The following is a 105,005-nucleotide window of genomic DNA, read 5'->3' as shown; positions in this document are numbered from 1 at the left end:
GCTTTTCTCTGTCTCCTCTCAACAATTATTTTTCCAGGCTGCTTCCCCTGTGGAGGGAAGCTGCATTTTACTCCGTCTTTGTTTCTGTCTTGCTCCTTCCACTGCTCTGCCTGTGTCACGTCTCCCTCCCTGTCTCTTCCCTTCTCATCCAATGTCTCGAATCCTCCTCGACTCAACCGCCCTCGCAGCTCCGAGGCATTTTATGTAATGCAGTTTGCAGGAAGTCAGGAGTCTTGGCTGTTGTTATTCTGTGTCGGAGGCACTTTTTACCACAAAGTTAAACAAATAGATGCTCCTCAGAGACAGACGTGCAGACGAAAACCTCCCTGCAGGCTCATAAAATGCTGAGACAAATCTTAGTTTGATAGACTCTGTGTCAGCAGTTGGTTTGTGTTTGTTTTTGTCTCATGCTCAGATCTTACAGCTTCTCTGCATGCTGGCAGCAGGCAGGCTGGAATGAGCCAGGAGGCCGTTTAAAGAGTTCAGTTTGACAACTGAGCAACACCACAATTCAAACTCAGAGGTTTGGCTTGTTAAAAGGTAGAAGGTAGATTTATTTAATTTGCCCTTGATCCTGCTACATCTTTGGAGTTGAAGGATGAGTTGATTAAAATCAACAGCTACTATTAAGATTCCATCTGTTGTTCGGGCATGTTGCTGCTGATGGCATCATGCAATTCCTGCAGTGCATCTTTTGAATTTGCATCAGAGTCTTGAGTCCTTTTGGCTGCCAACATGGTCCACCCATCCAGTGCAACAGCTTGATCCCAGATGTTAGGTGTTAACCATGTCTCTGTGAAGATGTGCGTAGAGCAGCTCCTGATTTCCTGTTGCTGAGTGAGCTTCAATCACATCTCATCCACTTTATTCTCCTGTGACCAAACATTAGCCAGAAGAAGGCTTGGTAGAGGAGCAGCTCTCGTTCCAAGTCAGGTCAGCCTCACCCTGATACCGGCTCTCCTCACTCTTCGTCTTTCGGTTTCGTTTCTCCCCTCTGGTCTGACTTGCCGCTCAGCATATGCCGTTGGTGAAGATCCTCTTGCAGTCTCCTGCATTCAGTCCAAACCCCACACAACTTTAACAGATGATGATAAGTGCTTCTCTTTGGTAGCAAAGTCATGCTTCAGCATATTTATATTGTAGTCATTAAAAAATGTGTTCAACAAAACAAAAAAAATACCTTTTTTTGTGCCTTTAAAGGGTAATTGTAAATTAGAATAATGATGATGATGATGACATGATGATAATAGATTTGTATGTTGTGATACCATGACACCGCAATGTCTTTTGAGACCATTACCGTGCCATGGAAATCTCATACCGTCGCATTCCTAATTTCATTATTTATCAGCGAGTCTACTTACTTACAAATACAGCCATCACATCTGGCCCTGCCCACACTGAGCATGAATTTCACCATTGTAATCGCTGTCATGCATTCCCTTATGCTTGACCATTTACGATCTTCACCATCTGCGTTTAATCTGTTTGCATGAAAACATTTGGCAAGCAGTGTGTGATATCTTCAGATATCAATAAACAGATGCAGAGACTTCAACCTCAGTGTAAATGGCTTTTATTGCAGGCAACAACTCTGCACGTTCACAACACGAACAACATGGTGGCTTCCAGCCTTTCCTGCCTCGGCTCATTGCATTCTGGGTAACCCCTGTATGCGCAATACACTGGTGCTCTCTATAGGCACTGAACTGCAATAGCATCGAACAGTCACGTCACGACACAGTGATTAGTTTGTGCAAATTGGACAAATTAAAACTTTGAGCTAAAGAAAGTACAATATGAATAGTCAGAAGATAGCCAGTGTTTTTACAATTCATCGTATGAGGAGCATGAATGCGTGCACCAAATTTCATGACAATTCGTTCTGCAGTTAGCTTGAGACGTTTCACTGAAAGCCAAAAATTTGAACCTCACAGTGGCGGTAGAGGAAAAGTCAGAGGATCGCAGGAGTAAGTGAGATTTATCCTCAGGGAACCATGAATTTCTGGCTATGTTTAACTATTTCGGTTTAGATTAAAGTGGTAGAATTGCCTAAACCAACATCATATTAAGGAGATGTCTTAAAAATAAACAAGATGGGGCGCCTGGTTGCATGTCATTGCCTTTCTCTATTGCTTTCACACTATAACGGTCAATTATATATATGTCAATTAAAGGCAAAAAGCCCCAAAAATAATCTTTCAAGATAAATAAACAAGATTTTTGGCCGTGAAAAAAAGGTTGTTGCTATCCTGTTAATCATTTGCGACCCTCTGATTTATTTTGCGACACCTTGTTTAAGACAGGATGGGAACTAGTTTAGCTGTCATCAGCACTTCAGAATGTATCTTCCTCAACCTCGTGCTTGCTGTTTTTGCAAGTGATTTTATGAAGGAATGTGCTTATCTGAGTATTGTTTCATCGCTCCTGACTGACACAAAGCTCCTCTTGTTGAAAAGACACAAAGCAGACTTTAGCTCTCCTCTTTGCTAACACCCAAGGTGATTTACAGGAAGATAGTTGGTAGGAAAACATGTCTCTCAGCCAAAGCTGCTTCAAACTCTGCTTACATAACCTCCTTGGCAGGCTGGGGTATACTCTGGAAAAGAGACGTCCAAGATAAGGCAAGGAAAAAGATTACGGTTAGAATTTTTCAGGCTGTGGCTGTTATCAGTGACAGATAAAGAGCAGGACAGTGGATGTCTGTGGCCTGAAACAACTGTATGTAGTTACATATTTACAGCATGTCCTCAGACACCAGATATTTCTCATGGGCGGTATATGTAAACTGATTTCATGCTGCCTGCTTCATAGTTTTGCCTCAGATGAATGAGAATCATTGTTCCCCCCTACTTCCTCAACTGATCTTCCATCTCTCATCAACAAAGGAAGTCCCTGTGTGGGGGCCATGCTGAAAAGGCCTCCTTGGAGAAAGGTTATGCCAGGTAGAAATCAGATCAGGTGGAGGACTATTGTTCTGCCAGAAGAGACGCCTCAGGTGAATTGAAAGGGGCCAGATAGATTATAAAGAAAGTGTGCTCTGTGCTGACTTGCTCTTTGTGCTCACAGTATTTGTGTTTTGCAGTTAGCTGCAGCCTGGTGACTGTCTGGTCATTCCAGTTTTATTCCCACGTGCCTGTGTGCAGATTACACGGCATCAGGAGGTAATGAATGTCACCATTGTAACAGTTTGTCTTGTTCCAGAGAAAAGTAAACATATTACATTCTCATGTTAGTTCTTTAGAGCTTCATGCTGACAAATCGTTTGATCACAAAACAATGTTTAGTCTAGGATTTAAAGGAATAGTATGGCGAATTACGCTTATTTGCTGTCTTGGCGAGAGCTGAGGAGACATTAACACTCTGTCATCTGTCCTTTCAGTTTAAAGCTGCAGCTACAGTAATAAAGGTACTATACATAATTAGTCAAAATTAAGTTAAGAAAAGACTCAGACCTTTTGGTGTCTTGTTTACCACACAGAAAGATATAAAGATGGATCTATAATAACCTCATCTTAAGACACAGCACTTCGTCACAGAGAAGAAAAGCAGAAAACTCCAACAATTAAACATTAAATTAAAGGTTAAAGGTTGCATAGGATGTATATCGTGATATGATGCATTTTCATAGCCAATACTGGCATAACATAAAACAAATATTTAATAACACCAGTAATAAATTACTGTTTTTTGTCATGTACTGTGTGTCAGGGGGGTGGTGTTTGAACATCTGTAAAAACCTCAGGTTTACTTCCTTCATAAAAGAGTCAGTGGTTAGGTTTAAGAAGAAACATCATGGTTTGACTTAAAATAAGTATTTTTTGTTACAAAGATAGTGTAGCGCCACATAATATATGCAACATACATCACTAGTGTGGTATGCCACACATACTAGCACACTGTCTCATTATTAAATGACTCAATTGTCTTTTTTTATATGGGACACAAACAATGGTTTCATTGGTGAAAGTCCAGAGTTTGTTTAGCCCGTTAATGTCTCCTCCTTGCTATGACGACAGCAGCCATATTTTTCTATTTTTGTTTTACTCTATGGCCCCCTCTGCTGAAATCCAACTTTTCTATGATAGAGAGGCACTTACTAACACTGGGAGACGTTGCTGGTTACAGGAGAATAAAGTGGATGAGATGCGGCTGAGGCTCACTCAGCAATGGCAAATCAGAGACTGCTCTGCACACATCTTCACAGAGACATGGTTAACCCTTAACATCCCGGATCAAGCTATTGCACTGGATGGGCTGACCCTGTTCAGAGCCGAAAGCACACAAGACTCTAATGCACATTCAGAATATGCACAGCAGGAATTCAATAATGCTCAAGCAACCAGATGGAATTTTCATAGAAGCTGGTGATTTTAATTAACTCATCCTTCAACTCCAAAGATGTAGCAGGATCAAAGACATACTGTAATATAAATCTACCTTCTATTTTCTCCTACCTGCTCTATGTGGATCTTCTTGCTCTTTAAGCTAGGGCAATTGCTCTGTATGTCAAAAAACTCTGTCGCCCGCTGCATCTCATACTATCGCTAAAGGGTGCCTCTCTTCATTGGTATCTGATGTTGTGGGCCACTGACAAAGCATCATTATTTCACAAGTTGGGAGTGAGGCACTTGGCACATGGGAAAAATTTCAGTTCTGCAACCTCACCGCTAGATGCCACTACATCCTACAAACTAGACCTTTAAGTTCAGTGCTAATGCCTGCTGGAAATTTCCTCTAAAGTCTGTATGTGCAGTTGTTTGATCACCAACAAGGACCCCTTCATATTTTTTATACAGTAATTCTCCATCTGTACAATAATTAACATTGTTAAACTGGCATATCCACAGCTTTAACCATTTTCCATTTGTATTTCAGGATGCAGTTTTGTTCAAGGACTGATGCAGTGTGTGAGGTCTCTGTGGCATTCTCAAAGAAGTAGAAAGAACTTCCCTCACACACAAAACACACACTCACACACATTTTTTTATACCTGAAGTCAAATGCTGGTGGTGCCAAGACAAATAGCCTACTGGCAGCTCGCATGGAAAACTTTTTCCATGTCAGAATGTGAAGATGTGGGCAAATTAAGTAGCTTCGTTTCTCCCTGGAAAGACCCAACAGGAGCTTTGTGTTTAAGATTCTTACCGTCATCAAAGTTGTTTCTGAAAGTATGTTAGGGAATTTGTGCATTGCTTTTGAGAAGATGGGAATAAGAAGTGGAAAACATATGTATATATGTGGAGAGAAAGGGCACAAAAGGCCTGCAGGAAGCCCTTAAAACTGGCTGGTGATGTGAAGTGAATCTAAAGTGAGTAAAAGGGAGCTGTAGGGTCTCACTATATCAGGTAAAGCAGATGCACTTTTGTTAATGTTGCACTTAAGAGAATACAAGGAGGTTTGAGAAACTCTCTGTAAAGATTTGTTGTCCATTTCGAAGAATGTAGCCTGAGGTGGTGCACTTCACTCCAGTACGAGCCTTTCAACATCATCAAAAGCAGAAAAGAATAGTTGCTTTCTGTCTAAATAAGATGGCTTTGTATCTTTTATCTGTATGTGCTCTTTAATATTTTCCTTGAGTTCTTCTGCAAGAATCACCACAACACTCTTTGTCCCTGCTAGTCTTTTTCTTGAATGTAATATTAGCTGATGAAGGAGAATAGGGGAAGATGTTTTCCAGAAAAGTCTGACAGCCTCAGCACTAAATGGACAAACAGGGGCAAGAATAGCTGCACACAGCTTCCTCAGCGCTTCCCTCTTTCATCTTGGAAGAGTGGAGCCGAGTGGAGCTTATCGCAAGTGTAGCGCTGCTCGACGGGGGGGATCTAAACACAGTCTCTCTGATTTAGGGGCTGGAACAGAGCAGTCGCCAGCCTCCCACCAGAGCTGGCAGGGTTGGATGGCTGTCTGGCCGCTGTTGATGAGGGAGGGAGGGAGGGGGGATGAGGGGAGTGGAGATGGAAAGACACTGCCAAAAGAGCAAAAGGCCACTAACTGCTGCAACACCAAACACCAGAATGAGACAAAGTTGGCTGGATGTGTCTGCCAGTGTGCAGAAAGAAATAATTTGAATTAGAAAACTCCTTTACTTAACTGCTCAACAGTACTACCATTAAACACCTATGTGTCTATACATTTTAGTAGAGACAAAAACCCATCAAACAGGACAGAAACAGATCAGAGGCGCAAAATTTCAAATCCTAAATAAAGTTGAATGTCTCCATACTGTTTGATAATAGTACTGACACTTTGATAATTGATGCACTGGATCTTTGGACCCCTTCCTGAGCTACCACCTTATCGTGTTGGAGGGGTTTGCATGTCCCAATGATCCTAGGAGCTCAGTTGTTGGGGGCTTTATGCCCCTGGTAGGGTCACCCATGGCAAACAGGTCCTAGGGGAGGGACAAGACAAAGCCTAGCTCACCAGACCCCTTATGATGAAACACATAAACGGTCCATCACAAGTTTCATCACAAAACGATATTGTGTTGATTCTTTGGACAACAATATAATATTTGCTGATATCACAAAGATATGATTTCAATGTGATTTAATTCAGGGGCCTGCGACTGACATGAGATGGGATCAGTAAATATCCTCAATCCCTTAAAATTGTATGGCCACCCACCATTATCTGCCTGGCACTAGGCCGTCAGCACTAATTGAATGTTAATGAGGGAGGTCTGCTTGAATGGAGATGGTTACACAGACGGACGCCTGTGTAACCATCTCCAATAATCCCAATAAATGTAATGCTATGTATCGATGTTTTCACTTTACATCGATAATTTGATTGTTGAATTGATAAATCAATCCACATCGATGTATGGTCCTGCAGTTTAAAATCACGCTTAAATAAAAGCAAAGAAATATCGTCAGTAAAATGTACTTCAAGCAAAGACGCCATAATGCTTAAGCATTTCACTGTTAAAGCTGATTTAAAATACTTCATATTCTGTTGGGTTTAATTTTTGATAGTCTCATGTAGCCAGATTTGTCTTTTCAGCACAGGTAGCACTAGAGAAGTACAAAAAAAATTAAATAAATCTATGATAATAGATCATTTCTGTATGTAAAATTTTATTAGACAAAGTAACCAGTAACTAAAACAGTGAAATAAATGAACAATATAAATATATTCTGCAGCCAAACTCAACTGGGCGTGATCCAGATTAAATGTGGCATTTTTCTCTTTGGCCAGACGACACTGATTCATCTCTTGACTTTATTTACAGATGAAAGCCTTTAGTCAGTCGTCTGCTGAGGTTCTCATCACCTCTGAGGAGAAAACTTATGCAACAGAGGCCAACCCAGTGCAATCACTCTTGGGCGTGCACACACACGTACAGTACGACACACTGTAAACACACACTCACACATGTTTTTCTTTTTTTATCCGTGGGTCTTATTTCAGACCATTAACATGTCAAAGATTCTTGGCAGAGTGTAAGAGCGCATTAAGTGGGATAATATGATAATGTGACACAAGCTCCAATGAAAGCCCTGTCATCTACTGCAACTTGCACAAGAACCTGTTCCACCACAAACAAAGGAAGACTGCGCTGTTGTTTAAATCCGGCAAATCTCTTCCTCCTCCAGCTCCGTTCTTCATTTTTGCCCCCCCCCCCCTACGGTTACCCACTCCTCTCCCTCTATCTGTTTTTTAATTATCTGTCCCTCAGCCCTTTGGGAAATGGCATCTGCCAGCCAATTGGAGCACAGCGTTCGGGCCATTGCCTTTTTGAAAATGACAACAAACTCCATCTCAGCTCAGTTGCAACTCTGAACAATACCCCCAGCTTTTCACTACAGCCGTATCATAAATCATTCAGTGCTTTGCTTTGCTTGCAAGTATTTTCAGTGACCCACCTCTGCTGACCCTTTCCTCTTCATTCAGATCTAATTTTTGTGTATCAAAAGCAGGGCAATGCTCTTTGGGGAATTTAAAGAATCTGAGATGAGAGATGCTGGTCACGGTGTGTCCCCCCCCTCATTCAATCAAGGCTGCACTCGTTTGTGCGTCTCTATATGTGTGCGTGCATGCATGAGAGTGTGTGTTAATACAGCGTGTGTCTGCTTCATTAGTTTTGTATAAGCCCCCGCTCTCTGCTCTGAATGAGGAGGGAGGATGACACACGTCAGCTCCAGACAGAGACAGATACTGCTGACACGTCCGAGTATCTCTCCATTGTATTATTCATCCTCAGTGTCACATCTCATCCAAAGTGGTCAGCTAGACACGATGCAACAGAAGGGGTCGCCTCAAACACAGACACAAAGACACAAAGACACACACACACACACACACACACACACACACACACACACACACATGGCTTATTTTCATAATTCTGTTTGGTGTGTCTTTCTGTACGTGTGTGTACGTGCCAGAGGGCGGGTTTACATCTGCCACACTTCAGCTCAGAGTCCTTCTCATGAGGCTGTGGATGATGCTTTTGAAGTTTTTTTTTTTCTCTCTTTCCAAGCGGAAAGGGGCTTTTGATTAGGGAAGCATGGGGGGTTTTGTAGCTGTGTATGTGTGTGTCTGTGTCTGTGTGCACACAATGTGTCACCTCAGGCAACATATCAAACCCCTCCAAGCTACCCCAACCTCCAGCAACCCCCTCCTTGAGCCTTGCTCCAACCCAACTGGGAATTAATCTGTTTTATTAATGAGAGTTAGAGGAAGTGTCAATTATGTTAAAAGAAAAATCTCAGTTCCTGCACAAAAACACAAAAGGCTTTGCTGGGTCTTTGTGACAAAGAGGAAGAGACATTTTATACCACACGAATCCAAATATGCCAGGCTTGCCTGGAATGTCCGCTGGCTCGTCTCTGCTCTGCCCACAGTCGTTGCTCATCGGCCACGGTCAGTGGACGAAGCCTTTGTGTCCTTTTTTCTGTGAATGAAACTGTCCTCCTGTTGACTTTGTGACGTGATGGGAGATCACAATTCCTATTCTGCTAGGGTGCATATTTCAGATAGTTCTCCTAACTCTGTTTGTAAGGGGGTGAAAAGCATGGGAGGAGAGAGGCATCTTAAAAATGCCATTTGTTGGAGAGGCATGCAACAACACATTCATGAACCTTTGGGCAGTGGTGGAGGATGTAAACTGCTTCTGTCCTGAAGTAAAAGCAGAAACACAACAAAGTAAAAATACTCCATTACAAGTTCTATATTCAAAATCATACTGAAATAAATGTACAGAAGTATTATCAGCAAAATGTGTAGATACTATTGACACCCATAACAAGGGGCTCCAGCTTGACATAATTTTTTTTGGTAAGGTGTCACAAACCAAACTTGAGATTTTAATCTGAATTGTAACAACTAACCATAGCTGTCAAATGAATAATAAGTGGTAAAAAGTACAATATTTCGCTCTGAAATTGTAAGAACAGCACTTGAGTAAATGTACTTTCCCTTGCTTTCTCTCACTGATCCTGGACTGGTTCCATCAACTTGAGGAGAAAAAAAGCTCTCTCATTATCATCATTGGCATCTTGAAATTTGAATCTGCAGGCAAATAGCAGTAAAATGATTATATGTGTGTTTGCATGTTTGAGCTTGAGTGTAAGGGCGAAGAATCAAACCCACACAGCTGAACTCATCAAAGACCTGAATGCTGAACAGTTAATTGTCAAATCCACTGTGTGCCTGCCAGAGCCAGAAAGTTCCTCTTCTCCCTGCCTCGCCTCTCCTCCTCCTCGTCTCCTTCTTTTCTCCTCCTTTCTGCCCCCTGCAATTCAGGATAATTAATGATTATCAAAAATAATTAATAATTATGTTAAATGATGTGACTTAATTTACATTAAATAACCTCATGGGGCACCATTCCCTGAAATTTCTGTTGAAAGTCAGATAGTGCACGCTAAATATCATGTATATGGAATGATAATTGTCCCTCAAGGCTTACTTCCTGTTGCCAGTAGATGGCGCTATTACGGCTAGTGAATAATATCATACAGATGTGTTCAGGGCGGGACTTTAATCAAACCTATAAAGTTTCACGCAGGTCAGACTATGTACACCAAAGTTACAACAATTTCCTGTTTTATGGCAAAACATCCAAATTGTGCGCCGGGCCACCGCAAAACCATCAAAGTTTTGCACAGACCTTTGATAACCTTTGATACTTTTCACCAGCAAGGAATTAAGAGTGGACACACCAAATATGAAGTCGATCAGATAAATCCTGTAGGACGAGTTCGCAAAAGTACAAGGCCCAAAATCGCCAAAAATGAGCACAAAATCGGCCATCAAAACGGCCAACTTCCTGTTGAGTCTGGGGGGGTGGGGCTTTTTTGTGCGTCGAAGCATGATACATAAGTGCACCAAATCTCGTAATTGTAGGTTCGATTTTTGTGATGTTTCTATTTCATGTTGTTTTCAGCCCCTTTTTTGACATGTCATATTTTAACATGTTTCGACATACCAGACAATGCATATTTTTTTTGACATGCTATATTATGATGTTTTGGGCTGTTTTTTATTTACCCCACAGGATTAATAATGTATTTGTATTCTATTCTATTCTATTCTATTCTATTCTATTCTATTCTATCTACATGCTATTCTGTGTTGTTTTCAGCCCTTTTTCTGACCTGTCATATTGAGACATTTTTCAACAAACAATACTGTTTTTGGCCATTTTTTCAACATGCTAAATTATAAGGTTTTTGAACTTTTTTGGCCTTTGTTTCCACTTTTTATACTATGACAGGTTTCTAAAAGCTATGATATGTCGTTTTCAGCCATTTTTATAACGTCAAATTTTCACATTTTTCGACAGACTATATGATGGCGTTTTTGGATATTTTTGCAAAATCCTTTACTATGGCATGTCTCGGTTTTATGTGGTTTAATGTGGTTTTCAGAAGTTTTGGACATGTCATATTCGGATATTTCTGCCATACTATAGCCTTGCAGTTTTGGTGGATTTTTTAACATGCTACTTTTTGGTGTTTTGGGCCATTTTTGAGTAATCCTATGCTATGGCGTGTCTCAGGACACTCTTTTATGGGGTTTAATGTGGTTTTCAGCAGTTTTTTTGGACGTGTCATATTTTGACATTTTTGCCATACTATAGCCTTGCATTTTAGGTGGATTTTTCAACATGATATGTCATGTTGTTTTGGGCAGTTTTTGCAAAATCCTATGCTATGGCGGGACTCGGCATGATCATTTATTTGGTTTAATGTGGTTTTCAGCAGTTTTTTGGACGTGTCATATTTTCACATTTTTGCTATACTATAGCCTTGCATTTTTGGTGGATTTTTTAACATGATATTTCATGTTGTTTTGGGCAGTTTTTGCAAAATCCCATGCTATGGCGTGTCTCAGGACGCTCTTTTAAGCAGTTTAATGTAGTTTTCAGCAGTTTTTTGGACATGTCATATTTTGACATTTTTCCCATACTATAGCCTTGCGTTTTTGGTGGATTTGTCAAAATGCTACTTTTTGGTGTTTTTGGCCATTTTTGAGTAATCCTATGCTATGGCGTGTCCCAGGACACTGTTTTATAGGGTTTAATGTGGTTTTCAGCAGTTTTTTGGACGTGTCATATTTTAACATTTTTGCCATACTATAGCCTTGCAGTTTTGGTGGATTTTTCAACGTGCTATTTTACGATGTTTTGGGCCATTTTTGTGTAATCCTATGCTATGGCGTGTCTCGGGAAGCGCTTCTATTGGGTTTTAATGTGGTTTTCAGCTGTTTTCACCTGTTTTTGGGACGTGTCAGATTTTGACATTTTTGCCATACTATAGCATAATATAGCCTTGCATTTTTGGTCATTTTTTGGACATGTTAATTTATGTTGTTTTAGGACGTTTTTTTAGCGAATTTCTATGCTATGGCGCGTTTCGCCACGCCATTCTAGATGTTTTTCAAGTGTTTTCAGCTGTTTTTGGGACGTGTCAAATTTTAACTTTTTTGCCATACTATAGCCTTGCATTTTTGGTCATTTTTTGGACATGCTAATTTATGTTGTTTTAGGACGTTTTAGAAAATTTCTATGCTATGGCGCGTTTCAGTACGCTATTGTGAGTGGTTTTCAACTGTTTTCAGCTGTTTTTGGGACGTGTCAAATTTTAACATTTTTGCCATACTATAGCCTTGCATTTTTGGTCATTTTTTGGACATGCTAATTTATGTTGTTTTAGGACGTTTTTGCAAATTTTATGCTATGGGCGCGTTTCGCCACGCTATTCTAGATGTTTTTCAAGTGTTTCAGCTGTTTTTGGGACGTGTCAAATTTTGACATTTTTGCCATACTATAGCCTTGCATTTTTGGTCATTTTTTGGACATGCTAATTTTTATGTTGTTTTAGCATGTTTTTAGCAAATTTTTCTATGCTATGGCGCGTTTCAGTACGCTATTTGAGTGGTTTTTCAACTGTTTTCAGCTGTTTTTGGGACGTGTCAAATTTGACACTTTTTTGCCATACTATAGCCTTGCATTTTTGGTCATTTTTTGGACATGCTAATTTATGTTGTTTTAGGACGTTTTTAGCAATTTTCTATGCTATGGCGCGTTTCGCCACGCTATTCTAGATGTTTTTCAAGTGTTTTCAGCTGTTTTTGGGACGTGTCAAATTTTGACATTTTTGCCATACTATAGCCTTGCATTTTTGGTCATTTTTTTGGACATGCTAATTTATGTTGTTTTAGGACGTTTTTGCACATTTCTATGCTATGGCGCGTTTCGGCACGCTATTCTAGATGTTTTTCAAGTGTTTTCAGCTGTTTTTGGGATGTGTCAAATTTTGACATTTTTGCCATACTATAGCCTTGCATTTTTGGTCATTTTTTGGACATGCTAATTTATGTTGTTTTTAGGACGTTTTTGCGAATTTCTATGCTATGGCGCGTTTCAGCACGCTATTGTGAGTGGTTTTCAACTGTTTTCAGCTGTTTTTTGGGACGTGTCAAATTTTGACATTTTTGCCATACTATAGCCTTGCATTTTTGGTCATTTTTTGGACATGCTAATTTATGTTGTTTTTAGCACGTTTTTTGCAAATTTCTATGCTATGGCGCGTTTCACCACGCTATTTTAGATGTTTTTCAAGTGTTTTCAGCTGTTTTTGGGACGTGTCAAATTTTGACATTTTTGCCATACTATAGCCTTGCATTTTTGGTCATTTTTTGGACATGCTAATTTATGTTGTTTTAGGACGTTTTTGCAACTTTTCTATGCTATGGCGTGTTTCGGCACGCTATTCTAGTGTTTTTCAAGTGTTTTCAGCTGTTTTTGGGACGTGTCAAATTTTGACACTTTTTTGCCATACTATAGCCTTGCATTTTTTGGTCATTTTTTGGACATGCTAATTTATGTTGTTTTAGGACGTTTTTTGCAAATTTCTATGCTATGGGCGCGTTTCGCACGCTATTCTAGATGTTTTTCAAGTGTTTTCAGCTGTTTTTGGGACGTGTCAAATTTTGACATTTTTGCCATACTATAGCCTTGCATTTTTGGTCATTTTTTGGACATGCTAATTTATGTTGTTTTAGGACGTTTTTTTGCACATTTCTATGCTATGGCGCGTTTCGGCACGCTATTCTAGATGTTTTTCAAGTGTTTTCAGCTGTTTTTGGGATGTGTCAAATTTTGACATTTTTGCCATACTATAGCCTTGCATTTTTTGGTCATTTTTTGGACATGCTAATTTATGGTGTTTTAGGACGTTTTTTGCAACTTTTCTATGCTATGGCGCGTTTCAGCACGCTATTTGAGTGTGGTTTTCAAGTGTTTTCAGCTGTTTTTGGGATGTGTCAAATTTTGACATTTTTGCCATACTATAGCCTTGCATTTTTGGTCATTTTTTGGACATGCTAATTTATGTTGTTTTTTAGGCACGTTTTTGCAACTTTTCTATGCTATGGCGCGTTTCAGCACGCTATTCTAGATGTTTTTCAAGTGTTTTCAGCTGTTTTTTTGGGACGTGTCAAATTTTGACATTTTTGCCATACTATAGCCTTGCATTTTTGGTCATTTTTTGGACATGCTAATTTATGTTGTTGTTTTAGGACGTTTTTTGCAAATTTCTATGCTATGGCGTGTTTCGGCACGCTATTCTAGATGTTTTTCAAGTGTTTTTCAGCTGTTTTTGGGACGTGTCAAATTTTGACATTTTTGCCATACTATAGCCTTGCATTTTTTTGGTCATTTTTTGGACATGCTAATTTATGTTGTTTTAGGTTTTTTTTTGCAAATTTCTATGCTATGGCGCGTTTCAGCACGCTATTTTGATGTGGTTTTCAACTGTTTTCAGCTGTTTTTGGGACATGTCAAATTTTGACATTTTTGCCATACTATAGCCTTGCATTTTTGGTCATTTTTTTTGGACATGCTAATTTATGTTGTTTTTTAGGACGTTTTTGCAAATTTCTATGCTATGGCGTGTTTCGGCACGCTATTTTAGATGTTTTTCAAGTGTTTTCAGCTGTTTTTGGGACGTGTCAAATTTTGACATTTTTGCCATACTATAGCCTTGCTTTTTTGGTCATTTTTTTTGGACATGCTAATTTATGTTGTTTTAGGACGTTTTTGCAAATTTCTATGCTATGGCGCGTTTCGGCACGCTATTTTATGTGTTTTTTCAAGTGTTTTCAGCTGTTTTTTTTGGGACGTGTCAAATTTTGACATTTTTGCCATACTATAGCCTTGCATTTTTGGTCATTTTTTGGACATGCTAATTTATGTTGTTTTAGGATGTGTTTTTGCAAATTTCTATGCTATGGCGCGTTTCAGCACGCTATTTTGATGTGTTTTCAACTGTTTTCAGCTTTTTTTGGGACGTGTCAAATTTTGACATTTTTGCCATACTATAGCCTTGCATTTTTGGTCATTTTTTTGGACATGCTAATTTATGTTGTTTTTAGGACGTTTTTTTGCAAATTTCTATGCTATGGCGCGTTTCAGCACGCTATTGTGAGTGGTTTTCAAGTGTTTTCAGCTGTTTTTGGGACGTGTCAAATTTTGACATTTTTGCCATACTATAGCCTTGCATTTTGGTCATTTTTTGGACATGCTAATTTATGTTGTTTTTAGGACGTTTTTGCAACTTTTTCTATGCTATGGCGCGTTTCGGCACGCTATTTTAGATGTTTTTCAAGTGTTTTCAGCTGTTTTTGGGACGTGTCAAATTTTGACATTTTTGCCATACTATAGCCTTGCATTTTTGGTCATTTTTTGGACATGCTAATTTATTTTGTGTTTTAGGACGTTTTTGCAACATTTCTATGCTATGGCGCGTTTCGGCACGCTATTTAGATGTGTTTTAAGTGTGTTTTCAGCTGTTTTTGGGACGTGTCAAATTTTGACATTTTTGCCATACTATAGCCTTGCATTTTTGGTCATTTTTTGGACATGCTAATTTATGTTGTTTTTTAGGACGTTTTTTGCAAATTTCTATGCTATGGCGCGTTTCAGGCACGCTATTTTTAGAGTGGTTTTCAACTGTTTTCAGCTGTTTTTGGGACGTGTCAAATTTTGACATTTTTGCCATACTATAGCCTTGCATTTTTGGTCATTTTTTGGACATGCTAATTTTTTGTTTTTAGACGTTTTGCAAAATTTTCTATGCTATGGCGCGTTTCGGCACGCTATTTTCTAGATGTTTTTCAAGTGTTTTCAGCTGTTTTTGGGACGTGTCAAATTTTGACATTTTTGCCATACTATAGCCTTGCATTTTTGGTCATTTTTTTGGACATGCTAATTTATGGTTTTTTTAGGACGTTTTTTTGCAAATTTCTATGCTATGGTGTTTCAGCACGCTATTTTAGGTGTTTTCAAGTGTTTTCAGCTGTTTTTGGGACGTGTCAAATTTTGACATTTTTGCCATACTATAGCCTTGCATTTTTGGTCATTTTTTGGACATGCTAATTTTTTGTTTTAGGACGTTTTTTGCAACTTTTCTATGCTATGGCGCGTTTCGGCACGCTATTTAGATGTTTTTCAAGTGTTTTCAGCTGTTTTTGGGACGTGTCAAATTTTGACATTTTTGCCATACTATAGCCTTGCATTTTTGGTCATTTTTTTGGACATGCTAATTTATGTGTGTTTTAGGACGTTTTTGCAAATTTCTATGCTATGGCGCGTTTCGGCACGCTATTTTAGATGTTTTTCAAGTGTTTTCAGCTGTTTTTGGGACGTGTGTCAAATTTTGACATTTTTGCCATACTATAGCCTTGCATTTTTGGTCATTTTTTGGACATGCTAATTTATGTTGTTTTTGACGTTTTTGCAAATTTCTATGCTATGGCGCGTTTCAGCACGCTATTTTATGAGTGTTTTTCAAGTGTTTTCAGCTGTTTTTTGGGACGTGTCAAATTTTGACATTTTTGCCATACTATAGCCTTGCATTTTTGGTCATTTTTTTTTGGACATGCTAATTTATGTGTGTTTTAGCACGTTTTTTGCAAATTTCTATGCTATGGCGCGTTTCGGCACGCTATTTAGATGTTTTTCAAGTGTTTTCAGCTGTTTTTGGGACGTGTCAAATTTTGACATTTTTGCCATACTATAGCCTTGCATTTTTGGTCGGTTTTTTTTGGACATGCTAATTTATGTTGTTTTAGGACGTTTTTTTGCAAATTTCTATGCTATGGCGTGTTTCGGCACGCTATTTTAGATGTTTTTCAAGTGTTTTCAGCTGTTTTTGGGACGTGTCAAATTTTGACATTTTTGCCATACTATAGCCTTGCATTTTTGGTCATTTTTTGGACATGCTAATTTATGTGTGTTTTTGGACGTTTTTTTGCAAATTTTCTATGCTATGGCTATGGCGTTTCGGCAGCGCGCTATTTTGAGATGTTTTTCAAGTGTTTTCAGCTGTTTTTGGGACGTGTCAAATTTTGACATTTTTGCCATACTATAGCCTTGCATTTTTGGTCATTTTTTGGACACATGCTAATTTATGTGTTTTTAGGACGTTTTTTGCAAATTTCTATGCTATGGCGTGTTTCGGCACGCTATTTTAGTGTTTTTCAAGTGTTTTCAGCTGTTTTTGGGACGTGTCAAATTTTGACATTTTTGCCATACTATAGCCTTGCATTTTTGGTCATTTTTTTGGACATGCTAATTTATGTTGTTTTTAGGATTTTTTGCAAATTTTTCTATGCTATGGCGCGTTTCAGCACGCTATTTAGATGTTTTCAAGTGTTTTCAGCTGTTTTTGGGACGTGTCAAATTTTGACATTTTTGCCATACTATAGCCTTGCATTTTTGGTCATTTTTTTGGACATGCTAATTTTATGTGTGTTTTAGGACGTTTTTGCAAATTTCTATGCTATGGCGCGTTTCGGCACGCTATTTGATGTGGTTTTCAAGTGTTTTCAGCTGTTTTTTGGGACGTGTCAAATTTTGACATTTTTGCCATACTATAGCCTTGCATTTTTGGTCATTTTTTTGGACATGCTAATTTATGTTGTTTTAGGACGTTTTTTGCAAATTTCTATGCTATGGCGCGTTTCGGCACGCTATTTTATGTGATGTTTTTCAAGTGTTTTCAGCTGTTTTTGGGACGTGTCAAATTTTGACATTTTTGCCATACTATAGCCTTGCATTTTTGGTCATTTTTTTTGACATGCATAATTTTATGTGTTTTAGGACGTTTTTTGCAACTTTCTATGCTATGGCGTGTTTCGGCACGCTATTTAGATGTTTTTCAAGTGTTTTCAGCTGTTTTTGGGACGTGTCAAATTTTGACATTTTTGCCATACTATAGCCTTGCATTTTTGGTCATTTTTTGGACATGCTAATTTATGTTGTTTTAGGACGTTTTTTTTTTTTGCAAATTTCTATGCTATGGCGCGTTTCGGCACGCTATTTAGAGATGTTTTTCAAGTGTTTTCAGCTGGTTTTTTGGGACGTGTCAAATTTTGACATTTTTGCCATACTATAGCCTTGCATTTTTGGTCATTTTTTGGACATGCTAATTTATGTTGTTTTAGGACGTTTTTGCAAAATTTCTATGCTATGGCGTGTTTCGGCACGCTTTTAGATGTGGTTTTCAAGTGTTTTCAGCTGTTTTTGGGACGTGTCAAATTTTGACATTTTTGCCATACTATAGCCTTGCATTTTTGGTCATTTTTTGGACATGCTAATTTATGTTTTTTTAGGACGTTTTTGCAAATTTCTATGCTATGGCGCGTTTCGGCACGCTATTTAGATGTTTTTCAAGTGTTTTTCAGCTGTTTTTTGGGACGTGTCAAATTTTGACATTTTTGCCATACTATAGCCTTGCATTTTTGGTCATTTTTTGGACATGCTAATTTATGTTGTTTTAGGACGTTTTTTGCAAAATTTCTATGCTATGGCGCGTTTCGGCACGCTATTTTTAGTGATGGTTTTCAAGTGTTTTCAGCTGTGTTTTTGGGACGTGTCAAATTTTGACATTTTTGCCATACTATAGCCTTGCATTTTTGGTCATTTTTTGGACATGCTAATTTATGTTGTTTTAGGACGTTTTTTGCAACTTTTCTATGCTATGGCGCGTTTCGGCACGCTATTTTAGTGTTTTTTTCAAGTGTTTTCAGCTGTTTTTTTGGGACGTGTCAAATTTTGACATTTTTGCCATACTATAGCCTTGCATTTTTGGTCATTTTTTGGACATGCTAATTTATGTTTTTTTAGGACGTTTTTTGCAAATTTCTATGCTATGGCGCGTTTCGGCACGCTATTTAGTGTTTTTCAAGTGTTTTCAGCTGTTTTTGGGACGTGTCAAATTTTGACATTTTTGCCATACTATAGCCTTGCATTTTTGGTCATTTTTTGGACATGCTAATTTTATGTGTTTTTGGACGTTTTTGCAAAAACTTTTCTATGCTATGGCGTGCGTTTCGGCACGCTATTTTAGATGTTTTTCAAGTGTTTTCAGCTGTTTTTGGGACGTGTCAAATTTTGACATTTTTGCCATACTATAGCCTTGCATTTTTGGTCATTTTTTGGACATGCTAATTTATGTTGTTTTTAGGACGTTTTTTGCAACTTTCTATGCTATGGCGCGTTTCGGCACGCTATTTAGATGTTTTTCAAGTGTTTTCAGCTGTTTTTTTGGGACGTGTCAAATTTTGACATTTTTGCCATACTATAGCCTTGCATTTTTGGTCATTTTTTTTTGGACATGCTATATTATGTGTGTTTTAGGCCGTTTTTGCAAATTTCTATGCTATGGCGTGTTTCGGCACGCTATTTTTGATGTTTTTCAAGTGTGTTTTCAGCTGTTTTTGGGACGTGTCAAATTTTGACATTTTTGCCATACTATAGCCTTGCATTTTTGGTCATTTTTTGGACATGCTAATTTATGTTGTTTTAGGACGTTTTTTGCAACTTTCTATGCTATGGCGCGTTCAGCACGCTATTTTATGTTTTTCAAGTGTGTGTTTTCAGCTGTTTTTGGGACGTGTCAATTTTGACATTTTTGCCATACTATAGCCTTGCATTTTTGGTCATTTTTTGGACATGCTATAATTTATGGTGTTTTTTGGACGTTTTTGCAACTTTTTCTATGCTATGGCGTGTTTCGGCACGCTATTTTAGATGTTTTTCAAGTGTTTTCAGCTGTTTTTGGGACGTGTCAAATTTTGACATTTTTTTTGCCATACTATAGCCTTGCATTTTTGGTCATTTTTTTGGACATGCTAATTTATGTTGTTTTAGGACGTTTTTGCAAATTTTTCTATGCTATGGTGTTTCAGCACGCTATTTTAGATGTGGTTTTCAACTGTTTTCAGCTGTTTTTTGGGACGTGTCAAATTTTGACATTTTTGCCATACTATAGCCTTGCATTTTTGGTCATTTTTTTTTGGACATGCTAATTTATGGTGTTTTTTAGGACGTTTTTTTTTGCAACTTTTCTATGCTATGGCGCGTTTCAGCACGCTATTTAGATGTTTTTCAAGTGTTTTCAGCTGTTTTTGGGACGTGTCAAATTTTGACATTTTTGCCATACTATAGCCTTGCATTTTTGGTCATTTTTTGGACATGCTAATTTATGTTGTTTTTAGGACGTTTTTGCAACTTTTTCTATGCTATGGCGTGTTTTCAGCACGCTATTTAGATGTGGTTTTTTTCAAGTGTTTTCAGCTGTTTTTGGGACGTGTCAAATTTTGACATTTTTGCCATACTATAGCCTTGCATTTTTGGTCATTTTTTGGACATGCTATATTTATGTTGTTTTTTTGGACGTTTTTGCAAATTTCTATGCTATGGCGTGTTTCGGCACGCTATTTTTAGATGTTTTTCAAGTGTTTTCAGCTGTTTTTGGGACGTGTCAAATTTTGACATTTTTGCCATACTATAGCCTTGCATTTTTGGTCATTTTTTGGACATGCTAATTTTATGTTTTTTAGGACGTTTTTTTTGCAAATTTCTATGCTATGGCGCGTTTCAGCACGCTATTTTTAGATGTTTTCAAGTGTTTTCTGTTTTTGGGACGTGTCAAATTTTGACATTTTTGCCATACTATAGCCTTGCATTTTTGGTCATTTTTTGGACATGCTTTTTTATGTTTTTTTAGGACGTTTTTGCAAATTTCTATGCTATGGCGTGTTTCGGCACGCTATTTTAGATGTTTTTCAAGTGTTTTCAGCTGTTTTTGGGACGTGTCAAATTTTGACATTTTTGCCATACTATAGCCTTGCATTTTTGGTCATTTTTTGGACATGCTAATTTATGTTGTTTTAGGACGTTTTTGCAACTTTTTCTATGCTATGGCGCGTTTCGGCACGCTATTTTAGATGTGTTTTTCAAGTGTTTTCAGCTGTTTTTGGGACGTGTCAAATTTTGACATTTTTGCCATACTATAGCCTTGCATTTTTGGTCATTTTTTTGGACATGCTAATTTTTATGTGTTTTAGGACCGTTTTTGCAACTTTCTATGCTATGGCGTGTTTCGGCACGCTATTTAGATGTTTTTCAAAGTGTTTTCAGCTGTTTTTGGGACGTGTCAAATTTTGACATTTTTGCCATACTATAGCCTTGCATTTTTGGTCATTTTTTTGGACATGCTAATTTATGTGTGTTTTTTAGGACGTTTTTGCAAATTTCTATGCTATGGCGTGTTTCGGCACGCTATTTTATGTGGTTTTCAAGTGTTTTCAGCTGTTTTTGGGACGTGTCAAATTTTGACATTTTTGCCATACTATAGCCTTGCATTTTTGGTCATTTTTTTGGACATGCTAATTTATGTTTTGTTTTTGGACGTTTTTTGCAACTTTCTATGCTATGGCGTTTCGGCGCTATTTAGCTATTTAGTGTTTTTCAAGTGTTTTCAGCTGTTTTTTTTTGGGACGTCAAATTTTGACATTTTTGCCATACTATAGCCTTGCATTTTGGGTCATTTTTTGGACATGCTAATTATTATGTGTTTTGGACGTTTTTGCAAATTTCTATGCTATGGCGTGTTTCAGCACGCTATTTTAGGTGGTTTTAAGTGTTTTCAGCTGTTTTTGGGACGTGTCAAATTTTGACATTTTTGCCATACTATAGCCTTGCATTTTTGGTCATTTTTTTTGGACATGCAATTTTATGTGTTTTTGGACGTTTTTTGCAACTTTCTATGCTATGGCGTGTTTCAGCACGCTATTTGTGTGGTTTTCAGTGTTTTCAGCTGTTTTTGGGACGTGTCAAATTTTGACATTTTTGCCATACTATAGCCTTGCATTTTGGGTCATTTTTTTGGACATGCTAATTTATGTTGTTTTAGGACGTTTTTGCAAATTTCTATGCTATGGCGTGTGTTTCAGCACGCTTTTAGATGTTTTTCAAGTGTTTTCAGCTGTTTTTGGGACGTGTCAAATTTTGACATTTTTGCCATACTATAGCCTTGCATTTTTTTTGGTCATTTTTTGGACATAATTAATTTATGTTTTTTAGGACGTTTTGCAACTTTCTATGCTATGGCGCGTTTCAGCACGCTATTTTATGTGGTTTCAAGTGTTTTCAGCTGTTTTTGGGACGTGTCAAATTTTGACATTTTTGCCATACTATAGCCTTGCATTTTTGGTCATTTTTTGGACATGCTAATTTATGTGTTTTGGACGTTTTTGCAAATTTCTTTGCTATGGCGTGTTTCAGCACGCTATTTAGTGGTTTTCAAGTGTTTTCAGCTGTTTTTTTTTTGGGACGTGTCAAATTTTGACATTTTTTTTGCCATACTATAGCCTTGCATTTTTGGTCATTTTTTGGACATGCTAATTTTATGTGTTTTTGGACGTTTTTGCAAATTTCTATGCTATGGCGTGTTTCGGCACGCTATTTAGATGTTTTTCAAGTGTTTTCAGCTGTTTTTGGGACGTGTCAAATTTTGACATTTTTGCCATACTATAGCCTTGCATTTTTGGTCATTTTTTGGACATGCTAATTTATGTGTTTTAGGACGTTTTTGCAAACTTTCTATGCTATGGCGTGTTTCGGCACGCTATTTTAGATGTTTTTCAAGTGTTTTCAGCTGTTTTTGGGACGTGTCAAATTTTTGATTTTTGCCATACTATAGCCTTGCATTTTTTGGTCATTTTTTTGGACATGCTAATTTATGTTGTTTTTTAGGACGTTTTTGCAACTTTTCTTGCTATGGCGCGTTTCAGCACGCTATTTTAGAGTGTTTTTCAAAGTGTTTTCAGCTGTTTTTGGGACGTGTCAAATTTTGACATTTTTGCCATACTATAGCCTTGCATTTTTGGTCATTTTTTGGACATGCTAATTTATGGTGTTTTGGACTTTTTTGCAAATTTCTTATGCTATGGCGCGTTTCGGCAGTACGCTATTTTAGTGTGTTTTTTCAATGTGTTTTCAGCTGTTTTTGGGACGTGTCAAATTTTGACATTTTTGCCATACTATAGCCTTGCATTTTTGGTCATTTTTTGGACATGCTATTTATGGTGTGTTTTGGACGTTTTTTGCAACTTTTTCTATGCTATGGCGTGTTTCGGCACGCTATTTTAGATGTTTTTCAATGTTTTCAGCTGTTTTTGGGACGTGTCAAATTTTGACATTTTTGCCATACTATAGCCTTGCATTTTTTTGGTCATTTTTTTGGACATGCTATTTTATGTGTGTTTTAGGACGTTTTTGCAAATTTCTATGCTATGGCGTGTTTCGGCACGCTATTTTAGTGTTTTTTTTCAAGTGTTTTCAGCTGTTTTTGGGACGTGTCAAATTTTGACATTTTTGCCATACTATAGCCTTGCATTTTTTGGTCATTTTTTTTTGGACATGCAAATTTATGGTGTTTTTGGCCTTTTTTTGCAAACTTTTTCTATGCTATGGCGTTTCGGCACGCTATTTTATGATGTTTCAAAGTGTTTTCAGCTGTTTTTGGGACGTGTCAAATTTTGACATTTTTGCCATACTATAGCCTTGCATTTTTGGTCATTTTTTGGACATGCTAATTTATGTGTGTTTTTTAGGACGTTTTTGCAACTTTCTATGCTATGGCGTGTTTCGGCACGCTATTTAGATGTTTTTCAAGTGTGTTTTCAGCTGTTTTTGGACGTGTCAAATTTTGACATTTTTGCCATACTATAGCCTTGCATTTTTGGTCATTTTTTGGACATGCTAATTTATGTTGTTTTGGGACGTTTTTTGCAACTTTCTATGCTATGGCGTGTTTCGGCACGCTATTTGAGTGGTTTTCAACTGTTTTCAGCTGTTTTTGGGACGTGTCAAATTTTGACATTTTTGCCATACTATAGCCTTGCATTTTTGGTCATTTTTTTTTGGACATGCTAATTTATGTTGTTTTAGGACGTTTTGCAAATTTTTCTATGCTATGGCGCGTTTTCGGCACGCTATTTTATGATGTTTTTTTCAAGTGTTTTTCAGCTGTTTTTGGGACGTGTCAAATTTTGACATTTTTGCCATACTATAGCCTTGCATTTTTGGTCATTTTTTTTTGACATGCTAATTTATGTTGTTTTTGGACGTTTTTGCAAAATTTCTATGCTATGGCGTGTTTCGGCACGCTATTTAGTGTTTTTCAAGTGTTTTCAGCTGTTTTTGGGACGTGTCAAATTTTGACATTTTTGCCATACTATAGCCTTGCATTTTTGGTCATTTTTTGGACATGCTAATTTATGTGTTTTTTGGCCGTTTTTTTGCAACTTTCTATGCTATGGGCGTGTTTCGGCACGCTATTTAGATGTTTTTCAAGTGTTTTCAGCTTTTTTTGGGACGTGTCAAATTTTGACATTTTTGCCATACTATAGCCTTGCATTTTTTTGGTCATTTTTTTGGACATGCTAATTTTATGTGTTTTTGGACTTTTTTTGCAAATTTCTATGCTATGGCGCGTTCAGCACGCTATTTCTAGATGTTTTTCAAGTGTTTTTCAGCTGTTTTTGGGACGTGTCAAATTTTGACATTTTTGCCATACTATAGCCTTGCTTTTTTTTGGTCATTTTTTGGACATGCTAATTTTATGTTGTTTTAGGACGTTTTTTTGCAAATTTCTATGCTATGGCGCGTTTCGGCACGCTATTTTAGATGTGGTTTTCAAATGTTTTCAGCTGTTTTTGGGACGTGTCAAATTTTGACATTTTTGCCATACTATAGCCTTGCATTTTTGGTCATTTTTTGGACATGCTATTTTATGTTGTTTTTAGGACGTTTTTGCAAATTTTCTATGCTATGGCGTGTTTCGGCACGCTATTTTTAGATGTTTTTCAAGTGTTTTCAGCTGTTTTTGGGACGTGTCAAATTTTGACATTTTTGCCATACTATAGCCTTGCATTTTTTTTGGTCATTTTTTTTGGACATGCTAATTTATGGTGTTTTGGGACGTTTTTGCAAATTTTTCTATGCTATGGCGTTTTCGGCACGCTATTTTAGTGTTTTTCAATGTGTTTTCAGCTGTTTTTGGGACGTGTCAAATTTTGACATTTTTGCCATACTATAGCCTTGCATTTTTGGGTTTTTTGGACATGCTAATTTATGTTGTTTTTGGACGTTTTTGCAACTTTCTATGCTATGGCGTGTTTCAGCACGCTATTTTTGAGTGGTTTTCAATGTGTTTTCAGCTGTTTTTGGGACGTGTCAAATTTTGACATTTTTGCCATACTATAGCCTTGCATTTTTGGTCATTTTTTGGACATGCTAATTTATGTTGTTTTAGGACGTTTTTTTGCAAACTTTCTATGCTATGGCGTGTTTCGCACGCTATTTTAGAGTGTTTTTCAAGTGTTTTCAGCTGTTTTTGGGACGTGTCAAATTTTGACATTTTTGCCATACTATAGCCTTGCATTTTGGGTCATTTTTTGGACATGCTAATTTTATGTTGTTTTAGGACGTTTTTGCAAATTTTCTATGCTATGGCGTGTCTCGGCACGCTATTTTAGAGGTTTTTTTCAAGTGTTTTTCAGCTGTTTTTGGGACGTGTCAAATTTTGACATTTTTGCCATACTATAGCCTTGCATTTTTGGTCATTTTTTGGACATGCTATTTTATGTTGTTTTTTAGGACGTTTTTTTTGCAATTTTCTATGCTATGGCGCGTTTCGGCACGCTATTTAGATGTTTTCAAATGTGTTTTTTCAGCTGTTTTTGGGACGTGTCAAATTTTGACATTTTTGCCATACTATAGCTTGCATTTTTGGTCATTTTTTTGGACATGCTAATTTTATGGTGTTTTTGGACGTTTTTTTGCAAATTTCTATGCTATGGCGTGTTTCAGCACGCTATTTTAGATGTTTTTCAAGTGTTTTCAGCTGTTTTTGGGACGTGTCAATTTTGACATTTTTGCCATACTATAGCCTTGCATTTTTGGTCATTTTTTGGACATGCTTTTTTATGGTGTTTTGGACGTTTTTGCAAATTTCTATGCTATGGCGTGTTTCGGCACGCTATTTTAGATGTTTTTTCAAGTGTTTTCAGCTGTTTTTGGGACGTGTCAAATTTTGACATTTTTGCCATACTATAGCCTTGCATTTTTGGTCATTTTTTTGGACATGCTAATTTATGGTGTTTTAGGACGTTTTTGCAAACTTTCTATGCTATGGCGCGTTTCAGCACGCTATTTTAGTTTTCAGCTGTTTTTGGGTCAAATTTTTGTTTTTTCAATTTTGTTTTTTCAGCTGTTTTTGGGACGTGTCAAATTTTGACATTTTTGCCATACTATAGCCTTGCATTTTTGGTCATTTTTTGGACATGCTAATTTATGTTGTTTTGGCCGTTTTTTGCAACTTTCTATGCTATGGCGCGTTTCGGCACGCTATTTTAGATGTTTTCAAGTGTTTTCAGCTGTTTTTTGGGACGTGTCAAATTTTGACATTTTTGCCATACTATAGCCTTGCATTTTGGTCATTTTTTGGACATGCTAATTTATGTTGTTTTTTAGGACGTTTTTGCAAACTTTCTATGCTATGGCGTGTTTCGGCACGCTATTTTGAGTGTTTTTCAAGTGTTTTCAGCTGTTTTTGGGACGTGTCAAATTTTGACATTTTTGCCATACTATAGCCTTGCTTTTTTGGTCATTTTTTGGACATGCTAATTTGGTGTTTTTTGGACCGTTTTTGCAACTTTCTTGCTATGGCGTGTTTCGGCACGCTTTTAGATGTTTTTCAAGTGTTTTCAGCTGTTTTGGGACGTGTCAAATTTTGACATTTTTGCCATACTATAGCCTTGCATTTTTTGGTCATTTTTTGGACATGCTAATTTATGTTGTTTTGGACGTTTTTGCAAATTTCTATGCTATGGGCGTGTTTCGGCACGCTATTTAGATGTTTTTCAAGTGTTTTCAGCTGTTTTTGGGACGTGTCAAATTTTGACATTTTTGCCATACTATAGCCTTGCATTTTTGGTCATTTTTTTTGGACATGCTAATTTATGTTTTTTTGGCCGTTTTTTGCAAATTTCTATGCTATGGCGTGTTTCGGCACGCTATTTCTAGAGTGTTTTTCAAGTGTTTTTCAGCTGTTTTTGGGACGTGTCAAATTTTGACATTTTTGCCATACTATAGCCTTGCATTTTTGGTCATTTTTTGGACATGCTAATTTATGGTGTTTTTAGGGCCGTTTTTGCAAATCTATGCTATGGCGTGTTCGGCACGCTATTTTATGTGGTTTTTAAGTGTTTTCAGCTGTTTTTGGGACGTGTGTCAAATTTTGACATTTTTGCCATACTATAGCCTTGCATTTTTGGTCATTTTTTGGACATGCTATTTTATGTTTTTTAGGGCCGTTTTTGCAATTTTCTTATGCTATGGCGTGTTTCGGCACGCTATTTTAGATGTTTTTCAATGTGTTTTCAGCTGTTTTTTTTTGGGACGTGTCAAATTTTGACATTTTTGCCATACTATAGCCTTGCATTTTTGGTCATTTTTTTTCGACATGCTAATTTATGGTGTTTTTGGCCGTTTTTTTGCAAACTTTCTATGCTATGGCGTGTTTCGGCACGCTATTTAGTGTTTTTAATGTGTTTTCAGCTGTTTTTGGGACGTGTCAAATTTTGACATTTTTGCCATACTATAGCCTTGCATTTTTGGTCATTTTTTGGACATGCTATTTTTATGGTGTTTTGGACGTTTTTTGCAAATTTCTATGCTATATGGGCGTGTTTCGGCACGCTATTTTAGATGGTTTTTCAAGTGTTTTCAGCTGTTTTTGGGACGTGTCAAATTTTGACATTTTTGCCATACTATAGCCTTGCATTTTTGGTCATTTTTTGGACATGCTATTTTATGGTGTTTTTGGACATTTTTTTGCAACTTTCTATGCTATGGCGTGTTTCGGCACGCTATTTTAGTGTTTTTCAATGTGTTTTCAGCTGTTTTTGGGACGTGTCATATTTTGACATTTTTGCCATACTATAGCCTTGCATTTTTGGTCATTTTTTGGACATGCTATTTTATGGTGTTTTGGATTTTTTTTTTGCAAAATTTCTATGCTATGGCGTGTGTTCTCGGCACGCTATTTTGATGTGGTTTTCAAGTGTTTTTCAGCTGTTTTTGGGACGTGTCAAATTTTGATTTTTGCCATACTATAGCCTTGCATTTTTGGTCATTTTTTTGGACATGCTAATTTATATGGTGTTTTTGGACGTTTTTGCACTTTTCTATGCTATGGGCGTGTTTCGGCGCTATTTTATGTGAGTTTTCAAGTGTTTTCAGCTGTTTTTGGGATGTGTCAAATTTTGACATTTTTGCCATACTATAGCCTTGCATTTTTGGTCATTTTTTCAACATGCTAATTTATGGTGTTTTTTGGACTTTTTTTGCAAATTTCTATGCTATGGCGTGTTTCGGCACGCTATTTAGATGTTTTTCAATGTGTTTTCAGCTGTTTTTGGGACGTGTCAAATTTTGACATTTTTGCCATACTATAGCCTTGCATTTTTGGTCATTTTTTCAACATGCTATTTTATGTGTTTTTGGACGTTTTTGCAAAATTTCTATGCTATGGCGTGTTTCGGCACGCTATTTTATGTGTTTTTCAATGTGTTTTTCAGCTGTTTTTTTTGGGACGTGTCAAATTTTGACATTTTTGCCATACTATAGCCTTGCATTTTTGGTCATTTTTTGGACATGCTATTTATGTGTTTTTGGGACGTTTTTTTTGCAAATTTCTATGCTATGGCGTGTTTCGGCACGCTATTTTAGATGTTTTTCAAAGTTTTTCAGCTGTTTTTGGGACGTGTCAAATTTTTGACATTTTTGCCATACTATAGCCTTGCATTTTTGGTCATTTTTTGGACATGCTATATTTTATGTGTTTTTGGCCGTTTTTTGCAAATTTCTATGCTATGGCGTTTCGGCACGCTATTTTATGTGGTTTTCAATGTGTTTTCAGCTGTTTTTGGGACGTGTCAAATTTTGACATTTTTGCCATACTATAGCCTTGCATTTTTGGTCATTTTTTTGGACATGCTATTTTATGGTGTTTTTGGACTTTTTTTGCAAATTTCTATGCTATGGCGTGTTTCGGCACGCTTTTAGATGTTTTTCAATGTGTTTTCAGCTGTTTTTTTTGGGACGTGTCAAATTTTGACATTTTTGCCATACTATAGCCTTGCATTTTTGGTCATTTTTTGGACATGCTATTTTATGTTGTTTTTGGGACGTTTTTGCAAATTTCTATGCTATGGCGTGTTTCGGCACGCTATTTTAGATGGTTTTAAAGTGTTTTCAGCTGTTTTTTGGACGTGTCAAATTTTGACATTTTTGCCATACTATAGCCTTGCATTTTTGGTGGTCATTTTTTTGGACATGCTATTTTATGGTGTTTTTGGCCGTTTTTGCAAATTTTCTATGCTATGGCGTGTTTCGGCACGCTATTTTAGATGTTTTTAGTGTTTTCAGCTGTTTTTGGGACGTGTCATATTTTGACATTTTTGCCATACTATAGCCTTGCATTTTTGGTCATTTTTTGGACATGCTATTTTTATGTGTTTTGGCCGTTTTTGCAAAATTTCTATGCTATGGCGTGTTTCGGCACGCTATTTTAGATGTTTTTAATGTGTTTTCAGCTGTTTTTGGGACGTGTCAATATTTTGACATTTTTGCCATACTATAGCCTTGCATTTTTGGTCATTTTTTGGACATGCTAATTTTATGGTGTTTTGGCCGTTTTTTGCAAAATTTCTATGCTATGGCGTGTTTCGGCACGCTATTTTAGATGTTTTTCAATGTGTTTTCAGCTTTTTGGGACGTGTCATATTTTGACATTTTTGCCATACTATAGCCTTGCATTTTTGGTGGATTTTTTCAACATGCTTTTTTATGTGTTTTTGGCCGTTTTTGCAAAATCCTATGCTATGGCGTGTCTCGGCACGCTCTTTTATGCAGTTTTTAATGTGGTTTTCAGCAGTTTTTGGGACGTGTCATATTTTGACATTTTTGCCATACTATAGCCTTGCATTTTTGGTGGATTTTTCAACATGCTTTTTATGGTGTTTTTGGCCATTTTTGCAAAATCCTATGCTATGGCGTGTCTCGGCACGCTATTTTTATGCAGTTTAATGTGGTTTTCAGCTGTTTTTTGGACGTGTCATATTTTGACATTTTTGCCATACTATAGCCTTGCATTTTTGGTCATTTTTTCAACATGCTAAAACCCTTCATTTTGTTTTTTGCAGCGTTTTGGGCCAGTTTTTGCAAAATCCTATGCTATGGCGTGTCTCGGCACGCTATTTTATGCAGTTTTTAATGTGGTTTTCAGCAGTTTTTGGGACGTGTCATATTTTGACATTTTTGCCATACTATAGCCTTGCTTTTTTGGTCATGGATTTTTCAACATGCTATTTTTATGGTGTTTTTGGCCGTTTTTGCAAAATTTCTATGCTATGGCGTGTTTCGGCACGCTATTTTATGCAGTTTTTGTGGTTTTCAGCAGTTTTTTGGGACGTGTCATATTTTGACATTTTTGCCATACTATAGCCTTGCAGTTTTGGTGGATTTTTTCAGACATGCTATTTTTTTTTGACGTTTTTGCAAAATTCTTGCTATGGCGTGTTTCGGCACGCTATTTGGCCGTTTTTGCAAAAGCTGTTTTTGGGACGTGTCATATTTTGCATTTTTGGCATACTTAGCACGCTAGTTTTACAGCATGCTTTTTTAATGTGTTTTCAGCTGTTTTTTTTGGCACGTGTCATTTTTGCACGTTTTTTTCATGGGACATACAGTTTTTTGGAAGTGTTTTTTTGACATTTTTGCCATTTAGCCTTACGTTTTTTGATTTTTTGCAACATGCTAATTTTTTGCATTTTGGTGTTTTTCAAAATCCTATGCTATTTCGGCACGGTTTTATGCAGTTTAATGTGGTTTTCAGCAGTTTTTTGGGACGTGTCATATTTTGACATTTTTGCCATACTATAGCCTTGCAGTTTTGGTGGATTTTTTCAACATGCTATTTTATGGTGTTTTTTGGCCGTTTTTGCAAAATCCTATGCTATGGCGTTTCGGCACGCTCTTTTATGCAGTTTAATGTGGTTTTCAGCAGTTTTTTTTGGACGTGTCATATTTTGACATTTTTGCCATACTATAGCCTTGCATTTTTTTGGTGGATTTTTTCAACATGCTTTTTATGGTGTTTTTGGCCGTTTTTGCAAAATCCTATGCTATGGCGTGTCTCGGCACGCTCTTTTATGCAGTTTTAATGTGGTTTTCAGCAGTTTTTTTGGGACGTGTCATATTTTGACATTTTTGCCATACTATAGCCTTGCATTTTTGGTGGATTTTTCAACATGCTATTTTATGTGTTTTTGGCCGTTTTTGCAAAATCCTATGCTATGGCGTGTCTCGGCACGCTCTTTTATGCAGTTTTAATGTGGTTTTCAGCAGTTTTTTGGACGTGTCATATTTTGACATTTTTGCCATACTATAGCCTTGCATTTTTGGTGGATTTTTTCAACATGCTATTTTATGGTGTTTTTGGCCCGTTTTTGCAAAATCCTATGCTATGGCGTGTCTCGGCACGCTCTTTTATGCAGTTTTAATGTGGTTTTCAGCAGTTTTTTGGACGTGTCATATTTTGACATTTTTGCCATACTATAGCCTTGCAGTTTTGGTGGATTTTTTCAACATGCTATTTTATGGTGTTTTTGGGCCGTTTTTTGCAAAATCCTATGCTATGGCGTGACTCGGCACGCTATTTTATGCAGTTTAATGTGGTTTTCAGCAGTTTTTTGGACGTGTCATATTTTGACATTTTTGCCATACTATAGCCTTGCAGTTTTGGTGGATTTTTCAACATGCTATTTTATGCTGTTTTTGGCCGTTTTTGCAAAATCCTATGCTATGGCGTGACTCGGCACGCTCTTTTATGCAGTTTAATGTGGTTTTCAGCAGTTTTTTGGACGTGTCATATTTTGACATTTTTGCCATACTATAGCCTTGCAGTTTTGGTGGATTTTTTCAACATGCTATTTTATGGTGTTTTTGGCCGTTTTTGCAAAATCCTATGCTATGGGCGTCTCGGCACGCTCTTTTATGCAGTTTTTAATGTGGTTTTCAGCAGTTTTTTGGACGTGTCATATTTTGACATTTTTGCCATACTATAGCCTTGCAGTTTTGGTGGATTTTTTCAACATGCTATTTTATGGTGTTTTTGGCAGTTTTTGCAAAATCCTATGCTATGGCGTGACTCGGCACGCTCTTTTATGCAGTTTTAATGTGGTTTTCAGCAGTTTTTTGGACGTGTCATATTTTGACATTTTTGCCATACTATAGCCTTGCAGTTTTGGTGGATTTTTTCAACATGCTATTTTATGGTGTTTTTGGCGTTTTTGCAAAATCCTATGCTATGGCGTGACTCGGCACGCTCTTTTATGCAGTTTAATGTGGTTTTCAGCAGTTTTTTTGGACGTGTCATATTTTGACATTTTTGCCATACTATAGCCTTGCATTTTGGTGGATTTTTCAACATGCTATTTTATGTGTGTTTTTGGCCGTTTTTGCAAAATCCTATGCTATGGCGTGACTCGGCACGCTCTTTTATGCAGTTTAATGTGGTTTTCAGCAGTTTTTTGGACGTGTCATATTTTGACATTTTTTTGCCATACTATAGCCTTGCAGTTTTGGTGGATTTTTCAACATGCTTTTTTATGGTGTTTTTGGCCGTTTTTTGCAAAATCCTATGCTATGGCGTGTCTCGGCACGCTCTTTTATGCAGTTTTAATGTGGTTTTCAGCAGTTTTTTTTTGGACGTGTCATATTTTGACATTTTTGCCATATACTATAGCCTTGCAGTTTTTGGTGGATTTTTTCAACATGCTTTTTTATGGTGTTTTTGGCCGTTTTTTTTGCAAAATCCTATGCTATGGCGTGACTCGGCACGCTCTTTTATGCAGTTTAATGTGGTTTTCAGCAGTTTTTTGGACGTGTCATATTTTGACATTTTTGCCATACTATAGCCTTGCATTTTGGTGGATTTTTCAACATGCTATTTTATGGTGTTTTTGGCCGTTTTTGCAAAATCCTATGCTATGGCGTGTCTCGGCACGCTTTTATGCAGTTTAATGTGGTTTTCAGCAGTTTTTTGGACGTGTCATATTTTGACATTTTTGCCATACTATAGCCTTGCATTTTGGTGGATTTTTCAACATGCTTTTTATGTGTTTTTGGCCGTTTTTGCAAAATCCTATGCTATGGGCGTCTCGGCACGCTCTTTTATGCAGTTTAATGTGGTTTTCAGCAGTTTTTTGGACGTGTCATATTTTGACATTTTTGCCATACTATAGCCTTGCAGTTTTGGTGGATTTTTCAACATGCTATTTTTATGGTGTTTTTTGGGCAGTTTTTGCAAAATCCTATGCTATGGCGTGACTCGGCACGCTCTTTTATGCAGTTTTTTAATGTGGTTTTCAGCAGTTTTTGGACGTGTCATATTTTGACATTTGACATTTTTGCCATACTATAGCCTTGCAGTTTTGGTGGATTTTTCAACAGGCTATTTTATGGTGTTTTGGGCCATTTTTGAAAAATCCTATGCTATGGCGTACCTCGGCACGCTCTTTTATGCAGTTTAATATGGTTTTCAGCAGTTTTTTTGACGTGTCATATTTTGACATTTTTGCCATACTATAGCCTTGCAGTTTGGGTGGATTTTTCAACAGGCTATTTTATGGTGTTTTCGGCAGTTTTTGCAAAATCCTATGCTATGGCGTGACTCGGCACGCTCTTTTATGCAGTTTAATGTGGTTTTCAGCAGTTTTTTGGACGTGTCATATTTTGACATTTTTGCCATACTATAGCCTTGCAGTTTTGGTGGATTTGTCAACATGCTACTTTTTGGTGTTTTGGCCCATTTTTGCAAAATCCTATGCTATGGCGTGACTGTGGACGCTCATTCATTTGGTTTAATGTGGTTTTCAGCAGTTTTTTGGACATGTCATATTTTGACATTTTTGCCATACTATAGCCTTGCATTTTTGTTGGATTTGTCAACAAGCTATTTTATGGTATTTTTGGCCATTTTTGCAAAATCTTATGCTATGGCATGTCTCGGCACGCTCTTTTATGCGGTTTAATGTGTTGTTAAGTATTTTTTTGGACATGTCTTATTTTTACATTTTTGCCATACTTGCGTATTTGGTGGATTTTTCAACATTCTACTTTATGGTGTTTTGGGCAATTTCTGCAAAATTCTATGCTATGGTGAGTCTTGGCACACTCTTTTAAGTGGTTTAATGTTGTTTTATGCAGTTTTTTGGACATGTCATATTTTGACATTTTTGCCATACTATAGCCTTGCGTGTTTGGTAGATTTTTTAACATGTTACTTTATGGTGGTTTTGGCCATTTTTGCAAAATCCCATGCTATGGCGTGTTTTGGCACGCTCTTTTATGTGGTTTTCACAGTTACTGCTTCTGCGACGACCTTCACCACTGCTGCTTTTGCAATGACCATCAATGCTGCTGCTTCTGAGACAACCTCCACCGCTGCTGCTGCTGCTGCTGATGCTGCGACAACCACCACTGCTGCTGCGACGAACACCACCGCTGCTGCGACTGCAACGTTCACCACCACCACGAAGACCACAGCTGCTGCTGCTGTGACAGCTACCAGCATCCGAGTACACCATCACCCTCTGAATCCGGGAAAGCCTCCTTTTCAGGACACCTGTGAACTGGCTGATGCAGCTGCGACTACCACCAATGGAGCAGCCTCCCATCAGCCCCCCTCCCTACATCACTGCTGATCAGGCCAGAAGAGAGTTGAGGACACTGAAGCCCAGGAAGGACGCTGGCCCAGAGAGAGTGTGTCCAAGGCAGCTGAAGGCCTGTGCTGCTGTTTGCTGAGTGTGGTCAGCGGCAGGCCACTATCAAAGTTGCACAACAAACAGAGGAAAACTTTTACTCCCAGAGCGATCAGGCTCTACAACTCTTCTTGAGGAGGTGTTAGGGTGGCACAGAGCAGCTCTATGAGAGCACCTAGTAGGCATGTGCAATATGCTCTGGACAGTGCAATGTGGTGCGAGACTGTGCAATAGGGTTTAAAATATAGCTTTGGTCTGCGCAATATGACCAGACTTTTTTTAGCCCTCCACCAGCAGCTCTTCAGTTAAGCATTGTCTCAACTGTTTCTTATGTAGTTTTAAATGTTTATATGTTTTTCTCTTGGTCTGACAACGCCTTGCCTATATGTCTGTGTGTTTTTATGTCAGACGTCGAGATGTTAGTTGACGTTGAAATTTCACTTCGGGGATTAATAAAATATCTTCAAATACTATACTATGACATTTTTCATGATTTTAGACGACATACTATACTATGAAATTTTTTTCGTGATTTTGGACAACTTACTATGTTACGATGATTTTACATGATTTTTGATGACATACTATACCATGACATTTTTTGTGATTTTGGATGACTTACTTTATTAGGATGATTTTTCACAATTTTTGACAACATACTATACTATGACGTTTTTTTGTGATTGTGTATGACATACTATACTATGATGTTTTTTCATGAGTTTGGGCGACATACTATACTATGATAGATTTTCATGATTTCAAACGACATATTATACTTGACACTTTTTGATGATTTTGGACGACAAACTTTACTATGATGATTTTTGGTGATTTTGGACGACATACTACTATGACAGATTTTCATGATTTCGAACAACATACAATACTATAACATTTTTTGGTGATTTTCGACGACATATCCTATGATGTTTTTTTCAAAGTTTTAGATGACATACTATACTATAAAGTTTTTTTCATGGTTTTGGAAGACATACTATAATCTGACGTTTTTTTATGAATTTGGACGACATATTACTCTATGATGTTTTTTCACAGATTTTAGCTACATACTATACTATGACTTCTTTTTGTGATTGTGGGTGACATCCCATATTATATAAGACATACTTTAATCTGACATTTTTTCATGATTTTGGACGACATAGTTTATTATGATAACTTTTCAGGACACACTATACTATGACATTTTTCATGACTTCGCACAACAAACTATAAATTGATGATTTTAGGTAATTTTGGATGACATACTCTTCTATGACATTTTTTGGTAATTTTTGGATGACAAAATATACTTTGAGGTTTTGTGGTGATTTTGGATGACACACTATACTATGATGTTTTTGGTGATTTTGGACAACATATGACAGTTTGACAGTTTTTGGTGATTTTGGGGGACATACTACAGTATGATATTTGTTTTGCGATTTTTGAAGACATACTATACTATGATGTTTTTTCACGACTTTGGAAGCCACACTATCCTATGATAGATTTGCCCAATATTTGATGACATACTATACGGCTGTTTTTGGTGATTTTGTACGACATACTATGCTATGACATTTTTTGGTGATTTTGGAGGATATATTGTAATATGACGTTTTTGGATGATTTTGCATAACATACTGGACAACATAATTTACGATGATTTTTTTAATGTTTTTTGACTCCATACTATACTATGACGTTTTTTGGATATTATATGTATCTGGATCTTCAAGCTAACAATTACAGGACTAGTAGAATAGAATAAGTCAGGAGACTCTAGGAACTTAAGAGGAGGAACTTGTAAACTGATGGGCGAATTTAAATGAAACTCTGTACACAGAGTGTGCGAAGAAAAAGGTACTATAGGGTAAACAACCAAAACACAAAAGAAAAGCTGTTGAGCTCAAATTAGAAAATTATGGCCATGTCTTCGAACCAGTCTTAAGGAACAGAAACAACTAGTTTCACACATGAGATTTAATAATTCAGCTGCACTGAAATTACCATGCAATGAGAAACTTGTTATTTTTACAAATAAGTTGGACACTTTGCCTAAAAAGTTAACAGTGGAAATCAATAATTAACTAAATGTATTATGAAGACTAATTACTAACACTTAAAAGGTAATGAGTATTTATCAGATGCTTTTATCCTCTTCCACTGCACTCATCCACAACATCACACAGACCATCTGAGGTAGGGTGAGAGACTTCATTGAAATCACCTTTGCAACTTCATTAGCCATTTCTAATCATATCAACAAATATAATAACAATCTACCAGTATATATTACATATTCACTGAAGGTCTGCTTTAACATACATGGATCTGTTTTCATGAACAAATAAACTTCCCAATAATTCACAGCTGTGCTATTTTCAAATTCAGCAGTAATCAACTTTCAAAATATCATACTATCACTGAACAATTGTTAAGACCATAAACTGGAATGAAATATTAATGATTTACAGTAAAACACTGCGTTCCGGATCAGTATAGCGTCATTTCCGGTTAGCCGCTAGGCTAACGAAGCAAGCGGTAGCCACTAGGCTAAACAAGCTAGTGATAGCCGCTAGGCTAAAGAAGCTAGTGTTAGCCGCTAGGCTAAAAACGCTAGCAGTAGCCGTTAACACAGTTTTCAACAACATTACATTCATAGGGCACAGTATACATACAAAACACCACCTTTGCAACAAATAAATAACATGGGAAAACTTTACTCAGAGCACCGCCAAGGCTAAATCAACATAACAGCGTGCTAGCAACAACAGCATTAACGCAACTCACCAATTCCGAGATTCAGTTTGTCTCTTGCTCTCTGTAAAATGTCAGCACGTCCAGGGACACATCTACGGGTAGGTAATAACAGACCGACCTGTACATTGCATGTTTGAAAGCACTGAATGTGGATGACGATAGTAAACAGTCGTCTATTTACCAATCACAGAAGCACTGAGCCCTTGCGTCCGGCCTCTGCACGCCAGCTCGTCATTTGACTTGTCGTCGCTTCTTCTTCTTCTCCTGTTAGGTAAACGGCGGTTGGCGTCCATAAAGTCGCATTACCGCCACCTACTGGATGAACCTATCCACTAACTAAGGATAAACAACAATACCACTAATAATAATAACAATAAATCATAGTCGCGCCGCAGACTGGAGCTCCTCCTGCCAGTATTCTCAGGTGTATTTCTTTTCTTGATTCGGGCCCTGACAGTGTCTGCATGATGGCCTTTACAGACCACACACTGGTTGAGCCACACAGTCTCCATCATCATATTAGACTATTCTGCTCATTGATGTATTATAGTGAATCGATACTGTTGCTGCTGCTGCTGCTGCTACTGCCGGTTAAAACCCTGCGGCTGCTCTGATTGGTTGCCATAGTATCGCGATATTTCACGCACTAGCGCAGACAGGTAATCGTACATCTTGGGTTCGTTCGAGCCTACCCAGTTCTGTCAGTTTCTGGTTTCACTATAATACATGCATGATTTCTGCGCAGAACCGATCACCAGAGCAATGCATTAGATTTGTGTCCGACGCTAGCCCGACTTGCTCTGACGTCATGCAAAAGAAGACGGCGTAATCTCGCGATTTCGAAGCGGCCGCAGATGTTAGAGCGAGCCGACGCAGTTGCTCTGGTAACGCCTGGCTCTGAGCTGATCGAGCCGCTAATGGGGTCAGATGTTGACTCACCAATATTAAGTGTCAGATAAACTTATTATTTTTGTTGAATTTCGGAGCTTCGGAATTGATTTGTTTTATTTCAAGGTTTTTCTGTTACATTCATCATAAACTATACAGAATCGATTGTGTGGTGTTTTAATTATTTTGAAGAAGGAAGAAAAGAAGAATTAAGGATTGAACAGCACAACTTGTGGTCAGTAGTCTAAGTGGGATGTGAGAATTCTTAAAATAACGTGTACAGATGTGGACCCCTGACCACAGACTGTCTGACTGATCCGCACTGAGAACTGTCCTGATGGTTTTGATTTATGGATGTAGTTTGAGGGTGACAGAATCGCTCAGCAGATTTATATACAGCAGCAAAATGATAAAATGCTGATTTACATTAGAATTCATGTAAATGAAGGCTGAACCAAGAACAGAAATCACAGATCGCATGCATTATATTTTAAAAGTTTACATGATTTTGGATGACATACCTGGACTATACTATGATGTTTTCATGATTTTTCACAACATACTCTATTGTGACATTTTTCATAATTTTCTTAGTCAAGGTGCACCATGTGATTTTTGTCATGGTTTCTAATGTCAAACTACACTATAAGTAGTTTCATGATACTTGATGACATACTATACTGACGTAAACTGACGTTTGTTGATGACTTTGGACTTTTTTCATGATTTTTGATGTCAAGGTACACTATTTTTTCCAAAATACTATACTATAATGTTTTTCATGACTTTTGCTGATATAATATGGTGATTTTGGACAACATACTACTTACATCGTATAATATGTCATCAAAAATCATGAAAAAACCCAACACACACACACACACACACACATATATATATATATAAACATAAGCTACAAACACACACACACTTCCCTCTCAGACAGCAGAGTCAAGACAACCCCTACATTAGCTCCAGTGGTTAGGCTGTCCAACTAGCTTACTGTCTGTCTGTCTCACACATTGTTTACTCCTCATTTGCTTACCCAGTCAGCTCCCAAACCTCAGAGCTGCTGCCAGCAGAGATGCCCACAACCAGAGAGAGAGAGGGGACGCAGGAGAAAGAGGGGGAGAAAGAGGGGAAGACAGAAAGACAATGATACACTTTTAACACCACAACTGGCATAGACACAAACACAGGAGACAACATAGGCAACTATTTAGTCTTTGAGGTTTGACAGGCTCGCGGTGTCTTCCTCAGTAGTCACGCCAAGAAAGTACAATAAAACAAACCGAATTTCGGACAGAGAGAATTTAGGAGTGGACGATTGGAGTTTTTACAGAGATTTGCAAGGGGGACTTAAGTAAGAGTGACTGCGAAGGAGTACACAGCATTAACATGTGGCTCCTGGTGGTATTTCAGTTTCAAACACACATACAGACGCAGGCACATACTGTACACACTCCACATCTATGTGCAGTCACAGACACCTTCCGTAAACATACATTTTATTGCTCATATTCCTACCAAATGATCTCTTAATAGTCCGGCTGCAAATGATATCAAATCAATACAATGAATCTATGAAGCAGTAGCGGAGTTAAAAACCATATCGAAAGACTCAGTGGACTGCATTTTTCTCTATACAGTGTTTTGAATTCATATACAGTTTTTGCAGATCAGTTTTTGCCAGAAGGTACATATTGATCTGCCCCTCAGCTGTGGGGTTTCAAAAGCCGGCCTGCAGGGGCATCCTCCAGACCCCCTGGGGAAGGTGAGAGAAGGTCGATTCTGGCCTCATCAAGGCGTCTTTGTCCTCGTCCAGAGCAGCTGGAGGTCTCAGGCCAGCAGACACACACCAATATTTGGGTGGAGAGCCAGAGTGCAATGTCCCTGTCCGTTCCACCTCGCTGCCTCCTTTCTTATGGGTTAACAAGAAGCCGTATTGCTCTCCCCCCGCCTCTCTTACACACACACACACACACACACACACACACACATAAACACACATTAAGTAAAATCACATGCACACAAAAGCCACACGCCCACATGCACAGAGACCCCACGTATCTTTCAGTGCAGGATCCAGATTGTTATGGCAGTTTGTCCTCTGTCTTCTCCTCCCTCCCTCCCTTTTTTGTTTTGGCGTCCTCTGAAGTTCTTTTGTCTCCAGCCGAATTTCAAATGTCTATTTATTCGCCGTGGTTTAATTGTGTTGTCGGCGAGATCTGTCTGAAATCGCTCAGTTTGCACATTTTGCATCACAATAGGAGCCATTGACCGGTCTGCTCATCCTGCTGTCCAGTGCCAGGTCCTTTTTTCACAGAGGGGTGTTTCATCTTTTTATGCATGTCTGCATTGTGTTTAAAAAATCCATAAATTAACCTTTGATGAATCTTTGTACCCATGCTGGCACAAACATGTCCACATGCTTGACTGGACACAGCCTGTTACAGGCATGATGTCATGGCTGCAGAGGGGGATTTTTTGTTGCCGCCTCTTGTTTACATCCAATTAACAGCAGCCTTTGAAGTAGTTTCGGTTGGCTTTGAAAAGATTTAACAATGGTGTCTCCATTATGTCAGTCAAGTGTTTGTTTTGAGGCTTCCCCAAAGTATTTTATGTAATTTGTTACCCAAATTCTGCTGAATATTTTCTGTTTATCAAGTTTGTAGACATTTAGAAGATGACACTCCATCTTTAAATAGGATATAATGTTACAGTAATCAGCATATCCGAGGAAATGTTAATGTGATATTCAAATCAACCACAGCACAACTTGCAAACAAATTTTAAAACATTTGATAGGCTGTTTCCCTTGCGTGTTCTAAAGCATTTACTCCTGTCTCTGTCTCAAACACACACACACACACACTGACATACGTGTTCATCCATTCACCATCCCTGAACATCCTCAAGGTAACTCATCTCATCTCCAGCCAGGCAAACTGGCAAGTGGAAATGGAGATGAGGGATGATGAAAAATTAACATCCACACAAACAACCACATAACATGTCCTCAAATACAACAACTTTGTCTTGAAATCAACAATTAAGTCAAGAAGCTCTTGACTATATTAACATTATTAAACTACTATTGGTAGAATTACTCTGGCGTTGTTGTGGAATAATGGGCCAATAAAAAAAACTACAAATACCACTTCATGGTTGTATGCCTCTGTGAACCCATCAAGTTGTTACAGTTTACATCCATGTCTGTGACAACAAGGATGATTCACTCACATCTTCACATGTCCACGAGAATGAGACAGATGCAAGGTCACATTGACCTTCACCTTTGACCATCATACTCTTATCAGTTCAGAATTAAGTCCAAGTGGACGTTTGTGCCAAATTTGAAGAAATTCCCTCAAAGCGCTCTTAAGATATCGTGTTCACAAGAATTGCACAGATGCAAGATCGTGACCACCAAAATCTAATCAGTTCATCTTTGAGTCAGAGTGAACCTTTATGACAAATTTGAAGAAAAAAAATTCCTTTGGGTGTTCTTGAAATATTGTGTTCACAAGAATGAGAGAGATGAGGTCACAGTGACTGTGACCTTTGACCTATGCCCCCCCAAAATGTACTCGGTTCATAATTTGTCGAGTCTTATTGGACGTGTGTGCCAAATTTGAAGAAGTTCCCTCAATACGTTTTTGAGAGATTGTTCACAAGAATAGGATGGACGGACAGATGGACAACCCAAAAAACATCATGGCCAGGCTTTACTTAAGAGCTTTCAAATGATTAGTTCACCCACAAACTTTAGACTGACTGAAACAATCTGTTGTCAGGTCTTCCGAGGACAGACACTCTGACAATCATTTACTTTGCGATAGTTAGAGGAAGAATTTGAAATTTAAAGTACACCATAAGCTACCGAAGAAAAGCCATCAAGGAATGACTCATTTTAAAGTGGATTGTTTAAACAACACATCTCAGTAGTTAAGACGTCACAAACATCTCCAGACTTTGAGCCTGCAGGCAGCACATTCAGAGCTGCTTCTCTGAACCTGAGTGTGGGTACATTCCTCTTTGTTTCTCCTCCCTGTTGCCAGTCTGCACAAACATGCCAACCAGACTTCTTCCCACCCAACGCCCAGTCTGGACTGCACCGGTTTCTCAAGTAAACCTGCAGAATAAGAGGTATGGAGGTGCACCACGTGACTAACGCAGAGAGGCATTAGCACATTCTTCAAGGTCTGAGGTTTATAATGTGTCCACACATCTTCCATGTGAGCACCACTGGAAAGAAACTTTTTTAAGTACTGTAATACAAGTGCAATTTAATAAAATGTAAATGGTTGAATGTATAAATTCACTCCTTATACAATTGTTATGAATAATGAAATTAACTTCAGTGTCCAAAACCATTTTTCGTACCAAGCTGTAAATATGTTAATCTGCTGCACAATTGGGCATTTTAACATGGGGGTCTATGGGATTGAATGGATTCTGGAGCCAGCCTCAAGTGGCTGTTCAAGGAACTGCAGTTTTAGACACATCCACATCGGCTTCATTTTTCAGCCTCGGAGGTTGCCGCATGTTAGGCTCATACAAAAGTAATCCCTCTTCATTAGCACTTATGGCCTACTGGAAGTGTGTGGTGGTTTATTTATCAACAGCGACCCTGCTGTCTGCCTCAGTCAGTCAGTCAGTCTTTTATTTTCTGTGTTCAGTACAGAGCACAGGTGATGTCAGGGCATTACAAAACATTCACAGTCAGTTTCCATACCATGAGCAGCACATATCCAGAAATAAACTCTTAAAAGTTGAGGACATTATGCCAAAAACACAATTATATCTGTAGTGAATCTGAGGTTGGCTTTCCCTTTAAAATGCAATACTGCCTAGAAACAGTAACCAACAATATCTGCTTAGTATACCTTTAACTGATCCACAGGAGGAAATTTACAAACTTTCCAGCAGTACATAAAGTAGTTAAACTGAACTTCACCTTTAACAGCTTCAACATTTAAGTGACAAACACATTCATGCATCACTAATTATAAAATTTAACACATTATTCTGCTCAAAGAGTACTTATACTTCTTGTATTTTTGCATAATTTGATGGCAACACTTTTTGTACTTTTACTTAATTAGAGTCTATGCCCTTTACCTGTAACAGAATATTGCATTTCAGAACAAGATCTGAGCATTTCTTCCACCTCTGCATGTGAGTGCCAGAGCAGCAGAGGCCTGCACTTCACATTCCACGTAACCAGAATGTGTGATATCGCTACGACAAGGGGGGAATTATGAGAGAGACAGAGCATACACTGTTCATCTCACTGGATCTGAAGTGTGCACACACAGACAGGAGGAAGGAGACGGGTGTTCCTGGTAAATACCAAACCCACTCCTAACCTGCGTTTGGAAACTATGCCGGGAACGTTAAGAGTACCTGTGTGATTATATGGCTGCCCACGCTGTTTTATGACACATCTGCTGAATTCCACTCATTCCCTGGAAAACAAAGGGGACAAACAACGGACAATATATTTTAACAATATATTTATTGACGAGTTATTAGCTGTAGAACATGAAGTAACAGATGGTGTGTCAGTAATAGCTTAATATATCAGTGTATTTGTTAAATACTTTGATATATTGGAAAACTTGCACACAGAGCAAATGAAAATCATTCAAAGATAAACAAATTGCTACAAAAATGCTTTGATTATTCACACTGGGTTAAGACAAAGATACAAAATTAAGACCGGTAAGAGATTTCTTTGTACAAAATGTGCAAATCAAAGGCTTCTACAAGGTCATTACAAAGCAAATATACAAACTATACAGATGCAAGACTTCCATTAAAGATCCTGAAATATGAAATGAAAAAATAATATAGCTACAAAGTATTTCTCAACTACTTTGGACACACTTAGCTTTTGTTATTTAAATCCAGAATGACACGAAGGTTAGTTATTCAGGTTTTGGCAACATTTACGTTTTGAATATGACCACTGCCATTAAGCGTAATCATACATTTACACTTGGCAAAACAATGTAAGAATGTCTAAAATAAGAGTTCTGTTAAACTGCTTTTCACAAAATAGTACATTCACAAAAAAAAAATAAACAGAGGTTACCCTTCCTTGAACAAATTCAGGCAAAACTACACATAACCCTGAGACACACACAAAAAAAGACAAAGCTTGAAATAACTTCTTGAAACAGAAAAGTATCTTCTTCAGCCGTAACGGGCCACATTCTCTCTTGCGAGTGTGTATTTTAAGTCGAGGAGGAAGATACAGATTTAGCTTACCAAAATTGAGGGAAGCCCAAGTCCAAAGCCTAAAAATACAGACAGGAAGATTGTTTCTGTGCACAAAATCATACACTTCCCCAAATGTCTTCTCTCCTTCCCCGTGCGCCTGGCATAGCAAAGGTCTAATTCAGTCTATCAGCAGTCCAAATAAATTACACCTGAGTAAACGCCTAGTGTCAGGAGGGGAGAGAAACCACAACAAAAGGACCGGCTGACTTTCTTTTTTAGTTCACTGTAGAAAAACATGTCAGTGAAAGACACTAATGAGTCCTTACAAAGTGAGTTAAACTGGTAATCTACTGGCGAGATGATGGAGTGAGTCAGCGGAGCAGTGCAGGGCCGATACAGTCACATAAGTCGATTCGCCCCAGGAGAGAGATAAGTTTGGAGAGCACACATCCATTGGCGATCAGTCTGCTTCCTGTCTGTGCTTTGCATGTTATATATGCAGTATACATGGCAACGAGTCCAGCTCAGGCGAAGTGGCTACATGGGAAAGTTACACAAGAAGTTCGAGTAAACAGATCAGCTCGCAGACTTCCAGTCTCTGGGCTGTCTCCAGGACCTTCAGATGAAGATAATGTGCATCAGGCTGGATGGAGCCACAGCAGGAATACACAAACGTGCAGCCAGTGAAGGGAGACACATGCCCTCATACCAGACACCCCGGCTGATCTGAAGAAAGAGACAAGAGGGAGATTAATGTTTAGGTCCTGTGAACTATGCTGTATGGCCACATGACCACCAGGGCCGCCTGGACATTCTCAGGGAGCCGAGAGGAATGCAGAGACTTTGGTCCTCCGGGCTGCACATCAGCTTATCACCATGCCATTTTATCAGGCTTACCCACATAGCGTTAATAATGCCTCAGGATGGGGCGCTATTTAACTAAAGTCCTCCTGGCATGTGGGATTAAGCTGCTCAAGCCATTTATGTCGCTAGGTAATAAATATGTGGCAGTGGAGAGGACCCCACGCTGCAAAAATAAGCTTCTCTGGAGTGAACACATATACCAAAACCATCTGTTCATCTGCTTTATCCGGAGATAATTCGTACTGTAAGAGGCTTTCTTGAGGTTCAATTTTCAAATTCCTGAATGTGTGAAGCACAATATTTACTCCAAACATTGTGCATTCTCTGCAGTCTCTCATCTCTGCCTTTTTTCTGCAACCTGAGATACTTCAGTATTTAATTTCCCTCCCCTGCTGTTATGAAGGAATGTTCCACTGGATATTAAAGGGTGGGGGTGGGTTGGAGAGAAACTTTAACCTCCAATTTGCATATTTTTTTATGATAACGCACATCTGTTGAAACGGATGTGTGATGTATGTGCTCACTATTTCAAGAGAAAGACAGTTGACAGTTACAGGCAGGCTCTGCTGGGGGCTTGTTTGGATAACTTAATGACTTCTCATTTCCATGCCTGACAAAGCTGGCTGATACTAGTGAAGCCCCAACTGATCCATACGCATCTGTTACTGTTGTGAATACATCGCCTGAAGCAGAACAGTGGGACACAGCCACAGCCCTGCTCTGCTGGAGCCACAACAGAGAGACAGAAATAGGTTACAAACAAGTTTCAGAGCAAGAAGCAGCTGGAAAACTATCTGTTTACACATTTAAACTCTGGAAAAATTACCGTCAGGTTGATGCAATGCAATCTACAGTATTTGTTATAAACCTGAATGCTAAAACTGAAGTACAAGACGAGAAAAATGAAAATAGAAAAACCATTGCTCATTTCCTGATCAAGGCACAAACCAACCGTAGGGCTGGTTACTACTCCCCTCAATGCTTTATTTTCAGAAAAAATAGAATAAAGAAATAGTATGCCACTTTTGCTTTCTTTCCATGAAAAAAATAGTATTCTCATATTTTTTTATTAAATATAAAGCTATATCCAGCAGGTGGTTAGCTTAGCTTAGCCTGCCTCTGACGAAAACCTCTAAATATCGTCTCCTTTGCTTTTTCATTAAAACAACTTAGTTGTAAAAATGACAAGATGTTGTTTTTTGGGGGGTTATGTACAGTAAAAATCTACTTCTTGGCCCTTCTCAGTGGTTTCTGGGTTACAAGAAAACTATAAAAGAGGGCATTCAAATTTTACGTTGTATCAGACTTTGGTGCCACTTCTATTGAAGGTTTCCTTGTTGTCTTATCAGCACTGTGAGGTTGCTCGGCAACCAGTAAAATATTTCTTTAATCTACGATAAGTAAGTAGTGGACCTAATGCCGAATTTCCGCTGCATGTTATGGCTCAGCTCGACTTAGCTGACCTCTGGTACAAGGTACTCTGTATTTCATTTTCCTCTGCAGATAGTACCCCCTAAAAGAGGCCAAGATTCTTAGCTGGTCGCCATGGTGACACCCACACACTGACATAATCTCCAACAGAGCTCTCACTGTATCCTTTCATCTGCCACCAAACGGAAAACATCTTCACTTCGTCAATTGTACGGTGTAGTTTAGCAAGCTGTAATTTGTTAAAATCTGAGTTGAGTGAATTTTAAAAAGTTGCGATCACTAGTAAGAGTAGCTCGGCAATTCAAAAATAATGTGTTTCTGCATGATGTCCCATGTTGCACCACTGACAACTCTTTCTGACCAATAAGTGCTTTAACTCCACCATCTACTGTCGGCACAGCTCTCTTTGAACCTTAACCGTACCAAAAAAAGTATCAGGTACTTGTGCTATCTGCAACTATTGTAAATGGAAAACAAGATAAGAACGAGTTGAGCGGAGTCGTGCCGTACCATGTAGTGGAAATGTGGCATAAGTAATCACAGAATAAGTAAACAAGATTACAAGTGTAACCAGACATTTGGTGCCAGGTTTCAGCGCTTGACATCTTATTATACTCAGTGCTATGGAGACATTTCCGTTGATGCCAAAATAGTATACTAGCTCAATTCCCATCCCTGAAACCGACTAGTAACAGCACACAAGATAAACTCAGCTCACCCCTCCCGATCAAAGCAGCAGCAGCAGCAGCATTTATTGTATCACATGCATCTGCAGGCCTAATGGAAGTTTCCATTGCTGCTCTCTCTCTGTGTACATGTACGCGGGTCACTGCCTGCACTTCTGGAGTTCTGCTGCTGCTGCCGGTCTAATCTCTCTCAAGTGTGGATGATGAAGAGCATGTCTCCGAATCTTCAATACTCTGCCGCTCTGTTCCAACTACCACAATATCACTGTTTCATAAGAGTTGCAGCTTTAAATTTAGCCCTCTATTTCTATCTACTGTAAAGAGATCGGGCTTTTACATAATGCATGATGTTAAGACACAAGCATGATCTCTCAACCAAGGTCAAGTAAAAATCATGCAGTTAAAACCAGATTTTGCTCAGATTTCTTGCACACTAATGAACTTGAATAAAACAATCAATAACAGCCCAGAGGGGGAACAAAAACATTTGACTACATTCCAGGCGGATACACAACAAATGTTATGTGTCCGTCATCATCAGTACATCCGTCAAAAACCCCGTCGACCTCACATCATCAAACTTCAGCTCCCTGAGCCACAACAAGGGTCCCGCTGTCACTAGAAATGAGCTCCAGACGGCCTCACAGTCCCGTCATTATTACCTGTCATGTCAAGGTCAATTATACTCACCACTGAGCTGCAGGAGCCACACTGTTCACTTTCCATCCAAATAAACCCACATTTGTCTATAGGGACAAACTCATCCTGATGTGCATTCAAACTTTGTTTTTAAACTTTCACTGCACCAAAATAACAAAATCGATCTTCAGGAATCCAACTTCCTTCTGCCAACAGGGAGTAAGGTGTCTGGAGTGCCAACAGGTGGCAGGGTTAATTACTGTAACCCAGAAAGTACCCAGATGCCCCGAGTGTGTCTTTGGTCTGGTCCGCTCCAGCAACCGCAGTGTGATGCTTGGAGTGATGGAGGGAGTCCGCGTGTCCTTCAGCGGACCAAACAGATGGGCTGGGACTATATGAAGTGATTGGATCTGGCACTCTGAGGTTTAACCTGCCTCAGTCTGTCTGCTCTCATCACTTATCTTCCTCCTCCGCATGGGAGTAACGCCAGATTGAGTTTGACAAAAGAAAATGATGACCAATGACCAAGCCTTTCTGTGATTCAATAATGACCCACTGTCTGGTTCAAAGAGCAAACACCAGGACTAAAGCCCCGTTTAAACTGCCTGTTCAAGGCGGGAATGCTGTTTTTCCACCTTGCCGTTGTATACAAGGTACAATTGGGAGGACGGGATCATGAACAAGACAGGTGGGACATTTTGATGATGTGTGATGCAGGGTTTTCCACACATTCACTGCTTTGTGGCAGCCCGCCACAATTAAAACATCTGCCGCCATTTTAGATTTTTATAGCATGACCGATAATTAGGAGTGCTATTGGCATAGTGTTCAGTTATTCATTGCACCACACTCTAAAGTCAAAGAGTGTACTCTGGGCACAGACGGAGCAGCAGAATGCCAGGCACAGTGAAAGTCAACTTAAATCATTCATTGAGCTGGATCTTAAAGTTTGCTTTTGCTCCCTCCGTCAGAAGATTTAAAACGCCGCTAGAAGCAGTTAGCAGCTGAATTAAAGAAGAAAAACAGCAGCAGAGAATGTCTGTAAATTGGGTAGACAATGTTTTGTCACTCTTTTGCTGCCTGGGATGCTGGCATGCTATCAAAAATCACAAGTTGGTTCTGTGTAAAAATGCGTAGCGGCCCTATAGCGCGATCTCTCTGACTAAAGAGGCCTAGGTTACATTTTTCAAAGGAACGCACCTGCATCAACACTTCATTTCCTTCTTTATTTAATCTTTACACACCTTGGACCCCATCTGCATCTTCTTGTGGCCAAATTACCCATGATGCACCACACTAAAGCTGACTCCTCTTTCTTTATCTGTCCCTTGTGTCCAACAAGGCCTGTGCCATGTTTACTAATGACCACAAAGAATTGCACTGTATTGACTAACGTATGAATCAGTCACTTCATTTACATGAGTTTGCATTGTTTTCAGGGACAGATAAAGGACTCGAGTGAGCTCAGGGACACAAGTATCTCGGCGCAGCTGCAAAGAGAGTCTTGATGAATCCTTGCAGAAAGTCCTGTTTAAGACTTAGAACAAAGAGCGTCTCTGTGACTGAATACGCGCCACTTCGGCAATACTTCAGAGGCGCAAATATTACGTAATTCAGATTAATTACCAGGCAGACACACTCTGTCCCATCCCAGCTGGCTTACTGAGGAGGCCCCTGTAACTGTATGACAGCTCGCCTCTTTTTAAGGGCGTAATCAAATTAGTCTGGGTGATTATTCAGCCATTTTGAGCATCTTTTTCCCTTTTCCTTTTTGTTACTCGCGGCATGGAGAAAAGACCAATAAAAACACCATTAGGTTTATGCAAATTTAAGCAGCCGTGCTGAGGGCTGTAATGTGGCAGATTGATTACTCGAGGGACTGAAGACGAAGTGTGTGTGCACGTGCTAACTCTGACTGTGTATTTGTGTGTCTGAGGGAAGAGGGGGGAGTTTGGGGGGGATAGTTGTTGTACACAGATGCCACAATAAAAGCCTCATTCAGCTTGTGTTCCTGGTGGCCCTCACAGCGAGGCATTAATAAAACATTAGTATTGAGTGACTGGGGCCTCTGCACTCCTCCTCCCTGATCCCACTGTGACCTTTCCATTTTACAGCAGCTGTTTGGGGAAGCAGAGAGCCCACTGAGGACTCCCTCTGTGGCCCCTGACCTCTCCAGGTGTACCCTATCACACAGAGCCGTGCCCACCTCATAAGGGCTTCAGTTGAAGCCGTTAAAAAAAGACAATGCTGCTTATGTCTGTGATTTTTTAGAGCGGAGAGGGGTGATGAGGAGGGAGGGAGGGCTAAGGATAAAGGAGGAAGGTGAGGGATAAGAAAACAAAGGCTCCATCATGAATAAAAGTCATCTCTGGGGCTGTTATATTTCATCGATTTAAAAGGAGAGGGAGAGATTGTCCTGAACTTTGTGCAGCGATCTCCAGTTACATCCTGTCTGCCTGCAGTCTGGTACCAACAAATGACCAGATTACAGCATTATGGTACTCTGCCTACAATGTACAAAACACCCTGAATATGCGATTTAAAGCCCCAATTTCTCAAAGCGGGGTTGTTACTCCACAGCCAGTGTATTATGTGCAGTAGATGTCAGTCTGCATGCTCTCAGTTTGAAGACGCAGGCTCGAGTTTGACATGAATATCTACCGCTGTGGATGGAGGCTACAACAAAACATATTTTATCCACCTAATAAAGTACCACCTTAACAGAATCTATTTTACACTTGATTAAGGATATTTTAAATGCTTTTTCGTGCTGTCAGACAACCTTTTAAAATGAGGAAGACGTTTATAGCTTCAGTTCCCTATCTATGTTCTTGTCAAAGCCGCCAGACTCAATTGAGAAAAACCATAAGTCTAGAACACAACAGCTGCTGGTCTATCAGTTAGTTTGTGTTATTGTGCTACTGGTTAGTCTGAACTAACTCTTTAAAACACCAAAGTCACACGATAACATGAACAGACTAACTGATCAAGGCAGCGGCAGACCAGCAGCTCCTGTGTTTATCGATGTTAAATCACCGTTTCTCTTCATGCAGTTCATTTAAAGAGAGCGATATAACGGCTTCATTTTTCCATTGAAAATTGCTGTCTGACATGAAGATAACGTAGTGAAAAAATACCCAATAAAGCACATATCTAAACTGGTACTGGCTTTTTTAGGTGGGACTTTTTGTTGCTGGCCCCATATCCAAAGCAGTAGATTGCTTAGCTTCCATGTGGGACCCCAGTCTGACTCTAAAAAACTGGGGGTTTACTGACTGACAGCTACTGTTTGTAAAACACAGTCTATGGATAAGATCCTCATACAACCCTACTTCAAACTAAACTACCCCTTTAAGATTCTACAAGCAGTAGTCAAAATATTACAATAAAACTGTATTTAGTTCTTTGTGTTTTTTGCCTAAAAAGTTATTTACTTATCCCGTCTGGACCATAACAAACACAAACCATAATGCTTTGACGTTAACAAATACTTTTCCATCAACAGTGGGTTCTGGCTTGGCTCTGGAGTCTGTGGTCAGACACATCTGGTTGAAATGCACAAGGCCACAAACTACAGTAGATGGTGATGAAAATGCTGGTAATCCCATTCACGCCACGCAAACTTCCAGGACAACTGAACGGCCCGAAACACGAGGCAACATTTACAAATCTGTACTAATGGGAATTCAGGCCACACCTTCATTCCTCCCGAATTAGAGTAAGGATGGCTGGGTTTTTAAAGGACAGGCAATGCCAACAATGTGACTCAGTGTGTGTGTGTGTGTGTGTGTGTGTGTGTGTGTGTGTGTGTGTGAGAGAGAGACAGAGTAGTATGAGTGGAAAACGAGTGGTTTCACAACTGCGTAAAAGCTCACAATACTACTAGTGAATACTTGAACAGCTGACTGGTGGTTTTCGGCCCCAACGTAAACATGAAAGGAACACACACAGACACTCACTTGCGCACACACACTCGCACACACACAATTATTTTTCTCTCTGACCCCAGCTGAAAGTTGACAACCTCGGGAGTGAAGTATTTTTAGGCAGGCGTTAGTCTCGGCTGCCAAATGGTGCTGAATATAGCTGTCTCCTGGTCTTACTCGCTCTCCACTACATCCCCCTCTCTCTCTATATGTGCGTATTTGTGCTCCCGAAATTCTTGCCACTTCAGTTCTCCTCAAAAGCCCCCGTGTCTTGGGTGAGACAGAGTCGACCAGCGTCAGGGTAGGACGCCTGCTTAACAAGCTGGAAATCTGAGCTTTTTCCATGTCTGCTGTAATTAAACAGAGAGGCAGCCGACAGCAGCAGGATGGTAGCTACCGTCACTGCAAGAGTTCATAAGGATGCGGTGCCTTGATCTTTCATAGCCAGCCTGTCTGTCTCCATCCCAGCCAAAAAAACCCAAGCTAGCGGTCCATACCAGCAGCCCCATAATGCTAATCCCCCAGCTCCATCATATCCAGCTGTTTACTGTAGACACAAGTCACACATAAGCTCTCTGCCTCTCACTTGCTTCCACTCAGCTTTGCTTTCAAAGTTCTTGGCAGCAGAAAAGGAGCTTGTTCAGAGTCACTTTGCCATTTGCCCAACAGAGAAAGCAGTTGTTTTGCATTCACGTCAGTTCTTCAGGGCTCTTTATTTTTTTACATGACTGAGACTGATGGAATTTCTTCTTGGCAACAAGAAAGAAGTTGAGTTGATTTTTAACTGTAAAAGGGATAGTTTGGAGTTTTAGAAATGGGGTTGCTTGAGGTTCTTATCCTTAGTCAGTGTATTACATACAGTCGATTTCTGTCAGCCAGGGCTGGACCCGAATATTTGGCTATTCAAACATTTGTTAATTAGGTAGGTAATCTGTTTCAATTTGGCGATTCAGATATTCATTTTTTTGTTGTTTTATTTTTTTTTTTTTGAAGAGGAAAAATGTCATTTTAATGTTTGTGGGAGAAAAAAAACATGAATACATCTTCAGTATTAGATTTGTTTGAGTATGCATGCTCTGTATCACAGGGCTTAATTAGGTTATTATGGAGTAGTCTGTCGGTCTATAATCGTTACAAGCTTTGTAATGTCGCTGTAGGAACATGCCCAAAGATAGAAGTTGGACGTAATTGTGTATAATACTGTTTTACTGAGACACAAGCAAGACAGAATAGCGAATAAACTATATATTACAACAGCTTTCGCTTCCATTGACACACAGTGTGGTCATATTGGATTTTGAATTGGGGATTAGAGAGGTGGGAACTCAGAAATTACGAATACCCAGTACAAATGTATCGCACCATTTGTTACCTTCAGACAGAGCCAGGCTAGCAGTTTCCCTCCTTTTCCAGTGTGTGCGCTAAACTACACTAGCTGGCCTTATGTTAAAAAGACAAATATGAGGGTAATTTCAACCTTCTCAAAATGTAAATGCTGCTTGAGTGAACTATTGCTTTAACTGTGGGCATCCGTTTTCCTTAATGGCAGACTGGAGTTTTATGTCAAATGGCCTGCACTGAATCACTGAACCTATAGCACAATATATAACATAAGGACAGACATGTGCTTTGCGAAAGTTCTTTAGCGAATGCAGTCAGCATAATAAAACTTCCTATAAACATAAAACCACAAAACCAACAATAAAAAGATGCAGAGGAGTCTGGGCTTTTTTAAAAAGCAAACCCAATGACTACTGCAGCAACGAATGGTTTTCCATTGATTGCATCAGTGCTATAATAGGATCACAGGACAAGCCTCACGTCATGAAACCTAAAACTAGCCATGCACATGTGAAAACAACCAGCAAAACCTTCAAAACAACATGTGCACATCTTCTTGTTTTGTCTACCAGGCCCTCCACCCTTCCATCCTCAGCCTGTGTGGAAACCTGAACACCCCTCAGGAAAAATGTATCATCTCTTATCTCGCATGAAGTCGAAAAAACTGCCACCTGTCCTTCTTTCAGGCAGATAAGGCCGAGCAATTCTTCACTGATATGGTATGTTACATCTGAGTCGATCATATTTTCATACCCTTGAGATGTATCCCCCCCACCACCTCCTCTCTTGAATTCCTGATAAGATTACTGATGAGAGTTGCCGTCTGTCTGCACATATGGTACTTTCCTTTTTGTCCTTTAAAGAACTTTGAGAAAGGTGCTGTATGGATTAAGTATTACTTTTACTGGGGAAAAAACTGACTTATATCGGTAAGTGTACAGTGAACTTTTTAGGGAATTATTATTTTTTTCAATCATGTAAAAGTAAATGGTGTATCGCACCTAAACAAGCTACTAAAAGGTATGTTTTGGCTATTATCTCCCCCCGAAGGCTCCTTGTGCTCCTCTGGCCCCAAGATCTCCATATGTTTCACACTGTGCAACACATCACCTCTTATAACCCGCAACTGTTTTAAGGTTCTGACTCATGCTCGGCAGTCAGTTAGCACCCGGCCCACTACAAGCACAGACCTGATCTCTGCCTTCCCACCTCGCTCCTGTCAGTGACAGAGGTCTTGTGTTGTAGCCCTCGCTCTGTAATTACCAGCACCGCTGACATTCCTCCTGCGCTCTAAACCAGGACTGCACCATGTTTATCCAACACCGGCCGTCACAGGAGCTAGATAATGTGTAACTGTAACCACTGGCAACCCTGAACACAGTGAGGGGCTTTAAAACTGGCCTCGCCCGGTTCAAACTGACATTCACCTCTGTTAAGTAACTGTGTTTTGTGAGTTATCTGAGGATATTTTTGTTTCCATAAGGCGAGTTCTTATATATTATTTGGCAATACCAGGGACACTATGAATAGCACATATAATTGACATTTTGTTTGTTTGTGTCAGTTTAAGGAAACTACAATTACTCACCGTAGAAACCTCAGTCAGTGCGTCTCTCTCTACGCTGAGAGGTACTTCCATGTGCTGACGAAGGCAGTGGGAATGAGTGAGTAGGGCACACTGGTCACGCTGTCCCAAGAGTCCGATGATGGATCGTAACAGTCTAGTGTCTTACACCTTTGAGCCCCAAAGTAGCCTCCAACCACATATAGTCTATTTCCTGACGCCACTGCATGGCAGCTGATGCGTTTTGCAGTCACATCTCCAAACTTTGACCACTGGTACGTCTCGCTGTTGAACCGGTAAGCAGAGCTGGCTGAGAACTCGGTGTCACCTCCGATCACCACGACGTGGTTACCAACCACAGCCGCTGCGGTGTAACGCCACAGCTGTGGACAAGCAGCTGGCACAGACCATCGATTCTGGCAAGGGTCAAAGCACTGCACTTTGGGGTATTTGTCTCTGTTTACACTGGTGCCCCCGAAGGCGAAAAGTTTGTTTTTGGCACCGACAACAGCAGCATTGCTCACCCCCTCCCTGAGCGGAGCCACCAGGGTCCATTTATTAGTCTGAGGGTCGTACTGTTCCACCTGTTTGAGGGACACAGATGGAGATGCAGGGAAGGATCCTGCAAGCGAAGTGTGTCCTCCCACAACATAAAGCATGTGGTCGAGCTCTGCAGACCCGTGTCCGAATCTGGCAACCAGCATAGGTGACGCTTTGGACCATTCGTCGTGTAATGTGTCGTAGACCCAGACATCTTTGGAGGCTCCGTTTTCAGAGCCACGTCCTCCGGTAACATAAACCTGTGACACATAAAGAGAAGTCATATTGTGTATACCTCTACAGAACATTACATTAAGATGCACATACAGAGTGCCCCAGGGATGACATTTTCTGCAGGCCACCTCTGAAACATAAGTCGCCCTGGTTCTTTCATCAAAAAGCCTATGGGATTTTTCCATTGGATTCTGGTTCAATGCAGAAAATTAGCTCAGTGGTAAACAAACGTTTATGATACTTACATGTTTTGTTCAACAAGATAATCTTCACAAATGAACACTACTTTCAGCACATTTAAAGCCTAACTTCAGTCACCAGAAGTAAAAAGCTACTGCTAGGCTAATACAAACTACATCATGGTTGTGTCGCCACCGCTACGAGACCGTAATGTGTTCAGCATGATGACATTCTTTGGTTTCATTTAGTTACTTGTCAGCAAGCATCTTTTTTTAAAAAAATGTAAACTCTTCAAAGTTCAGAAGTTGACTTTGAGACAAGGGAACAGCAGGAGCTAAGATACTAATTTTTCCAGGTTTTAGGACTCATTACTGGGGTTCTCTTTTCATGTAAAAACCATATACACACCTTGCAACCAATAGCGCAGGCGCTGCACTCCTTCCTGGGGCTGGGGATGTCTGTTTTGGGGGTGATCTCCTTCGTCTTGTTGTCGATCATGTAGACTTTATCACACATGAACGTCTGTCCTCCGAGCAGCAGCAGGGCCTGGCTAACCTTCCTTGGTCGGGCGCAGAACCCTGTCACAATACCATCATTCTGCAGGATCCTCATTTTGCACCGTACGGCATCTTCAACAATCTCCCGGCCCACTTTATGACACATCACCAGCTCCTCTGATGCAACATTCTTCAGCAGGTACGTTTCAGGGAGCAGCGCCAAGCGGACGCATCGCAGCAGCTCAGGCAGCTCGCTGTGTCTGTGCTCCATGTCGGCTTTGACCCAGTCGATAACTGCCTCGTACACTAGGCTCTCGTCCTCCACCTCCAGCTCCTCACTGAGGATCAGCTCCTGGACTTTATCTCTGGGTAGGCTGAGGAAGTCCTCAGTCCTAAAGAGCGTTGCAAAGTTTGCCAGACACATCCTCCATGACAGCTCGAACAGTCTCTGGCACTGATGGGCGTCTGACAGCAGCATCATCCCCAAACAGTTTGACTGATGGAGGTTCTTTTCTAGAAATTCTGACGCTGCGTCCCTGATGTCGTGAAACTGAAGCATGTCTCCGGCTTCCAGAAGCGACTCAGCATTTTCTTCGTTAATGATGATTCTGGCCGAGTAGGCGTAGTCGAGCAAGAGCTCAAGCACCTCTGGATGTAGAGAGTCGTGGAAGTTGACTTCAGCGTCACGGCTCTCCCTAAGCCCGCCGCTAAACATGGCCTCAAAATATCGGCTACAGGAGGCCAGGACGGCCCGGTGGCAGGGGAAGGACCTGTTTCCGGCCTTCAGGATGACGTCTGTGAAGACTTTTCGTTTGCGTAACAGGTTGAGCTGAGTTAGTAAGCTGTCCGCGTGGGACGTCTTGTGGAAGAGTTGGATATTCATGGAGCCGGAACTAGAGCGAGACTTCCTGTTTTCGTGGTTACTGACAGACATCTTGACTTGAACCTGGAGGAGGATAAAAAAAAAGAGCATAAAAAATAAGCACAGTTAGAAGGGGCCACTCCTTTATATTTGTTTAATTCAACCATTTATAACAGCGGGACATGAGGAAGTAATTTCGTCAGGTCATGCGCCCTCCTTTTAATGTGACCATAAACACTCCTCCCACTATATGATTAAACAAAACTCACTATGCCAACAGCTGATGAATGGGCTGTTAAGAAATAAAATACTCCTATCAGTACGCTGAGTAACAACGGAAATAAACTTCAGCTTGCGGAGATGAAAAGAGATCAGATAAGGGGCACTCCCACACAAAACCAGTGTCTGTACACGGAGATTTACACCATAAAACACACACATCAGTGCCTCAAGTCTCAAAAGATGTGAAAACAAATGAGCAACATTAACTGCCATTTAATTCAACCTTCCTCCTGTAATTAATGCTAAGCAAACACATAACACCTAGGTGTGTTGCCCTATATCACATCTTCCACCCCTATAAACATTTCACGGCTGTGAGTCACCACAAACTGCAGCCAGAGCCAATCAGTTCCCTCCAGCTTGTTCCTCCGCTGGTTCACATGGTGCCAGCTTTCAAGCCCACATAAGATGTGACACCTCAGTCCAGCTCCTTGAGGATGAAATTATGTAACCACAGTGCAACAGATGAAATCTATCTTTTGATCATCTGCAGTGGATTTAGACAGGCCCGCAGCCACTGCAGTTACATGGGAGGGTGCTTATGCTGAATTTAAGATTGCATGTTACAGAGAAGTAATATTGAATAATTAATAAATATACATTACTATGCAAATGGAACCAGAAATAGCATAGTTGTAATGGGGATACACATACATGTATTTCTTAGTCTCTTTGTTAAGATGCAAAGAATACAGGGAACATATACAAAGCATTAAAACAACAAAAAAGTCAGATCATGTTACAAATTGTGTACGTAACGCTCAACAAAGAAAGGGATAAAGACCAAACATGGACCGCACAACCATAACAAAAGGTAGCTCAAACAATCAATATTGAACTTTAGACATGTCTTGAGTGCAACCTGGTGTAAATACACCAGATTAGTCTTGTACATTTTATATTGTCTGCCAAAGAGTGCTTAAGGTCACACTAAAAATTTGCACCTTTAGCCTGTTTAAGTTGCTTTATTCTGAAATATCTGCGTTTTCAATGCTGTACATATATCCCTGCATGTTCTGGTTGTATTTTAGTAAAAAGACTACTGAGAAATCAATATGCATGAACATTATAACTTTGCTAATATAGCAAAGATTAACTTGGCCCAAAACTATTGCACATAATGTAATTACGCAATAACCAGTTGGTAATAATATTAGCAAGGCACAGTAGGTTAATAAAGACTGTCCACAACTTGAAAACGACCAAATAAATATCTTCCGCTTTAAAGCCTCCATTGTTTCATAGCAGATAAATTTAAGTCGGCTATTCAATCCCACTGAAAGGGGGACTGTGGACTTCCGTGGGGGGACTCAGCGTGAAATCCAATTCGTTTTGTGCAGTAAATGTGAAACTACGGTCAGCACTTCAGCATGCGCTCAACTTTCCTCCAAAGTTAGCCTGCAAACATCCAGCCTGCTACAATCAGCCCACATCAAAGGCTCCCGTGTTTCACCCTGCGACCAAACCGCTCACATTTCGGAAGTTGGAGAAATGTCAAACCGGCACGTATCTCTGTGATCGACACTTTTAGCAGGATTAGCCGTCTCGTGCTTACCTTGATAGGCGGATCCGGATTCCTTTATCTCGGCTCCAACTTGTTCCCGTCGTTGTTTTGTTTGAGGTTGTGGCACGATTTAGACAAATCCGCTTTCCGAGGTTAAAACTGTATCACATCCTAAAGTGTGAGGAAACGGTTGAGCCATTTGCGCGCGGCGCTTTAAGTTTAAACGCGTGAAAGGAACAATGTATAAAGTTTGTAGCGTCGCTGTTTTGTTCTCAGCGAGCCACGCAGCCTGCAGGAGAGCAGTGAGCAGAGCGGAGAGAAGGAGCAGAGGCAGCCGTGCTGTTCACGCTGGCTCCTCCTACTCCTCCTCACATCAGCCAATGGGCTCAAACTCTGCAGCAAAAGCTTTCTTTATTCCTTATCCAAACTTCAGGGTCAATGCACAGCTTTATGGTAGAATAGCGCTGCCAGAAAGAATGCAAAACACCTGTCTCTGTGTGTTTTACCTGCCTGCTGCGTCTCTCGCTTTACGCTCACAAGAAAAATTTGTCTCTAGTATCACAGGAAAAGCAAAGTGCATTTTTTCCCCCTTTTTTTCTAAGCCCGCGTTAGCAGGGCATCAAAAAATTAAGTAAAACTCTTAGTGTTCCTCTCCACGGAAATCTGTAGTAAAAGGCGAAAGATTTATACGATCTGAAGAGAAACAAGAGTAGCAAAGTGCATTTACAGCACTCTTCAATATCCTGAACCCTTTAAAATCTGAGCAAATTGTTTTGATGGTTTTTGGGTTTCTTCTAAGGGAAGAAGGTAAACAACTAAACAAGACATAACCCAAAAATGAGTGAGAAGTTTGTAAAAGAAAAAACGTAAAAGTTACAAGAAAATTACCTGATAATAAGCACAAAAAAAGACAAAAAAGAAATGACCTCAAGAAAGCATTGAATATATATATATATTTAATGCATATATATATATATATATATATATATGCTTATATATATAGTTTGTCTGTAATATAACTTTGAATACAGTACTTAGATAATTATAAATATAGTTTTCTGGACATTTTTCTTTGTTTTTTGATCATATTTGCTAATTCCACCCAGCTATTCTTTTAGATAATTTCCAGTCACCTTTTGCTCTTTTTTGCTCTTTTTTTTTTTCTTGAAAGAAATTAAACTTTCCATTTTGGGGGAAAAATACTGAAGAAACACTGAGCCTTCATTTCATTTTTCGTAAGAAAAAAAAAAAAAAAAAAAAAAAAAAAAAAAAAAAATATTATTATTATTATTATTATTGATTTAAATTTTCTTAGTGTTTAATAATTATTTATTGAAGCAGAGTATTTTGTTTGGGGGACTGAGCATCAAGATAACATGTTTTGGACTGAGCACTGCAACAATATTGTAATGGTTGCTTGTAAACCCACGAGGGTTGGGCACATGTTTGCACGCATAACACAAAATAAAGAAATCAGTCGACTCAAAATCAGATCATATTCTATACGACAAGTTCGTGGGGCTTTCTGTAAAGTGTTATTGCCAGACAAAAAGGTCAAAATACCACCTCCACACTGCCAGGAACTACATTTTGGGGAGAAATGCTGAGACATTTTGTTGGCCTAAAACTAATTAGATAAACATGTTGCATCTATGAAGACTAGAAATTCCATAAAAACAAGTACAAGTTTTTGATCACTTAAAACTCCCTCTGATTGCCCAAAAGAAAGAAAATGAGACAACCCTCTAAACCATGAGCCAAGTGCGAAAATTGAGTATTTATAAAGGATTTTTTGCCCAAGTCTACCCAGATATTAACACTAATAATATAGTAATAAGGGATATTGACCAACATCTCTGCTCTAGCATCAGGCACAGCCCTTGTCCTGTTTGCCATCTCCACATAACCAGCAGTCTTAATGATCATATGATGGCAGGTTAAAGTCCATCTGTAGACCATGAGATCGTTTCTCCAGCTGAATTCCTGGCATTTTCTGAAGGATTTAAGCACTCGTGAGCTATGGGACAAGAATCAGGTCAGTCAAGAATCAGCCAAGTCAGTCTGCACATACAAGGAATTTCATGGGCCGCTTGAAACAGTGTGACAAGTGGGGTAAATATTTTGAAGTAGAAGTTTGGAAACGAGGTCTTTTTATCTCTGCATTTTCTATGCATTTATGCAAAGGATGAATAAAGATGGTTGCAGAATCTCAAGAAATACAAACAGGTCATGAATGAAGATTCATTTCTGTGGAAGGCTCTCTCTTTGTTGGGATTTGTCCCAACATGTCTCAGGGTGTAAATTAGTAACATTAATTCATAATGGCTTGGTTCCATTTAGGTGTGCCAGGTTCAGGGCTCTGCTATTGTGCATGCTGGCTCTTAGCTTAACTGGGACACTTAACCAAAACGTAGCCAGGGGTGGGGGGGCAGTAGTAAAAGAGAAGGTTCAGGGGCCCTTCACTAGAAAACTTTATGCATCAAACACTTTTTGCATTTTGTGTCTTTTCTGCATCAATTTATAGTGTAATTTTGTCAAAAATAAAACTCCTCTGTTACTTTCATGTTTTTATTGGTGGGTACAATTGCACATGTTTTAAACATTGATGGGGACTTGCCCCACCCAAAGTCTACCCCTATGGATCAAGGTTTATGTTATAAGCAACTTTAATAACCCAAAATTTCAGCTGTGAAAAGGGCTCCATGTAAGTCAGCAAAGAAGAAAGAATAATGGTCCTAAAAGGAAAATTAAATACCACAGACACACTTGAAACAGTTAATGGATCAGTGGCAGTTTTAATATTTGAGGTTTCATCTTTATTCCAACAATAAAGGCCCTGGGGCAGTTACTCCCTCGTAAAACTGACTGGTAGACTGTTTGTGCACCGAGATGACTGATTTCCAACACTCAGACCAGAGTTGATGTCACACTGCTCAGGTTTCCCCACCATTGCTCTCTGTCTCACTCCCACTTACTGTCAGTCAGCAGCTGCTTTTGAAGATTAAAAGCTGCTGTTTCTTGACTGTGTGTGTGTGTGTGTGTGAGAGAGAGAGAGAGAGAGAGAGTGTTTTTCAGTCTGGTATCCACTAATGTTTCTTTACAAGGGACTCAAACTTGACTGCTTCTTTTATCTTGAGTTATCAACAGCTTTTTTTAAACACATAAAAGCCCTGAAGTTATCACCTACAGTCTTGTGTAACCTCCGAGTCTGACACCATAAACACACTCGAGCGTAATTCACATTCTCTTCATAACCATTGTTGCCAGTGCTTGTTAAAGCCGCCCTTTTAGCTGACTGGGCCAAATACTTTCATACACACAAGTGTGCCTCGAGGAGATTAAGAATTTAAGAAGATTAGATTAATGAACTCATGATTGTAATCTAGGGTTAATTCATTTTGCTGCACTTTAACCCAACCCTCCCTTCCCCCCAGTCAACCCAGTGGCTCCAAGCCAAACTGGTCTGAGGACTTATGTGCATGTGTGTGTGTGTATGTGTTTGCATGTGCTTGGGTACTAGCATTGTGTGACTGGTCATTAATTACTCCAAGGCAGGCACGCCATTAATCAGACCCCCTGCGATTATGCCTCAATGCTCGCAGCATCGCAGCAAGCCACTCACACAGTTTCTGTTGACAGTGACAGTAACCGTCACTCCATTGTTGCCTGCAGACTCACTGTACCATTTATTTGTTCACTCAAGGCAGGTGGTCTTCTCAGTGAGGTCATCCCGTCTGAAACATAAGGAGAGAGGTCGTCAGAGGGGGTGATACTCATGCCCGGGCCCTGACACCTAACAAAGCAAAAGGTTCTTGTGACTTTCTATTTATGTTGTTGGCCTCTGCTTTCCACATAGTTGTAGCTTGAAGTAATTACTTTTTCTGTTTACCCAGGCAAGTGTGCCCAGCAGTCAAACAATCACAAACTTGCTTGGAATGACAGACTGAACATCAATGAAACATAATTATGCAATGGATAAAGGGAATATGCTATCCTGATTAAAATTACACACTGTGGATGCATATCATTTATTTTTAATTGAATTTATTTTCCAGTACAGTCTGATCAGGTTGAGGTGAATGATTGCTGTAATCTTTTGCAAATGAATCCAAAAAAAAAAAAAAAACAACCCCAGTAACTGATTTATAAATTTGATCATACAAGACAACCAGACGAAACAAAGAGGACATGCCCAGACATCAGGAAAACAAACAAAAACAAGTCTGTATAATTTTACTCACTGCTTTAACTACATATATGTGTAGCTATATTACAGTTTAGTAATTGTGCAATTACCAGTCTACACAAATATATATTATTTTGTTTTATATCAAGGCTAATACATGTTATATCCCTATATTTGAACTTTTAAACTCTTTTATGTCTTTGATTCTATTTTTATGTAGAGGATTTTCTTTTTATGGGCTAAATATTAGCAATGTTTCAGAGTGTCTGAAAAATATGTCTTTGCCAGTGACTGCATCTCTATAATTGTTGCACATATCTCAACTTGAAACTTAAAAACAAAAAAATAGCTTATCATATCATGGCATTGTTGCCTTTTTTTGTGGCATATAGAAATATTTTATTTGATTTTATTTTTTAGTGAAATAACAGCCCTAAACTGGGCACCAACTGGATATGCTGTATTGTTCCAAGCAATCATCTACCTATAAACAAGGATGACTCTTGTATTAAATCAAAACAATCAAAAGTCAATGTATCTTTTTAAACAATAAAAAACTTTTGTCATCAGTAGTTATATGTATCGGTTGGCAACATTCAAAATTATCTACATCACTTTAATAAAACTGTAGACGTTGTGATTCAATTGACTTTATCGCCACCGTGCGGCAAAGATGCGTGCGTGCACGTGTATTGTTAGTTGGTGTGCCAGTGTTTATGTACCTACCGTGCTGACAAGCCGTCTGTGTCTTTTAAGTATTAAAAACATGCATTTGAATATATCACGTATGCTTTAGGCAGCAACTTTTTTAGTAAGTCCAGAAAATGTGCCTTGTTTGTCTGAAAAGCTCTCAATAAATAATAGGGGGGAAAAAACTACATTTCCCATATCAGAATTCCCTAAACGGAAGTTACGTCTTTAGTCTTCCGCCGGTGTCAAGGGCATCGCAAACTTGCGTTAGCTAAACCTAGCAGTAGCTGTCTGCACGTGTGTTTAAAGGAGAGCCTTAAAGCCACCGTTTTGTTAACGACTCCGGTAGAAATGGACGGGTTCGGTTCAGACTTCTCGGCCGGTGGATCAGGCGGTAAAGTGGACACCGGGACGATCATGGAGCAGGTCAAGGTCCAGATCGCGGTGGCTAACGCGCAGGAGCTGCTGCAGGTAAACCAAATGGACACAGCTGCGAAGCTAGCAAGACTAACTAAAAACCTAACTCAGTGGAAGAGTAACGTGAAATTCGGTAAAGTTGTTTGGCGATGGTACGAGCACCCTCATTAATCTGGACACAAAGTTACATTAAGATATTGTTGTAATATTTGACTCAGAAACAGCAATAAGTAGACAGTGAAATGCTGTTAGCAAGATGTTAAGGTCCCCAAACCTCTGACCAGGTGTACCCTAAACCCCGGCTATATTTTTAACCAGCTTAAGTAGCGGTTTAGGTCAAGACCCAAAATTGCACTTAAGTGAGGTACTTGAGTTTATACTTGGTTACACTGAACCAGTGGTAAAAAAAAAAAAAAAATTATAATGTCTTTGTGTTTCAGAGAATGACTGACAAATGCTTCAAGAAGTGCATAGGTAAACCTGGAAGCACGCTGGACAACTCTGAGCAGGTATGCTGGGCTTTCAAGTTTGCTTTCAGATGAAAAAAAAATAAAAGACCAGAGCTGAAACAATCTGTTGTGATCTTATGACAACTTGCTGCTTTTCTTTGAATTCTATGATAATGGGGGGAATGTTTTTGCATTTTGGATTGTTGGTCAGACAAAAAAAAGCAACTTAAATTCTAAATTCTGTAAAATTATAATAGCCATTTTTTAAAAACATTTTTTTCATATATTATTTAACTAATGGTTAATTGGCAGAATGGTTTGTTGGTTGCAGCCTTATAGATAATAAGTTGTGTTTATGTCTTTCCTTTTCTCCTCACAGAAATGCATTGCCATGTGTATGGACCGATATATGGACGCCTGGAACACCGTGTCCCGAACGTACAACTCTAGATTACAGAGAGAAAGAGCTCGCATGTGAACATCCCTCTCCTCACCCGTTCCTTCACTTCCTCGGGCTGCTGCTCACAGTGAGGAGGAGCACAGCGTTTCCACTGGAGGCCAGCAGCTGTGCACAGGTGTGTCATGGCAGCTGCACACCATCGTCATCATAATACCTCACAAACAGACAGGCAAGCAGAGCCTGTGGACTCTAGCCATAACAATGTCTCTGTGGACATTTTCACTTTGCTCTGAGGAAGAGTTAAGCAACAAAGTTTGATTGTTTGTGTTTTTATGTTGTGGGTAATTAATCTTCTGGTTAACAAGTAAACATGCATTTGAAAAAGCTGCATTTACACCTGCATTTTTAATGCATGTAGGTCAGGAGAATTGAAAACTCTAATTTTCCTGTTGGAGCAAACATATGTGTGAATGTGTGTGTGTAAGTGTGTGCTAGCCCTGTGATTGACTTGCAACCTGGCCAAGGTGCAGGTGTATGCTGGGATATGTTTCAACCCTTTGTGCTCCTGAGAAGACAGTTTAAAAGATACATGCACTGTTGCAGCATGTCTTAAATTAGTCAGCTGACACCTTTGTGCCATCAAATTAAGGTAAACATGTCTTGTGTTTAAGAGCCTGTATAATTTGGACTCATGATACCTGTAATAACTGTAAACAGGACTTAAGTGTCACCACAATTGCTCCAAAAAAACTCTGTCAGCAGTGTCCCCAGGTTTGTTGCCTGTTCTTTTCATTGCGTTTATGCTCAGACCAAGACTAAACATTTGTGCAAAGAGAATAAACAGCATGACTGGAACCCCGAAGGGACAACACAGGGTTTCCTTAACAAGCTTTTACTCTGAAAGACCTACTTAGAATCAAAAGGAAGACTCTGAGGAGCAACTTGGTGTTTTCACAGCAGTGAACCTGACATTCACAAGCCTCAAAACAGTCCTATATCAAAGTACGCCCGGAGAACAAAACTGTTTTGTCTGACCTGTTTTCTAGTTGTCACTCTATCTGCCGCCCTCCACAGTAGTGGGCTTGTTTCAGCAGGGTCTGCCTTGCTGTACACGAGGCACTGAACCTTTCTCAGCTTCATGTGCACAGCTTGTCAGAAGTCTGGGAACCACAGTCCTTTTTCTCTATCCTGCTGAATTTATGTAGGGAAGTAAATGAAGCTTGTGAACATTATTTGCAGTGTGATTGTGAGCAAATGGAATGATTTTCATGAAAAAAAAAAATCAATAAATCTTATCAATCAGAGTCTTGTGTCTCTCATCAAAGAGTGTGTATATATTTTGGGCTTACCTTTATCTGGCAGCTGATAGCTCACTCCGTGGTAATCTCTATGCGCTTGCAGCCGAGCCCTGAAGCTGAAGACGAGTTTAAGCCCTAAGTAACAGAATCAAGTGCCCAAGGTTGTGTATGCTGTGGCACTGTCAACAAAACATTACCAGAAGTTCATCAAACTCAAGTCAAAATTACTTTAAAGCTTATCCAAGCACCACATTTTCATACAGAACTATATTTTCCCCCGGGAAACCCACCTTTCAGTAACAATTATTGTATTGCATCTTTGTGTTATTATCCAACAATAGATACAAAAAAAAAAACACATGGAAATTTACCCATATATGAACCAAATACACCAATCTGCCAAAACATTAAAGGGGACCTATTGTGCTCTTTAGGTTTTCCCTTTCCTTTGTTTTGTATAGCATTTTTCTGCTTTTAAAAGGTCTCTTAGGTAATAAAACCCAAAGTCCAAGCCAAAGGGAGCTCTCTTTACTTCAAACAACACTCCTAAGCTGCCTGAAACAACTCGTTTGAGTTTCAGTGTTCTATATTTGCATTTTATGTTTGCATTTTGGGGGTCTACTAGAATAGGTTTACATGCTTTAATGTTCAAAAACACATAATGTGTCTCATACTTCCCTTTGCTGCAACACCTCTGTCTGAGCTTATGTCCCGCCTCCTGAGAAGCCCAGTCTGCTCTGATTGGTCAGCTGGCTCTCTCTATGCACATTTTATTCTATTTGATTTGTTACATTGTGATATCACCAAATTACTGAAGAAAACACTGGAACTCAAACGAGCTGTTTCAGGCAGCTTAGGAGCAGTGCCCTCTGTGGGAGAGAGAGCTCTCTTTGGCTCGGACTTTGGGCTGTATTACTTAGGAGACCTTTTACAAGAACAAAAATGCTTCACAAATCACTAAAGAAAAGGGAAAACCCCAAAAAGCATAATAGGGCCCCTTTAAAACCACTGCCAGTTGAGGTGATTAACATATTGTTTCAATGCAATGTTCTGTTGGGAAATCATGGGTCCTGAAATTCATGTGAATGCCACTAAACATGTAGACAAAGCACCCCCCCCCCCCCAATAGCTATGACAATCCCCAATGGCAGTGACCCCCCCAATTGCCATTGCCATGAGTGGTGTGATCCCCAGCAACTGTTTGGGTGGGTGGAGTGTGTCAATTGGCATCCACTTAAATTCCAGGACCAAAGGTTTCCCAGCAGAACATTGCACTGCAACAAGCTGATCAGCGTTATTCACTTCACCCAGCAGTGGTTTTAATGTTTTGGCTGATCGGTCTATATTTCGAACCCCACACAAAATGAATTAAAAATGCACCATGTACCGCAAGTTTACCAGTCAGCAAAATAAATAACTGAAATAAATACTTTCAATCATGCACGTGCTAGCAGAACGTCCACAAGCCACAGTTCAGTGTTCTCCTTATTTCTTCAGTACATTATGAAAGAGGATGGTCCCAGTTCAGATGATTGCACAGTGTAGGAAACAGCACCTATGACCAGTAGGTCACACAGGTCAATACTGTGGAGACTACTGTGTATATGTGTGGCTTTTAGCGTGACTTTTGGTCCTTGTACAGTACAGTTTTCGATCAGAAAATCCACTGTGTTCACTCACAGCTCTGTTTTGCCTCTTCAGAAAGGCAGGTATGTGGATATCCATTTTCTGACAGATGTCACACGAGTGTAAACCCCCGGGAAACCAATTCGCCCACATCCATGTCCCCAGCTGGTCACTCCAGCAATAAACCACTGGCCAGAGGGCTCACGGCAGGTCAGCGGGCCTCCAGAGTCTCCCTGGATGACAAAGGAGAGGTGGGTTGAAAACAGCCTTTTAATAATTTGTTAGAAATCAAAATAACCTCAAGGCGCTGAGGTTTCCAGCACGTCAAGGAGAATAAAACTAAGAATGAGTGAGGCAGCAGAAGAGTAAGGTACAAAGAGAATGTCACTTGGATCGCTGCTGAGATGCCAGGTGCTTTGACCGAGACAGGAATGCATGAGGGTTTCCTTACATAAGAAGATTACAGAGAGGAAGCTGGTGAAAAGGGGGGCTCTGTATTTTTAACTCTGTCCCATCAGATAAGCATCTCTTTCAGAAGTGCTGCAATTTTCCTCAATGAGCAACACTTGCTTTTCTCCATCATTATAGTATCTCAAGTATTTTCAACCCATAAATTATTCCAATGCTTTTAATTTCTCTTATGGCAAGTCTTAGAAACCTGTAAAGGGCAAGATTTACTTTGGTCTGACCTGGTTAACCATCCACTGTAAAAGAGATTTATCAGAGCCACAGCCCTATTTCCTCTGACCCTTTGCTCACTTGTTTAATCTCAATCCACAATCTTATTGCTCAGATGCTGCCAAGACTGCAGCACCCAGATGTCCGGCTCATTTCCAGGCTGTGTTAACGGTATTTGTGTCACATAGTATAAAGTCCTGCATCTTACCAAACAGGTGTCCCTGCCTCCCTCCATGTAACCAGCACACATCATGTTAGGAGTCAGCACGTTTCCATATGACTGCTGACAGTCTGCCTGGTCGATGATGTTTACTGCAGCTTTCTGCAGCAGGTTGGTCAGCGAACCTGCACCAAAAAGTATTTATTATGTTAGTGATTAATGCATTTTTACAAAGGATAAATCAGATTATAAAACTGTTTCTGGAAAGACAAGTTGTTGCATTTTTAAGAGGTTTTTTTTTTTTTTTTTTTAACAGCTGTGAGCACCACAAACCAAATTCCATTCACCTCCATTGTTCTGGCAGATTAACTTGTGGATAAGTCAGAATCTCAGTGGATAAAAGTAAAACTGTCTGCAGTGCTACATAGAAAAAAGTGTGAATACACTATACAGTGTGTACAATACAGTGTGAATAGACCTGAGCCAGCCCTACACATTAGACTATATAAGCAGTTGCTAAGGGACACCTAGAAAAGTTTTTTTTTAATTGAACATGAGACAATGAGAAAATAAAAATGTAACACTTGTTGAAATTCCCTGTGGATAATGTTGTCCAATTGTCCAGTTTGCTGTAACGCAAACATATCATTATGCAATATGCTTGATGCTCTCCAGATAACCGAGTGTCATGTCAGAAGGCATTTAAATATCTCACCTCCTTCCCTCATAGATCCCCAGCCTGCAATGTAGCACTCTACATTCTGGATGAATCGGTGCACTGGTGAGGGGAGACACACAGACTGGATGGTGTAGGACATGTGGGCTGGGGTTGCCAGCTCCAACAGAGCCACGTCATGGTCCATGTTGGTGTCATTAAAGGCTGGGTTAATGATGACTCTCTGGATGGGGATGACCAGAGCTCCTACCCCAGAGCGCAGCACAGATCCCAGGCTCACAGCCCAGTTAGTGGGGCTCGGGTCACTATAAATAAAGATAGGCTCAGTTACATTCTGGATGTAATGGGAGAATCAGTTTTTTGAGGTGAACAAATAATTTTGGGGCACAGTTTAGGTTTAGCAGTACCTTTTGAAGCAATGCGCCGCTGTGAGTAACCATTTGCTGTGAATGAGCGTGGCGCCACAACGGTGCAGTCTCTGATATTGGAGACTGCCAATCCAAGGCCACTCCCCCCTTCGTGCTGTTACTCCACCTACGATCCTGTGGGAGCCCAATGCAGGACGTGCGCCGCAGTCTAAAACAAAAACATGCATCAGAAGAATTTCCTTAGGTAATTAGTTTTGAAAATGGTGCTACATCGCCAGAGAAAACAGAGAAAGAGGGCTGTGGTGTTTGCTTTTGCTCAAGAGATAGATAACCTTCAACTACCACAATGCACTGCACCGCACTGGACTAATAAATGTTCCCGATGGTGGGTGGCATGATGAAAGCTTGGTTGTGTTTCCACAGGAAATAATATGGTGGGGAGGTGGTAACAAATGACCCCAAATTACAGTTAAACTGTAAGCTAAAATATGTTTCTGAAAATATGTAGGCGAGAAACAGGCAGATTTTTGGTTTACATTTGATCCGCTCTGCTTTGTTTTACAGTTTGATCTGAGTTTGGTCTGTGTTTCAGGGAGAGACAGAAAGGTGCAGCTCTCTTTCTTGATTTGGCTTCATACTCTGTGTCTGTGGGCAGATCTGTAGTTCATGCAACAGACCATAAGCCAGCGAAGAGCTGCTGGATGACGGATTTGAGCTGGTGGATGAGCAGGGGGATCTGGATGCTGGTAAGATGGAGGGTAGTTTACGCAGTTCATTTACACATTACTAACAATGTTATGCCAAAAAGCTGGTTGGAAATTGACAAAGTGTCCCTTTAAATCCAGTATGTGGACTTTTTTTTTTTACTCATATAAACCTACCACAGTTTCTTTCATCGGCTTGATTGGGGCAGTCTGGGACTCCGTCACACTCTGGGTTGACTTTGCTGATGCAGGAGGAGGCGCTACACTGGAAGTTTCCAGTGCAGTTCAAGACTGGAAGACACGACGGACAAATCATGTAGCATGACTGTTAGACTACTCAGTGATACTATATTCATGACTGACTTTATTGTGTTCCTCTTGGGTAACTGATCAATGAGTGACCAGTGAAGAGCAGTATTTCAATTAAATTTATTTGAAATACTTTTGAGTATTTTGTAATTTCTATTTTGCTTGACAGAAAAAAAAGATTCTAAGAGCTTGTATTTTTGTATCTGAAATACATAACATTATTTACTATGTAATTTTATTATTAAAAAACACATTTTTATCGCCAAATTTAAAGTGTAGATGAAAAACCCCATTTAGCATAATCAGAGTCTTTGACTAAATGCAAGTGAATCACGTTACACACGTGTTGGGTCCAGCAATGTGCTCAGAGCTTCCATATATTTCATATATGTGATCCCCTCAGTTTGTATAGGATGTATTTTCAAATTACAAATCACTTTTATTATAATTAAATACATGTTATCTTACCAGTATTTTGTATTTTATTTTGATACATTTGATGAGCAAGTATTTCTAATTTGTAAAAAGATATTTTTGATGTAGTTTTGCCCCTCTCGGTGAGTGACAGATAAAATAAGCTGCGACATTACCAGGTAGCGTTGGTGCAGGTGACACGTTCATGGCTATGGTCCTGGGTACTGCTGGATCATTAAAGCTTCTTCCTGTCACAGTAACTGGCACGGTGGGAGCGTACTGGAAGTAATCATGGGCCAAGCTGGGATCTGCGTGGCTTAGAATCCAGTTGCGGAGCCTGGTGACGCGGGAATAAACCCCAGGCCTGTTGATCTGTGCACAGCCCACACCCCAACTCACCACCCCAGCCAGGAAAAACCTCCCCGGGGCCCCCTCACACACTAGAGGTCCTCCAGAGTCACCCTGCAGGGAAAACACAAGACAAATGATTCTCTTATCTCTAATCACTCGAGTTTGTTTTTTTGCATGTTTTGACATTTAACTGCTCATTAGCAGAATCTGAACTGTGTTTAGGAAAATTAGATTTATTTCTATACTCACATGGTAATAACCGCAACAGCCAACAGACCTCTATTTTTAGAATGGGACCAGTGCTAACATACATTTTTGACCCTACTTATAGTTTCAAGAGCACAGGTATACACACTTTCCCCCAAGAAAAGACAGTATTGTAAGAAAAATGTAACTCGATAGTTCGTGCTATTGTGGCCGCCTTACGTGAAGGAAGTGATACAGCACTGACCTGACATGAGTCCACCTTGCCCTGCAGGAATCCTGCACACATCATATTGTGAGAAACAGCTCCTCTGTACACGGAGGATTTATTGCACACCTTGGAGTCAATGATTTTCACCACTGCCTTCTGCAGTGTGGGAGGCACTGCAGCTGAATGGTAGAAGAGCACAGGACGACTGAATTACTCAGACTGATCGTATTTCAACACGCAGTCCTGCTGCAATGGAAATGTTGATAAAAACAGTTATTCTTAACAAACAAGGTACAACAGCTTTCAAGATTTTAGGATGTACTGCAAATCTAGATTAACTTCACATAGAGTTGGAGGACGTACTGTAGTTATACCATGAAATGAGACTTGATGTCATGTGGGACTTTGGTTTTTATAATATAGTTTAAATCTGATTTTTTTCCTTGTCCGAAAGCCGACATTACCATTGATGGATACAACTTTCTAAACTTACTGACACTGAATGTTTAGTTGTAGTATCTTCATTATAAATTGTTTGTTTTTCCATTATCATCTTGTAGGAAAATATAATCTGGAAGCAGAGGTGTGGACTTTGATTACTATAGCTTTGGCAAAATCAAAAAAGACTTGTTTAAACCAGTCCAAAAGTGTACAGTCAAGTTGCAGGAAAGATCCATTAAAAAAAAAAGGTTACATTACTGAGCACCAGTTGGAAAAAAAAATCATACCAAAGATAATTTCAATCAAATAGCCTAAAAAAACTACATGGTGCTCAACAATAACATAAATTGCAGTGGGCACAACATGCAGGTTGAAAGTTACGGACGAAGATGCAACAACTTTTGAGGCTGCATAAAGAACAGTTAAATCAAGGCTAACATTAACATAGTAAGTGTGCTATTTCTAAGTTTCTCTAATTGCCTAAATGTAATGTTGGCATTAAGTTTGCTGAAGAATACATTGTGACTTGTTTAGAACTTGAAGGTCAAAGTTTAGGACTTGGATTTTGTTAGTCTTGACTTGAGGCATGAATGGCATACAAAACAATGACTGGGTCCCACCTCTGCCTGAAAGCTAATAATAATCACTATTGACGTCATAATGTCGGGTACTGAAAAAAAGAGGTAATTTTCCCTCTAAGTTGCGCATCTATTGACGTGTTGATGTGTACTGCTGCAGGCAGACTCACGATTAAACTGGTGTAGTGCGCCCCACCCCGAAACCACACAGCTCTGTCCGGGGGCGAACACATGAGACGGGGAGGGCAGACAGATGGGCTGGATGTAAGAGCTGAAGGTGACAGGGGTCTCCAGCTCCAGCACACTGACATCGTTGTCAGTGGTCATGGGATTGTAGTCTGGAGACACAACCAGCGACTTGATGTTAATTGTTGTGGACTCAGACTCCTCGCCGCTCACTAGTCGGGCCCCAACCAGGGCCGTCCACTCACTGGGGTCATTGTCCCTAGAAACAGAAAGGAAAGGGATGATGGAGGTTTTAAATATACATGCAAGTCATGTATTAGCACAATCTACAGTAATTAAAATGGGTTAATGGTTTCTTAATTTATTTTTGCTGTTCTGTCACTGCTTGAGAGATAATTTAAAAGCTCCACAGTGACTTGGAAAGACGCCTACCTCTCAAAGCAGTGTGCTGCGCTGACCAGCCAGCGTTCATTTATGATGGAGGCTCCGCACATGTGGCGTCCATGGAACCTCAGACTGACCTGCCATGGGAGCTCTCCTTGCCGAGCATCCTCTCCGCCCACCACCCGACTCCCCATGGCGGGACGTGTACCACAGGCTGAGGGGAAAAGTTGGATGATGCAGTCAAGATGGAGATGAAGCAGTAATGTTTTCTTCTAACAGGTGTGTCAGTAACCTCAGATTCACAATAAGAGCCATCAGTGCTTGTGTATTCTGTATCCTTTATTATGTTTTTATATTTTATTGCTCTGTAAAGCACTTTGTTTTGCCCTGTTGGATGAAATGTGCTATAAATAAAGCTGCCTTGCCTATTAAGCTGCAGTCCGTGGTAACTGTGCAAGTTTTTTTTAAATTTTTTTATAAATAACAACTAAAAGAAAATCAACAATGAGCCTGAAAAGGACAGTAGTAAAAAATTGTAGTTTCAAGAGTCATTCACCACAATGAGCTTCATCAGATCCATCTGCACAGTCAGGGATGAAGTCGCACTCTGGATTCAGTTTGGTGACACACTCTCCATTGTCACAAGTGAAGGTGTTGTCAGGACACCTGGCTGGAGAGCAAAGATGATATAAAACTGTTAGGATGAGAATTATAGATAAAAATGCAATATGAACATGCGCATCACAAGGATGAATAGAGAATTAAAACAATATTTTGAGAGGAAAATCAACATTGGTATAAAATAATATGAATTTTATGTTTCTTCACAGTATTCTTTGTTTTCACCTGAGGTATTTAGGTGCAAGAAGGATGGAAAGGTTCACATTCTCTGTCCGTCCTAAAACAGAACTTACATACCGATATGTGCATTGCAAGAGTTGTTGTTCACTAAAATTATTCCTTCTGTTCATACTGTATGAAAAAAAATCATTCCTAACATGACTTTTGGAGGGATGTCTTCAAAACCAGTATGGTCAGCATGTGAGTGTCCTTTTATGATCTTAAAAATGTTGACCTGTCCTTTAAAAGTCACAGAAAAGAGTCAGTTCTTTTAAGGTACAGGTGCAGGAATTGTCGGTCACTTTTTATTAACAGTATCACCCATGAAAGTGATAACCAACATAATATTCTTTCTCATTTGCTATATTATTTTTTTTTTGTTTTTTTGAAACTGTGTCTGCAACTTTTGCAGCGTACAGTGATGTCTACTGCTTACAGTCTGTCACCAGGTTGCCATCTTTTAATTAAGTCCCTACTGCACATGCTCACTGAACCCAGGGATGCCCTTGAATATAGCAAGAAATACGAGTCTGCAGATAAATACACCCCCACACACTTTTAGAGGGTCATGATTATTGCAAGGAATTAGTCTGTACATTAAAAAAAAAAAAATTAAAAAATCTTGTACATGATACATAAATCTTTAAATGATATAGATTTATTTAAAAAGACACAGAAAAGGACATTTGTCTGTAATTAACAAGTCAACATGTCACACTATTTGCCCTGATATTACAAAAAAACTGTTTTGGTATTCCAGTACACTGTAAATATATGCTGGAAGATCATGTGCTGGCACACTTCACCATGGATCACCAACATAATCACTCACCTATCATCTCATCCCCAATTGCATAAAAAGACTTCCCACTGGCTCCTATGAATGAGGAGACAGACAAACATTAGATCCTGTGAGGACGGATGACGCCCTGAGACAATATATTCTACAGCTGTGCCCTATTTTTGTCATCCCAACTACACACATCCACTCATAGGCTGCAGACAGTCTACTGATGACAGTATTTTTTCAATACCCAGTAAGATGATAGCGTTGATCTCTCCAAATCCTGGCACCTCCAGTGGTTTCCCATGCATGACTGAGCTTAGTCCTGCTCTCAGCAGGTCCTGAATAAAGTTTTCTGAATACTGCTGGATCTTAGACACCCTGAAGACCAGTCTGAAGGTTGCCATCACTTCACCATTAATGTTACTGGGAAGAAACAGACATTGTTGGTGGTTAAGTCTTCTGGATGTTTTCTGGCTTGGAGTAAATGATCCACCTCACTTCAGCTTTCACTCACCCATAGGCAACAATACTCCAATCAACATAGTGATGCGATATCGACGAGGCAGTGAAGACATATTTAATCTGTAATTAAGTTCAAATGTACAGTTTAAGACTTTAAAAAGAAACTGCTGTGCTCTCAATAGTGACAGTCTGTACAAACCTTGGACTTTAAAACTGAGGTCAGTACTATGGAGAAACCAGAGTTCTCCTCCCGCAGAGCTGGATCATACTTCAGACCTCTCAGCTCCACTGTCTCCATAAAATAATGCTGCTCCTGCACCAGATAGGCTGGAAACAACAGTGGAAATAATGGATTATTACAGATAGCTTCACAGAATAATAACATTTTGAAATTGTCTATAACAGAGTAATAGTTCATCACATATTATACTTGTATAATACATGTTGAAGTATGCAGTTGTGTGATGATGTGCCACTCACCAATAAGCAGGCCTACAAAAACCCCAATAACGAGGAAGAAGAGGAGGAAAGCTATGAGGGTGCTCCTGCAGCAGGCAGGGTTTGAGGGAGCAGAGGAGGTGCCCGGAGAGGACCACTGCCCTCCTCCTCCTCCATCATCCTTCTTCACCTCCATGTTGGATTCACAGCACCAACCTCACAATTTACATCCCACTGTATCCAGTATCATAATGCCCCACAGACAAAATGATCCAGTCCTGGTTACAAAAATAAATTAATAAAATATACATATATATATAAATAGTGACAAATATTTGAGGACACTTTTAAATACATCATTAGACTGAGATTTTATGGTGATTGGGGCATTATAAATTACTGCACTGGTTACAATAAGACATACCCTGATACCAGTAAGAACATATATATTATTCTATATTACAATATGATATATGTATTACGCTCCACTGCTATGCATTTTGACAGATTAAACTCTGCACACATATAAACAAAAACGACTTAAATCAAAGTTTAATATCATCGGACACTCAGTAAATACGGAATGATATTTATCGTCATTCATACAAGACAAATTCAACAGCGATTAAAAAGGTGATCCCAAAAATTAAGGCGTGAGATACCACTAATAACATTACCAAAAAAGAAAAAAAAAAGAAGTGTAGCTTGCTGGGCGATAATAAAAACATAAAAAATACAAGAAGCCCATTAAAGAAAATGTCGATTGTAAACTATTTCAGACACAGACACATTCAGCAGTGATTCTGTTCAGGAGAGCTGACTAAGATTGTCAGGACGCGCGTAAAAGAGACCTGGGAGGCCATGTTTCCTGACGATTATAGATCGGATGTTGAAATAGATCACACTAACATCAAGTCAACTTCTCCCAAGTTTTGAAGATGATAGGATTTCAATAATTAAATGGCCGCGGTAACAAACAAAAAAAATCCACTGCACTAGTAAATTACGCACCGTGACTCCAGGTGCCCCGCAGCGCACAGCACGAAACAAAAACAGCTTTATGTTCTGAGGTAAACCCACTCACCTCTTTCTCCTGAACACTGACATTCACGAAATCCCGCAGCTCTCAGTGCGTGACCTGGCGCACACAAGAATAGATACATGGATGGAGGAAGACACGGCAGAGAGATCCGCTATTTGTTCCACCTGCCAAGGGGCGTGCCGTGTCCGTCCCGCAGGTAGCTCACCTTTTCAGTTTACTTTAGACAGTTCGGCTTGGCTTCAGAAATCCCCGGCCGACCCTCCTCCCATCGGTCTTGATCCCTTCAGTTACACCCCAGTGTGCACAAGCATTTCCACCGTCACCTCAGAGCTCCCATAATCTCCAGGTAAATAATAAACAGCGGCTACTCCTTTACGCACATGACAGCAGGTTGGATGAAAATTATGCAAAAAAGGCATAAAAAAATCTCAGTGGAGCTCAGTGCTCCCTCTAGCTGCCGCCTGCCGGTGCTCCATTGACACAGTGACTGAGCAGCAGAGGAGGAGCGAAGCCTCCAGGTATTCTGGCTGCATGTCTCAGGCTCACAACACCTGGCAAACCATTAGGCTCCTTTTACCTGGATTATAGTTTCTCTAATCTGTTAAAGTGCCTTCACAGCGAGTTTATTAACCTACTGCACTTAGTCTGACAGTGAGAGAGGGACTGTAATAAACTAAAAATATATATAAAATTCACTATTCTGTGATGATATAAAAATATAAGCTATACTCACAAATTTAAATGTTAAAGGTTAACTTCAGTATTTTCAACCTGGACCCTTTTTCCCTTTTTTGTGTCTAAGTGACTGGTATAAATGCCAGTTTTTCCAATTCTTCCAGTTTTGAATAGCATGGCTACACACTTTTTACATCAGTTTACATCCTGTAAAAGTGCTTTTGCAACTGACAGACTCAGGTTGTCATTAAAAGTGTCTGACGACATAATAGAAAGGATTTCTAAAGAGACAGACCTCTTTGTTATAGAGCAGGATCCTTTTTGTCAAACCAGAAACAGCAAATTCAATCATCAATCAAAATCAGCCAACCCACAGGACTCTGTTTACATAAACAGAAATCATAGTAAAACACTTGATTGAAATAAACCCATAACTCACCCAGTTAGATGTTAAAACAATATTTTGGCTCAATATATGTTGGCTCTACACTCTTTAATTACTGTTTATTTACACAGAGTCTGGTGGCTTTGGCAACAGGCATTATAGGGCTGTTTCTAGTTAACAAAACAGATCTTACTCTTAAATAAAAAGGTCTAATTCTGTTGGGATCCTTTCTATAATTATGGCAGACCCTTAGAATAATAATCTGAGCCACTTATAGTGATTGTAGACTGAAACTACACAAATGCCTGTTTGCTCCTGCGGGCCACAGCCCTTTCACTCAATAATGGGCCAATTTTAGAAAATATTGTTCCCAAAGGTCACATAGACAAACAAAAAATAGAAAATAGGGTCCAGGTTGAAAAATACCAGTTTCCCTTTAAATAGAAGCGATTCAGGATGACCTGTTCACAATAGAGAAAAAAACACAACTATGAGTGGCAAAACTGGAAAAATCTAGTGTTAAAAATGGTGTTTTGATAACATTGCCTTGTTTAAAATGACTTAGATCCTATTTTAATAAAAAATTCGAGTCAGATGCCAATATATAATCCCTCTCTGAAGGAACAATCCTAACAAAGCTAAATGAGCTTACTTAAATATTCCCCCACCCTGCCTAAAGCACCACTGAGTCAGAGCAGTTATTACCACAAATGTCTCTTTGTCAGTGTGCAGACAGGCTTGAGTGGCTTATCTTCACACTCACAGCACACACACTCTTTATTCCTTTACACACTTTGAAAGATCCCAATCAAATACTTCTGTTACTGCATGAAAAAAAAAGAACAGAGCTGTGGCCAATCCAGCCGTTCGTTCCAGAATACCATCAAATGGTGGTTAAAAAGTCAAACAACTGGTCTGAACTAGCTGATTTCACCAGCAAATTGTTTTTCTGATCAAAGAAGACGGCAATGACACCGAGCTGAGTAGGAGAGTAACTCTACAAAATACCAGTGGGTCAGTGGGTCTGCTGAATTGGATATAATCCTTACTGGAAAAGTCTGCTTGGCTCAAGACTGCTGAGCTACACAGAAAACTGCAGCTCAGTACCGATTTATTTGCTCCAAATGTCAGCGATCTCCCAAAAATCACTGAATTAAGATTCTTCCACCACGTTCTCCATCCATCCAATATGTACACGGACAGACAACATTTCACAACACTCAACATACATTTTCAATTTATTTTCTTATCAAAAACAAAGAATAGTAAAAAGTTTCTTACTGTGAATAAAAAGAAAATGGTTTTGTTAACACTTCCCAAACGTGTGGGCGCTTTACAACTCAAATCTTTGCAAACTTGCACATCACAGACAGAAACAAAAGTGAAGTGCTTTCAAGTGTCCTTTTTGCTGATCAACTTATGATTTTTAACTGAAATTTGCTTTGTTGGACGCATTATTACCGTTATGTTTTTTAAAAAATTTACAACAAAAAAAAACAAAAACTACACAAAATATTGAAGTGTGTGCATGGTTGTATTTGTGTTTGTGTGTGGGATTCTAACTTAGCGAGGGACAGACTGCGTGTTAGCCGTCCTGTTGTTGTATGAACGGGTTTGGTATAGCCTCCATGCCGTCCTGAGGACAGATTAGCACTACGGAGGTTCCTCTGCAGACCACCAGCCCCAGCTGCCTGGTATCTTCTGTCAGCTTCAACTGGTCATCTGGATCTGGACCGACAGGGATGGATAAATGTTACAAGACAAGATAGAAAGTTTACATATCACAGACATTAAGATACATTTGAATGAACCTGTTTTAATTAAAAATAGACCCTGTGGAGTTTTTGACCACCTGGAAAAATGATTATGTGACTCAGTTTAGTTCACTCACAGTCTGACGATGCACGTGTGCATGGATGATCCGAAACAATCCTACTAAACGCTTCACATTATTATAGTAAGAGATAGATAGTAAGAAGACTATAAGCGCTTGATCATGCATGTAAACAGCGCAGGTTTCAAACTTTTAAGAAAGACTGGCTTTAAAAATGAGGAAATCTATTGAAGATGCTTGCAAATGCAAAAAAAAAATTACAAAAAAAATATACAAAAAAGAATTTATACAGAGAAGAACATTCATAAGAAAACTACACAGGGCTCCTTTAAATGGATCAGAAAGCGAACACATCTCGTGATACATCGCCTCAAAAGAGACACCCTGACCTGCTGACAGATCTGACACACACTGACCACAAACAATAACAAAGCTAAACGCAATCTCAGCTTCACTTGTTCACATTGCCTATGCTTGTCATAATATCTGATATAGAAGTAAATCCTCTCTACATGATGACACTGACTTAAATCAGTGAGGTGTTTTTGGTGCTTTGGCTCCAGTTTTGAGGGACTTTAAGTTTTGTAAGCCACCAGGTGTCACCGTGCCTCCTGCATTTGAATCCCTGATGCCTCAAGTCTTTTTTTTTTTTTTGAAAAATCAGAAAAACAGCCCAAAAGCTTCATGAGGCTTCATCTGCCCATAAGGAATAATACCCTTTGAAATATGACCCTTTATATAAGTAAGTTGATGGTAACAGTTAAAGGTTTCATCGTCCACAACCAGGCAGCTTTAACTATCAGTCATGTTTTGGAGTTGAAAGTGACATTTGGCTCTATAGTCTCCATAACCTCTTCATTCACTTTTATTTGGCAGACTGGACACAGCAAGGGTATATAGCTGCAAGAAAAAAGAGAGTATTTTGACAAATATTGCTATTCGGTTAGGATTTTTCCACTCCTTTTTTGACTCAGGATGATGGTATAAGGGTTACAACCATGAGATTTTTACAATCTTTTTACAAAATGACTGTGTTACACGACTATTATTATCATCAGTTTTGACCATTAGGGGAATAAAAACAATGGAGTGTTTATTTCTGGTTGAACAAACTCTATTATTATAGCTAAAACTTGGAACTAGGTATACAAATAAAATTAGCATGTCAACGGTATCAGCCGATATTGGCTTTAAAATTACATTAAATTAGCTAACATGCTTTTTCTTATTTTCAAAAAGTGAAAAATTATATACATTGAAAGCATTGCATTTCAAGTATCCATCTGCTGGTGGGCCATCACAATAAAAACATTAATATTAAACAGCATATTTCAAATGATGCTACAGTATTATTCTAAATTTTAAAGCACTTTTATTTAGGGTATTTCCTTGTTTTTTCCTTTTTCTTTTTGCTGGTTTTCAGGTCATTTACTCTACTCATTTCTTGCTTATTTCTTGGAGATTTTCTTCCATAATGGCTCACTGCCTTCTTCCAACATTAATGAAAGAAAACAAGCCATTTTGCTCAAGTTTAAAAACGTTCAGGGAAACAGAAATCATATCAAAGGGGACACAAACTAGAATACACATTAGAGGAATCCTGTGTACTACATTTGTCCATGCAGTTTCTTTAGTTTCGCAGTGTTATTTACCCATTGCTGAGGTTATTTATGTATTATTTACAGAATCATCTCACACATAATGGCATTTCACATTACTATATTTCTAAATTTGACTATATATATACATTTGAAACCGATTCATGATGCAAAATGTGTATTCTGCAGGCCTTGATGGAGGGTTTGTAACTTACCCCGCATGTACTCGATTGTCCCGTCCAACACCAGGTTCAGCAGAGGATCGAAACCCTTCAGGACGCCGCTGGCTGGGGGAGAAATACACAGTTTGTAGTTTGCATTAACGTCAGTCAGGATTAAGGATTTATTCAATGACTTGGAGGAAAACGCTGCACAAACTAGTACCGGTTTTAACTGGCTAGCCCTGTTAGCATTAGCTTATATTATCACAATAAAGTCACCTACCTTCTCTTCCACCTTGAAACTTAACGCGAATTGGCTTGTCGATGTATTTTGACAAGTCGAAGATGCTCTCCTTCTTCTTCTTTTCTTTATCCTACACAGAGCAAAGGGACATTTGTTTGTAAGTCACATGTGAGCTAGCCGCACACAAACAGAGAGCTCGCCTGAGGTTAGCTTTGCTTGGTTAGCCACATTAGCAGCACTAACGCCACTTTTGCACATTCCTCCTACATATCAGCTCATGTTAGGAGCAAACACGTACAGGCTAAAGGTTTGACCGAGAATATTTATAGGTGAAAAGGTAGAAAGATGCTTGAATAAAAGCCATAAATATACGAACTCACCGCCATGTTAGCTGTGTGACACGGAAGTTAAACTGTGACCTCAGAAGTGCTCCACCAATCAAATCGTTGAGCGCCTGTCTATGGAGCGCCTGCAGCTGACGTCATTGTTTTTTTTTTGTTTATTAATTTCTGGACTATATTTTAATTTACTGATAGGAGAAATTTGTTAGTTGAATAATAAAGATACTATTCATTTATTAGTATATTGCCTCTTTGTGTTACAGTGATTATGTTTTTTTTAAACTGACCTCTTTTGCTTGTTGTGTTCAGCCAGCAGTCAGTCATGGGAGAGTCTATAAATACCACCAGTGGGTGTGTTGTGAAGAAGAACAAGGACGAAGCACTGTGCAGAAGGCAGTTTTGGGTGGCTGTGACATGGCCTGCAGAGCCAACGCTGAGCTGCAACCTCAGAGCTTTAAACTCACACTTCTCTCTGAACAGATTAACAAACTTGAGGAGGATGAATCTGCCGTTCATCTCACAGACTGTGCGCCTGATGCAATCCCTGATGCTACTCTGCGAGTAGAGGGAGAGAGTTTTTATGTCAATCGTCAGAAACTGGCTGTCCAGAGTCCCTACTTCAGGGCACTGTTTTTTGGCGGTGGCCTGGAGAGCCGCAAGAGGAGAGTGGAGATCAAAGGTGTGAGTCTGCAGCATTTCAGGGTTTTAATGGAATACATTAAGACATTCAATCTCGCTTTGGACAGAGAAAATGTTCTGGGGATCCTTGAGACTGCAGACTTTTTACAACTGGAGCGAGCCAGGCTGCTGTGCTGCAAGTTCCTGGAGCGCGAGCTGCACCTCAGTAACTGTCTGGGAATGATGGCCTATGCTTGGCAGCTGGGATGCTCTCAGCTCTACAGTGCAGCACGACAGGTGGTTCTCACACACTTCTCTGGTATTGTCGCTGAAGAGGACTTCCTGTCCCTGTCTAAGGAGAGCGTAGCAGACCTTCTTGCCTGTGATGACCTGGCCATCCTTAAAGATGATCTGGCCCTGGAGGCCATCCTACGCTGGGTGTCATTTGACCCAAAACGAGAAGAACATTTTCAGGAACTCACTGAGCTGGTGAGGCATGAGTCGCTCTCTTTACCATTTATGACTGAACTTTTGATCAAAATGAAAAGTGATGACCCCAGATCCAAGCTCATCTGCAGGCTGGATGAATGTTTCCCGGCATCTTGGTCAATGGGCAGGTCAATGACGAGGATCAGGGCCAGAGAGACCCTGTTTGTCCTGGGTGGACCTCACGATCAGGAGCAGCAGTCACTTTACCAGTTTCACCCGCACAGTGGACGATGGCAGAGCTGTCCACCTCTGCAGAGGAAGAACCTCACACAGTACTCGGTGGCTGCAGTAGGTAATGCTTGGATGTGAATGCCAGTGATGAAGATGAGGATAACCTCGAAACTGATGATAATTATTGTAGATGTTGTAGTTATTGGATTGCATCTTATTTGCACCATACTTTTATCTATTATTTGTGTTTAATTTATATTTGGTATATTTTGCATTTTATATTTGCCATACATTTTCTTTTTCTGCATCTATTGTAGATTGTACGCTATATCTGCTCTCTCTAACTTTGCTTTTTCCTCAGAAAAAAAAATTAAGTTCTATCTTGTTTTGTCTTGTCTTGTCTTGTCTTATGTTATTGTATCATATTGTATTATATCGTATTGTTTTGTATTGTATCTTGTGAGTGAGGGGTTGAATGTGTGTATGTTATATGTGTGTATACATGACTGTGTAAATACATCTCTATCATCTGTCTTTGTTCTCACATCAAATACCATTAACACAACGTACATATATTGAACACATTACCTAACATTATATTTTCTTTATTTTCTAATTCTCCTGTCATGAAGGCGATAAAGTGGTCGTGACAGGTGGCTACTTTCGGGACGTGCTGTGGTTCAGTGTGGACTGGGTCAGGATATACGAATGTGGAAACAAGCGCTGGGTGGACGGGCCGGCCCTGCAGAAGTCCAGGCACAGCCACTGCTCCATCGGGCTGGACTCTGTACTGTACGTGCTGGGGGGCAGCATGGATGAAGGGCTTGTGGCCAATGTAGAAAGGCTGGTCCTGGGGTCAGAGGAGGGTTGGGAGGAGGTCAGCCCCATGGTGAGGGCTGTGGAGAGGGCAGCCATCGCTGCTTTGGGGTCTTGTCTCTACGTGGCGTGTGGTCTGGATGAAAACGGGGAGGTATATGGTGGAATTCAGAGATACATGGTGAAGCAGGATCAGTGGGATGTGGTCTCTTATTCTCCATTTCCACGGTGAGTGAATTTGTATTTTCAGCTGTGCTTTCTGACATTTTCTGACACAACCTGAAACACTGCTGTTTAAAAAAAAACTTAGTTGGCAATGTAATTATATGAAAATTTAACTATTTTACAGATATGACCTGGTTGCCACAGAGCTCAACGGTGCACTCTACCTGTTTGGAGGCCACGCTTTGCGTTTTGACGTGGAGACGGACGAGTGGACTGTGCAGGATGAGGAATGTCTGGACAGAAAGTTCTTCTGTGGCTGCACAACAGTCACCGGCCAGATATACCTGGTCAGCGAGAGGAAGATCAACAAAGCATTCCCAAACATGGTGCTGATGGACCCTTATATAGACACTTGCATTGAGGTGGATGATGCCATACCCTGCCCTGTGCCCCTCAGAGGCTGCGTCACCATGAGGATGTTCTTGTGATGGGACTGAAGGAAAGGTTTATCTACTTTATAACAGTATTTGTGGCTAAGTTTAGGGCTAAACCGAATAGTTCAAAGTCTCATTCATAAGTTTGACTTTTGAAATCTAAACAAACATTTGAATGCTGGGCAACTTTTATTTCTTTCAGCATGACTATTAGTCCTGTTTAAACCCAATATTTCTGCACAGTTGTACACAAGGGCGTAGGTTTTGCTTCAACATTTAGGAGGACACCTATGAAACGCTGAGTTTTACGATCCTCAGCCAGAAAATTTTGAGCATTAAACACTCACTCCTGCATTCAGCTGATTTTTTATGCACCAATTTGTGCCCTTTATGCATCAATTAATAATGTGAACGTCTTTAACTTTGTCAAAATAAAGGTCCTCTGCTACTTTCGTGTTTTTATTGGGGGAGACAAATGCACCTTCTGAATACTGAGGGGGACATGTCCCTTGCCTTTCAAAAGCAATATTTTCAGTACAGTCAAAGAACTGTTTACGCTCCTGCTTGCTGCACACAAAGGGAGGCATACACCTGTATTAACAGGATGTTGTAGCAGAAATCTAACAACACAATAATTTCATCAAAGAAAGCTGATTTAATACAAGCATGTATAAATCATTTCTTTCATCTTATGAATCAACTTTTTGTTTGAGGGTCTGAAAAAAAAGTAACTGTCAGGGTGATGATGTAAAAAAAATCATAAAATATGACAACCGACATTTGAAGCTTCATACATAAACCTCAATAGAACCTTTGAATGTAGAAAATACATTAAGTAATAAATTTACAAATGTTATTTGAAAAAATCTATAAAATCAGCACATAATCAGGAGTAATACAATAAAATGACAGCAGAATTTAATTTAGTAGAAGTTATTTATTAAAACTTTCCAACTGGCCACACAATCAACAAAGTATCCATGTGCATTCATAAAGGAACAGTCAAGTGTTGCTTTCATGGAAACTTGACGTTTCTCCTGGTTTTCTTTCTTTTTTTTTTTTTAAAAAAAAAGAAGAATATTCTAGTGGGAATCATGAGTGTGATATTCAGTGGATCAGCCCTTTTAGTGCTCTACAACGTGATCACTTAAAATCCCACCTTATGTTGTGGGCCGCAGTGCTATTAAGTCCCTGGAACCAATAATTTATGAGTAGTCCTTACTACCTGTGAAAATGCAACAGCTGTTTTTAGTGGTGAACGACCTGCAGTGTATGAGTGTACTCAAGTTAATGAACAATATCTCTGTGCAGCACTGTTGTCAATCATAATGACCCATCTGGAGCCGAGCCTGGAAAGAGTTTACAGACGTGTTGTTTACTGTTTAAACAGATGTAAAATCCAAATGACCTCTGGTTCCTAATAAAGTAGAAGAGCCCAGTCTCATCATATAAAATATGCCATTAACTTTTATAAAAAATCATTCAAGTCAAATCTTTACATTTCATGTGAGCCATAAAGCATTTTGACCTTTGTTGACAACTCTGCTATCTAAAATATCTCACATTTCAGTAATGCCCATCTGTGTGCATGTACTTTTCATGGCTTACCTATTCACTACCAGCCTCACCAACATTTCAAGCAAAACATTAAAACCAGTTGAAGTAAAAGCTGTCCAGTGAAGGTATTCCTACTCTCACACAGCGTAATATCAAGTGTTTGTCACAGAACAGTGTAAAAACAGCAGTCAAGGCACAAAACTAAAGTCCAGTAGAGCAAACCTTAACAAAAAACTCATTGAGAAACCATGCTGCCTGTCACAATGATATTAAAAGTAGAAAAAGAAACAAAACGCACACACACTCACACACATATACAGTTTAAATCAATTTTTCTAAAAGCAGTACAGTTTTTGTAAAGGCATTGTTTTAGCAGACATGGGGAGAGCTTTCTTCTACAGGGACGTGTTCTTCTTTGTGCACCAGGGGGCACCATGTCTCTTCTAAGAAGTGACCTAATGGACAAAATCAAATAATATCGCAGAAAAATATAATTTTATCATCACTAAGGGATTTCTGCAGGAGCCTTTAAGAATCTGCCACATGATTGCAAAAACATAAAAATGACCTGCTGAGTAAATGATTAATACAAAATAGATGTATAAAGTGGTTTATCAACAGATTTACTACAATCAATGTCCTTAATAGCCTATGTACAATCATCCAAAGTGTGTATATGTGGGAGTGAATTAAATTCTAGCTTTAGCTTGCTCCGTTTTAAAACATATTTTACCAAATGTTGGATTAAAACAGTTAGATTTTGTGTAAAAAAAATGGAGCAAAGAAAAGATAAATGCATTATGGAACAGTTCAGGTACTTGTATCCTCATATATTTACAAAAAGTTATTATATTACAACAAAAAGAAAACAGCATAAATACAAAATTTGCAAAAATAACATGAATGATTTTTTGTAAAGGAAGTCTCCATGTTTTGCCAAATATATCTTTACAGTATGCCGTAGTGTGGGTGACAGCAACAATGGCATTTCTTCTGAATCTCACAGAGTGTAAAGATTTACAATCATCTGTGCTTCTTCGCCCTTTTTTTGTGAAGAAAAGCAGGATGCAGACCTAGCCTGATCTGAAATCATCAGTGGACCGTGCTGGATGGACAACAAGTATGTATGTATATGCCAGGAATGAGTTAATCTCCAAATAGGCGGTGGGGGGGAAATAACTTATTTTTCCGTTAAGGATCGGTCGACGCTTGAGGAGGCTGCTCCATTATCTGGCTTTGGGCAGTCGGCTGTTAATATTCCTCTGGTTGGTCAGGTTATTCAGGACACAGTTGTTTGCCAGTGATGCCAGTTTGGAGTTGATGGCGCCTTTTCTTTGCTCCCAGCTGCACTCGTCTCCTTCCTCTTCGGGCTCCTCCTCTTCATCGTCCACCTCACTTTCCTCATCACTACGTTCATCACGCTCCACCTATGAAAAAAAAATAGTTCAATAAAACAATATCTGGTGCCAAAGTGACTTTAATTATCCCCCCCTGCTGGCCACCAATGTTCTTACATGTCGATATTTGGATTTTGGATAAATTTCGGTTGTGCGTTGGGTGACCAGGACGACATTTAATGCTGATGTCAATCTGACGTAGAATACTGACGACAAATGACGTTGAAATTTTGTTTGCTTTTAGGTTGTGTTGTAACCAAAATCAAACATCTTTCAAACATCTCATGCCAACATCATCTTGACATAGAAAGAGTAAATTTAATCTGGTGTGTAGAACGAAACTCAACATCTGCAAAACATTGTGAAGTTCTAAAATTGTTAGATTTTAAATCGTCATTTTTTCATTCCAACCAAATTAAACGTCTGTCCAGCGTAAGAGTCCAATGTTTTCCTGACGTCATATTGATGTCTGGTGGCAGCTGGGCCTTTTCATTTACATTCTTCTTCTCACCTTGCCCATGAAGACAAACTTGTAGACCATGCGCAGGATGAGATAAGCCCAGAAGATGTGCAGGGCTTGCAGCACTAACAGAAGGCTGTTGAAGAAATAATAACCAAAGAAGGGCTGGAAGAATTCTAGAGACACCACCAAGGTTGTGTGGACAATTCTGGAAAAACAAAGACAGCATAAAACAGCCAGTTTTAGTATCCCTCTAGCACAAACTCTTGAAAGGTTCAGAGCATTTCAACTAACAAGCACTGTTTCTGCAACCGGCAAAATTGACTGTTTTGCAGGGACTGTAAACCTGCTGCTCCCAGCTAAGAAACCAGTGATGTCAGGTTAGTGGGAGAGAGAGAACAAGGCAAAGATGCGTGAGGAAATACGAGACAACACGACACAGCTGGGTGCTCCAGAACACTGCAGCAGATCCTCGACAGTTCAGCAGTTCAGAATGAGTACACGCTACAGGAACTGCAAAAACAACAACCCAGCGTATGATGCAATACAAAAATCTGTGTGAAAGTTGACTTGTATTATTGCTACGACATAGACGTGCATAAAAACTTTATGACTCACAAATTTAAGGCAATGCATGCCATGAGTTTCTTGGAAATTTCAACATCTGGTAGAAACTGGGGGGAAAAAAACATGAAACTTGTTTTACCTGCCAGGAAACACCACCAGCCTCGTCACCAGGAAGACCAAAGAGAAGACAACAAACAGCGAGTCGCACGTCCTCGTCCAGCCAGCGTAGTGAAACATCTTGGCAGACTTTCAGAGGACAAATGCATGTTAGTTACCCAAACCAAAACAGCCACCTTACATCTATGACTAATCTCTAAATACAATCAATTTGATGATTCTCTGATGCTGAGTGACTTACTGTTGGGGGCCAAAAAACATTCAGTAATTTAGACTTCTGTAGGGTAGTCTCCTGAACCGCTTATTCCCTGACCTTATTTTCTTAATTTGTGTGTGTTGTAACAGAGGAAATATCTGCCATTTATTCAAAGGAAAAAAAGGGAGGGAGGAAACAATTTTCTAAATGTAAAACAAGAAAAAAATACTCCAAAAGGAAAACTGAAACTGAAATGATTGAATGAATGAATTTAAAATGATTTCCCAATTAAAATTTCTTCAGTGTTCACTGTTCAGTTTTTTTTTTTTTTTACCAGGAGCCAAATTATTCGTAGGGGTCAGAAAAGGTGATTAAAACCAGTAGAAACACTGAATAAAGAAGTTTCATGTTACAAATAAGTAATGTGTATTCATCTATTTTCTCTGGTAAGGTAGGATCCAGCTGTTTACAACGGTTTTACTGGGAGCTGAATTATTCGCAGAAGTCTCTTCCTCTCCAAAAATAACAAACCCATCGTTCAAAACAAGTAAAAACTGAATAAAGTCATTCACTGTAAAAAAATTGTTTTTTTCTAATGCTGTTTGGCTCATCACAGAGGGGCTGCTAACTATGGTAGCTGATACGAAACTGTAGAAACATGACGGTGCTACATGGTGGACTCTGTGGATGAGGACCTGCTCCCTATGCAGATAAAAACGGCTCATTCTAAGGTAAAGAAAACATGACAACAATTCTTGTTTTCCCGTGATTATACATGAAAGAAAAAACACTAAAATATCCCACTAAATCCTACACACTGGACCTTTAAATCTAACCCCACCGTATCAAACGACTGGCAGGACAAGGATGAATGCATTCAGGGAATTAAGTTCCCTACAGACTTTCACAGGTCAAAATGTGATTAGTAATCTAAAATAATTATAAAAAAGTTCAAATTAAAGTAGCTCCCCTACTCAGAATCCCATGTCTTGCTATGCAGAGGTTACTGTCTGAATATGACACCCACATCAACCTTTTATGACTTTTATCAGAAGCCAGACGACACCCAGTCAAACCTGGGGTCACGTGACCAGCTCCACATATTTCCGCTGCTCTGAGATAACGTGATAGTTTTCAGATGCTGACAGTCAAATCTAACACGCAGGAAAATCAGCTTCATAAAACAAAGGACAATGGATCTTTTGTTTCCCTGATGGACTTGCAAAACTTTAACAGCCACAAAGGGTGTAATTATTTTTACCATAGACCATAATGCTTTTCTGTGTATAGCTCAGTTTATACCGGACGCAGACTTATCATGTGTTAGGGTGTAAGGAAAGCTTCTGCAATAAATACACAATGGCTGTATTCAAGTCAAGCTCTCTGTGACCTTTGTTCATTTCAAAGCACATGATGACTAAAGAAAATGTATTCAACGTATTTCCTCCTTCTCTCTCTTCCTCCAATTTAAAGTACACAATTGATGGAGTGAGTCAGCTCATGTGTGGTGTTTCACCTCGAGAAGGAAGTCAGAAGAGTCGTGCACTAGCATCACCAGTGTGCCAACCCTCACATAGTTGGCACAGTAGGAGAAACCGATGAGGAATATGGTGGCGATGTGATGAATAACTTGCTCCTTGAAGTCCTGGAATGCGCACAGAGACCACACAGTATAAGGAAGATGTATAGTGGCAAAAATAAGACTTCAGCAGCTCTGCGTCTGCGGTCTTGTTCATCAGTTGTGTCCAAGTTTTGGAAAGGCAGATTCAAATGTTGTCTGCAGTGATTTGTTGTTATGTTAGAAGCTCTGGTGTCTTTGATCAACAGACTGGAGCCTCTGATGAATCACACAAAACCACCTGAATTTTTTTTCTCACTGAATTTAGGGAATTTCCCAAGAAAGCTTAGTAGCAGCACACATTTAAATGGTTTCTTTAAAAGACAGAAACATGAAAAAAAGAAGAATTAGACTGGTTATTTACTGTAAATCTCTGCATACAAAGCAACTTAGATGTACAGCAAATTCTGATTAATTAAGAGCACATTTAAAGGAACACTGTGCAAGGTTGAGGGGGATTTAGTGACATCTAGTGGTGAGGACTGGACATTGCGACTAGCTATAACTTCTCCTGGTTCAAAATCCTACAGTATTTATTGTTCAGGAGGTGTTTACCAGCAGCCAAATTATCAGCAGAGGTCTCATCCTCTCTGAAAGAAATAAGACTCAGAGATTTAAACAGATAAAAATACTGAATAAAGCAGTTTCACGTTACAAATCAGTGTTTCTCTGTCACTGTTCGGCATGTCAGAGATAGGTTGTCACCGTAACGTGCGCTCACATTTTTTCTCTGACAACTTCAAATCCATACGTTCAGAAGGTTTTTAATAGGAGCTGAATTATCTGAGGTCCCTTCTTAAAAAAAAAATTGCATCTGATGATTTATGTTGCAGCGGGGCTGCTAACTGCAGTAACGAAAATGCAAAAGGTATTATCTAAAGCCATTTTTTGGTTTGTCCGTTATTGTACAAGCATGGAGGTGCAACAAGGTGATTTCCATGAATGAGGGCCATTCTCTGTGTAGATATAAATGGCTCAAGCTAATGCCACAAAAACAAACCAATTCTTATTTTCAACTAAAGACTAACTAAGGATAACATTATTTTGCTTTTTATACGTTTACATATTATGTTATATTCCATTTCTGTCAACATATCCCCCTAAATCCTACACACTGCACCTTTAAAAGTTTATTAAATTGAATTCCTTTGGATAGGTCTGGGGTAAATCAATTTCTTCTTCTTCTTCTTCTATATATTCTCCTGTTTCAGTAAATTTTACAGTATGTGCTGATCTCCTGCTAAAGACTTAAAAACACTGCAAGACTCAGCACTCAGCAGTTTTAAAATGAGACGCAAACACAAAGTCCACAAAGTTATGATGTAATAGGAGATAATCCAGTGCATAATCCTTATTAAGTGAAATCCCGCAAGAGAAAAACAACATTTGGATTACAGTGAGCAAAAAAACACAACAAGTGTTTGAGTGATGGCATTTAGCTTTTTGGTGTTGACCATCTGACTAAAATCTCAGGCACAAAATGAGAGGAAATGCAGAGGAAACCATGTGAAAACCAAAAGGGTGTTGCTCTGGGGTTTTTTGTTAATGTGTGCGGGAAGAAGGTAGGGTGGGGATATCCGTGAAAATCAAGCTCACACTCACTTTCCGCTTGACGTCCACAGAGACGCACAGAAGCAGCGACAAATAGAAGCCCATTTCCAAGATGTAATACCAGTAATGAGCCTCGGCCACGGGCTAAAGAATGAGAGGAAGAGAGAAACAATAAGTCAAAATTTGCCTTCAACGGTATGTGGCTGCAACAGAAGCATTTCCATCATCATGCTTATCTGCATAGTCTCAGGAACACATGCATGTCGTGGCATTTAAAGCAAAACATTATAAACATATTTTGCAAAAATCTGCCAGTTTTGCAAAAATGTATGCTATTCAACTACATGTTCAAAAGGTTAAAAGTGCAGAATGAAGTGATACTGCAGAGGGACTGTGGGCCCGACAGTCACTCTAAAAGAGAGAAAGATCTTAAGGTTTGGAGGCTACGGGACCCCCCAAAGGCACCATTTATCCTAAAACTACCAAGAATTCCACACTGAGCATGAGCAGCTTCTTCCTGTATGGTCGATTAGTGCAAAAAAGTATAGTGATAAAGTCCAGCAGTGTGTTTCCAAAGCTCTTAACCCTTCAACGCTTTTTTGTGCCGCATTCAGACACCTTTCACCAGCATTTAAACCTCTAAAACCCAGAATATTGGTTTGATTTCTTTAGAAAACACAGGAAAAAACATAATGCAACTTGGCAAGAAATGTTCCACAACATGCAAAATAATAAGTATAGGGTGACAAGGAAATTTTTTTTAAAGAAATCAAGCCGATTTGCTCAGGTTTCACAGGGCTTATGGTCACATCATACCTCTCTCACATTCCCATAAAGGACAAACTGTATAATAAAAAACCTGATTTTAAAAAGAGGAAGCACTTTTATTGAAAGAAAGGCTTGGTGATCTTAAATCAAAACACCTCAAGCATTCAAAGACTGCAGCAACACAATAGTAGGAAGTTGACCGAGACATTTAACCCCAAAAAGCACATCCTTTCTCTCTGTAAGAGGCCTCAGAAAAGGAAAAAGGTCAGCAGAAGTGTTGCCTGCAGGAGCTGTAATCAGTCAAACTGCAGATACAGAGAGCTTTGCATTTTTTCACGTGTTTTCTGTTCGAGGCCATGACCCCAAAAGGGAAAGGCTGGCTTCCCTGGAAGAATGCCGACCTGCAGGCATACCTAACTGTCACCAACACTGCCGGGATATGAGCTTTTCAAAGCCAAGGTAAAAAAAACCCATTAGGCCAACTGTAAAGGAAATGGGGGAATAGAGATGAAAACTAATGGGTGGAAAGTACTGAACAAACTGCACAATAAATCCAGAGCTTTCTGTGGATGAATCCTTCAACACTGTACTCGCACATCGTTTTGCTGTATGTGGTGCTAAGCAAACTCAGCTCAATTTGTTTAGTTTTTAACTAAAAAGTGCCACCTAAAAAAACCCCAATATCAGTTTCAGTGTATTTAGAGTATTTTCACAGCTTTCTAATGAGGAACTGAAGCCATTATCAAAACCACCAGACTCCATTGACAAAAACAGTAATTTTACTTCCCAGAACATGGGAGTTGCTGGTCTAATGCTGCCTTTATTGGCTAAAGGGGTGAAAACATTCATCAATTGCTACTTGTCTACTGGGAAGTGACTGTTGTTACACAACGTCAAGGAGATTTAGTCTTCAGATCTTTTCAAATTTGACAACATAAACACTTGATATGGAGCCTTGTATTTCCTGCTGGAATGTTTGTTAATGCATTAGCTGACAAGAGCTCAGCAGGGATCAAAGCCGTTGCCCTACAAAACAGTAGTGAAGCCGTCATAAATTGTCAGGAAATAGAGAGCATTGCAAAGACACAGTCCAACAGTCCAAGGCCAAAGATATTCAACTTAAAATCACATGAAATGGAAAAAAGAAGCAAAATGTCACACTTGTGTTTGGCATTTTTACTTGATCAATTAATCCATTATAAAAACTGTTGATCTAACCATATTCTGTTGTATGCAAACTTAATGCTATCAAGTGTTTGAAATAACTGAAACTTTTACTGTCAATCCTAAAATTAAAGAAAAACACACACTTATCCTGATTCAGGAGGCTAGGTCATTTCTTCAAATGCTGCCTGACAATTTTTGACAGTTTAAAGCAACACCAAACATCAAAACTTCCATTTCAAACCACATTATTTCAAGCTCACCTGTTTGGGAAAACCCCTCCAACACTCTCTGTGATCCCAGAACCACGGAGTCTGCAAGACCAAACAAGCATCAGCACAGTGCTCACATGGTACAAACTGCAGCCTGAATATTAACACATGCCTTGTAAGCAGAGAAACACACCATGACACCACAGTGAGTTATGAAATGTGTTTATAACTGCTCACATTACACTGCTCTATTATTGCTCACATCCAATAAAAATGTCCTATTGCTGTTTCTACACATTGTGTGAATAAATGTTATCAGTGAGGGAGAAATAAAAGCGACTATCAGACTTACATTAATTAAAGAGGCGAGCCCTGCAGTGAATGATACGAGGTAGAAGACAAAACGCCAGCTGCGGAGACAAAAATAAACGCCATCATTTGTTAAAGCCTGCAGCATGAATTGAATCAGTTAGTTTAATCAGGAAAAAATTGAAGAAATGTCAAGGAGGCATGTTGTGCAGCAGTAATGTATCTGCATAAATATGAAAGGTTTCATTCCAACGTGCTGATTATTACTGATGTTATCCCTGTAGGAAGAAGTATTGGTCTTGAAAAGACGAGACAATTGAGTGAAGGAAGAGATCACTCTATTTGCCATTTTACACTGGAATATGAGAGTTTCTTTATAATTTGCTAAAGAAATCAAATTGAAAATATGAAAAAGAGTGTGTGTTTAAAAAAATAAGACTCACGAGGCCTCACAGCATTTTTTGGTGTTGCTGGGTCGGTCCTGGTTCCTTCTGTGTCTGAACCAGGTCTGGATCTTTCTCTGGGAGAGTCCACACTGCTTCACCAAGCTCACCACCTCACTCTGAATACACAAACACATATAATATATACATATTTATACATACACTATAGGTGCACATTTGCAGAATTAGACTGCATTTTTTTAATTTATTTTGTAATTTTTTAACAATACTGAGGATGCAAAGTTTTCCTGACTGTGTTGTGCAACTGCATCTTAGTGTGCAAATACATTTCACACTACTTTGTTTTAAAAAAAAGCCTGCCATTGGCCCAGGGTTGGAGAATAATTTTTTTGTCCACCTGCAACTGTGGCTGGTGGATGCCAAAATCTACCAACCACTCAGTTGATTACCATTATTTTTGTGGCTGGTGAGTTTAGCAAATCAAGCAGCAAATTGCATATTTTACCAGCATTTGGCTGGTTTCTGGTGCTAATTGTTAATCCTGCACTGAGCGCCTGTTTCAGAAAGAATTCTCCTTCCTTTTGCTATCTGTTTGTTACAAAATCCTCTGAAACTTCAGTACATTAAACATAGTCTCGCATAGACAGACCTATCTCCCTACATTGTTTAAGCGCTGTGCATGAAACAACAACAACAACCACTTTTTGAATGGGTATGTGCTTATTTCTTTTGCAGGAATTTAGCCATTTTATTGCCAGGGCTCTCCTTCCCACATGCAAATGGTCCACCAAAACAAGTTCCCTCCTGGCATTATTTTGCAAGGGCATTGTTGCTGCATCCTGGGCTAGGCGCTGCCCAAGAAAACTGTGATTGGTTTAAGAAATACAAACAACCTTAGAGTGGAATTATGACGGGCTCAGCCAGACCGTTCTCAAGCGCTGGCACAGCGCTAACTAAAACAAAGTGTAAACATAGGTCTGGTAAGACGAGACTAACTGTGTCATGTGTCTGTGGCCCAGTATTTACATGACACAACAACAAATGCAACAGTGAGGTGCTGCTGCAGCTGCGGCTGCAGGTGCGAAGCATATGGAAATATATGATTTGCAAAAAAGTCAGTACACACGTGCATACATGCACAAGAACATACACACTAATAGAGCGATGCATTTGCATACAATATGTCAAGTCATATCTTGCAGGTCCACAGCAGAGCGTGAACGTCAGTGTCGCAATGCCAAATAAAACCAGAAGGAGGGTGGAGGAGTTCCATGTGAACCGAAACTTCACTATAACTTGTCTGCACCTGTTCACTGATTAAGGGAAAATAGAAACTTCTCTGCATAGTGGGACAATTTCTATGCAGTGGCTAACTAAGGCAATGTGGCAATAAAAGGGGATTTTGTTAAGTGAGGAGTACTGACAGCATACTAATGCTTGGGGTGTTTGAATGAAGTAACATTTTGCCAAATTGTTGAGTGGACACACCTCAAACAAAAAATTTACTATTTCCTGTTTCTTGACTAATTAGCGTACCTTCACTTTGCCTTTGTGTCACTCTTGTGAATCAGGTGAACCTTCCTTGGAACAGTCCAAGAGACAGTTCCTTGTTCTGAAATAGCCACGAACTCAGCCAAATAAAATTGCGAAACAACAAATGCTCTTTTGCAAAGATGCAACCAGACTAAGCACACACTAACAGCAATATTAAACTGCGCTACTACTACTCATGCATTTTCACGTCTGTCTTTTTACTCTATGCGTTTTGATTCACAAATTTATGCAAAACTCTTCAATCACTTCCGTTGACTGTTTTTGACTTTTACAAAATCACTAAGCAACGTGAGAGTAAGAAATCTCATCAAGCTGTGCATCTACCCTGCAGGGTTGTACAGTATATCTGTGGAGACATGCACTAGTTTCCCATGAAGAACTAAAGTGCTTTTTCAGACTGTATTTCCTCCCACTTCAACCAGGGGTGTAGGTTTGGTTTCATTTGTGTGGAGGACAAAATGACATCAAGGATCAAGGAATGCTTAACTCATATTAATCTAGTAAATAATCCCCAAAAATACAATGCTGCAAAAACTACTAATTATCGAAAATATTTGTGCAAAAAAACTACAAAATGAAAGAAATACATCACCCCCAAAATGACATTTGTATATGAACTACTCACTGCACGCGACCTTAAATTAGTGAAGGAAACTATTTTTTTCGTATGCCTCAACAGTATACAGAAAATACAAAAAGTAACTATACTATAACTATATAAAAACTCTAACACAACAAGAGCAGTATAATCCCATTCTCGTTTTCCAGTCACACGCTTAGTACTTCCTAAACACATGCATTTTTGCAAAAACATTGCAATTTTAAGCATTTGAACTCTGCTCAAGCAGATCTTATATGTATGTTCAGGCACACTCACGTAAGCTGAAATGTTTTATGTACTAAAATGCAAACACATGCAGTTTCCAGGGACGTTACTCATCCATGCATGAGACTGCTTTTATTGACGTTTTAAATCGTAATGTTTTTGCAAAAATTCATGTGTTTGGGAAGTACTCAGCATACAACTGTATAAGAGTTGTGTGAGTTTGTTCCCTGAGTACTTTGATTCATAAAGAATGGTGACCTTGTAAGATTTGCTGCTTTACCGTGGAGACATGCGTGTTAAAAAAGTTTCCTTGACTAATTTAAGGTAACATTAGGTAAGTAATTAATAAACAAATTTTGCAAGTGTTCCTTTAAGTTATAAATATAATAAGAGGCACATAATTATTATTGCTCTGTACGCTTACAAATGGTTTCAATAACTTTTAAAATTTTAATCTTATATTCGTTTTTTAGGAGGACTTTATCATATATGTCCAGGGACTACGGACAAAAAATATATTCTTTTACCTAACTCAGTTTCTGTTGAGAAAATCAATACATAAATTAGCACAATCACTAACAAATACTATTGCACTGCTGTATATTTGATTTATGTTGAGTTCAAGTGCTTTTTTTTTGGAAAATATTAATTGTAGATTAAAATAGGATTAAATGTTTTGTTTTATTTTTCTTGAAAAACACACTGAGCAGGTGGCAGCACTTTTTTCATCATTAAGTAAATGTCTGCAGATCCTCTTTTCAACAATGTTCAGCAGCCTACGTACACGAGGCACGAGAGTGAAACTCGTTGATGCTTTTAAAGCTTATTGCTTCCAATGCCGGGTAATAACTGAAGGCTCCCCAGAACATTATTTATTAATTCAGCATAAGAGGACACTGGTAAGAGAGTTTAGTGAGTAAACCAAACTGAAGATGTAAAAATGGGGGGAACTAAAAATAGGATTTTACAATTACTGGTTAGAGATTTTTTTGTGAAGGCATGACTGGAATACGAACTTGCGATGGTTGCCGACTGTTCTGTTTGTAGAAGATCTCCAGCTTTGGGATGGAGGCGGCTCGGATCCGAATCCGGTCCTTCACACCTAAATGTTTGCTTAATGGGACACCAATGAGCCTGAGAGGACAGAGAACAGGAGAGAGAAATGTTTTATTTTTTTTCAAATCGACCTCATTCTTTATAGTACCACACAATTTATAATAATTCTGGAGAGATTAATGTGAGATTATATCAACAGCTGCCCAATGTAACTCTAATACTGTACAGACTAATGGCAACAAGATCGCTCATTATGCTGCTCCTGACAGCCTGCAGAGCCGCTCCCAGGGGCGTGTAGTGACATTTGGCCAGGCAGCCTTTGTCATTAGCTGATATGGCATCAAGAGACACTTGATCTGTGTGTGTGTGTGTGTGTGTGTGTGTGTGTGTGTGTGTGTGTGTGTGTGGGTGTGTGTGTGTGTGGGGTGTGTGTGTGTGTGTGTGTGTGTGTGTGTGTGTGTGTGTGTGTGTGTGCGCACGCGTTACAGACAGATGGAGACAGAGTGACAGAGAGTGGACAGTGCATGTATAAGCACCAGAGAGATGTTTTGGTAAGTGTGTGTGTGTGTGTGTGTGTGTGTGTGTGCATGTGCATAATCACGTGTGTAACTCTATCTCAAAGATAATCATCCCGAAGTGGGCAGGGAGAAGAGATCAGAGAGAATGAGAAGGTCAGGAGAGCTTTACACAGAGACAAACAGTGTCTCTGGTTACTGGAATCCCTAACACACACACACACACACACACACACACACACACAAAAACACCAAAACACACCACACAGGAAACAGATGCGGCCTGGGACGATCAAATGAACACACACCTTTTCAGCTTCCAGCTGACTTACAGCTCCTCAGAAATAAACAGCCATAACAATTAACATGCAGTTCAACTACAATGTACACACATGCCAACCACTAACACACACACACACAGGTGCGTGCCGGTACTCAGCATATGCTATATGACTATTCACTGACCCCCTCCTCTGCCACTAATACATCTAATGTTACTACTCTGCTAATAAATACCTGATGAAGGTACAAATGAGGCTTTAAGCCAAACAATGGCGCTAATCTTACACAGCTCATGCCAAGCGAGCTCATGCAGTTTCTCAACTTCAGGACAGATAATACAGCAGCTGATAAGGAAAAGCATGCAAGCACAAGTCTACTATCTGTTCATCCGTCACATGTCCCCGTCATTCTCAATTCCTGCCCTGCTACCAGCAAAACTAGTTAAGCGTACAGGTGAGTTACCTTTTAGAGCATCAACTTACAGTCACACTCTCTCCTCACTTTGCATGATATCTCATTTTCATACTGCTGCATTTTTTATTTGTTTGTCCTAATTCAGTACAGTTTCACCAGATTCTGTTGGGTAACGTTTGGATTGTTGATAGATGGTAGCTTCCTAAAGGCTGACCTCATGAAATGTCTTGTTTTCCAGCACCAAATATTATCTTATTTATCAGAATGCAAGAAAAGCCAGAAAGGCAGCAAATTCCTTCATTTAAGAGCCTCAAAGTATCACATTTTTGGCACTTTTGCTTGAGCAATAGAACAAAATAGTTGCAGATTCGTTTTCTGTCAATCATCCATTCATCTGACTCTAATATGGCCTTAAATGCTGTTAAATGTGTGTAAAAGGTTAGTGATATCGAGTGGTGAGGCTGCAGAACTGATACATGTACCAAATGTGTAGGAGAACTACGGTGGCTGGGACAAAAGCACAAGTGTTTCTATCGAGAGCCGGTGATTTGTTTGTCCATTCTGGGGTACCGTAGAAACAACATGGCAGTCTCCGTGGCAGAGGTGGTGATTATAAACTAATGAAAACATAGTTCTGAAAATGATATACAATTTCTGCCAGTAGATGCCCCTGAATCCTACACACTGGACCTTTAGATGGTGTCACATGGTACAAAACGTGACAAAAATCCACTTCACAATGCTCAAATATTCAAAAAACTTTTTTCCAAGTATTGTCATGATCTCACACTGAAGATAAGATTCACAGAGGTTATGTGACATTTTCTAAGAAATCTCTAGCTGCTTGCAGTAATAAGCACCACTGGGAATTTACATTTAAGTTTTCCCAACTGTCTTCTTTCCTTGTGAACAGCCAGCGATGCATATGTTGTTAGGTGGATGCAGAGAAGCTGTTTTAGCGATTGTTGTGAATCAGCACCACATTAGTGGCCATTCAGCATCAGAAAATTGATTTAACTCAGGAGCTCTAGTTAGCTCTACATCAGCTTAAAAAACCACCACCATTGTTGCCATGCCACAGTTACTCTCTTACTTTCCATTAATGTGCACATCACATTTTATAAGGCCGAGCCCGGTCCCTCTGGGAGGAGAGAGGGCTTTCGCAGTCAGCAGCTAAAAACTGTCCACTCATGATGCCTGCCTCTCACTGCATGTCTGATCTTTACCCTCCATCTACTGGGAGGGCCAATAAAAGGTATAGGAGCAATTATCCTGACCTACATGGGCAGCTTAGCAGGCAGAAAACCAGTCAACCAGCCAGCATGACCAGTGGCAATAGGCAGTAAGGCACACACAAAGTATTTAACCTTTGCTTTCAGCTGGCAACAGACTCAGAGAAGTTCCCATCAAGCCTGTTTCTTTGATACTGTTTCCTTAACACATTTAATCATTGTTTAAGATCACAAATATCCACCACAAAACTTACTGCTCCAACTACCAGTCAAGCACAGCAGACATCAAAGTTAACAAAAACGATAAAGCAAATCTCACATCTGTGATTTCATGGTCCCGCTGTGACGGACGCAGGTGTGTCTCACCTCTCAAAGACATATCTGAGGGCTATAAAGGCGAAGGCCAGTGGCAAGGTGTAGATGAGATCCCTGGGTAGAGGATAGTGGCCCTCGTTCTCCGTTACCTCGATGTCCTTCCAGTGCATGCCAGGGGGAAGCCAGTACTCCTCCTGCCACAGCCACTCATTTAGCAGCGCCTCCATCCTGAGGAGAGGAGAACAGTGGTTCATGTGAGTGTTTGTCAGACAAGAGCAGACCTGACCTGTTAAAACATTGATGCCTTATTCATATTTATGCCAAACAGCAGCGTAGACCCTCAAGATTAGACCTTGAAGAGGGAGCATGTTCACATTGATCTGAATGGAATGTCTTTTTTCTGATGTCTTGATCTTTATTGATTAATGGTTGGCTTCAAAAAAAAAAAAAAAAATCTGAAAATTGGTGGAAATGCATTTAAATTTTCCTAGAGCCCAAGGGGGCGTCTTTGCCTCTTTGAAATCTGGTGCAACATATTTTTTTTTTCTTTTCGAAAACATGGTGGAAAAGGCAATGATCAAATTGGTAAGAGAGAAATGTTCCACAAATTCCAAGAAAGTATTAGTTTTGGAAAATGGTTTTTCAAAAAAAAAGAGAAAAAAGGGAGGGAAAAATGTCTAGGAAAAAAAATAGGGAAAACTTTATTTATAATTTTCATAATAACATTTAAAATTATGTAATAGTTAATATACTTAAAGCACCTTTTCCAGGTAATTTCCTCATTGATGGTTTTTTTCTTTCTTTTTTGTTTTTATTTTATTTTATTTTTTTAACCAATTTTCAATTTTCATGTACTTTTGTAGTTTTATGCTAACTTGGGGATCATTTCTCCTTTAGCTGCCCATTGCCCTCTTCAAATTTTTTTAAGAAATCAAGCCAGTTTGCTCAAGTTTCAAAATGTTAAATTCTTCATTGCATTTGACCAGCAGTCTTAAACTCAAACATATTAACATTAATTTACATTCACAGAATTATGGCTAAGAAAACAGCAAAATATTACATTTGAGAAGTTAAAGCAGAGAACATTTGGTGTTTTTGCGTTAAAAATTAACACTAGACGATACAATTACCATAAGTTGCATATTCAATTTTCGTTACTTGATTATTTGATTAATTGACTTATTGTACATGCTCTACACCACACAAATTCGGAAATAACAACAAACAACAGTAGCTTACATTACAACACAGTAGGCCTTCATAACATCATATCCACCAGCCAAAAACAAAAACAACACACCTGTGGGCCTTGATCGAAACAAAAGTCTTTGCATGCGTCCTCATCAAACAACACAACGCAGCCTTGATGCATGAATGGCTTCACGTAGCTACCCAGAAACGCACGCGCGCCAGACCCCCCCACAACAACGCACACACACACACACACGAAGACGACTGTGCGAAGCTGATCGATCTGAGGTTAAAAGCTGCTTCCTATAAGCGCCGCACTGACTGGCATATTGATTATAGCGGTTCAGTATGATAGCGCACGTTTAAGCCGACATGCTGCCTGCTGGCAACACAAACCAAAACACCTTGCGTGAGGCGCAGTTAGAAACACTCACACACGCACCCCTTCTTCACAGAGGCACACAAACCTGGTTTCAAACTAATAACGCGTCACATATTAAGTAATAATTGTCGGTAATAACCAATGAATCTGGCAGCCCGATGAGCTGATCGCTTCTCACATCCCGCTACAGCCGAGCAGCCTCGAGCTCAACAGCTTCCCTATTTAATCAAATGTATCTCTGTCATACGCCACAAACACCGTTAAAACGCTATAACAGAACAGAAATGCGACATTGCGGTTACCTGTTTGGGCTCCGGTGATGGAGATGGAAGCGCACAGCAGCAAATGGGTGAGGAGGAGCGTGTTTGACGCAACCTGCTCCTGCTGAGGGCGGGGAGAGGCACGCGCTGTCATCATCGCCATCTCATTGGGTTTTGTGCCACCCTGCGTGAGATAAACGTATGGTAGTCAGACAAAAAAGTCAAAACTGATAGAGTAAACCACACATTGCATTACAGCATAATGATGTCACTGACTGTCAAAAGACGTAGTTATGAAAAGGAAATCAAAAATGTGACAATGTCTTATCATTTGGCTGTAAACAAAAAGTAAATCAGTTTGTGTCATATTCAGACTCACAGTTTCCTGCACGAGATTTTTTGTTTTAGTGCAGCTTCCATAATTGATATCCGCAAACAAGAGTACATTTTCTTTCTTTTCTTTTCTTTTTTTTTTTTTTTTTTTTCATGTTTCATAAACATTTCAGCAACAAGCAACTTAGGGGTAAAAAATGAGCAAAAACAAGCAAGTACAAAAAATACATTTAAAAATAACAAAACAAATTGTAAAAAGTACATAAAATATACCTGAGAAGCAACAAAAACTAAATGAAAAAAAATAATAAATAAATAAAACTAAAAAAGTAAAAACAAAAACAGACAAATAAACAAAATGAATAAACAAAAATGTGCTTTATAATAATAATAATAATGATAATAATAATAATAATGACACACAAGCAAAGTCACATTGATCCAGGTGTCAAAGGCACTATTGGAGCTACACATTATATAAATATTAATCTTTTATTATGAATATTTGGCTGTCAGTAATGGAGCCTTGGAAATTTCTGGAGGAAATCGCAGGAGCCTGAATAATGCCCTATTTTCCTCTTGTTTCTACTTCCTAAGGTGAGTACAGGGAAATAAGCTGAGACATCAGTGTGGCAAGAAAAAGGAGGCAGTGCTTTCATCAATGATTTCTTTGTAAAAGACCAATTTGTCATTCTTCAAAGTGTCTTGACTGTAGCGCACAAAAGAGGTTACACAACACCTAACAACAGAGCGGATTGAGGGAGATCACACAATAGTGTCAGGGTTTTGCAGAACTAGTATACACACAACAGAGAAGAACATAATGGGAAGTAATTAGGGGCAACTATATATTCTGTTAGAGCTTATTTTAGCTGCAGGCATGTCATACACTTACTAAGTTTTTCTGACAATAGGTGATAATACTGATAGTATTCACCAGAACATGTAACTTTTAACAGCCATGT

General features: G+C 39.4%; 6 protein-coding genes and 1 non-coding gene across 7 annotated transcripts; 2 read left to right on the top strand and 5 right to left on the bottom strand.

Moving 5' to 3' along the window:
* Window positions 1-43,854: 43,854 nt before the first annotated feature.
* enc3 (ectodermal-neural cortex 3) lies at window positions 43,855-59,431 on the bottom strand. The gene is made up of 4 exons (XM_042483763.1): window positions 59,182-59,431; window positions 56,394-57,428; window positions 55,056-55,831; window positions 43,855-45,306 (listed from the first exon to the last, which is right to left on the bottom strand). The coding sequence occupies exons 2-3, from the start codon at window positions 57,414-57,416 to the stop codon at window positions 55,085-55,087; spliced, it is 1,770 nt and encodes a 589-aa protein (XP_042339697.1). The 5' UTR covers window positions 57,417-57,428; window positions 59,182-59,431; the 3' UTR covers window positions 43,855-45,306; window positions 55,056-55,084.
* Window positions 59,432-59,729: 298 nt separating this feature from the next.
* LOC121941441 lies at window positions 59,730-59,843 on the bottom strand. Its single transcript, XR_006105752.1, has one exon. It is a non-coding gene; the product is annotated as a U5 spliceosomal RNA (small nuclear RNA).
* A 4,412-nt stretch (window positions 59,844-64,255) lies between these two features.
* Window positions 64,256-66,576, top strand: timm13 (translocase of inner mitochondrial membrane 13 homolog (yeast)). The gene is made up of 3 exons (XM_042482273.1): window positions 64,256-64,477; window positions 64,864-64,932; window positions 65,252-66,576. Exons 1-3 carry the CDS (start codon window positions 64,358-64,360, stop codon window positions 65,348-65,350), a joined length of 288 nt encoding a protein of 95 aa, XP_042338207.1. The 5' UTR covers window positions 64,256-64,357; the 3' UTR covers window positions 65,351-66,576.
* Window positions 66,577-67,961: 1,385 nt separating this feature from the next.
* Window positions 67,962-76,583, bottom strand: tmprss9 (transmembrane serine protease 9). The gene is made up of 15 exons (XM_042484028.1): window positions 76,430-76,583; window positions 76,149-76,276; window positions 76,002-76,069; window positions 75,735-75,910; window positions 75,533-75,577; window positions 74,417-74,530; window positions 73,909-74,074; window positions 73,461-73,735; window positions 72,308-72,450; window positions 71,682-71,967; window positions 70,960-71,073; window positions 70,118-70,286; window positions 69,750-70,015; window positions 69,083-69,219; window positions 67,962-68,429 (listed from the first exon to the last, which is right to left on the bottom strand). Exons 1-15 carry the CDS (start codon window positions 76,581-76,583, stop codon window positions 68,268-68,270), a joined length of 2,403 nt encoding a protein of 800 aa, XP_042339962.1. The 3' UTR covers window positions 67,962-68,267.
* A 3,146-nt stretch (window positions 76,584-79,729) lies between these two features.
* On the bottom strand, window positions 79,730-82,757 carry lsm7 (LSM7 homolog, U6 small nuclear RNA and mRNA degradation associated). Its single transcript, XM_042483887.1, has 4 exons — window positions 82,707-82,757; window positions 82,366-82,456; window positions 82,137-82,208; window positions 79,730-80,217 (listed from the first exon to the last, which is right to left on the bottom strand). Exons 1-4 carry the CDS (start codon window positions 82,710-82,712, stop codon window positions 80,075-80,077), a joined length of 312 nt encoding a protein of 103 aa, XP_042339821.1. The 5' UTR covers window positions 82,713-82,757; the 3' UTR covers window positions 79,730-80,074.
* A 324-nt stretch (window positions 82,758-83,081) lies between these two features.
* On the top strand, window positions 83,082-85,767 carry LOC121962253 (kelch-like protein 24). The gene is made up of 3 exons (XM_042512485.1): window positions 83,082-84,066; window positions 84,578-84,989; window positions 85,111-85,767. The coding sequence occupies exons 1-3, from the start codon at window positions 83,082-83,084 to the stop codon at window positions 85,412-85,414; spliced, it is 1,701 nt and encodes a 566-aa protein (XP_042368419.1). The 3' UTR covers window positions 85,415-85,767.
* A 510-nt stretch (window positions 85,768-86,277) lies between these two features.
* LOC121940075 (ceramide synthase 2-like) lies at window positions 86,278-103,855 on the bottom strand. The gene is made up of 11 exons (XM_042482946.1): window positions 103,750-103,855; window positions 101,926-102,102; window positions 99,077-99,194; window positions 95,720-95,838; window positions 95,320-95,377; window positions 95,019-95,069; window positions 92,875-92,967; window positions 91,171-91,299; window positions 89,481-89,587; window positions 88,826-88,982; window positions 86,278-88,344 (listed from the first exon to the last, which is right to left on the bottom strand). The coding sequence occupies exons 2-11, from the start codon at window positions 102,099-102,101 to the stop codon at window positions 88,144-88,146; spliced, it is 1,209 nt and encodes a 402-aa protein (XP_042338880.1). The 5' UTR covers window position 102,102; window positions 103,750-103,855; the 3' UTR covers window positions 86,278-88,143.
* Window positions 103,856-105,005: the final 1,150 nt, after the last annotated feature.

The sequence above is a fragment of the Plectropomus leopardus genome, chromosome 3 (assembly GCF_008729295.1).
Source record: "Plectropomus leopardus isolate mb chromosome 3, YSFRI_Pleo_2.0, whole genome shotgun sequence".
Classification (NCBI taxonomy): domain Eukaryota; kingdom Metazoa; phylum Chordata; class Actinopteri; order Perciformes; family Serranidae; genus Plectropomus; species Plectropomus leopardus.
Note: the sequence above shows the minus strand (reverse complement) of the source record. Positions and strands in the feature narration are given on the sequence as shown.

Excerpts from the sequence above, each read along its gene's own strand:
- enc3 (XM_042483763.1), bottom strand. The coding sequence starts at position 57,416 with ATGTCTGTCAGTAACCACGAAAACAGGAAGTCTCGCTCTAGTTCCGGC. Across the intron at positions 55,832-56,393 it reads CCTGCGCTATTGGTTGCAAG|GTTTATGTTACCGGAGGACG; the intron begins GTGTGTATATGG and ends TATGTGTCACAG.
- timm13 (XM_042482273.1), top strand. The coding sequence starts at position 64,358 with ATGGACGGGTTCGGTTCAGACTTCTCGGCCGGTGGATCAGGCGGTAAA. Across the intron at positions 64,478-64,863 it reads ACGCGCAGGAGCTGCTGCAG|AGAATGACTGACAAATGCTT; the intron begins GTAAACCAAATG and ends TTTGTGTTTCAG. Across the intron at positions 64,933-65,251 it reads CGCTGGACAACTCTGAGCAG|AAATGCATTGCCATGTGTAT; the intron begins GTATGCTGGGCT and ends TTCTCCTCACAG.
- tmprss9 (XM_042484028.1), bottom strand. The coding sequence starts at position 76,583 with ATGGAGGTGAAGAAGGATGATGGAGGAGGAGGAGGGCAGTGGTCCTCT. Across the intron at positions 70,016-70,117 it reads GCGGCGCATTGCTTCAAAAG|TGACCCGAGCCCCACTAACT; the intron begins GTACTGCTAAAC and ends CTTTATTTATAG. Across the intron at positions 69,220-69,749 it reads GGGATCTATGAGGGAAGGAG|GTTCGCTGACCAACCTGCTG; the intron begins GTGAGATATTTA and ends TTTTTGGTGCAG.
- lsm7 (XM_042483887.1), bottom strand. Across the intron at positions 82,209-82,365 it reads GTTTCAAGGTGGAAGAGAAG|CCAGCGGCGTCCTGAAGGGT; the intron begins GTAGGTGACTTT and ends TTTCTCCCCCAG. Across the intron at positions 80,218-82,136 it reads GACAATCGAGTACATGCGGG|ATCCAGATGACCAGTTGAAG; the intron begins GTAAGTTACAAA and ends CTGTCGGTCCAG.
- LOC121962253 (XM_042512485.1), top strand. The coding sequence starts at position 83,082 with ATGGCCTGCAGAGCCAACGCTGAGCTGCAACCTCAGAGCTTTAAACTC. Across the intron at positions 84,067-84,577 it reads GTACTCGGTGGCTGCAGTAG|GCGATAAAGTGGTCGTGACA; the intron begins GTAATGCTTGGA and ends CCTGTCATGAAG. Across the intron at positions 84,990-85,110 it reads TCTTATTCTCCATTTCCACG|ATATGACCTGGTTGCCACAG; the intron begins GTGAGTGAATTT and ends ACTATTTTACAG.
- LOC121940075 (XM_042482946.1), bottom strand. The coding sequence starts at position 102,101 with ATGGAGGCGCTGCTAAATGAGTGGCTGTGGCAGGAGGAGTACTGGCTT. Across the intron at positions 95,378-95,719 it reads AAAAAATGCTGTGAGGCCTC|CTGGCGTTTTGTCTTCTACC; the intron begins GTGAGTCTTATT and ends TTGTCTCCGCAG. Across the intron at positions 92,968-95,018 it reads GGAGGGGTTTTCCCAAACAG|CCCGTGGCCGAGGCTCATTA; the intron begins GTGAGCTTGAAA and ends CTCATTCTTTAG.